Here is a 142,605-nt window from a genome sequence, read left to right on the forward strand (position 1 = left end):
TGGAGGCTCTTTCGGAGTCAGGGGAATGAGACCCAGCTTGTTACTGGTTTTGGCATATTAATACACCATGGGGACCTTGTGAGGCTCTCCCATGTGGGCAGGAAACTCCCAGTAGTTTGCCAGGTTCTCCCAGAAGGAGAAGTAGGCTATAAGATATCGTGAGGGGAACCCATCGCCTCCGAGGAGGCCCCGGGGAAGACAGCCAGGTGTGCGGGCAAGAGACTCTCTGCCAACTTAAATATTGTCACTGTCATCCCATTGCTCATCGATTTGTTTGAGCGGGCACCAGTAACATCTCTCATTGAGAGACTTATTGTTACTGTTTTTGGCAGATCCAATACGCATGGGTAGCTTATATATGGGAAAATATACTTTCAAAATAAGATCAAAGAAAGATGTTTTTAGGCAAAACAATGTCTGAAAGATTTGCATTAGAAGAAATACTAGAGTCCACAAGTCAAAATAAAATAATCCCCAAACATAAAACTTCATGGAGAAATAATGATAGGAAGGATAATTCAAATTTATCATGCTCCTCAAATCATAACTTATGACTGCCACTAGAATGTGTGAATGTTCTCATTTGTTTTGTATTCTTTCTCTTCTCTTTATTCTTAATCAACATTTCTATCCCTACACTTCATTCCCCAATGCCAACACCCTTTGCGTGTTTTCTGTGTCTCCTTTCGCAGCCTTATACCCCAGGAATTCATGAAAATATGTGTATACCTGTGTTTGATTTTACTTAATTTTTTCCCACTTTATTTAAACATCTGGGGACACACTGTCCCCAGATAGTTAGCCCCCGGGACCATGTAATCCCATCAATGGCCAATATCCAGAAACTATAAAACCAAGACTTCTTATAGCCTAGTTCTCCCTCTCAGAGAACCTGGCAAGCTACCGAGTGTTGCCTGTCCGCTTGAGAGAGCCTGGCAAACTCCCTGTGGCATATTCATATGCCAAAACCAGTAACAATGATGGGTCTCATTCCCCTGACCTTTAAAGAGCCTCCAATATGGCACCGTTGGGAAGGACGAGTAAAGAGAGGCTGCTAAAATCTCAGGGCTAGGACGAATGGAAACGTTACTGAGACTGCTCAAAAAAATTGACGATCAACGGGATGATGATGATAATGATGATGATGATGATGATGATGATGATGATTTAACATCATGTTTTACAAAGTTGCTCATGATGATTTGTTACAGGCTTTCATGTTCCAAATCCAATCCAACCACCATTGTCACCTTCCCTCTGTCATTGTCTCCATTTTCCCAACCATCCATCAAGCCTGCAACCATAGCAGGCCCACAATAATTTATTTTATATTGCTTGTTACCACTAACTGTTTAATGGAATGATTAAAAAATATTTCTATATGGGGCTGGAGTGATAGCACAGCAGGTAGGACGTTTGACTTGCACATGGCTCACCCAGGTTCAATTCCCAGCATCCCATATGGTCCCCTGAGCAATGCCAAGAGTGATTCCTGAGTGCAGAACCAGGAGTAATCCCTGTGCATTCTCAGGTATGACCCAAAAAGAAAAAAAAATTCCATAGAAGAAAATTTGTGAAATTTGTTGTATCTCACCATGGAGACATTAAGTCCTGGTCTGAGGGTTTACTAAGCTGCTGTTGCAAGTTAAGCCTCCTGTGTTCATGTTTGATTAGTCAAAATTGGTTGGCTTCTATGTTATATTCCATCCAATCTGGTGTGCCACTACTGGGATGTCAGTGTTGTAAAGTTTGGAGATGTTGTGTGGTCATGAATGCAGCATTTGCTTCAGAAGATCCAGAATATTTCACAGGGTAGTGTGTGCAGCTCAGTCCTATATCTCCAGCCGGAGGTATAGCAGCAGCTTTGGGGTGTGGGAATAGTTGACCAGGCTTTGGTAGGACAGGAGCTAGCCACCCCCCCAAGAGATTTCCCCAAATATAATTGTATTTAAAATGTATATAAATGATATTGGATTTGGTAACAAAACAGACATATATTGGATAACAAATGCCATGATGAAAAATAAAGCAGAATAAATATCTGTATGATTTGAGAGTGATAGCACAGTGGGTAGGGCGTTTGCCTTGCACACAGCCGACCCGGGTTTGATTCCTCCATCCCTCTTGGAGAGCCCGGCCAGCTACCAAGGGTATTCTGCCCAAATGGCAGAGCCTGGCAAGCTACCCATGGCGTATTCAATAGGCCAAAACCAATAACAACAAGTCTCACAATGGAGACGTTACTGGTACCCGCTTGAGCAAATTGATGAACAATGGGACGACATTGCTACAGTGCATGATTTGGGAAGCTCTGTCTGAGAGGTGATACTGGAACCATGACCTGAATGGCGAGGGAAGGAGGAGAGGGAGAGGGAACCATTCATACAGGGAGCCTGCTGTAGGGGTGTTTTGGGTGGGTTTTTAATAACCCTTGCCAGGCTATGACCATACCACCCTGAACACACCTGGTCTCGTCAAATAATCCCTGTCAGTTTCTTAGACCTACCAACAGACATCCCGAGAAACTGTATCTCCAGGCCCAGTGGACTTTCTTGGTTCCAGTTTGGGGATTTGTAGCACCTGGTGCTGGTTCTGGAGTTGTCAACACCTTGTAAATATGTCTCTTTTAAGTGGCACCATGTGCATCTGCTTTGGCACAGCTATAATTGCAGTTTGGGATTGAATTAGAGGAAGCCCCCTGGGGGTTAACTATGTGCTAGCAAGGGCAGGCAGACACCCTCCTGAACTAACTAAGAGGAGGGCCCCAGCTAGCGGGACAGGCCAGTTTGTGGGAGTCACTTGGGAAGCTTAGGCTGCCAGATGCCGCAAGGGCAGCTAAGGAGCCTGGCAAGTAGAGGTGGAGCTAGTGAGTCTTACTTACACACTGGGTTCCTTCAGTCGAAAGAAGCTCATGGGAGCAGTTATCAGAACTGCTTGCACCATTTGTTGGGGTGGGGAGGCGACCAGACTGTGGGAAACATTCACTCAGCGAAACGCTGTTCAAACGGGTGTACTGAACACCCGCAGGGCTAGCGTTTGTGCACACAGCGGGTCTAAGATAGAAAACAAGCCATGGTTGACAACCTGCAGTAACTCAATGGTTTTGTCATACTTTGGTTTTGCCCTCTGAATGTTTGATCTTGCAGAAGCAATTCTGAGTACCCCCGCTGGAAATTGAGATCTAATTAATCAACGTCTGAACCTTCTCTTAAGTTGAAGTGTGGTGGCTATTTCACAGACTCTGAGTTCCATCATGTCTCCCTTTAGCCTTCCTCTTTTCCTCCTTCCTCACATACATTTCATTCATCCATTCATTTGCTTATTATCCTAAAAATCATCGTGATTATTTTGAGCATCCATTCTGTCTCCTTCCCCTTCCCTGGCACTGAAGTTTTTTCTGTAAGCAAGACAGATCTAGTTCCTAACCTTGGGATGCTCCGAGTCCAGTGAGAAAGACAATCGTAGCTGAGTTTGCAAATCAAACCAGCAATAGACCCATCGGTGCACAGAAAGTTGTAGTGCATGAGGAGAATGAGCAATTCTTTCTGGCGAAGTGACTGTTCGGTGATCTGAAGGGTGGAAAGTTGCTAGCCAAGCAAGAGATCTGGGAAAATAGAAAGGCGGTTGGTGGGAACAGCAAAAGCAAGGAGTGGCTCAATGTATGTGAGAGAGAAGTGGGTATAGTTGGCGCATGGGGAGGGGGATGGCAGAGAGTTAATCAGAGTGAGAAGGGGCAGGATCTCCTCGTCATGGGCAGGAGCTGCCATCTGATGCCCAGGGCCAGGGGAAACTTTGCAAAACTTTCAAGAGGAATATGTCATGATCTTCTCCATGATTTTCAGAGACCTTTCTGGCTGCCACATGAAGGATGCCTGGATGAAAGCATGAAGACTGGAAGTGGGGAGAAGATCAGATTGCTGTGGAGGACCAGCCAGGGGCGAGCTGCTGGTACCCCCAACCCAGGCACTAGCAGGGCAGCAGAGCAGAGTTGGGTCACAGGTGAAGCTGCCAGGATAGATCACAAGATTACAAGTGGGACCTAAGAGGCAGCAAGAGACCCTGGGGAACTGCAAATGTTTTAGCTGAGTAACATGCTAGAAACAGTTGCTGCCTGCTGAGAGTGGGGGGAGGAGGAGACATGCCTTGAAGTAGCATGTGCATCATTGCATGTGTTAGCCCAGGGGTCTGGTGGGTGGAGATACTGAGCAGGCAGTGGGGAACTCTGGGAGTCATCTGCTTTATGTACGTTGTCTCCAAGCCAGTGCTCTCAATTTGGGGTGCATAATGGAACTGCGGGGGAAGGCTTGCAAGCAGCAAATGCCCAGAAATCATGTAGAATCAGAACCTCAGATTAAAATCAGAATATCTAGGTGGTGGGAGTCAGGTATCATATTTCCTTTCATTGTTTTCATTGGTGCCTTCCCTTATATTCCTTCCCTTGGCCTGGTCAACATAGTTGGGTAGTATCCTTCCCGGAAGTGGCTTGCCGAAGGCTTTATAAAGGCATATTGGATAAACAACTACAATATCCCCCCAAGAACTCAACTTGGTGGCATTCTTCCTTGGTACCCTGATGCCAGTAGATGGCCCCTGTCAGTGCCATGGGTGGACTCATAGGCAGCTTACAGAAAAAACCTCATAGGACTCATAGGACTCATAGGACTCATATGGTATACATGAATTGTATACCATAAAGACTGGCCACTCAAAGGAAGAGAATATGAAAGTTTCATGGGGGAACCTTCCTGAGAAAAAGGGATAACTCAACTCGGTGCTGGGGATAGTTTCTAGAGGACACTGTGAGCAGTAATCGCATATGACTCGGGAACAAGGCGCTCCAGAAGAGTAGTGAGAATGGGCCCCAGTGGTCATTTCTGCCCTTCCAGGAGTCATCATCCTTTGAGAAGGATCTATTTTTCATGGAGCCATAGCCTTGCTCTTGGTCCAGGTGCGATGACCCTCTCTTACCTGAAACATCCAGGGCGGCACAGGGCTCAGGTCTGGGAAGGACTCTTGCTCATCAGTACCCCAAGCCTCTGCCTCAGGTCATTTGCTGGAATTTACGGGGAAGAACAGACTCTGCTGGGATCCTTTTAGCTGCAAATACAACACAATCCAAAGTACCATTGACAGAATAGCTCGGGCTCAAACACGAGATGATGTGTGATTTCACATGGTGGGACGTTCATGACTAGGGCGCTTGAAGGACTGGTACTTTGTTGAATGATATGATTGTTGGCCTTGTTCTATCTCTCAATTGTCCACCTGGCGCACAGCACTGCTCCTCATAGTCAGAGGCTGCTGCAGACCCAGTCAGCCCCTCCAAACACAGTAAATACCCAAAGTGGGAAAGGGGGGGATTTCTTCCTTCGAGAGTCTCACATCTATGTCTTCAGTTACCTCATATGCCCATGTTCTTTTTTTTTAATTTTTAAAAAATATTTTATTTAGTTTTGCATAATGGGTCACACCCAGTGATGCTCAGGAGTTGCTCCTGGCTCTACACTCAGGAATTACTCCTGGCAGTGCTTTGGGGACCATATGGGATGCTGCAGAACGAACCAGAGTCAGCCACGTGCAAGGCAAATGCCCTCCCTGCTGTACTATGGCTCCAGCCCCATGCCCATGTTCTAATTCAGCACTTCTCAACTAGCAGCCCCATTCCTGGGTCCCTGGAGTCCTCAGGACATTCCAGTGGGAACACAGGAGAGGTATCAGAGACCTTGGGGGAGGATGGTGGGTACACTGGTGATAGGTGTAGTGCTGGAATTAAGTACATGGAAAACCATCATTAACAGTATTGTAAATCACAAAACTTCAATCAATAAATTTTTAAAAATAAAAATAAAAAGTTAGGGGCTAGAGAGATAGTACAGTAGGTAGGGCACATGCATTGGCATTGGATGCAGTTGACTTGAGTTTGATCCTTGGCATCCCATATCGCCCTTCAAGCCCCACAAGAAGTGATCCCTGAATTCAGAGCCAGGAGTAAATCCTGAGCATGCCAGGTGAAGCCCCCAAACTAAACCAAAACAAAAGAAAAAAACCCAAAACTAATAAATAAAATTACTACAGAGAATTATTCACACTATTACTGTTAAAAATTATACCTATAGAGCAATCAAAGTGAAAGTAAAGTGAAATTTATTAGTTACACAGGCGGGGGGGGGCTTAGGGTTGGGGAGCTAAGGGGCGTGGGGGGGTTAGGGGTGTGAGGGGGCGGGGTGGAGCTATACTGGGATTCTTGGTGGTGGAATATGAGCACTGGTGAAGGGATGGGTATTCAAGCATTGTATAACTGAGATTTAAACCTGAAAACTTTGTAACTTTCCACATGGTGACTCAATAAAAAATTTTAAAAAAATTAAAAAATATATATATAGAAAAAAATTATACCTATAGAAAGAGAAAATGCATGTTTTTTGAAAAAAATTATCAACATATAACTTACAATTTTGTGGAACTTCAGTTTAGCTTCATTTGCTCATATGTGTGTAGGTGTTACCATATCCGCAAATAAGTTTTTAAGGGGGTTGAAGAGATAGCACAGCAATCCAAGTGAGGCACTTGCCTTGCACATGGCCAACATGAGTTTGATCCCTCGCCTCACCTATGGTCCCCCAAGTGTGCCAAAAGTCATCCCTGAGCACAGAGCACTGCCAGGTGTGACCTAAAAGTTAAAAAAAATAATTAAACTTTTCTCTCACATGTAGGACATAAAAAAACATAATAAGAGATCAACAAATGCCCAAAGTGATCAAAACTAGTGTTTTTGTCCATAAACGGAGATTCATAGGAGCAAGACTGGCTGGGAGAGGAATGGGGGACACTGGCAGGAGAAGCAGACACTCTGGTGATGGGGATGGCGTTGGAACTATGTGTGTATGAAAAGTGCAATTAGCACTATTGTGAATCCCAGTACCTTAATAAAGCTTGTAAAAAAAACTTTTTAAGAAACATCAAAACAAACGAGCAAGCAAAACCCAACATATTGAGGGCCAGAGAGATAGCATGGGAATATACTTTGCACAAAGCCAACCTGGGTCAAATCTCTGGCCCCCCACAGTCCTCAGGGCCTTGCTGGGTGCAGCTGTGAGGTCCTGAGCACAGCTGGGGTAACTGGGGTAACCCTCAGCACAGCACGACTTAGGCGGCACTATGTCCTCAGGCTCTTGCATTGAATTACTAACCTATCTGGCTGAGATTCACCAGGCATGGCCCCCTGGACCTCCTGAACATTTTTTTGGAGACCCCAAAACAAAACAAAATAAAATAAAAACATAGTGTTGAGTGGAAAAGGTAAACAATAATATTAATTGCACTTGTGTAAATTAAAACCATGCACAAAGAAAACAGCATGGTGTATTCCTCAAGGTCATGACATACTAAAAATTAGACACCCGCATGCCAGGAGGAGCGCTGAGCCAGAGGAAGATGAGCTAGGAAGGTGGCTTGAAAGGGCCAAAAAGTCAAATAAGTGGGAGGTCCCTCTTGGACCAGTACCCCCAAGGACTGCACTAAAATCATGGGATTCACCCAGCTCTCTGTGCATCTTCCATTTAAGGCAGGAAAGAAACTGGTTGGGGATCAAGGGCCAGTCCTGGGTGGCTGGAGGGTGCAGGTAGAATGGAACCTGTGATTTGACATCTTCATGGCCTCCATCCTGAGCCATGGAGTGGTTTGGGGTTCTGTGGACAAGTGGGGGTGGTGGGGCGAGGGGGGAGCTTTGGAAAGTTTTGAAGCCAGAGAATCATATGATACGAGTTAGGCTTTGAGAAGGTCACTCTCCGCAGTGAACAGTTGGAGCGGGGTTGGGAGAGAGCGGTTGGATGCTATTAAAGTGGTACCTTTTAAGACACACCACTGATGTCCTGTGTTGGCACCTGAGAGAGTTTCACTTTCTCAGCCCGTTATCTCAACACCCAAAGCAGGGAGCATGCCTAGGAACTGGGGGTTGTAGGGAGCACGTTGGTGTTGATTGCAGAGAGTGCTGCTACCTGCATTTCTGCTCTGATCCCTAGAGCCCCCTGGAGGAGGCAGAGCCGGGGGAAGGAGGCTCTGAGCCCACTCCCTCCACCAAGAGGGCAGGCTGACACTCAACCCACCCTTCCTATTTATGTTCTGTTTTCCAGTTTAATTGGGGGCATATTTTTTCTATTTAAAGTTATTTGCTGGCAATAGAATACAGTACTCCAAGAGACAGAAATACCCAGCGTCCCCTTAATGAAGAACAGGGGACACTCCCTGAGGGAAAGAGGGAGGAAAGAGCTCCAGGCTGGCAGAGCAAGGCGGGGAGTGTGTGTGTGTGTGTGTGTGTGTGTGTGTGTGTGTAGTCAGGGGGAGGGGAAAGGGGCAGAATTGAGAAGGATCCTGTGGGGTGCAGGAGGAGATTGGCTGCTTATAACAGCCAAGCAGGAAGGACTTAATGACCTCTTCATGCACCTCAAATTGCTCAGCTATAAGATGCAGACCGGAAGCAGGGATTTATTTCCAGATGTCTCCAGGCTCTACTCTGTCCATTCAAAATTCAGACCTCCAGGTCCCAGAGATGCTGGTGCATTAGGACTGGGTGTGGGTCAGGTAGCTGTATTTTCAACTACCCCAGGTCATCTGGGCAACAGGGTCAAGAAGGTCCTTCCAGTCTCCATGCACATTAAGCGGGTGACCTCAACCAGAGTTTTAGACTGGTGCTTGGGTGCAGGTGTAGACAGATGGAAAACCACCGACTTATTGCCTTGGTTCTTTTTTCGAGGAGGGGACACACCTGGCTCTGCACTCAGGAATTATGCCTGCTGGTGCTCAGGGAACCATACAGGATATCAGGGATGGAACTTGAGTCAGCCACATGCAAAGTGAGCTTCCCACCACCCACTGTGCTATTTCTCTGGCTCCCGCTACCACCTTGGTCCTAACTGCTGGTCGACGGGACAGGTGCCCGTGTGAAAAGGGCTGAAGAATGCTCACCTGCAGTATCCTCTTCTACCTTATTAAAATAAGTGCATCCTCCTCATCCCTGCCAGACCACAGCCTGAAAAACTTGGTTAGAAATGTAATTCCCCTTCACGGGGTTTTAACATTTCTTAAAAAAGAGAATCTACGTGGTAGGGTTTCCTTCTTCTGGGGAAAAATCTGTAAAATTGAAGATGCACCTCCGTTCTCCTTGTGGAGCTTGTTCCAAGTCTTCTTTTTCACCTTCACCAAGGAATTCATGAGAACCCACTCCATAGACATTGTTTAACACAGACTCAGGATTTTTGCAAGTCAGAGAATATTCTAGCCACACTGTGCTCACATATACGGAGAACAGAGTTTTTATTGAATGCAGGCGGAAAGAGAGGGGGAGTGCCCGTCTGAGGACTGTCGAAAGTGAGTGAATGGGCTGGGATTTAAGACCCAGTGACTGAACGTGATAGTGCCTGTCAGTTAGAGATCTGGGTAGAAAGAAGCCTGGATTATGCTTCAGAACTCGGAATGAGTCTCCAGCAGAATTGGGTGGAGACTGTATTAGTTTAAGTCCAGGTCCTGACTGATCCTTTAACCATTTTCTGCCTCAATTCCTTCATCAGCAAAGTAGACATCAATGGTACTCAAAGGGATGTGGAAAGGATGAGAAATTATACCTGCAAAGGGCCTGGAACAAAAAAAAAAACTTAAACTACTCCCAGCTAGAATCCTGAAAGTTTTGGTCAAGGGAAAGTAAATCGCAGAAAATAGTAGCATGTTAATACTATCAGTGTAAGTGCTCCCATCTAGTTCATTTCCACTCAATTCCATTTGGGATATTCTGGAATATTCTGGGAGATAGAGTGGAGATTCCTACTGTGAACTGGTTCCTTCATATTTTTAGTAAAGAGAAATATCAGGGGCCCCAGGACCTGCTTCGTGCATGCGTAAGGCTGTGTGTTCCATGCCTGGCACCACCCCACAGGCCAGGTGCAACCCCAAACACTACTGTTGTGATCCTTCCCACCCAAACAGGGTGACCCCCAGCACAGCACAACCAAGTAGTGTGTGCAGACACCACAGTCAAGCCCAGTGCTATTGAAGAGAAAAAGAAAAATATCGGTTTGAATGAAGCACCAGTGAGAATAGTCTTCAAGTTTGAAGAAACAGTGCATCTCCTCCTGCCTCCTTCACGCCAGGGGCAGGTGTGGATGTCTAAGCTTTGAAGTGCTTCCAGGGGCTTCTGATGAGCATGTAGAGGGGCAGGGGCCCTCTAGATCTCTCCTCAGCTTTTCTTTTCCTTTTTGGGAACACCCGGCGATGCACAGGGGTTACTCCTGGCTCTGCACTCAGGAATTACTCCTGGCAGTGCTCAGGGGACCATATGGGATGCTGGGAATCGAACCCGTTTGGCCACGTGCAAGGCAAACACCCTACCCGCTGTGCTATTGCTCCAGCCCCTCTGGTCAGCTTTGCATGGGCCACATACCACTATAGACCTGTCACACCCACTGCTGTCTAGAGCTTAATGGAGGGTGGTGACTGGGAGTAATGAGGTACCCATCTCTGGTGCCCAGGCTCAAGGCCTGATGCTGGATGGAAGGACCCAGCACTGTCAGAGAACCTGCACAGGGTCAGCCCCCTATGGGTGCTGATGAGGTTAGGGCTGGGGTCAGGGCACCCACCACCCTGCTGCTTGTCCTCACAGGAGGTGCCCAATCTTGAAGCCCATCCTGTCCCAATATAATAGCCGCCTCTGCAGGTCAAATGAAGCCCTACAGGCAAGAGACTGGCCACCTGGACCTGGCATCCAGCAGGAGTCACTAGATAATTACGTGCTGTCCTGGATGTCTTGACTCCTTACCGAGGTGATCTTGCTTCTGCCATTGTACAGATGAAGAAGCAGAGGTTCCGAGAGGTTGAGCAGCTCACCCAAGGTTGCACAGCTGGAACATGGTAGAGCTGGAATGTGAACTCGGATCTGTCCGCTCCCGAATTCCTGCCCTTTCCCTTGCTGGCCTGGGAGGGAAAGTGGAGATGTGTAGCGTGTGAGGGAGAGTGCTGGCATTCGCACCAGGATCAGCCCGGCCCTGAGGTCTGTGCTCGTCGGAGGGATGCAGAGCCTCTGTCCCTCGGCTCTGACGCAGGCTCGGGAGACGAGGCTCTGAGAGGGAGAGTTTCTGACAACTGGACCTTGTTTGGGGCTTAGTTATTTTGGAAAAGCAGAGGCGGGGGGGGGGCACAGGAGGAACGGTCTCACTCGCGGGCATATGGGAGCCGGCTGTCAGCTAATATGGAAAATGATTAAGACAGCTTAATTTTTTTATTTTTTATATATACTAATAACGGAGCGGGAGGAATTTGGAGGGGGAGGTCCGTGAGGAGAGGGGAAAGTATTGCAGATGTTGGACTCACGCACGGGGGGTGGTTCCGGGCCTCTGGGCTGGTGTCCCTGCAGCCAGGGCCGCTGAGGGATGGGACGGATCTGGTGATGGATTTCAACCGTGGGGCCTCAGCAACTTGGAAAATCTTTGTGGCCTGTCCAGGGGGAAGAGTGCAGATGGCCTGGGGTGGGGAGTGGCCAGGGAAGCTGGGGTTGCCTCTCCGGGCCGCTTCTAATGCCCGTGGGCTGCCCCCACATATAAGCTGGGCAGGAGGGTCGGGTCACCAAGCCTTAGGATTGCTGGCGCTACTTGGAGGTTCAGCATTTTGTCATTTTTTTTCCTGCTTCATGTCATGTTGGCTGTTAGAAATATCTAATGACTTATTTCTAACAGCAGGGCTAGCCGCAGTGTAGATATCTAATAAACACTTGCTCCATCAGTGATAGGACTGGAGACATCACTCACCAGTGGAGACACAGAGGACTCTGACATCTTCATGGACAGAAAAGGGCTGACTCCAGGCTTGGCCCCCGGGCACTTCCTTTCCCTCTCCAGGCTCCGGCACGAGGCTACTGATTTCAGGGAAAGGCCAGGCCAGGGAGTGATGAGGAGGCCTGGCTTTGAATCTGGCTCTGTCCTGGCGTCTGCTCCTGCCTCTCTCCTCTTTGCTCTCAGCCTCGGTGTCCCAGCCTACATGATGAGGTGGAGCCCTCAGAGCCAGGCCAACGCATTCCTCAGGGCCCAGGCGAGATGGCCACCTCAGAGAGCGTCTGTGCCATCTTTGCCCAAGTCTTGACCTTTGAGAGAAAAGTCCCCCTCCCCTTCTTTCTCCCATTCTCTGACCTTAATAAGACTTAATGAGGGGCCTAACCAGTCTTCCAGTGGCCACCAGCCCATACTTCTACTTAAGAGTAGGGCAGGGGGCAAAGGGCTAATAACAGGGTCCTGGTGAGGGGGTGAGCTGCCAGCCTTTCCTGGCCTTTCTGGCCCCTTTATTAACAGACCACACAGGGAAATGTCTTCCCAGGGCCCATGATTTTCAATTTTCCACTGGAAGAGGTAGCTGGGGAGGAGGTAGCAGGGGGCTCGAGATGCTTGTCTGTGTCTCTGTTACCATCTCTCCTTCCATCTATCTGTCCACCCATCCATTCACTTACCACATGAGAACTTAGGCATCCGCCTGCTACCCACTCATTCTGTGCCTGTACATCTACTCAATTACCCTTCGGTTTAGCCTATAATCCACCATTCATACAACCCTCTGCTTATCCATTCGTCCTTCTCCCCACTGATTCATTCACTCCCCATACATCCATCTCTTCATCACACACACACACACATATCTATCTTTCCAACTCAAGGTCACCCAAGATCTATCGAGTACAAGTATTGTGCTTTTGACTAAAAAAAGAGATGAGTAACTCATTCATTCCACTCTCTTCAGCCTCTATTCGATCATATAAGGAAAAGGAGGCAGTGAAAAGTATGATTTTGCTGGTTTTAAGCTCAAGTTTTAAGTCTGAGTTCTGCTTTTATAAGTATTGTGGCTAATTTCATGCTGCTATTAAGCATTTCTTGATTTTTGAGCTCCCGCCATATGCAACCTTCATTCTAAACACATTTAAAACAGAAGACTATTTTGATTCTTTTGGAAATTATTTGAGACATCCTCAGGCTTTTCATTTCGCAGATGTGAACATTTCCCTCTGGTCCTAAACTAAGGTTAGGAAGGTTTCCCCCTGCACATCTTTTAGAATGTCTTTTATGCTATCCTCTGTAGTGGCACTGTCAGAATTGGAATTCAGATCTGGCTGGCTCCAAAGTCAGCAGTGTTTCTAGAATCCTGCAATCCCCAACACCTAAGTGAATTCTTCCCCTGGTCTCTGTGGTCTGATCATGAGTCTAGGAATAGGGGTAGGAGGGGATCCTTTTCCAAACTCTGGACTTTGTTTGTTTGAGTGACGCAAGGGCAGAAGAGAAGAAAGGAGATAGAAGAAGCTGGAGTTACGATGTTGAAACTGAGTTTTGGAGAGATGGCAGTAATGCGAATCCTAGAGAGATACAGAGAGGTATAGGGAGTCCAGGGCCTGTAGGTCCTCTGATGATAAGGATCAACAGGAGAACTCGTGAGCACTTCCTCTAGGTTGAAGCCACATGGTATCTCCATCCCCACAATAAGAGTACCAGTCTCTCAGGATTGCTGAAGAGATGAAAGAAAACGGAAACGAGAAGACAAACAGGTTCAGCAACGCTAGGTGTTCCCTAGCTACACAGCAAGTAAACTGGGTAAAGGGGTATACCCTCTATAGAGCAGTGGCCTAGGGGGACTACAGGCTGAACTGGATTAGAACCGATCTCTGGCTCCGTCACTTACTAACTGTATGTTCTTAGGCGAGTGAGTTAGTTCTTACTTTTGTTGTTCTCTGTTTCTTTGTAAACTGGGGTGATAATAGTTCCTACCCCACTGGCCTTTGAGGTTAAATCCTGCCATACATACCTAATGCCTGCTACATACACAGCCCTTTGTCTTTCCTGCACAATAGGCCAGGTGTGTGTGTGTGTGTGTGTGTGTGTGTGTGTGTGTGTGTGTGTGTGTGTGTGGTGCAAGGCAAAGTTCTAGGTGCTGGGGGCAGGAACAATGAGCAGAGTCCCTGCCCCACGGCTGACACCCTCCTAGAAATATTGACCGACTCAGTGTTTGAATGATAGTGATTGGTTTTAGTTGTTATTTGCTGCCATTTCTACCCCAATCTATTTGATCAGAGAGGCTTTAGCTGCCTCAGCCCTCTGTAATATTTTCCACCCTTGGTCTTATCACCGCTGACATCCTATGGCCCTATTTATTTTGTATATGGTGTGTCTCCTCCATGAGAATGTCAGCTTGCTTTTATTGAATCTTTTATCTAAAATGGAACAGTGGTATCTAGGCTGTCAGGACATTTCTGTAAGTTTATGTCTTCAGATCAGGCAGTAGACAAGGATTACTCTTTTAATAAAAGGACACCTAGCAAAGATTCTCAAATTTATTTGAAAAAAATTACTCAGAAGCCATTTCAAAATCTACCTTCTGCTTTCTTCCATTTGTGTGTGTGTATGTTTGGGCTGTACCCATTGGTGGTCAGGATCTTTCCTGGCAGTGCTCAGGCAAACATATATGGCATCGGAGATTGAACTGGGGTTGGCCCGTGCAAGGTGAGCTCCTAAAACCATGTACTATCTCTCCTGTGTAGCTCTATCAAGTCCTCTCCCTACCCCAACCTCCCCTGAGTCTAGAACCATTCCATTGGATTGTTACAGCACCCACACTTGGGGGCCAGTATCACCCACTTTGGGGAACACAGACAAGGAGAAGATCACTCTGATTTGAGGACAGTCAGGTGGAGGCAGCCATGACAAAGAATAAATGAGCAGTCAGAGAGCTAGGAAGGATCCCAGTGAGGGTCAGTTGCCTTTGCAAAGACCTTGTATTGAAACCTCAACTCATCCAAGATTTACTGATTTTTTCCATGCAGGCCAAACTCTCCCTTCTCGCACTTGCTGGATGCCGGAGGTGGGAAGCACTGAACAAGGGCAGCATCCTTGCTACCATCCAGGCTTGGTTGCTGATGCCTCCAGCAGTCTGTGTTGCCTCTGCCCCCTGGTCAGTGCCCAAGCCGCCCCACACTGCTCCTTTCATCATTTTATCATTTACTTGTTCATTTATTCATTAATAACAGCCTTATTGATCTGCTAGATAAATGTTTCTCCAGGATGTCATAGGCGCCAGGTGTGACACAGCTGCATCAGACAGGCTGTGGAGTAGAGTTTGGTTTCTGCTCAGCATGAGGGGAAAGCACTGGAAGGTTCCAACTGGAACAAGGAGGAGAGCCTCTGGTTACTGGGGATGGTGGAGCAACAGGAGGCCATGGACAGCGACAGAGGCATCTGGGCCAGCGCGAGTGGATGGTTGGTCCCCTTTCCTCTGGTCTGATCTTGAATCCCTCTGTTTGAACACATACCTCATGCATCAAGTTCCCCCCAAGTGTGGGCAGTTGGAGCTGAAGGAACCACCTCTCTTTGGTCTGGGACTGAAGGTCATGCTATCTCCAGCATCATGGGTATGGAAGGCAGAGGAGTGCCTTTTCAAAGTTGTAGGGCTCTCAATTTTGGGGAGCCTTATTATCCCCTTTCACGCTCTTCAAAGTGATAGAGGATCCCAAGAGTTTTGGTTCTGTAGGATACCCATCATAAACAAAATTATGCCAGAGAGAGAGGGAGAGAGAAAGAAAGAGAAAGAGAGAGAGAACCAGAAAGAGGGAAATTAAATGAGATGTACACTTAGAGCAAAATTTAAGAAGTGCCAAGAATCTCAGTAAACAAAATAAATTATGTTTTGGGTGGTGGTGTTTTGACCCACACCTGGTGGTGCTCAGGGGCTGCTCCTAACTCTGTGTTCAGGAGTCAGTCACTCCTATAGTGCTCATATGTGTTGTTGGGCATCAAGTCAGGGTCTGCATGTTGATCTCTGTGCTAATCTCTCTAGGATCTATCCTTCTGACCCCAAGATAAATGCAATATTTTGAAAAACCCACATTGAAGCTGAAGCAAAACAAAATTTTAGTTAATATTGATTTTATCTTTACTTTAAAGTAAATTCATTTGTCCATGAATTTGGCATAAAATATTTTTCACCGTCTTCAGAGTGATGGTACTTTCATGTGTCATATCAACTTTGAAAAGCTCACCTGGGAAGGGAAAGTGTAAATGATGATGACAGCTGCTCTAAAAATTATTTTGACCTTCCTTCCTTCCTTCCTTCCTTCCTTCCTTCCTTCCTTCCTTCCTTCCTTCCTTCCTTCCTTCCTTCCTTCCTTCCTTCCTTCCTTCCTTCCTTCCTTCCTTCCTTCCTTCCTTCCTTCCTTCCTTCCTTCCTTCCTTCCTTCCTTCCCTTCTTCAGGTCCACACCCAATGATGTTTAAAGATTACTCCTGGATCTGCACTCAGGAATAGCACTGCTGGTGGTGTTTCGGAGAACAACATGGGGTACCAGGGATCGAACCCAGGTCTATCACATGCGAAGCAAACACCTTACACATGTGCTATCTCTCCAGACCCCTGTCCCAACGGTTTCTGTGCTTTCCTCTCCTTGCCTGGAGAACTGCGTGTTCACACCATGGGCGAGCTTCCCCAGGGCTTCTGGCAACAATGTCTCACCAAGAAGCACCTCAGGCAAAGAGAACCTTCAACATCTACGCAGGCATCCCAGAGGCCCAAATTCAAGTTTTCAGTTGTATAAACATAATATTGATCCTGGTGAAAGCAGGCCTGGAAGAGAGCATCTGAGGGGGTAGAAAGAAGGCAGCATCTTGCCGGGACCAGACACCGGTGACTTGAAGTGCACTCCTCAACCCATGAAACCTGCAGCTCATCACGAGCGCGTCCCTGTCCACCAGGGCCTGCCTTTGCTCCCAGACTGTCTCTCTAATTTCTCCTTCCCACTACCAACACTGCCAGGCTCCTGTCTCTCAGATGCTCTCTTCCGAAGCCTCCGTGGACCTCCGTTTCCCTGGCTCATGGACAAGAGGACTGAACTGGGATCCTCATCCAAGGGTTTGCATTCTATTGGTCTTACATCCCAGAATCCAACTTCCTGACTCAGAGCCCCAAAGAGTTTCCAACCTCAGGGATGGTGGGTCTGAGGCCTGGCAGTGTGCTCGAGACTCGGGTGACCCACCTCTTTTCTCCCTGGCCACAAGCTGTGCCTCATGACTAACTAGGTGCACGTGGGGCAGTGACGTGACCTTCTGGTGCCTTCATTTTCACATTTGTGAACTCAGGAGCTGGGTAGGTACTGTCATATGAAGGCCTCATGAGAGGTCAAGGAGCTCATGCCTATGAATGGTTTCTGCAGCATAGTAAGACCCAAGAAAACATTCCGTCCTGCCGTTATTGCTGTAGGCTGCTTCGACCCTCAAACCTTTGTCCCTCAAACCCTCAAGAGGATATTTTGGGCTCTCACTCTGGTGTTGGAAGCTGCTCAACCCGTTGCCGTTGGAACCCGTTGCTCAAAGATTGGATGATGCCCTGAGTCTGGAGGTAGACTGCAAACATATGGGTCTTGCTGTCCGAGCCCTAGGAGTATGGGGATGTATTAGAGCAAGCTGAAGGCCTCAGCTGGGTGGCCCAGTCTGGCACCTTGAGCCACCAAACTGAGGAGAATGTCGAGCTGGGGAGTCTATAAGCTTTGTGAAGTTCCCGTCTCTTCCCTCAATATACAATGTCCTCTGGAGGTAATGTGACTGTCCAGCCAAGATTTCATTGATTTCACCTGAAAATCAACTCCAGAGTATGCAGGGACACAGGAAAACAGCTAACCTCCTAGCTTGGATCTCTCTCAAGAACCTATTGTATCTGGATGAAGAGCTAGTACAGCAGGTAGGGCATTTGCCTTGCATGTGGCTCACCCAGGTTTGATCCCTAACACCCCCTATGGTGGCCCAAGCCCACCAGGAAGGATTCCTGAGCACAGAGCCAAAGTAAATCCTGAGCACTGCTAAGTGTGGCCCCCAAACAAAAATCAATCAATAAAAGAACCTGCATTGTCTCCCTTTTGGCCTTCAGCTTAAGTGCTATTGTTCATTCTGGATTTTGAACCCCTTTATACCTTGTCCACTTTAAGGTCAGTTGAGTCTCTAATGGGAAACAGGGAAAAGAGAACTGGGACAGTGCCTTTGGCACTTGTTCATTCATTTGTTTATTTACTCCACAAATTTTACTTCATTCTGCTTTGTTTATTTGTTCGTTCATTTACACTACAGAGAACTACTAAACATCTGCGATCGACTAAGTTCTATTCTAAGCCCCGAGGACAACGCGTGAGTAACCCTATTGAGGTCCCTGTCATTGTCCAGGGTTATGCTGGGGGCTGGGGAGTAAGAGCAGAAGTCAATCCCTACTCTAGAATTTTGGCCTCATGCTCTGTGACTCATCTGTAAAATGGGCCAGTACCCCACGGGTTTTCCAAAGAGATGGAAAGAGATGATGCCTGTGAAAAGCTCAGATTGTAGGGGTCAGAGTATAGATAATGAGGGTATTTTCCCACTTTCCTCCAGTTCTCTCTTATGCCCCCCACCCTCCCTCCCAGATCAGGTCCTACTCAGCACGTAACTTGAAATATCCTTTTCCAACTGCCTTCCAGTGTCCTCCACATAGGGCCAAAAAGGGAAGCTGAGACCTCCGTGTGTGATACAAAGGGTACTAGGGAGCCAAGGCTGGCTCTGGAGAGAGAGTCTCCAGAAATGGGCATCCTCGTTCACCCGGTGGCTTCTTTGTACCTTTCGCATCTTGTCCTCACAGCTGCCTGGGTCTCCTGCCAACCACTGGCCATGAGCTGCTGCTGTTTGGGGCTTAGGTTGCTTTTTCATTAAGTTTCCAATTATTACAAGAAAATGCAAGTCAAATTGTGACGTGCTGTGCCGAACAAGCTGGAGGTTAAAGCTTTTTCCCTGCCTCCGGCCCGCTGGGCCCCCACCCTGTTCTGAGTAAAGGGGAACATTTTTTTGGGGAAAATAAACAAGGAGGCCTTAATCATTTGGGGACTTTATGAACTTGACCCTACCCCCCTCCCTGCGCTCCATACTCCACCCCGTTAGCAAGCTTGGTCGCTCTCCCTGTTAATTAAAGGGGAGACTGGGTTCCAGGGCAATTTCAGCTCTGGCCGGGGCCTGTGCCCACATCCTTGAGAGGGAGGCCACGGTGATGGGCCGGAGAGGCGGCTGGTGGCCTCGGAGGTAACAATTTGTCTCTAGACGAAATCCGCTTCTCGGAATAAAGGGGCTTTCTGTTCTCTCCCTTTCTCATAGTCCCTGGCCTGGGGGGGGGGTGGAGTTCGGAGGAAGAGGGGCTGCGTGTTGGGGGTAAGGGGCAGCATCAGACCCACCAACAACTCTCTCCTTCCCCTTCTCCATTGGTGTCCTTAGAGCCCTTGTCTTGGCCTAGGAATTTTGCCTGCTTGCTAGTTTCCTTGGGCTAGCTCAGGGCCCATACTCCAGGCACCGTTCTAGGAGCAGGCAGTATAGACGAGATCGGGCGCGTTCAGGGTGGTATGGCCGTAGATAGAGCAGGCAGTATAGAAATGAGAAAGAAAGAGCTTCCTTCTGCTCAGACCTCGCCACGTGGTGTGGCAGACAGACCCCACAGACCACCTAAGTTCAACCTTGACCCCACGGCCACGTGAGAAAAAAATGAAACACAGTGAGTGGGTAGAGAGTGAGGGGTGGGCAGGGGTCCTTCTCTGAGAAGAAAGTGGGGGTCAGGCGGAGTAGGTTGGGGGAACACTGGCACCCTGGAAGGAATGGGCTGGCTCATGCCTCCACCCTCTTTTTGCCACCGCCTGAGACACTGCTCTCCTCTTTGTTCTCTGCCCAGCCAGCAATGATTTATCTCCAGTTCCCTTACTACACATTTTGCCATCTTATTAACTTTCTTAAATATGTTTGTTAGTGCAGAACCAGAAGTCATCTGAGTTACAATACAGGCTGTCCCAGTTAGCATTGCACATTCTGTTCAGACTGCTCAGGATAATGGTGCTTGTCCCGCTGAAAATGACAATGAAATGACGATGAGATTTTAAAGATGGCAGACAAAAAAAAAGCATTACTACTCCTTTTCTACTCCATTCTACTCTTGGTTTTCGTTTTGTTTTGTTATAATTTCCACAGGACAAACAGAAACACAAGCATCGACTTTGAGAACTCTGTGTAAGACATTGTAACCCTGAACCACAAGTAAAGAAAGAAAGTTGATGAAGAAAAGGCCAGTGACTTAAGGGAGGTGGTTCACTTAATCAGTATGGGGGAGGATTTTTGCAGAGATGACTCGAAGGCTCAAATATTGGAGATACCAGGCATAAGAGCTGCTCAAGAGACACTGAAAGCAAGGGGAATGATTTGGAAGTTGGTACCAAATCATTGGTTCCAACCAATAATAGTGAGGATCTCTAGCCCCTCACTTTTACCGGGCCAACAAACAGCCCCTCTCACATCCAGATCCGCAAAGGCTGATTTATTTTCTGGGAAAGAAAAAGGATACCAGAAGCTGTAAAAGCAAGGACAACAGGACTAGAGAGCGTGACCAAGACAAAGGCCTATAGAGCCAACAACTGCTGTGTGTATGTGTGTGTGTGTGTGTGTGTGTGCGTGCACGTTTAGGGGAGTGGGCATGGACACAGTATCACATAAGATGCCAGTTAGTTCCTTGATGGTTCCTCTGACACAAATATCCTCTAATCCACCATCCCAACACCCCTAACCACTGCTTTCAATCCAATTGCTAATAAGCATGGACAGTGAAAGACCATCACACACTTAAATTTCTTTGTGTGTATGTTTGGTTTTAGGGCCATACCTAGTGATACCCAGGGTTTACTCCTGGCTCTGAGCTCAGGAATTACTCCTAGTGGGGCTTAGGGAACCATATGGGGTGCTAGAGATTGAACCTGGATCAACAGCTTGCAAGGCAAGCACCTTACTCACTACACTGTCTCTCTAGCCTACCCACACATTAAAATTTCTAATATGAAAAACAGAGGCTAATGCAAACCAGGCGGGTAGGGAAAAAGGAACTTAGAGAAAGAGGTAATGCAGGTAACAAGAGAAAATATATCCTACCGTTAATGTTCTCTGAGAAATGAAGATACCGTGTCCATCAGATACAAACAGGAAGTTACTAAAAAGGAATGGAGTAAACAAATATAATTAAGGCCGTAAGGTAAATTGTACAGGTGCCCACAAGTTCTTTCTGTCTCAGAACATCTATCCCTTCATGTCTGCTATGATGAAATCTACTCTGCTTATTTGCTCCTTCATAACAACCCCCTAAGTTGGAGGATTTATTTTGTGGCTTAGGTACTCAGGTGGTTCTTTCTGGTGCTGGTGTGGGTAGCATATGTCTGGTGCCTTTGACAGGGTCGTCTGGAGCTGTTGATCAGCACGTTGCCACGTGTCCTTCTAGCATGATGGTCAGAGGGAGATGGACATCGCCCATGGTGGCCTGCAGCCCCCAGTCTGAGCATCCCAAGAGAACCAGGTGAAGAATGCTTGACCTTTTCTATTCTAACCTAATCTCAAAAGAGTCAAAGTTACAGTAGACGTTAAATAGACCCTGTTTTGCAGTTTATTCATACTGGTTTGGGTTCAAGTGTGTCCAAAAGCTATTTCCTAACAGAAGCAACATCAAAGAATTTGTGGACATGTTTGAAAACTGCCAGGCTACTGGAGGATTATTGCATCAAAAAGAGAGATGGTGCCAAGGAATAGAGAAATATGTGTATCAGGTAGTTTCTCTGTTTGAAAACCTCCTCAAACATACTGCTTTTTAGGTATGGATACAACCCAAATGTCCAATGACATACAAATTGATAAAGACCTGCAAAGAAAAAGAAAACCTCAGTTTGCTGCCACTTGGATGGAATAATCTTAATTGGATGGAGAAGAACAAATATGGAATGCTCCCACCCATCTGTGGTGTATAGGGAAACAAAATAAAGGAATGGACAAAAAGTAATAATGACAAACTTTTGAGCATTGGTTGATTACCAAAGAGCGGAAATTACCAAGCAGTGAGGGAGAAGGGGAAGGAAGAGTCACAGACCAAGGACAGTGGTGGAGGGTCACAGACTCTGTGGAGATAGTGGAGATGTGGTAATGTTTGTAGATCAAAACTGTAACAACAAAAGTGAACACTCTCATAACTATGTTACCTAAACTCACAACTAAAAAATTCTCAACGGTGGTGTCAGAGTCACAGTTGATCTCCCACCCCTGTGGTTGATGAGAATGTGCTGGGCTTGCCCATGTCTGTGGCCAGCTAGTTGTTGATGGCTTCATTTGTGTTTTTGGTGGTTGACCTCACCTGACATCGGTCGTAGTCATGGAGGTCACTTGTCCCTGAGCCTCTGAGCTCCAGCAACACAGCCTGGTGGTGACAGGATTGTAGGGGAAGGTGGCCCATACCAAGATTACAAGAGCCAGGTCTAGTCAACCCCTCTAACCATCTTCCCAGACACCCCAGTCCTTCTGCATACTCTGTCCTCTGGAAGCAGAAACTTGTTCCTGAATCAGAAATCCCTTTACAAGTCAGGTGGCTTTGGGCCCCCAGTGCTTCCCCAGTTACTCCAGTTTGTCGTGGGGCAACTTTCTCAGCTTAGACAGCTGGACCCCCTGGGGACAGCCAAGACTTTTGTCTGCCTCTTCCTGGGGTCAGAATGGGGAGGGAGGGAGGGAGGGATAATTCATCAGAAGGGGCAGGACAAATCCATCTTTGGACTTAAAAAGCAACTCTTTTCAGAGGTTCTGGAGAAATGGGGATAAAGACAAACAAACAAACTGCTCATCATTAGCAACGAGGTTCCAACACCAGAGGATTCAACTTTAGCTATTCTGTTAAAACAAACTCAAAACTTCCAAATTAGTTTAGGGAAATAAAATTGTGATCAAAATTCAATGAGAGGAACCCCCTCTGACTTCCATCAGCAGGAGTAAATGTTCCCATCTCTCCCCATGATTAAGTCTGCATTTTATTTATTTATTTTTGCTTTTTGGGTCACACCCAGCAGTACACAGGGGTTACTCCTGGCTCTGCACTCAGGAATTACTCCTGGCGGTGCTGGGGGACCATATGGGATGCTGGGAATCGAACCCGGGTCAGCCGCATGCAAGGCAAACACCTTACCCGCTGTGCTATCGCTCCAGCCCCCTAAGTCTGCATTTTAAATGTACAGTGGGTTTGGCAAGGACAGGTATTTAATGAGTATACTAAAGTCTCCCCATAAGACTTAATTACAGAAGGAAAGGTGGAATCTTTATAGTGGGGAAACTGGACCCTAAATACTTGAACTTAGCACTTATAAGGGGGAGCATAACCCTCCCAATGTGACCCTTCCAGGATGCAGCCACACTTTTTGGTTTTTTTTTTTTTTTTGGCTTTTTGAGTCATACCCGGTAAAGCTGAGGGATTACTCCTGACTCTGCACTCAGGTATTACTCCTGGTGGTGCTCAGGGGACCATATGTGATACCAGGGATTGAACCCAGGTCAGTTGCGTATTAGGCAAACTCCCTATTCACACAGCCACACTTCTAAAACATTTTTGACACAAAAGCATAACTTGAGAGTAATGGTAGGAAACTCTGCACAAGCCCAAGGGGAGGAAAATGGGTTGCTATGAAACAGCACGTCCATATTTTTAAAAATACGTGGCTGTCAAAAAGACGAGAGAGGCCAGGGAGCAACTCTAAAGCAGAACAGCCAGACCCTCTCGTATGATAAGTAATCCCGGACTGCATCCTGCACTGGAGGGAAATTCTGTAGAGGATGATAGGGGGTCCACTGACAAAATTAGGATGGACAAGAATCAGATGAGAAGCATGAAGAGCTGGCATTCTGCTGCACCACTCGGAGTGTCAGAACATTTGGTAGATACATTCCCCCATTACGACACACATCCCCTCGCCCCACTCTTGGAGTCGAGTCTCCACATTCTTATACTTTCAAAATGCCATCTGTCCAAGGAAACAGGCCCTGCAGCTTGTGGCACCAGCAAAAGGCAGGAAGCCATCTAAATACCCGTCAGTGGGGCACCAGTTAATGAGTGATGGCACATCTAATCCGTGGAATTTACGCAGCTGTGAAAAATGGGCCGCTCTCCAAGGGCTGATAAAGAGGAGTGTCCAGGATGTGGCGCAGGAAGTGACGAGTAGGACACTGGGCTGTATTAGTCTCCGGTCAAGGAGAAAGTGGAGGCGGTCTGTGGGCATAGGCTTATATAGGCATCTACTCCGTCTGAGCGGAAACTCAAGGCAGAAACGGAAAATAGTTTATGCTTCTTGGAGAGAACTGACTGGGGGCAGGGTGGAGGGAGAATGATGTTCCCCAGAATACACTTTTACACGGAGTGTGGTTGTACTATACATATATAGTACAAAATATATTATATATATATGCACATGTCTATAACCTATTCAACAAAGTAAAGGAGGAGGTGTTAGAGGAAAGGGAAGGGAAAAGGAAGCAGAGGCAAGGAGAACGGGAGGGGTGGAACATATGGGAGAGAGAAATGGAAGAGAGAATAAGAGAAAAAGAAAAAAATTCCTTAGAATTTCATTTTAAAATTATTGTCACCTTATACCTGCTGTCCCAGCAAACTGCGGAAGTGCCCAGGAAGACTCAGCCTGCTGCCACCAGCGCTGTTCCACAGTCACACCTCTTCTCTTACGGAAGGTTGTGGAGGCTGAGGTTCCCATTCTCACCTGAAAACGACAAAGAGGGGCCTGAAAGTCTAATAGGAAACCTCAGGCCCCCTGATCCCCAGCTGCCCACCAGGGTCTATACAGACACAGGCATACACACAGACACAGACAGACAGACGCACACACCAGCGGTCAGTCATCTTTTACACCTTGCAATCAGTTTCTCTTAACTACCACCCTCCCATACCCTCCCCTTCCTCCCCACCAGCTCCCCACCCTACTGCTCTTAGGGTGCTGGATTTCCGGGTAACCACCTTTATCTCCAATAATATGGTGTCATTTTTTTTCTAGACTGCCTATTTCATAACCAGGTGGTGAATTACTGCTTCAGAGTCTGAAGCCAGACAGACTTGCATCCCACCCTTGCCGTCCCAGGTCATGTCACCTCTCTGAGCTGTTGTGGGAGGGAGAGCTGATCCCTGCAAATGCCTGATGAGTCGGGAACCACCACACGGAAGCTGCTGTTATTCGGAGAAAGTGCCCTCTGCCAAGCCTCCAACCCCAATAAAAGTTCCAGTGAAAGCACAAAGAAACCCCGTAAAACAGGTCCCAGGACTCCAGCTGCCTGCTCCAGGATGAAGAATTTCAAAGAAATAGCCTGCAACTAGCTCTGCAATTCTCATTCTCTCACCTTACCTGCCACTCTCCCTGTTGTATTTCATGAAGGCAAAAGGTTGGTGCACAAGATTGATTTGTGTTTAATTTATTTCAGATCATAGATTGCAATGATCTGATTTATATATGTAGACTTGTATCTTCTCCTTGAAGGTAGTTTAAATGAAAGACTAGAGTGATAAACAAAAATAATAAAATGCATAAATGGACCATTGATATAAGTATCCAGAAACAATAACTCCAGGTTATGGACCCCAGAAGTGTCGCCAATGAATTGACTCTACTGGCAAAAAGAGCAAAACCAGAGAAAAACAAATTGGACACAACATCAAATTTAAAAAAAGTTTTACACGATGAAGAACTCAGGCTAAAGTTAAAAAATGCTCCACCAAATGGGAGAATATAACTGTACATAGTACATCAAATAAAGAGCTAATATCCAATATATAATATATGTATATACACATCTATCACTCACAGAACTCAGCAACAAAAATGATAACAACTCTATTAAAAAATTGGGAAGAGATGATAAAAAGACACTTCCATGAAGAGGACATATGGACAGGCAATAAGGCATATGAAAAAGAGTCAATCATCATTTATGAGTTATTTCTTGGAAAATGCAAATAAAAATGATGATGAGGTATCATCTAATGTGACAATGGCTTGTTGTCAAAAAGACTGACAAAATAACCAGTGCTGGTGAGGATGTGAAGGTTCCTTCATTCACCCTTGGTAGGAACATCATCTAGTTGAGCTTATATGGAAAACGGTATAGAGGTATCTCTAAACAGTAAGAGTATGGATTTGCTATGACCCAGTAATTTCACTTCTTGGCATCTGCCTCCAAAACACAGACATTCATTTGAAAAAATATATGCACACCTATGTTCATTGCAGCTCTTAACACAACAGCCAGGGTACAGAAACATCTGTTCAATAAAAATAAAGGAGTTGTAGTAGAGATGCACAATTAAATACTATGTAGCCATAAGAAAAGATGGAATCATGAAGGTTGCAGCAAATTGGATGGAACTGGAGAGTAACATGTTAAAGAAATTGAGTCAGGAGAGTAAATTCCAGGTCATTTCACTCCTTTGTGGTAGATATAGAAATAGAGCAAGGGATTACATAGTATCAAATGATAGCAAACCTTTCCTTGGCCCTAGATTACAGAACTGAGATTACCAAGTAAGGGAACGTAGGTAGGAGCAGAATGATGGGTGGACTAGAAGGAAGGATTATAAGGGACCAAGTGGAGGGCCTTGGGCATTTCTGTGAGGTGAGATTACCGCTCACAGTATCAGACTCATGCTACTGGAAACATATGACTTAAGCTATAATAATTAAATTTAAAATAAACACAAAACTGTGCCAACCTCATAATTTCACTTCTATAAAATTAAAATTCTGAAAATTAATCTAAGATGATAAGTGAAACAAGGAAAATGATAATTATCCTTAGTGATCCTTCTGGGGAGCAAGCAATATTCTTTTTTAAAAATCTAAGTGCTGGTTACCGGGGTATATTCAGTTTGTGTAGACTATCAAATTTCACCTCTGTCTATGCACATTTAAAATGTGTATTATACTTAAAAACGTAAAGTAAAAATACTTTTGGCTCACTTCCCGGATTTATTATCCTCTTTAGAAGCAACCACTGTTAATAATTTGGAGAGTCCTCTCAAGGTATTTTTTTCCTTTTTCTTTAAAAAAAACTTTGGGGGGCTCAGAAGATCATTTTGGGCTATATATTCCCAAAGGTGTTCAGGAGCTACCCCTAGCTTTATGCTCAGGATCGACCCCTAGCAGAACTCAGGGGACCATATGTTGTGGAGCCAGGAATGAAATGGGGTCAGGTGCATGAAAGGCAAGTACCTTACTTCCTGCAAGTCTCTGGCTCCAAGATTTTTTAAAAAAACACAAAGCAAAACAGAAATTACTACATGCTTGGCTTTATGAGGAGACAAAGATGTGTAGCATAAGAAGATACCTCAGATCTGATCCAAAATTTTGTTTCAAAGAGATGACTGAACATTTTCTGGAAAACTATAGGTCATGCTAGAGAAACCAATCCACATTGCTCTCAAGCTTCCTGAAGTTATTTGGGAAGCAAATTGAGGACATAAATGGAAATAGATGGTAGGAAATATATATCACAGTGAGTTTTTGATGCGCATGATCTAGTTTAGAGTCCTCTCAAATCCCTGCCAGGTGAATACTGTTTGACAAAGAAACTCAGGGTCAGGGAGCAGAAGTGGATTGCCCAAGAACACTCAGCCTTGGAGTGACATGCAGGACTTAAATCTGAACCTATCAACGATCCCATCTTCTTTCCACCCCTCCCTAATAAACAACCCCTCCCCCATTATTAAGTGTTGACTCATACAGCAGAAACTTCCCCTAATTAAGGCCGAGAATAGGAAAAGCATTTGGAATGTACTTTGAGGAGGCTAGCTTTAGAAGAATTACTTCCATACTAAGAATTTGTTGTCCAGCTATGTAGCAGCTGGATTTTTTTTTTTTTTTTGCATTTCTCGGTGTTCCGATGAGTGGAATGTAAGAAGCACAGATGACCACTTTCCACCCTTCACTTCCTTTCTAAGTTGCTTCAAACTCTTTGTACAATAGGGATAGAAATCAGTCAATCAATCAAGAAAGAACTAAAAGATCAAAGGGCAGAATTGTCCACTTATAATATGTACAAGTGCTTGGGAGGTAATGTGCACCATAAGATAGTTCACATTATTGTATGATATATAGGAAAACTGTTAATAGATCCCAAAAGTTCTCATCCCAAGAAAATGTTTTCATTTTTCTCCTTCCTTCTTTCTTTTCTATCAAATCTATCTTATATAAAATAATGGATAGTAGCTATAAATAAATAATATCAATTCATAGTTAATGATCTATGGTAGTAATAATTTCACAATATATGTAAATGAAACTATAATACTGCATTCCTTCAACTTATAAAGGTGTTAGCAATAAATTCTCTGTGAATGGAGGGAAAAAGAGATCTACTGATGAACCAATAAATTTCATCTTTTTTGTCAGATATGCCTTTTGAGAAGTTATTGGCCTATATTGGACACAGCAGAGCCCTAGATTTAATCTTCCCAAACACAATGCCAATCCTGCCTGCTGTACTATCTCTTCAGCTCCTACATTAACCTTCCTTCTGACCTAAGGCAAATCAAGCTTGTTTCCAGGTTTTTCTTTGGAGTGCGCTTCTTTTAAGTGCTCACAGCACTCAATCCTTTACTTTTGGCAGGCATCACATTATCAGAGAAGACTTCCCTGCCTACAATCTTTCCTTGGCTACTCTAGATGTTACTCTCCTGCTTTATTTTTCTTCACAACTCTATGCCATCGGTACAGTATGAATTTATTTGTTTCTGCACACATCTAGAATATGGGCTGGTAAGAGCAGAGCCTTCTCTAGCTCAAAGTCATATCTTTGCTCCTGAAATAGTGATTGGTGGATGGTATGTTCTCAGTAACTATCAAATTAATAAGTGAGTGGTTAGATAGGTGCATGCATGGATGGGTAGATGGGAAGTATAGGAGTTTGTGTATCTGGAAGGATGAATAAAAACTAATGGTAGGAGCTAATGGTCAGATGGGTGGATGGAAAGGTGGATGAAGAGTGTGGGAGGATGGGTGATTATAGGTTGGTTGATGGATGAATGGTGGTGGGGAGGTTGAGTTGATGAGATAATGGGAGAATGTTTCTATGAGCCAATGAGTAGAACAAAAAAGATCTCTGGATTTGGAATCAGACAGATCATGATTATTGCAATCTCTCTCCATACTCTATGTGACTTTAGATGAATCATTTTTGTTCTCTCACCCTCTCTTTTGCTATTTGAAAAACTGTCACTATTGAAGGGTGTTACCATCCTGTGATGTCTTGGGGGTCCCCTTGATGTGTTCGGGGCTGATCACCACCACCACCCACTCCTCGTCAGCCAGTGATGAACGAACTAAGGAATGGAGGCCACAGGCTTGTTGGTAATCAGTGACCACCTATTCAAGTCCACAGAATTAGTTATAGAGAAATCATGAAGGGTTGGGGGTAGCAATTACACATAGATGTGGTTGAGCATCATCATAAACAATGGACAGATGTAAAGCCCTTCCTTCAGGGGAAGTTCTTCTAGGAGATCCACCCAAGGACAAATCTCATCTAGCGGTTCCAGATCTCTAGATCTCTACTAGGAGATCCACCCAAGAGTAGAAATCCATCTAAGGCCTATTGCTTTCTCCTATCCCTTGCTAGTAATCCAGTTAAACAATCATTTTAAATTTAGTTCTAGTCATTTTGTATGAACACAGTAAGAGATATATTAAGCTTAAAGGGTGGCTCTTCCTGGGGGCATCTCACTATGTATCCCAGACTACAGTCCTCAGGCCATGTTAGTCTTTCCTAACCCCAGCAGGGTGGGTCCTTATTCAGTTACTTCTTTTTGGGTCATGACAGAGTTTGTTCCATGACCGTGCTCTTAACTTATTATACTTCTTATGGCACTTAGCTTGTCCCTTCTCAAAGTCAGGATAGCTTACACCTTGCCCTAGGTCCATCCAAGTCCCTTTCTGGGAACCCCTCTTTTGGGGTGTTAGGAACTAAGGGCAACTGAGGCTTAAGGTAAGTAAATATTACAAATGCCCAGGAGTAAATATTATTTGGAGTTAATTAACTCTGATGTTACAAAAGCATAACATTAACTGTCTTCCTGTGTCTATACAGAAAGGACATTGCTCTAAAATAAATCATGCAAAGGACATAAAGGAAGAAAAAAGCAATATTTCACTTACATATACAAAATCCAGAAGATTTGACCTACAGATTACAGGGTCTAGTTTGGAGATATTTGTGATTAACAGGTAGGGTAAGAAGAGCACAAAGGAGAGGGTAAAGATAAACATAGAGCATTGGAAGTGCCCGGATGGAAATGGGAGTGCCTTGGGAGCACTGTGGCAGGTGTAACTCAATAAACCTAAGCTCCCTGCAGGGGTAGAAATGACAAACCAATGTTACTTCTTAAAATACTTGAACTATGATCCAACAACAACAACAAAAACATAAAATATTTTGTTATTTGAAAACCACACAGCCATTATTACCTACGAGGTATCTTGCCAATTTCCCTATAACACAATGTCCTTCAGTCATGAAATTTAATACTTTCGGCAATTTTGAGACAGGGCAACTGAGGCCAAAGCAAAAGTCATTACTTGATAGATAGACATGTGTTGTGAAGACCATGCAGAAACTCAGCAAGTTTACTTGATAGCAAGATTCATTTGTGAATGTAGAGGACTAAAAAAGGGGGACTAGGGGCTGGAGCGATAGCACAGCAGGTAGGATGCTTGCCTTGCACGCGGCCGACCCGGGTTCTAATCCCAGCATCCCATATGGTCCCTTGAGCACTGCCAGGTGTAATTCCTGAGTGAAGAGCCAGGAATAACCCCTGCGCATTGCCGGGTGTGACCCAAAAACCAATAAATAAATAAATAAATAAATAAAAAGGGGGACAAAAAAACTATTATTGTCGCATTTATTATTGTCAATTTTATAATTTGTCACAGAAAATACCATTTATCATGCATTTAGGTGCATCTGGAGCCTTTTTTGCAACTCTAGGGTTATCCTTTGCATCTCCACCGTCTCAAAGGATGAGCAGAGACATGCTGAGGGAACATGGGGGGTTAAATCAAGGGATATCACTGGAAAGCATTGATCTCTTTTGTCTTTTTCTGCAGGTCATGAGACCAGATGGCTGAGGTAAAACTGGAGTTTTGAGACTGGAAAAGAAGAGCAATGGCAACCTGGTAGTGAAAAGAGCAGTGGAACTTCGGCAGTGGTGTGTGAAGGAGGTACATAGTGTATCAAGTCTCAGTGCAGAAGTAAATGCAGTATTGTAAACCTCTGTTAAAGCAACAGAAACACTAGAGAGGAAAAGTAGACAGCAAAAGCACCAGGAAAGAAGGCTGGGCAAGACCCGAAACCCTGGTTAGTGGGTCTGAGGAAGCATGGAGCTGACCACGATCATGGACAGAGAGTAGGACCATCCCCCCAGCACAGGGGGGCTCCAGATCAAACCAAAATAGCCCTGAATTCCCAGGCACAGATTGTTTATAGCAACAAACTCTGCTATGATTCAGAGAAGCAGTAAGATACAGCCCAGGGTGATAGAACCAGAGAGAATTGAGGTTAAGTCCTAGCTTGGACTTGGAGAAGTTGCTTTCTCTCTCTGAGTTCTGCTTCCTGAGTGGACAAAGGTAGGTGGTGATCAACTCTGTGCCTTAAGAACACGGTGAGGACTCAAGGAGACCTTGTAGAATGTGTGTAGTATGCATGCCCTCCTCACTGGGAAAACCACCTGCCCTGTTCTGAAGAGACTCGGCTACCCCCGTGGAAGGACCCATATGAAGAAGAGCTGAGATTCCCCAGTCAATGGTTTGCTGGCTGTTGGCATGAGCCATCCTGGGAATGGACCTTCCTAGGCAGCAGCTGGACAGAGACTATTGAGAGACCCAAGCCCAAAGTGATCACTCCGAATTCCTTGCCTGCAGAAGTTATGTGAAATAATAACAGCTGCTATAGGCTGGAAATCAGGGAGCTTTAATTTTCTGTACAAGTTTAGATATTGAGGCTGGAGTGATAGTACAGTGGGTAGGGCACTTGCCTTGCATATGGATGACGTGAGTTCAATCCCTGACACCCCAGATGGTCCCTCTTGCACTGCCAGGAGTGATCCCTGAGCACAAAGCCAGTACAAAGCCCTGAGCACTGCTGGGTGTGGCCCCAAAGCAAAAAAAATGGAAAAAAAAAAGTTCACATGGTTGGGCCAGAGAGATTGTACAGTGGGTAAAGAGATTGCCTTGCATGTGGCCAGACTGCATGATCCTTGAGCACAGAGCCAGGAGTAAGCCCTGAGCACACCCAGTGTGGCCCACTCTACTGCAAAAACAAAAGAAAAGTATCAGAGTAAATGTTTTAGTCATTGTGGGCTGCAGAAGTGGGGGGTGTCTCTGTCCCAGTTCTGCTGCTGTGGTGCCAAGTCAACCATGGGCTAGACAAAATCACCTCACTGTGTTCTAGTAAAACTTCATAAAAATAAGTGGCAACCTGGATTTAGTCTCTGGTCCATAGTTATCCACTAAAACAACGTCACTTTTATTCATGAAAATGCATCACTAAAATAATGATTCATGTTTTTTTAATGCTCTGCTAAGTGAGTCCCTTTCTTTATGGAGTTAGTGGTTTTTGCTCGGAATGTCCATTCCCTCTTCTGAATCCCTTCCCCAGTGGACTGCTCAGGTCAGGATCAGGGTCTGTGTCACTTCAAGGCTAATTTGGGGCCCTTTCAACTCTTAAAGCTTGACATGGAGAAAACGCTAATCTAGCGATATGCAGGGGGGTCAAAACAAGCAAAAATCCAGATGCATTTGTGCCATTGGTAGAGAGCAGACTCTCAGCACTGTGGGATATTCAAAAGTTCTGGAAGAGCTTGAAACTAAGTCTTGGAAGGTAGGTACGACTCAGGACAGCAGAAGGACGGTCACTGCAGACCAGGAGAGTAGTCAGAGCCCAGGGTGGAAGGGCAGGCAGGGGCGGGGTCTGTGTGCTGAGGGCTTTGGATGTCAGGAAGGTCTTAGATGTTACCCTGAAGGCCAGGGCTTCTCACACAGACCAAAGAGTCCCTGCCCACGGACTCGAGAGAGAGAACCTGAGACACTTGGAGGTGCTCAGCGGCCACTCCCCACTCAGTGCTCAGAGTTTATGCTGGCTGTGCTCAGGGTACCAGTAGGTGCTGGAGGAGTAACCCTGGGCTTCCAGAATATGGAGCATAAGCACTAGTCCTCTGAGCAATTTCCCAGCCCGAGGTTGTGACTTGTATGAAATGCTATGACCCAGACACTGAAGGCTTTTGCTGTCTTTTAAACAAACGACCAAAAAAAAAAATTGGGAAACATTCTGATTTGGGTTTCCTGTGAAGCAGACACTCAAACAAGGAATCAGGCAAATAGTTGCTTTGGGTGGTAGTTCCAGGAAAAGCCTTAAGGAGGGGCAAGTGCCGCCTGGAAGGAAAGACAGTGAAAATGACAGGTTACCGGGCAGCTGCTGTGGGCGTGAGAGCGTAGGCCCAGCGGGCTCCCCACCGAGGGCTCTGGGGACAACAGAGACCCCCCAGGGGGCTCTCTCTGGAGGGCAGGGAGCTGGCTCCAGACACCAGCTCCCACCCTTGGCAGGGGTGCCCAGGAACTTGTAATTCTCCACCTTTCGCAGGTGGTCAGTCTCCCGAGGCGTGTTCGTGAGGGTGTGCTGGAGGGACAGGCTGTCCCCGAGCGTGTTCCCGAGAGTCACTGAGCAGGTGGGCAGGTGGCTGGGGGAACAGTGAGCTAGAGGCCCAAGCACAGACTCCTGAGCACAGAGCCAGAAGCAAGCTCTGAGCACAGCTGAGTGTAGTCACACACACACACACACACACACACACACACACACGGCAAAAAAAAAAAGGCAAAAAGCACACACACAAAAACAATACTCAGTGGCTCTCAGGGATCATTCTTGGAAGAAGTGACGACAGCTGATTCCATATGCCCTGCTCCAGCTGGGGCCTGGGGCGAAGAGGGGCTGAGATTCCGTGGATATTCATAGATACGGTGGGTACCGGGTGCTCTCCAGAATCTCAGCGGGAGCAGGGCAGAGGCTGAGTTTGATTCCAGGCACCCCAGCTCGGAGGGATCCATGGGGCTGTCCAGCCAGCGGGGAGCAGCCTGACCTCAGAGCTGCCAAGAGGGTTTGGGAGCATTTCGGAGCTGGAGAGGGGAGAACTGAGCTGCAACCCCACCTGGAGCCACGGTGGGGGGGACACAGTAAGGAGGTAAGAGCCAGAGGAGAGAGCAGAGAAGGGGGAACGGAGCCCAGGGTCACAGCAGAGCCACTCTCTACTCAGCACCCACCTGTGGGATAAGCAACAGACTGGAGGCTTTGCTGTCACCCCGTCAGATGCAATCCCTTCCCCTCCCTTTCCTTCCCCTCCCTTCCTCTCCCCTCCCCATCCTCCCTAACTCTCCCTTCCCTTTCCTTTCCTTCCCTTCCCTTTCCTCCCTTCCCTTCTCTTTCCTTCCCCTCCCTTCCCCTCCTCTCCCCTCCCCCCTCCCTCCTCTCCCCTCCCCCCTTCCCTTCCCTTCCCTTCCCTTCCCTTCCCTTCCCTTCCCTTCCCTTCCCTTCCCTTCCCCTCCCCTCTTCCCCTCTCCTCCCCCTTCCCCTCTCCTCCTCTCCCTTCTCCTCCCTTCCCATCCCTTATCTTGTTTTCCCTTCCTTTCCTTTTTCTTTATGTTTTAATTGAATCAGCATGAGATACACAGTTACAAAGCTGTCCATTATTGGGTTTCAGTCATGCAATGTCCCAACACCCATCCCTTTACCAGTGTACATTTACCACCTCCACTCACCCCAGTTTCCCTCCTGCCACCCTCCAGCATGCCTCTATGGCAGACACTTTTCTTCTCTCCTCCCCCCGCCTGTGTCTCTGTCTGTCTCTGTCTCTCTGTCTCCCCTGCCCTTTGGGCACTAAGGTTTGCAATACAGGTACTGAAAGTTTATCTTGTATATCCCTTTACCTCCTTTCAGCACTCAGTTCTTGTCCAGAGTGACCATTTTCATAGTGGTTCCGGTTCTGTTTTAAGGGTTTCTTTAGGACCACATTTCCATAACTGGTGATTATTCAAGTTTTGGAGTTGTTTGTTTTTCTACTGGGGTCTTACCACCAAGCATTGCTTCTCACTTGGACATGGCAAATGATTCATTCATGTTTAAAATGAATTCATTATTGATCTTCTCCAGTGCACCAAACTAGCTTCACCAAAGCTGCCAAGGCATTTTCTTGAACATCAGAAGATAAAATATCATAACACTGTGAGGCGCCTTGCCGGGGAAGTTGCTTAGTGAACTTCCTATCTGCAGCAAAGCACTGTTCCTCAGTAAAGGGGTCATCTTCCTTTAAGACGCATTTGCAGAATAAATGCCTGCTACAGCTCGGTCACAAATAAGCGTTTGTTTAATTAGTTAAGGGTATTCTGGACAGATGGGGTCTCTGGGCTCTGAGTCTCTGTTGCCGAAGAGATCATCTTGGGGCCAAAGGAAAAAGGCAGATTAAGGCCCTTGCTTTGCCACCCGCCTACCCCAGTTTGGTCGCCAGCACTGCCACGAATGCACTCTGAGCACAGAACCAGGAGGAAGCCCTGAGAATGATTGGGTGTTGATTTTGGGGGGTGGCCACATTCAGTGATGCTCAGGGCTCACTCCTGGTTCTGTGCTCAGGGCTCACTCCTGGCAGTGCTCAGACCATATCTAGTGCTGGGCATGAACCATGGTCAGCTCTGTGCAAGGGCTTAAGCCCGGTGCTCTCTCCTTGACCCAGCAGGCCACCCCGCTTTCAAGCCACCCACCCATATGTCTTTTCCTTGTGGCGTTTTCCACCGTGAATCCCTCACCTGCCTCCCCTCCTCAGCCCCTGTGTAGCCAGATGACCAACTTCAGGTGGAAAGGGATGCCCCAAACTCTCAGCTGAACACCAAACCAGAGGGAGGAGGAAGCAGCACAGGAGCAAGAAGCTCAGCCCCTGTCTTGGAGGGGTGACACGGCCTGAAGACCCCACAGCAAGGTCAGCGCGGCACCTAAGAAATATGGTGGACAGGGAATGAAGCAGACTCGGTGGGTGAGGAGGAATGGGAGTTTGGGAGTGCAAAAATCTGCCTGAGAAGGCAATGTTCAAATCAAGACCAGGAAGACAAAATAAACTCAGGGTCACCTGAGGGCATTCCAGGCAAAAGGGGCAAGTGCAAAGGCCCAGTGGTAGTGTCTAGGCAGAATGGCCAAGGCCGCTTCCTGGGACCAGAGGAGAATCTTAGCAGGCTTCGAGCAAGGGAGGAAGATAACCTATCACCGAGGAAGAGGCCCCCTCTACCTGCTCCAGTTCCTCTTCTTGGTGCTCCTGTTTTCTTTCCACCCCCTCTTGGCCCACCTGGCCCTTCCCTTCTCCTGGGGAATCCTCTGGGACAAGATCCTGCATGTCCTCACCATTCCTTCCCACACTCCTCTCACAGCCTCTGCTCTACCCACTAGTCCTTCTCTGCCTTGACCTCAAGCTGTCTCCTGCCTCCTGGCCTTTGCACCTACTGTTCTCCCACCTGGAAAGTGCTCCCCGCTCACACTTGGGTTTCTGTTCAGTGACATCTCTCAGAGAAGCTCCCCCTCATCTCCAGGGCTCGTCCTCGACATTCAAAATGGGCGCTGGGGATACTGGTAGCCACCAGCAGTATTTGGGTGCCACCACGGCTGGCCCTGGAAGTACTTGGTGGTCACTAGGGCTATACCTGGTGGGCATGCAGTCCAAGGTTTGGGCTTGGTGCCTTGGGCACATCAGGCAGGTGCTCCCGGGCTCTGAGCCCCCTCTCCTGCCTCTGCGCATGTGTCTTCATTACTCCTTGTCCCACCCATACTGGACAAGGTTTGGAGAAGGCTCATTTGACCTTGCTCAGTCCTCGTGTGGGGACCAAGACTCGCCAGCTATGAGTTGAGTGGATGAATGTTCAACTCTTGCGAGCTCCAAGGAGTCAGCATGACCGACAGCCCCTGAGAGGCGGGTGGGGAGTGCAGTGCCTCCCCAGGTTCCTGCGCCGCCCTCACAGGCCCGGATCCCAGACTTTCTCCAACTCAGTCCCAATCTCCTGCTTTGCTTCCCCCTCTCTTTGCCAGCAGACTCTGCAGTCTTGTGTCCTCACCTGTCCCCACGCACAAGCGCACAGCCACTTCCTGGTCAAAACCCAGGGCTGGAGTGATAGCACAGCGGGTAGGTCATTTGCCTTGCACGCGGACGACCCGAGTTCAAATCCCAGCATCCCGTATGGTCCCCCAAGCACCGCCAGGAGTAATTCCTGAGTGCAGAGCCAGGAGTAACCCCTGTGCATCGCAGGGTGTGACCCCCCCAAAAAAAAGAACAGGAATGAAAGTGTCGATGAATTAACTCCCAGTGACGAGAATCGAGGTGGAGAGTGTGGAGGAAGACTGGCCTTTTGGTCACTCTAGGAGGTGAGCTCTCTAACCCAAGGTCCTGTCCTTCAGAGGTCATATGAAGCACGGCCTGAGCATATGAGAAGAGCACTTATTCCACACTTCCTATACATCGGGCCTACTTCTAAATGCTTGGCACATATTAATGCACACACTATTCACATGTATATGGGCTGGAGCAATAGCACAGCAGGTAGGGCATTTGCCTTGACGCGGCTGACCTGTGTTCGATTCCTCCGTCCCTCTCAGAGAGCCCGCAAGCTACTGAGAGTATCCCACCCACACGGCAGAGCCTGGCAAGCTCCCCGTGGCACATTTCATATGCCAAAACCAGTAACAACAAGTCTCACAATGGAGACGTCACTGGTGCCCACTTGAGTGAATCAATGAACAACAGGACAACAGTGCTACAGTGCTACTACTCACATAACTCAAATGCTCATTTCACAGCTGCAAAAATGGAGGAACAAGGATTTCAGCCACTTACCCATGATCACTTAAGAGTAATAAGTGACCAGGACTTGAACCCAGGCCTTCTGACTCTGGCCTCCTTGTGCCACTGAGTTCTATCTTTCTTCTCAGCTGGCAAGCAATGGATGCAAACAATGATGGCAGAAACGCCTGCAAATGCATCTTCTCAGCATCGGGCCGTGGGCTAGGCGTGCTGCTGTCACTTTTGGTGGCTCTTGGTCTCTGAGATCCTCCTTGCACAGGTGTTAGTACCCATTTCATAGACGAGGAAAGTGAGGCTGAGAGTGAAAGGTGAACCGCCAGAGGTGCCAGGGCTGGGCTCTTGCCGAAGGGAAGCTTTAGAGGGAGGAATCTTGTTTTCCCACTGTGCCATCCTGCTCCCAGTTCCCCATCCATAGACCCCATCACCACCTTTTGTAGACTCACATTCAAGCCTGGCTCCCTCTTACCCCTCGCCCTCTAAGAGACCTGCCATCCCCTCACTATGTAAGTCCATTTCCTTCCTTTCTCTCCCCGGGAGATTACCAGGAGATCAACTTGCTCATGAACGTGTTTCAGAGTCTCCCTGCTGTTTCCAAACACTTCCCTTTGTTGGAAGAAGTGCTGCCACTTTAACCGCAGAGAGGAGAACACTACCCGAGCTGTGAATGTAAAACCAGAGAGAACTCTGTAAAATAAGCAAAGCCCCAAGCCACCCAAACAATTGCAGCTCCTCCTCAATCTGGCAACAGAATTGGGTCTCTGACATTAGCCCCAGGATGGGGGTTGGAGGTTTTGCAAACACGGGAGAGGAGACCGTCTCTGACTTCCCACGGTGGGTTTTAAGTCCTGCTCTGAGGCCTGGCCTTTCTCCAGTGGGTGCAGAAGGAACCTCCTCCCACACCCGCAGCCCTGCACCACGCCATTTCGTGGGTGATGCAGTAATGCCTGGGGAAGATGTGCAGTTGGATTTGTACAGTCGAGTCCGGATGAGGCTAGAGGAGGAGTTTCAGGTTAGAGTCCCCTGGGGAACTCAGTCTGAGGCCTGGGGCTCAGGAGGGAACCAGGATCTTGAGTCAAATGGGACCAGGACTATGGCTCAGTCCACAAAGATCTGGGCTTAGTCATAACAGGTTTAGGACTCAGTCCAAGACCTACATCAGGACTTTGAGTTTAGGACTCGGCCTGTGGTCAAGGACCTGGCTTGAGTTTCAGTATGTCGTGAAGGCTCAGAGCTCAGCGTACGATATGAGTCAGGGTCCAAAGTGGGATCAGAGTCAGGACTCTGGGGGTCCTAACTTCAGGGGGTCCTCAAACCACTGCAAAGAAGCTGGCCATGTCTGAGCCCATCAGCGGGTTCGTTCACCCACTAGGCCTCAGTTTCCTCTGTTGTATACTGGGGATAATCATAAGCCCTCTCCCGAATCCTTCCATAGCTAAATGTCAGGCCAAATGAAATAACGGATGTCAGCAATCTTTGCAAAATGCAGGGTGTTGGGCAGATGTTTATATACACACCCCAGAGGAAACCCCAAAGGAGCCTCATTGCGGAAAAGTCCAAATGTCACTGAGCCTCCTACTCCATCTCTCTCCTCATTTCTATTCCGCCTGTAAAACTAATAATAGCTCACAATTACACAGCATGGCCTTGTGTTGGACAGTTCTACGGGCTTCCCGGGCTATTGAATTAAATTCTCCAACAACCCTAAGCACTGGGCACTAATCTTTCCCTCTTTTTTCAGCAGGGGAAACTAAGGCAAATCTAGGCTGAGTTACATGCTTAAAATTCCATGGACTGTGGAGGGAATCTCTCATTACAACTCAGATAGACTGCAAAGCATTGCCTGGCAGTCTTGGGTATGGAGTTGGAATCTAAGGGAGTCTTCATAGAGCAGGCTGATGTGGGGGGCATGCAAGTCAGAGAAAGGTCTAGGGATGACCCTTGCTGACCAGCAGCCTGCTTTTTCCAGGAGGTCAAGTCTCTGGAAGGAAGTCCCCACCGTGGCAGTGGGACATAAAAGGCTGGGGGGCGGGGGGTGGGAGAAGCTGGCCCATGGCATTAAGGCATCTCTTTAAACTTGTTTGTTTATGGAAAGAAATGTCCAGCCAGCTGCTGAAAACCTGTATTTTATGGGTAATTTTTCAATTTATTTCACACTGGTATTAAAAACAACCCACCACAGAGGCTGGAGTCCACTGGGGTTGGCGCGGGAGGGGTGGCTGGCTTGAAGCAGCACTTTTGTTCGCCAGATCATCCCAGGGCCCATGCTGCTCCTTCCCTTGGGAAAAACTAGCACAAAGGAAGAATGTAGAAGAGAGGATGGGTAGGGTGCGGGGAGAGGCTAAAGAGGTTGGAATGCAAGAGGAGAAGATCAAGTACAGGGGAGAGGGTGAGGTGGGAGCAGGGCTCACATCTCCGATTATCCTGTAAATGAAATTGGCCCACATATCTTGACTTTCTCCGGATGGGGCATGGTTTTTCTCCGGGCACTCCCCAGCATAACTCCCACTCTGTTTGGAGTTATCCAGAAGCACGTCCTGAGATGAAGATTTGGGCTCAAATCTTTTCTGGGGAAACCTGGGCCAAGACAGTTTGGGAAGAGAGCCCTAGGAGTGGACTGTCAAGACAGTCTCCCTCAGGGATTGCTGGACGTTGGCTCTGCAGGGGGGGGGGGGAGAGGGAGACTGGTTTCTGGGAATCAGCATGTGGCTTGATGCAGGGGAACCTACTTGTCGAATGGGCGTTGGGGTGTTGATGTATCACGGATAGCTCCTTCCTTTTGTTCAGTCCCCAGCAGGTTGTGTGGTTTACAAATTCTGGTTGTTTCTTTATGATAATTCCTTGTTCGTTGCTTAGCTTTCCTGTTTTCAGAGAATTTGGAATTGCATCCCTAATTTTGTTGTTGTTATTTTGTGGGGTGAGAGGCCATGCCTGTTGGTGTTTAGGGGCTATTTCTGGCTCTGTGCTCAGAAGTGACCTCTGAAAGTGCACAGGGGACCATAGGTGGTCCTGGGGATTAGAACCCAGGTCACAGTCAACTTGGCTACTTGCAAGGAAAATGCCCGATCTCCTGTACTATCTTTCTTTCTGACCCTTGTAATTGCCTCTCAAAGTATTTTTGTGATGGCTGTTAAAAATGTGTCAGGTGCTTCCAGCACTTGAATCATCATGGTTTTAGATTCATTTGATCATCTTTCTCATTCAGACTGTGGTTTCTGATTCTTGGAAACAAATTATTTATATTTTCTGGACATTTGGACCATTATATTAGGAAACTCTAAGAATTTTTTTATTGAATTACCGTGAGATATAGTTACAAACTTTCATGTTTGAGTTACAATCATACAATGTTCAAACACCCATCCTTCCACCAGTGCACATTCCCCACAACCAATGTCCCCAATATAACCCTCCTTTCCCATCCTCCCCCTGCCTCCATGGCAGACAGTTTCCCCCATACTCTCTCTCAAGTTCTGGGCGTATATGGTTTGCAATACAAATACAGAGAGGTCCTTTATCTACTTTCGGCACACATCTCCTATCCTGAACTATTCCTCCAACCATCATTGTCTTAGTGATCCCTTCTCTTTTCCAGCTGCCTTCTCCTCCAACTCATGAGACAGGATTCCATATTCCTGGTCCTTGTATCTACTGTCCTTGGGTGTCAGGCTCATATTATGTGTGCACTCATTTATGTGTACATAAATGAGTGCAGTCCTTCTATGTCTGTCTCTCTCTTTCTGACTCATTTCACTTAATATGACACTCTCCATGTCTATCCACTTATAAGCAAATTTTATGACTTCATCTCTCCTAACAGCTGCATAGTATTCCATTGCGTAGATGTACCAACGTTTCTTTAAGCAGTTATCTGTTTTTGGCCACTCGGGTTGTTTCCAGATTCTGGCTATTGTGAACAGTGCTGCAATGAACATAGAGGTGCAGATGTCATTTTTACTGTATCCTCAGGATATATTCCCAGAAGCGGTATTGCGGGCTCATATGGAAGTTCAATTTCTAGTTTTTGAAGGAATGTGCATCTTGTTTTCCAGAGAGGCTGGACCATTCGGCATTCTCACCAACAGTGAAAAAGCGTCCCTTTCCCCCCATATCCATGCCAGCACTGGTTGCTTTTGTTCTTTTGAATGTGTGCCAGACTCTGTGGTGTGGAAACTCCAAGAATTAAATAATTTATCTTTTCAGGCAGCTCAGGGTTTGGATACTGTATGTAGGTTCTTACCTACTTTGGGGGATTATTATTGTAAAGATTATTTTGCTGCCAGAGTTCTTGCAAAAATTTTTTGTGGCGTGCACACCCAGCTACATTCAAGGTTTACTGCTGGCTTATGCTCAGGGAACATCCCTGGCAGTGCTCAGGGGTTCTAATGTGGTGTTTGGGATCATGAACTCTTATCCTATCTCTCTGGCTCAGTTCTTGCAATTGAGTTAAGTCCTGTACCAAGGAATAATTGTGATTACGGAGCCAGGAATAACCCCTGAGCATGTCAGGTGTGGACTTAAAGCAAAACAAACACACAGAAAAAGCACCACAAAATAAAAACGACATCCCTGGGGCTGGAGCAATTGTATAGTGGGTAGGGCATTTGCCTTGCATGTGGCTGACCCAGGTTGATTCCCAACATATCATATGGTCCCCTGAGCCCCACTGGGGTAATTCCTGAGTGCAGAGTCAGGAGAAACCCCTGAGCATGCCAGGTGTGACCCAAAGGCAAAACAAACAAACAAAACCCAACCATATTATATCCTGTTATGTCTTTTGAGTGCTATTGTATACTATATGTAATGTAGTACATTATGAAATATAGTACACATAACATCCAGTGGTATTATCCCAATACTGAGAATTTCATTAATTAGATGCTAGATCCATGGTAAGGATTAATAAATATTAAAAATGCACCCTGGCCAAGTATAGGTTATTCTAGGGAGGGAAGGCCAGTTTAATATTTAACAATCAATGTACCATATCAATAGATGTGGTACATTAAAGAAAAAAATCACAGGATCATATCAATAAATTTTTTAAAGAATTTGACAAACTTCAACACCCACTCCTTACAGGAGAAAGGAGTTTGAGAGAAAAACTCCCAGAAAATAAGCGCTAGAGAGAAACATCCTCAACATGATAAACACATCTACCAAGAGCTCCAGCTGGCAAAGAACTGAATACTTCCCTCCAGGATGCGGGGAAAAAAGCAATAGTGCCTGCACTTGCCGTAAGAAGATCAGGAAGACAATGAAAATCACATGTTATAGAATAAAACAAAACAAAAAAATCCCTGTCTTTATTTTGCAAGTACCAGGATTATCCATGTGGAAAACCCCTTAAAATCTATACCCCACCCCCAAAAAAACCTGTAGCACTGACATTTAAGTACAGCAAGATGTGAGCATACAAGATTAGTACATAGAAGTGTCAGCTGTATTGTCATAACTGAGCATAAATACATGAGCAACAAAATAATAATTATAATAGTATTGAAAATTGCTCAATTAGAGAAACACTTAGGTGTAAATCTAATAAAAGATACTGTCACTCTGGGGGCCGGAGCCATAGCACAGCAGGTATCGCTGTGTAATTACACCGCCAGGTGTAATTCCTGAATTCAGAGTCAGAAATAACCCCTGAGCATTTCTGGGTGTGACCTCATCCCACACACACACACACACAAAAGCAAAAATAAATAAATAAATAAAGTGTTGTCCTACCTCCATTGAATTGCTTTTACCCGCTTGCCAAAAATTAGTTTGACTTACCTGTGCAGGTTAATTTCTGGATTATGTCTTGATTAATGTAGCTTTAAAATAAATTTAAAAACCAGGTAGATTGATCTCATGACCTCCCCACTCTCAACCAAAATTGTTTTATCTGTTCTAGTTTCATTGCTTTTCTCTATAAATTTCAGAATAGTCTTGTCTATGCTTACACAAATTCTTGCTGGGAATGTGATCAGAGCTGCATCACAGGGACCACTTTGAGAACTGGCTTCTTGATTATATTGAGTTTCCCAGTCCATGAACACAGTATGACTCTGTTAGGACATTATTTGTATCTTCTTTTGGGGACAGGCAGACACACACAGAATAGTGCTTCAGGGTTACTCCCATCCCAGTGCTCAAAAAGTCACTCCTGGCAGTGTTTGGGGGACCAGGTGGCCCTAGGAATTGAATCAGGGCCTCCTGCATGAAAGCATGCCCTCCAGCCCGTTATACTACCTTTCTGGCCCTGGATCTTCTTTTGTAAAAAACAAAACACAATAGTAATTCACCATTTTAAGCATATAAGTCCTATATATCTTTTGGGGGGCAGGAGCGATAGCACAATGGGTAGGGCATTTGCCTTGCACGCGGCAGACCTGGGTTTGATTCCTCTGTCCCTCTCAGAGAGCCCAGCAAGCTACCGAGAGTACCCCACCCGCACGGCAGAGCCTGGCAAGCTCCCCATGGCATATTTGATATGCCAAAAACAGTAACAACAAATCTCACAATGGAGTGGTTACTGGTGCCTACTTGAGCAAATCGATGAGCAATGGGATGACAGTGACAGTATTTTTTTTTCTTTTTGGGTCACACCTGGCAATGCACAGGGGTTACTCCTGGCTCTGCACTCAGGAATTATCCCTGGCAGTGCTCAGGGGACCATATGGGATGCCGGGGATCGAACCCAGGTCAGCCGCGTGCAAGGCAAATGCCCTACCCGCTGTACTGTCACTCTGGGCCCCAGGACAACACTTTTAACAAATCATACTAGAGTAAATGGACATCCACAGGCAAGAAAGTGAAGTGATCTAAACCTCACAACTAATATGAAGATTAATTTAAAATGGACCATGAGGGCTAAGAGCTGGCAGCCTCAGGCTGGCCCAGAGAAGGGAATCTTGGAATGATCTGGTGAAGTACCTGGTGTGATGGTACTTACCCAGAGCACACACGAGGCAAACCGTGTCCTGGTCAACGCCTGGGAGAACTGGCCAGCCAGTCTCTCTAGCACAGCCGTTGTGCAGCCCTTGCAGCCATGAGGAGGAGGAGTTTGGGCTTCATCCAGAGGAAATCCAGTTCCGATGGCTACTTAGGAAGGAGCATGTGATGGGGGCAGAGGCAACCAAGAGAGGAGCTTGTGCATCACTGAGGCAAGAAGGAGAGAGACTCCGTGTAGCACATGGATCTAAGGTCCACCCAACTCTTTAGCTTTTCCTCCTGAGTCGCCTATGCTTTTCTCTTGCACATGGGTGTCATCATGAGACTGAGCTGTGGAGGGAGAACACAGCGGGATGCTCTAAACCCCCAGCCCACCAGAGCCACTCCTCTCTCTATATCTTGACTTGCCTACGTGGGCTTTGGGTCAGATAGAGGCAGAGCCCAAACTGGAAGGAAGCAGAGGGGCTGATGAGAAGTGGTTGGAGTATGCTGCAGTCCTTATTTCCATTTTCGCCTATTTGTGACTACAGTTGAGGTTATTTAACGAACACCACTGGTGTGCAAATCTCCAGCACTCCATGTGAGGACTTGTGTTAGGGAGGGAGCCTGGACAGCAGGCTTCGAGTTCCCAGATGGTACCCCCTCATGTCAGAGATGCTGAGACCTCCTGAGCATCTCAGGGCAAGGCAGTGGGGAGCACTGAGGTCTCAACACAGAGATCTCATCTGTGCCATTTTTAACCAAATGGGTACACTGAGCCCAGGAGAGCAGGAGGTGTTTTTTAATATTATTTTTATTTTTTTCTTGAATGACAGTGAGATACACAGTTACAAAGTTGTTCATGGTTGGGTTTCAGTCATACAATGTTTGGGCCTCTGGCCCTTCACCACATGCATTTCCCACCACCAACATCCCCAACATCCCCAGTTTCTTCCCTCCCCCTCCCCACCTCTATGGCAGACACTCCCCCCTCCTCCCCACCCTCCTCCTTTCTGCCCCAATCTAATTTTTCTTTCTTTTTTTTGAGCAGGAGGTATTTGAAACTCCACAATGACTAAGAGACAAAGGAATGGTAATTCATTCATTCACTCATTCATTCCTCCAATATTTATTAAGTATCTTACACATGGAGCACAGGGGCACAACAGAAAATCCCGGTGCTTCTGGAGGCCACAAACAAGCAAGTTACCCACGTGACAGGTGGAGCATTTTTGGAACTATGGAGGGAAAAAAACAGGAAAGGGGGGTGCAGGGAAGAGGCACTGTATTGTATCTGGGGGGACACAGCGGACCTTTCTGAAGAATAAACATTGACTGGAGTTAGGCCCTCAGAGACATCGGAGGAAGAATTTTTAGGTAGAGGATGAATGACAAAAGACCCCCTGATGGCTTGTGGGGTACCAGTCTGAGAAAGTGGTACTGAGGAACCAGTCTCTGAGAAACTGAGAAATCAGTCTGAGGAACAGGATGAGGCCAGGGCGGCTGGACCAGAGGCAGTGAGGGGTGAAAGGTAAGAACTGCAAAGCTGGGCAGCAGCCTTTGCACAACTTGTGGTGTCCGACTCTCCCCGGCCCTGTGCTGGACTCTCCAGAGGCTCCTGGAGGACCTTGGAGGCGCCCGCCTGGACTCTGCAGACTTCACTGGACTGGTTGGAGGCAGGAAGACTCCCCACCATCCTAAAGCTCCGCCTTCTTGGGATGCCTGAATTCTATGTATAGAGTCGAAGCCGTCACATTCCTGCCACATTCACCCACTAACACATTCATTCATTCAACAAACCCGCTGAGCAGCCCCTACCCCGTGTCCAGAATGCGCTGGGTTCCAGGGACCTGCTGTGACCTGGCCTCTGGGAGAGTGGACAGTTGAGAGGGAGGGGTGCGCACACACATTCACAGCTCAGTGTGATCAGAGCCATGGTGGAAGAGATCAGGGGTGCCCCGAGGAAGCCTGGGGCGTGGGCGAAGAATGAGGGAGTCCTGGTTGAGGAGCACAGTCAAGGCAGGGTCTGGACTGAGTCTGTGGAGAAGGCAGGGTGGGCGTCAGGTGGAGTCCACAGGGAAGCCACGCAGGGGACTCCAGAGGTGGGAGAGATGTTCGTGGTATGTTGCAGAGTTGAGGTCACTGAGATGAGAGGCGCGGGGGGTCAGGGAGTGTTCAAGCCAGAGACGTGAGAGGAGAATCTTGGAAGCCTCGGAGCAGACGGGCTTGCAGGACCCTTGCACGCCCATCCTGTTCTGTCCTGCCTGGGCTGCTGAAGCACGTCCCGAGGCCTCTGCGGGGCAGCTATGAATCGATGGGGTTGGCTGGGAGGGCCGTGATGTTCCAAGTGCCCCTGGACACTGTCCACCAGCCATCAGGCGGATGACTCGAAGGAAAATGGCCGACTGAGCACTGCTTCTGTGTGAGTTTCCTTCCCCTTTCATGACCTCATTGCTCCGGGGAACCCAGCAAGGATGGGAGGAGGGGATGGAGGAGACACCGATCTTTTTTGGATCAAATCACATGCACAGGGAAAGGACCACATTTCGGCGAGAGGGTGGCAAGGGAAAACTCCCCTGCACCCCAAGAAGTGAGGAGCTAAGGTGGGCTCAAGACAGTGAGGAGCTGCTCACCACCCGTTGTGTGGCCTTAGACAAGTCACTTGGCCTCTCTGAACACGCCTTTTCTCTCCTGCAAAGTAGGGCTACTCAGCACAAAAGCCCTTTACCCACAGAAGTTTTGAAGATCAAGGGTAAAGTGTTTAGCTCCATGCCAACCACACCAAACGGTAGCTCCCATGACCTTTTTAAGGTTTCTCGTGGGCAGGACCACAGAAGACAGAAGAAGGAGGAGGAGGGAGTTTTCTCTGAAGGCGGGAAAATGGAACCAGCTGCTCCTGGTCCCCGGGATAATAGGGGAGGGAACACAGCTTGGGGCCTGACCCCTTTGAGTGAATTTATGAGGTGCTGGTCCCTGCGAGTCAGAGAGGACGGACTCCACCAGGATGCAGGGTGAGAGGCCAGGAGGAACTCTGGGACCCTGCTGGGAGAAAGCAGCAGAGCAGGGAGGGAACCAGACACCAGGGTGTCCAGTGCGCCCGGCCTGCAGATGGGGACGAGGCGCTGAAGAATGACCGCAGGACAGGGAACAGCACCGGAAGTCAGTTCAGGTGGAGACAGAGGTGGGCTGAGCAGGAAGGAGCACTGGCAAGAGGGAGCTGAAGGAGCGTCTGCAGAGGGACAGCAGAGGGGAGGGGGGACTGGAAAGAGGAGAAAGGGGCCCTGAAGGGCTCAGAGCAGGAGAAAGAGGGAATGACAAGGGGGGCGAGAGAGGAGGGTCTGAGAGCACAGGCAAGAGTCACAAGGGTCCGTGTGAGTGTGTATGAGCGAATGTGTGCATGAGTGCATGTGTGTGTGAAAGTGTATAAGTGTCAGTGTATGAGTGAATGCTTGTGATTATAAGTGAGTGTGAAAGCATATATGTGTGTATGCGTGTCAGTGGTATGAGTGAATGTGAATATGAGTGTGTGTGAGTGTGTATGAATGAACGTGTGCATAAGTGTATGTGTGTGAAAGTGTATACATGTGTGTATGTGTGTGTGAGTAGATAAGTGTGTATATGAGTGCATGTGTAAAGTGTGAATGTGTATGTGTTAATATGAGTGTGTGAAGTGGACGAGTGTGAATATGGGGGTATATCAGTGTGAGTTGTGTATGCATGTGTGAGTGTGAGTCGATGAGTGCGTTTGAGTGTGACAGTGTATGTGTGTGGAAATGTGTATATGAGTGCATGAGTGTGTGAGCATGTGTATGAGCGTATGATTGTGAGTGTGTGAGTGTGATGGCAGGTAAGTGAAAGTCAGTGTGGGAACGGTCCCAGGCAGCAGGCCCCAACTGCAGGACAAACAGGCCCACCTCCTGGCCAGTGGCCCTGGGGACCCCCGCCCCCCATGGCATGCCGGCCCCGGCCCCTAGCGGGTTAACGCGCCGCCCCAGCCCCGGCCCCGCCGCACTGGCTCCTCCCCGGCCCCCGCGGGCAGTGTCCCCCGCTCGCGCCCTCAGTAGACCTGGTGGCCTGAGCCTGGGCAGACGGCGGGTCCTTGGCGGCACCGACCCCCGCGCTCCGCTGATGCGCTCGGCGCGCCCCGAGCAGCCCCTGCGCCCCCCGCGCTGTCGCCGCCGGGCCGTCGGGCGTCCCCTGGAGCCCCCGCGGGTGCCTCCCAGGTACCAGGAGCCCTGAGCGCCCTCTGGACCAGGCTGCCCAGATGCGGCCGCCACTTTGCCTGTTGCTGCTGGTCGCCCACGTCGTGGACACGCTGCCCTTGAACCGAAGGAAGAAGCAAGGTATGAGGGGGCGGCCGTGTGGGGGGCGCAGCGCGGCGCGCCGCGGCGAGGCAGACAGGGGCACGGCCCGGATGCTGAGCAACGGACCCCACGGGACAGCGGCCATCTGGTTCTGCAGACGAGAGACAGGCCCCAAGGCAGCCTCAGCGTGCCGTGCCGCAGAGCGAGCTGGACCCAGGAGTCTGTGCAGGGAGGGATGGAGCAGCTGGGCTCCCGCGCACGCCCCTGCTCCTGCACGCTCTGGGGCCAGGCTGGAAGGAACCCTTCTGGGGGGTCGGAGTCCTTGGGGTCTCAAGCCTCCTCCGCGCTGAGCCCAGAGAAGACGTCAAGAGCCAGTGGTTTGCGCGCCCTGGGGTTCACTCTGTCCCTACTGAGCAGGCAAAGCTCCTGGGGGTGGGGGTCTGGGGGGGACCCCTGCCTCTGCAGCTCAGACAGACCGGAGGCCTGCAGTAGTTTCCCCTGGGGAGACAGGGGAGGAACAGAGCCCCTGCTTTCCCACCTGCCCTTCCTGGGACCCAGAACAAATGTTGGCAGGGCGCAGAGCAGATACTAGGGTTGTGTGTGTCAGCCGCTCAGGCTCAGAGCAGCTCAGGAGGGTGTGCGTGGTGGCTGCAGAGAGGGGTTTGGCAGAACGCCTGGTGGACAAAGATGAGGAGGGGCTGCAGGGAGCACCATCCCACCTAAGCAGCCCCCACAGCCCCTCTGAGTGAACGTGCAGAATGGTGGTTAGGGGTTTTCTCCTCCAAAGGTACCCCACTGCATCCTCATGATGCTAGGGCCTCCCCGTTTCATAAAGCTGCTTGTCCACGCTCAGAGGTTTGCGGTCCCTTGGTAAAGCCTCAGGTGGGAAGATGGCCAGCGCCTTCTTTCCTTCCTCGGCTGCTGGGGGAAGCAGGAGGCAGAACTGCCCTGGGTGGGGGCGTAGGGGGTGAGGGGTGGGGGTGCTGGTCCTTAGAGGGAAAGCTCAGGGGCACCCTCCTTCCTGCAGAAGGAGAGTGGACAGGGCTTGACTCCGGGAACACTAAGCCCAGGGCGGCTCCCAACTCCAGGTGTGACTGGACCAGGGACCCAGGAGTGATGGTGGGGGCTGAGGGGAGCTGGGGCGAGCCTGGGACACACTCTGTGGACGGCCTCAGTGCGCGGGCTCCAGGGTGGCACCATCTGGGTCCAGGCCCCGCCGCCCGCTTGCCAAGCTCAGTGGCCGTGGGAGCCGTTTCTGCCATGCTGAGCCTCAGTTGACCCATATGAGGATCCTTCAGAAGGGCTCTCTCAGCTCATTTAACATTCTAAAAAAGATCTAAAAATTAATCATCATAAAAGCGTTTTCCTCATTGACTCCCCTTTAAAATATGAAAACAGTCATTTTATTGGGGAGGGACCTCCCAGGCAGTATTCCAGGGGCCCTAGGCCATTCCAGCCACTCAGTCAACCAGCTAACGGTTCAGTGCCAGAGTCCGCAGTGATGAGGACCACCAGGGACACCCAGCAGAGCCCCTGGAGTACTGATTAGTACTAGGAGTACTAATACTTTCCCCCAAGAGCACTAGCAGTACTTGATACTAGTACTTAATCCAGGAGTATGAGGAATACTAACACTTGTCCCACAATACTTGTTCCAGGAGTATAAGGGTCATACCTCGTGATAGTTGGGAGGGGCATGAAATGTTGGGGGTCAAGCTTGCACCCCTAGCCCCTGTGCTAGGTCCCTGACTTAGGAAAAATAATCTTAAGTATCTAAGTGTATGAGACCCCTGCGTGCTGCAACCACCGAGGCAGGGGGAGGGAAGGGAGTCTGGGAATGGATTTGGAGAAAGGCTTTATTTTGGTGGCCCTGAGTTTTCAGATGGGACTGGAGCGATAGCACAGAGGGTAGGGCATTTGCCTTGCACGTGGCCGACCCGGGTTCAATTCCTCCGCCCCTCTCGGAGAGCCCGGCAAGCTACCGAGAGTATCCCGCCCGCACGGCAGAGCCTGGCAAGCTCCTGTGGCGTATTCAATATGCCAAAAACAGTAACAACAAATCTCACAGTGGAGACGTTACTGGTGCCCACTCAGGCAAATTGATGAGCAATGGATGACAGTGACAGTGATCTAATTCTTAGGGCAGAGGTGAAAAGCTCAATCAGTTAGTATCTTCCTAATAAGGGGCAAGTACACAAGCTCTGGGTGGGCACTTGTGAGCATTAGTCATCCTCATTTCCTTCTCATTGTGTCCTTGGCTACTCACAACCACCTAGCAGAGGGAGGGGAAATGGGTTTGTTTTCTGGACGAGGAAGCTGAGAAAGGGATATTGATTTTCCCAAGATTGCACAGCAGGTAAACGTGGAAAGTGGGTTCAAATCTGATTCCTCTTGATACGATGCTGAGGTAATTTCTCCTGAGCTGTGCTCTGCCTTCCTGAGCCTCAGTTTCCCCTTTTGAAGAGGAGTGAGTTTAGAGGATCTCAGAGACGCTTCTGGGCTGGAAGGGGTTGGCTGAGGCACAGCACAGGGGTTATGGTGTGTGTCTCGCAAGCAGCCAACTCTGGTTCTATCCCTGGTACCACACACGGTCTCCTGAGCACCACTGGAAGGGACTCCCGAGCACAGAGGCAAGAGTAAGCCCTGAGTGCAAACACACGTAGCCCACCCCATGCCTGCCAAGTGCTTCTCTGTTCTAAAAGCACATGTGTCAGCAAGAAAAGAGGAAGCCCAGTCTTGGCCCGCATCGTCCCCGACTCCCCCCACCACCGTTGCTCAGTGAGGACTAGCCAGTGACTATACCTTGGTGCCCCACTGGCTGCGGCCTCTTCCCTGAGGTGGCCCCAGGGGTGTGAGCCCGGGAGGTGGGGGGATGGCTGAGACCGCAGGACTGGTCAGAGCAGTCATGGTGAAGAGGAATGGCAGACAGCACCTCACCCCGATAGGCCATGCTCACAAGCCCGCTGCCTGGACAGTACCCGCCGGGGTCCCTGCAAGTGGTACCTGCTCGGGCCATCTGGTCTCACGGAGGCAGGAGAATGTGCCCTGGGGGGATTAGGTGATGCTTCCTTTGACCATTCCTTGTTCGTTTGACAAGTATTCCCAGGAGCCTCTGCGCCAGGCTCTGTGCTGGGAACCCTGGGGACGCCTCTGTGGACAGCTCTGGGCCTGGCCTTCAGAAATGGCCAGGACGAGGGCCTGCCTTGCCTCCCCAGCTCTCCTCCAGGCCAAGGCCCTTGCCCCCGGCCTTTGACCCGCGCTGCAGGTCAGGAGGAGCAGAGCGCTGACCCCAGGAGCTGCCCCATCTCAGCGTTTCCTGTGGGGCTCAGCGCCCACAGATCCACACTGGCTCAGATGCGGCCTCCTGGGTTTTTTTTTTAATGAAACCCAATTTTTCTGCTTCTAAGACAAGAAAGAATGAAAGAAGGCTTGAGGAAGGCTCTTGGATCTGAAGTGTCGCTTACAAAACATTTTGATTAATTAAGTGGAAATTAATCTGAACCAGATGGGGACATTTCTCTTAAAACAGGCTCGGGCGTCCTGGCATCACTTCTGTTGAGCAGGGTTTGGAGCCTCTGATCTGAGCCCCCACCTCCTGGAGGCTCTGCGGGGAAGACACACTCCGAGGTACTCACCCCAACTCCCCAGCCTTGCCGGGGCGGGCGTGCGACACGGGGGAGAGTTCCCACTTCCACAAGGTCTGTCTAGATCCTTTTTGATGGGAGACAGCAAAGGGTGGAGAGTTCTGGAATTCCAAGAGCCCTGAGCCCCAATCCAGGGCCTTCCCCCACTAAGATGTGTCACCTGCCTCTGTTTGGTTCCATAAAACGGCAATGATCACGTCTCTTCCTTGACCACGGTCTCAGGGGAAGGTGCTGAAGGCATATAGGAGATGCCTCATCAGTGTCTGACCCCCAACCTGCTCCCATCTGACAGCAGGATGGGGTGTGGCCTGGATGGGGGTGGGGCATCTCCCAGTGAGTGCATCTGTCTCCCCTTTGCCTTTTCCTCTCCCCGACTCCCGGACTGGAGCGATAGCACAGCAGGTAGGGCATTTGCCTTGCACGTGGCCGACCCGGGTTCGATTCCTCCATACTCTCGGAGAGCCTGGCAAGCTACTGAGAGTATCCTGCCTGCAAGGCAGAGCCTGGCAAGCTCCCCGTGGCGTATTCGATATACCAAACACAGTAACAACAAGTCTCACGATGGAGACGTTACTGGTGCCCACTGGAGCAAATCGATGAGCAACGGGAAAACAGTGCGACAGTGCTCCCCAACTCCAAGCCTCTTTTTTGCTTTATCTCTCAAGGAATGTGCCTAGTTCCGAGGATCATTTTCTGTCATTGCAAAGCAGCACAGTCCTATTGCCTTCAGGGCCACAGTCCAGTCATGGATGTGACGCCACTTAACTGTCACTATGGTCACCAAGAAATATTTGTGGAGGTTTCTTGAGCCGCTCCTTTGGGATCGCTCTGGATGTTGTTGACAAGGACAGCCGAGATGTCAGCAGGCTCCGTGTCTCCTTGAGAGGCCAGGGATGGGCCATCAGAGAGAAGGATGCAGACAGGATGCCAAGTGCAGGGGTATCAGGCACAACTGGAGAAAATGCGACTCGAAGAGGGAACAGTGCTTGGCTGGGGTTGGGGGGAGCACAGTTTGTCCCCTGCTTCCTCTCGTCCATCTGCCGGCTCACTGTTCTAAGTCCAAGGTTCCGGAACTTATTTTACTCTATAGCCCCTTTTCCAGAAAAGGGAAAAAATAATGCTCAGCACCCTTCCCCCAGAAATCTGTCTTCTCTAAGTAAACAAACAGGCAGGACCACCCCCCCAAACCCCCTTACCCCCGCCATTGCACCTGAGGTGACAGCCACCTCCAGGAGTTTCCAGTGCAGCCCCTGAGCAGGGGTGGTATCCCTCACTTTGGGAAATATTGATCCAAGTAAACCAAAGGAAGCTTGCCTGAATTCAAAGTTCTTCACACTGAGGGTTTACAAATTGTTGGGGAATCAGAAAACTTAATTTCGTGAATGGAGCTGGCAATTTCTGCATGAGATGGAACTGGTTCTGAACGGTATCGAAGGGAGTGAAACTAAGTGGGGTGGATAAGCAATTTTTGTTAAGAGTCTGATAGTCGGATTTGAAGGCTTAGCCCGCTGTGCCAGTCTAACCCATTTTATTTGATTTGCCTTTTTCTTTCTTTCTTTCCTTTTTTTTTTAAGTAGCACTGTAGCACTGTCATCCTGTTGTTCATCAATTTTCTGGAGCAGGCACCAGTAACGTCTCCATTGTGAGACTTGTTACTATTTTTGGCATATCGAATACACCATGGGGAGCTTGCCAGGCTCTACCATACAGGCAGGATACTCTCGGTAGCTTGCCAGGCTCTCTGAGAGGGACGGAGGCATCGAACCTGGGTTGACCACATGCAAGGCAAAAGCCCTACCCGCTGTGCTATTGCTCCAGTCCATAATGCTTTAAAAACAGGCCGTTATTAGCTCACAGGCCATATGCAAACAGACTGCAGGCCAAGGTTTGTCTATAGGTGGGAGCTTATGAGCCCTCCTTTCAGAAGCTATCAGTGGGCATTGCAAGTGTTAAGACTAATCTTGATCTGAGAAGTGTGTTCTGGTTTATGTGTCTTTGTGGGGGGGCGAGGGAGGAGGGTTGTGAGTGGGTGAGCAAGCTTGCATGCATGTGTGTAAGTGTGGATGTATGTCCACGTGGGTGTGGATATGATAATGTGTCTATGTGTACACGGACATTAAAATGTCATTTGTGCCAATGTCACAAAATGTGTAGAGGCCAGGGCCAGAGCAATAATAATAATACAGTGGGTAGGGTGCTAGCTTGGCACGCAGCTGACCTGAGTTTGAACCCTGGCACCCCATATGGTCCCCCAAGCCCACCAGAAGTGACTCCTGGAGTAAGCCCTGAGAACCGCCAGGTGTGCCCCAAAACAAAACAAACAAATAAAATTGTGGAGGCCACAGTATCAGGCTCCATGACCTCCTAAAGGCAGGTCTAGAAGATCGCTATGTAGCAGTGGGGGAAACTAAGGCTTGGGGGATCACGAGCATGTGACCCCAGGACATCTAGCTCTGAACTCCGGGCGCTGCCCTGAGTTAGACATTTCTCAGTCCACTGCCCCTAGTATCTGGAATCTGGTGGTCACAGCCTCACTGAGTCAAATGTATTTGGGCCTTCAAATGTGGAAGGACCAATCCTCCAAGGTCCCAAATCTCCTCAGACTCTAGACCTCCTCGTCCCCACCCCTCCCTCAGCAGCCAGTGTGGTCATCCTGTTCATGCTCCTTTCCCCTGGACCCTTAGCCCAGTCCAGGCCGGCCATATAGAGGGGAAAGGGCACTGTGGGGAGGGAGCTGGCTGGTCCAAGGTCAGGTAGACAGTAGGAGTGGGACCTGGTCCTACCTGAGTCAAGAACTCTTGGTGCAAAGCCTGCTGGCCCCAGACTTCTCCAGAAAGCCCTCTGCCCGCTGCTCATCGGCACCCGCTGCTGCCACTCACACAGTGCTTCCTAGAAATATTCTAGTTGGGATTCTCAGCTTTCATTTTGTCTGAAGCTCCAGAGATGTCTGGAATAGTGAAACGTTAAGGCTTAACTGGCCAACTGAGTCCGTTGAGACCAATACTTGGAAACTGGGGTCTCCAACAATGGAAGCACCTTACCCTGGGTCACCCAGTTGGTGGGGTGGGACAGTGAGCGTGAAGGAGAGGCCAGGGGGGTGAGGCAGCTTTGGACGGGTAGACGAACAGGGCAGTAGAAAGGATTTGGGGCTTAGTGTTCCCGGGGTGTGGAGAGCCTCGCCTTTGCCCGGGTCCGGGATAAATGTCAGGCAGGAACATGGAATCCAGAGGCCTTTCCAGCTCCCCGACCATCTGTAGAGTGTCTTAAGAAGCACATCTGCCGGGCGGGGGGCGGGCAGGGACTCCCCCAAGGAGTGTCCTCCCCTGGTCTGGTTCCCATTGGCCCCGATGAAGCCAGTTCCAGGAGGATGCCTTGTAGCAATGTGGCCTGATTCACAGGGCTCCTGCTTTGTGACCCACGGGGGCCCGGAGGTGGGGGTGAGGGGGTTCTGTTTCGCCAGCTCAAAAGAAAGGCATTCCCCGGCCCGGGGACCTGGACCACATGGGGAAACCACCGCCTTTCCCCAGCAGCCTCCACTTTCCCTGAAGCAGGCCCGGGGTGCCCACATCCGCACAGCAAAGCATCGTCACGCCAGCCCCTCTGGACCCTGCCGTGGTGCTTGGCACACGGGCACAGTGGGTGGGGGAAGAGGCTGTCACAAGGTTGAGGGCATGATGGTGGGGGTCTCGGCCACTCACCAGCTGTGTGACCCCTGACTGGTCCTCTCTCCTTTCCGGTGCCTCTCTTGGCTCATTCCACGCTGGAACATGGAAACAGCTTCCTGGCATTTAGAGAGTGCCCAGTCGGTGATGATTGAGAGGGTCCAGTGCCAGGCAGGCCGGGGGGGGGGGAATGGAGGCTGTGTCAGGCCTGGGCTCAGCTCCCAGCTCCTCTCCTGCCATGCCTGGGTGGCAGAATTTCTTCCTGAACCTCAGCATACTGTCTGGGGGTGCAGGGGGTGGGGAAATGCTGGTGGCAGGATCCTCCACACCAGACCCTTGCCTGGTAGATCGTGCCTGTCACCTACCTGAGCTCGGTCAGTGGGGCCCAAGGTCCTGCCTCGCAGGACTTCTTTCTTTCTGGTGCCCAGAATGTTTTAGCTTGATGGGTTTCATTTGTGCCTCAGTTGGACAGTTCCGGGAAGCCTCACTCACCGAAAGAGCTGGAGGAGCTGGAGCCGGAGATTGAGGGGCCACATTCATACTTGTGTGACCCTGGTGGCTCTTAGACCTTCTTTACCTGAGCAGACTGCAGGGTTAAGGATAGATGGGGGGGGGTTGAGTGTGTGAGTGTGTGTGTGTGTGTGTGTACATGCATGCGTGTGTGAATGTATATTGTATCTGTGTATGTGTGTGTCTCTACAAGTTTGTGTGTCTGTCTCATGTGTGCTTCTATGTGTGTACACCTGTGTACGTGCATGTATACATGTCTGTGTGAGTCCCACACATCATGAACACATCACCGACAGATGGCTGTTGTGAATGGGGTTGTGTCGGAGGCCGATGTCCTAACCTCTGGCCCCCGCTGGCTGGAAAAACCCGGTCAGCAACTGCCTGGAGGACAGAGTCGGCCTCTCTCCTCTGTGCCCCTCCTGCGGGACTCTGAGTCAGGCAGCTCCTTCGCGCAGAGCACATTAGCAGCCTCCACGGTGCAAGCCTCGTTCTTGTTTTTTTGTTAGTTTTTCTTCTTTATTTTTTTAAATTGCTACAAATTACTGGTCGGAAACTTTCCTCTTAAATTTCGTTTCACTTAAAATTTCTCTGGTGAGATGGAGCGATAGTGCAGCGGGAAGGGCATTTGCCTTGCACGTGGCCAACCTGGGTTTGGTTCCCGGCATCCCACATGGTCTTCCGAGTCCCACCAAGAAGAATTCTTGAGTGCAGAGCCGGGAGGAAGCGCTAGACACCACTGGGTGTGGCCCCCAAACAAGCAAACCAAAGATGCTTGGGGGAGTCATTCTTGGTGGTGCTCGGGGGACTGAGGTTGCTGGAATGGAACCCAGGGCTGGGTATTAAAGCGGTGCTCACCCCTTTGAACTAGCTCTGGTCCTCATCTTCTTTCATTATTTTTGTATTGATACCTTTAAACTTTAGTTTTTAATTTTTATTAATGTAACATCATTTAAATTTAAAGATGCACTTTTATTTCATTCTTACATTGTATTTTCTAAGTTTAATTTTTTTCTGGTACTTAATTTAGTCTTTAAAGGTGATTTTATGTTATACATTTTACTAATTTAAATTATTGTAACCCAGGGGCCTGAGCGATAGCACAGCGGGTAGGGCGTTTGCCTTGCACGCGGCCGACCCGGGTTCAATCCCCGGCATCCCATATGGTCCCCCAAGCATCGCCAGGAGTAATTCCTGAGTGCAAAGCCAGGAGTAACCCCTGAGCATCGCTGGGTGTGACCCAAAAAGAAAAAAAAAATTATTGTAACCCATTTCGTTCTCATTCCTACCTCTGTGCTTGGGGATGACTCCTGACGGTGCTCTGGGGAGCATTTAGGATGCCGAGGATCAAACCCGGGTCAGTGACTGGGTACCCAAGTCACCTTGAGTGTACAATCGCTCTGGCCTCAACTCCTGCTTTTTAAAGTTATTTTTATTTATTTATTATTTTAAAATATGGTTCCCTGAATTTTCCTTGAAAACTCATAGTCACCTCTAGTGTACAATTGCTCTGGCCTCAGCTCCTGCTTTTTAAAGTGATATTTTATTTATTCATTATTTTTAAATTTGGTCTCCTGAATTTTCCTTGAAAACTCATAGTACTTCCTTATATTTCTTGCCTACTCGTCACCTTCCTGAATTACTCGCCCATTGCCTCATCCCTCTCACCTGACTTGGGGTGGTCTGGGGGGATAGAAATCATCACTTATGAACTGTTCCTGTAGTTCTGACTCCTGCGCTTTGGAGGTGAGGGAGAAGAGCCGTCTTTTTGTCAAGGTCTCGGAGGAAGGGGCCCGATGCTCTTCTTGGAAGCCCGAGCTCTCCAGCACCTGGGGTGCTTCTCTCACACCGGCCTGGCAGCTCACTCCCTGCTCACCCAGCTTTGGGGTCCGAGCCTTGGCGGCAGAGGGTCGGCAGAGCAAGTGAGTCAGAGCCAGCCTCTAAGACAGCGGAGGGGTTGGGCAAGCCAGAACCGCACCCTCGGGGGGCTTGGGCCCCTCAGGGCTGAGCTGCTGGGGCTTGCACTGAAAGGTCGAGTGTGCGGGTAGGCTGATTCTCCCCTCCACCCCCAGACCTCCCCCAGCCACTCCCCAAAAGGGAAGAGAAGCCACTGACACGGAAGACCATCACGCAGAGATGCCCTTGAGGGGGGGGGTGCGCTCAGACCCTCAAATTAGAGGAGGCTCCTCCCTCCTCCTGTCTGTCCCCACAGTCACTGGGGCCTCACCAGCGGTGGTACTTGGGCCCTAGGAGTGACCTGCACTCCCCGTGGTGAAGAGTGTCTGGCTTTCAGTGGCTGCTCTCAGCTGGCGACTGCCCCAGCAACTGGGCACTGAGGCTGCTGGGTGCTGTGCCCCTGCTCCTACCCCTTCCCCACTCTGAAACCACTTTTCTCAACCCTGGAAAGGTGAGGGTGCTGTGAGCTTGGACCAATTTAGTGCCTGACATCTTCAACTCTGCATCCCAACCCCATGTCACTGAAGGGGGTGGGATGGAGGGCTGTGGGTAAAAAAAAAAAAAGGCACCAGGAACAGGTTTCTAAACATACTATGTCCCCAAATTGGTTAGAAATTAACCATACCCTGAACCCCGGGTGCTCTGGCAGTGTGCCCCCTCCTGTTGAGTTCCTTGAGTGAGTGGGGTGAGTGGGCTCACGCAGGGAAGAAGTTGAAGAAGCCCCAAGTTAACTCCAGGACTGAGTCCCACAGAGGCCCCGGGTTCAATCCTGGGGTAGGGAAAATCTGCTGACACTCCCAGACACAGCAAGACCTAGGGATGGCTCTGAACAAGTGTCAGCCCCACTGCATCACAGGACACCGTCGCTAGGATACTGGTACACCCACTCTGCAGACCTTTATTTGGCAGGGGTTTTGGGGGCAGTGTCTGGTGGTACTCGGGCGTTATTTCTGAGGTGTGACCCCTGGCAGTGCTTAGGGACCATATGCAGGACCAGAGAACAAAATGGGGTTGACACATGCAAGGCATAGTCCTTAACTCCTGTACTGTCCCTCCAGCCCTGGGGACAGATGTTAGATTTTAAGAGATGCTGCCAACATCACCTCCTCAAAATGGTGTGGTGAGTCCTTCGCAGTTTCCCTCTCTGGCTGCACAGGGAATATTGTACTTGGGTTTTCATCTTTCATTTTGAAAATTATTAGTTAGGGGCCTGGACCTAGCTTCCTGAGATCATTTATTTGAATTATTTGTAGTATCTTTGCCTGATTCCCTGCCTCAGGCTGTTCCCAATGTTACAGGGAGCTCCTAGGTGGTGATGCCTGCTTTGTGCATAGCTGGCGGGTTGGTTGGGATGAGCACGAGGCTGAGGACTACAGGCATGTCGTGCCACCCTCCCCCTTTCTCTGCTGAGGCTGTAAAACCATGTCTTGATACCATGGGCAGATGGTGGCCACTGCTGCCATTTGCCGGTCCATTCCAGAGCTGCCCTCTGACAGCTTAGATCTGGTGCACAGCTCTCCTTCCGGTCACTGACATGTGCCTCGCTCCCCCAAGCTGCCACAAAGGGGTCTACTCCCTTTCACCCCCTGTCCCCGTGTGTTGAGAGGGGATGGACAGCTGTTCCCTGTCTGGTGTTGCCCCGCAGGGACCCGCCTGAGTCAGCTGCAGGGAATGGAGTCAGCATAGGTCTTCCCGTCTGTCTCCCTTCCTGAGCTGGGTGCGTGGCTGCTGTATTGGGTGGAAGCTTGAACCTGACCTTCTCTAAGCTAAGCTAGTTACCGCACTACCCAGGGTCCCCACCCCCACCCCCTGCACACATGCACAACCTCTTGTCCCCCCGGGATGGGACTCTGCAGTATGGGTCGGTTCAGCTCCCTCTCTCACGCACACCACCTCTCAGAGATGGCAGTGGCTTTCCCAGTCCAAGGCCACCCCCCACCTCCCTGCCACAGCACCCACCCTGCCCTCCAGATCTCTCATTGGTTCTCCCTCAGTAGACAGGGCTCAGTAAATGTGTGTTCAATTGGGAGTGGAGGGACCCATTTCCAGGGGTATCTCAGGCAGATCCCCCTACCACCAAACTGAAAGCAATTCTCTTCACCCTGTTTGTGTACCCCAACACTCATAGGACAGCCCTTAGAGCTTCTTCAGTCCTGTGTTTTATCTACTGGGAAGGGGGGTAGAGATCAGTGTACCCCTATTAAGATCTGGAGCAGGCGGAGGTACACTAATTTCAGATAAATCCTCCCCGTTTCATTCTTGAGGCAGGTCTCTTTAGAACTTGGTGACAGAGGGAGGGAGGACGCAGAGACTTTCACAGCAGTAAGTTCTGTTCATCCATTCACCCACTCCTTCATTCAGGGGGCATTAGCAGAGCCCCAGTGAACCCCAGCTCTGTGTCTGACATGGAGTGGCATGGTGGACAGGTGACTGGGATAATGTTCTGAGCTGATTTGCCAGCTCAATCTAGTCTACCTCTGTGTAGCTTCCTCTTATGTTTCTCCTGGTCTGTGATGTGTCTTTTAACATTGTTTAATGCATAAATAGAATCAAAGGAAATGTTTTCTGTTTCTTATTTCCATACTTAAGTTTATGGAGCCCAGAAGAGGTCTGGTACAGGGTAGGCATTCAAGAAACACTTACCAGACTCATGGATGGGTGGATCGACAGATGGAAACATGAATCTTGGACCTCTACTGACGAGAAGTTTTGCCTGGGTAGATGGAGAAGCTGGAGCGATAGCACAGGGGGTAGGGCATTTGCCTTGCATGCGGCCGACCTGGGTTTGATTCCTCCATCCCTCTCGGAGAGCCCGGCAAGCTATTGAGAGTATCCCACCCGCACGGTAGAGCCTGGCAAGCTCCCCATGGCATATTCTATCTGCCAAAAACAGTAGCAACAAGTCTCACAACGGAGCCGTTACTGGTGCCCACTCGAGCAAATAGATGAGCAACAGGATAACAGTGACAGTGACAGATGGAGAAGCTGGGCTGCAGAGGAAGAGGGAACCTGCTTGAGGGGAACCAGAGCTAGGAGGAGGATTCCATGCAAGGGTCTGAGAGCAAGAGGGAGTCTGGGGAGAATCCAGATCCAAAAAGGGGTCTTGAAAATGCTCGCCCATAGCAGAAGGCTCCAGCTGCACCCCAACTTTCTGGCACCCCTGGGAACTTTGGGTCCCCTGGATGCCGGCAGAGAGAGAGGATGGTTGGAATAACAGTAGGGTCCCAGCTAGCCCTGACTCAGCTCAGGTCCACCCCAGGGGTCCATGCAGTGGGATCTAGGCTCCCCCTGTGCTGGGGCGGCTCTTGCACCCCAAACTTCACTGGGGTCTAGATTTAAGAGAAGACATGTCTGTGTTGGACGTGTTCTGGGGACGAGCTTCTCCCCTCTAGAGGCTGATTGTTAAGACTGCCTGGCTGGCTGTCTTAGCCTGCCCCTCAGCAAGCTGTGTGGCCCTGGGCATTTCATGCCTTCTCTGTGCCTTACCTTCCTGTCTCTGGGAAGAGGCAGCCGGCCTTGTCAGTGCCCTCTCCTTGCCCCTCATCACATGTCAAACTCTCCTTTGATCTTTTCCCCCGCAGATGAACTGCATCTTCACAATGGAAGGCAGGGATAGGACATTTCTTTTCTCTTTCCTTGTTTGTTTTGGGGGCCACAGCCACCGATGCTGGGGTATACCTTTGGTCTGTGCTCAGAGGGGACTCCAAGCTGTGCTCAAGGGATCATGCCGTTCCAAGCATCCAATCTCTCGCCTCGGGCATACACAGCATGCACGTTAGCGCTATGAGCCTGTCTTGCCCGCATTTTACAGATGGGGACATCAAATCGAGGCTCAGTGGGTTAGGCTGAGATTTGAGGCCAGGCGGTCACTCCTCAGAACCTCCTTACTGCTCCAGGATTCCCTACGGGGCCACCTCTGTCATCAGCACTGCGGGACTCTGGTGTTCCAAGGATCATTTTTAGGGGCTGTCTTCAGAAATGTGATAAAGCAGAAAGACAGAACCCATGATCCTCCCCTTTCACCCCAGCTGACCTCCCAGCACGGCTCTGCCCTGCCTGGCCCTGTCCAGAGTCCTGTGCTACTGTCTCTGCTCATCTGGGGGAAAAGCTACTGAATTAGGGGGAAAACCACTTTATCAGACAATTCTGTTTTCTTCGGGGGTGATCCTGAAGCAAGCGGTGATTCTCTGCGGCACCTGGAGTCCGAGGCCAGTTGGGAATCACCGTCCAATCCCATTCATTGCTGGGTTTCCTCTGACAGACGGAAGACGTGGTTTGAGAGCCAGCCGAGAAAACTGCTTCCTGCTCGGTTTATCTTGGGGACCACCTCAGGCTCTGCAGCTCTCCTTAGAAAGCCCCCCTCTTCCCCGGATTGGGCAGGCACTCCTCCCACCCTTCCCTGCACTCGCGGGACCCTTCTGACTTGTTATCAATGGGCAGCACCTGCATCCAGAAGATGGCTTGGCACCCCCAGGTGGGCAGGATGGGTCATCATTGATGTGAAAGTCCCCCCACTCAGAGGGGCTCAGCTTTCACCTGCTGCCAACGGCCGCTTGAAACAGCCCCCCCCTCCAACAAGGCTAAAGAAACAAGACCCTAGAACTCCCAGAGCAGGTAGTGGGCAGGGAGGAACTGGCAGCTAGCGAGTCACCACCCCCAGTGTTGCCAGGCCTCTGTCTGCAGGTCGAGGGAGCTTACAGCAGCCGATCCACAGCTCAGAGAGGACCAGAGAGGGGAGACATCTGCCCAAGGTCACACAGGCCCGTGGTGGGACAGATTAAGCGCTGGAGGGAGCAAGAACGTGTCTAAGTACCACCTGTGCCTCTGCCGTCGGCCGGACACTGACTCCGCGGAGCCCTGAGGCCACGGCCCTGAGCCAGCTAGAAGCCAACAAGCCTTGGGGAAATTCCACTAATGTGTGTGCACATGCGTGTGTGCGTACATGTGCACATACACATGTGTGTCTGTGTGCCCTGCTTTTGTACCTGGTGAGCATATTTGTGCGTGTGCATGTTTGTGCACCTGTGTACATAGATGTGCATACATGTGTGTGAGTTCATGTGCAAGCACATGCCTACATGTAAATGTGTGTCTATGTATGTGTGCAACCGGGTGTGAATGTGTGTCCATGTGTGAGCCTGTGCCTATGTGAGTGTGTGCCAGTGTGTTTCACTCATGTGTGTGTCCGTATATGTGTGTGTGCTGTGCATATGTATCATGTGTGCACACTCATACATGCATGTTTGTGTGTCTGTGCTCATGTGTGTATACCTGTGTGTGGTCCCACAGGAGAATGCCTTTGTGTGTGTACACCTGCGTTGTACCTGGGTGCACCTGTGAATGACGGTGAGATCTCATGAGCGGTCTCTCTTTTGCTCCTCCAAATAGCCCTATGAGGCAGATACAGGAGAAGAAACTGAGGCACAGCGTATTTCGCATCTGGAGCCAAGGGGCAGGAACTGGCTCCATCAGCTCCCCATGCCACACACCCACAGACTTCCACCCACAGGACTGTGGCCATCAGCGTCTCGGGCAGTTCCACACCACACACTGGACACCAGAGTAACCGCCCACAACCCTGAAGACCATTTCATGGCATTTCCAGTGATTTTCGACAGTTCACACTGCAAAGAGCTTTGTGGCAATTCTAGATGCATAGGTAGTGTTGACCTCTGGGGGTCCCAGAGAAGCCTCTGAGGGGGCAACTCCCCTGCTCCTGGTCTCCCTCACCCCCACCCCTGCAGCCTGCAGAATGAGAGGGACCCAACAGAATTCTTTTAAAAATATGTCTCTTGGGGCAAGAGAAATAGTACAGGGAGTAGGGCACTTGCCTTGCACATAGCTGTTCAATCCCTGGCATCTCATATGGTCCCCTGAGCACTACCAGGAGTAATTCCTGAGTGCAGAGTCAGGAGTAACCCCTGATCATTGCTGGCTGTGGTCCAAAATCTAATACGAATATAAATCATATATATACATATATGTGTGTAGAAACACATATGTAAAATATATCACTTGTATCACTTGTCATCCTGTTGTTCATCGATTTTCTTGAGTGGGCGCCAGTAACGTCTCCATTCGTCCCTGTTGCGTGCTAGTATAGCCCAGTGGCATTTGCACAAAGAGCCTCAAACCATTCATTCAGGGTCTTGACGAAGTCTGACCATCTCATAGGTGGGCAGCCAAGCAGTCTTTTGACATCCGTGGAATCTGATCTGTAACAACTCTAGTCCAACGGTCGTCTCTAAATCGCATTACATGTCTGGCCCATCTGATTTTTGATGCCTTGGCAAACAAGACAGTGTCCCTTATTCTTGATTGTCAGTGGAGGTCGGAACTCCGGATTCCTTCTCTCACTTGAGTGAGATGTGATACTCCTAGCATGGCTCTTTCAATTCTTCTTTGGGATATCCGAATAGCATTCTCATCCTGTTTTCGTAGGGCCCAGGTCTCTGAGGCATATGTTAGTGCAGGGAGAACAGTGGAATTGCAAAGATGTGCCTGGAGCTGGAGGTTCTTTGTCCTCTTAACCACTTCTTTGATGCTCGTAAAGGCGTTCCACGCCGCTCTCTTCCTCCTGCACAGCTCAGGTGCCTGGTTGTTTGTCATGTTGAATTCTCGACCTAGGTACACATAACTGCTGCATTCCGAGATGTTTGTTTCGTTGAGTACAAATGGAACGTCAGGAACTAGTCCGTTTCTCATGAACATTGTCTTTGTGATATTCAGCTGCAGTCCGACCTTTCCACACATAATATATTTTATTTTATAAAATAAAATACAAAAGTCTTGGACCCTGAAGAGCTTCCAATGTGGCACCGTTGGGAAGGATGAGTAAAGAGGGGCTGCTAAAATCTCAGGGCTAGGATGAATGGAGACATTACTGAGACCGCTCGAGAAATTCAACGATCAACGGGATGATGATGATGATGATGATGATGATGATGATGATGATGATGATGATGATGATGATGATAAAAGTCCTGAAAGTGGGGAGCCTCCCTATTAATGCTCTCAGAGACAGCTTCCTATGAAGCTCAGTTAAACCAGCCTGGGAACAGTTCAACAATTGGGTCCAGAAATAGCACAGCTCTGAGCTAACAGTGCTCAAGGGTCACCAGGGTCCCCCACCCCGCCGAGGTCTTCAGTGGGGCCTGCAGGGCTGGGGATCAAGCCCAGGTCCTTGAACGTATAAGGCGTGCACCCCTAGTCTCCAAGCTAGCCTCCCAACCCTAAAATACCTCTTACATTTATAAAATATAAAACCATATATTTATATATATATTGAAAATAGGGGCCACACCCAGTAGTTTCAGGGGCCATGTGGTGGCAGTGATGACACCAGGGCCTCACGCACGCTAGACATGTGCTCTGCCACTAATATTATTGCCCTGGCCGCAACAATCTACTTCTTAAAAATATTGATTTTTCTGAAGGTGTGGGTTACTGCTCTGTGCCCAGGCTCCCACCAGGAATATAAATGAGACTGTGCTTCGTGAGTGGCTTGGGGGGTGCGGTGTATGTGGGGCTTCCTAGGGGTCCCTCGGGATGGCTAGATACTTGACTTGGGAAAGTGAAGGACTTGGAGTTTTATGTGCTGCGTTTGCAGCAGTTAAATAAGTCCTGTCCATTCATTCATTCAGTGGACACTGGCAGGGTCCAGGTGACCCCCAGCTCTGTGCCTGGCACTGAGTGGCCTGGTGGACAGGTGAAAGCGGGATATGATCCCAGGCTGGTTTGCCGGCTCGATCTAGTCTACCTCTGTGTAGCTTCCTGTAATGCTTCTCCTGGTCTGTGCTGTGTCTTTTGACATTATCTAATACATTAGATAAAAGCAGAGGACATTGTCCTGGTCACCTGTTTACCATGCCGCTGAGGGCCAGGAGGCACTGGGTCCCTTGAGCAGTTCAGGTTCCACCCCTTGGACTGTAGAGGGCCGGGCAGGCACAGGGGACAAAGCCCCCTCCAGGCTCCAACCTGGACGCTGGAATCTTCCTGCAGGTCCCCCCAGTCCAGGCACAAGTGCCATGGTCCCAAATCACCCGGGACATGCAAACCCAGCGTCCCCCTGCTTCTGGACAGGTCCTGACTCGGGCTTCTCGGGAGAGCATCCCTCCTCAGAGTAGCGAGCAGAAGCAGCCCCCTCTTCTGCTCTCCCCCCAATGCCAGCCCGCCCGGTGATGGAGTGCAGGAGAGCGGGACTCCGGCCAGCGCCTCTGGGGACACCTGGTTGGCCTTTGTGCTCGAGCTCAGCTGTGGAGTGAGAGGGAAGCGGAGCACCCACCTCCGGCTTCTTAAAATAGGGCAGAGAGGACTTAGTTACTAAAATACTAAAATACAGAAATCCAAAACCGTGCGGCTGCTAGTGTGGCCACTTGCCCTCATATCTCTTCATTCTCAGCAATGGAAAACAAATTATCAAATGCTTCCTTTTCAGCAGGTCCTACTTTAGCGGGGAGAAACTCCAAATAATAATAGTGAGTTTTTCTTGTTGAAATATTGAATGTAATCAAAGTAAAATGAAAGTAAAGTGAAATTTATCAGTTACACAGAGGGGGGTGGGGGGCTAGGGAGGCAGGGGGGTGGGGGGTGGGGGGAGGTATACTGTGAATCTTGGTGGTGGAATATGTGCACTGGTGAAGGGATGGGTGTTCAAGCATTGTATAACTGGGACTTAAACCTGAAAGCTTTGTAACTTTCCACATGGTGATTCAATAAAAGAATAAATTAAAAAAAAAACAATAGAGCAGAGACCTACATCTCAGGCACTCTGCTCTCTAAGAGCCTCAGCCCCTGGCACCTGCCCATCCCATCAACCCAGCCCCACACCCCACCACACCCCATCTTTAGCTTCAAAATCTACATTTGAACCCAAGATCCCTGGGTGTTTTACCTGCTCCTGATGGCTTGGGGGAAGCCTTGGCTAACCCCAGGTAGTTTTTGCTTGGGAGAGGGAGATAGGTACACTGGCATTGGAATTATGTGCATGAGAAACCATTATTCATGGCTTATTAAAAGCCACAAAATCTCAATCAAAAAATTTTTTAAATAAATTGTGCAATGGCTCCTAAAACAAAAAGTCATTTTTGAAAAAGACGGATTTGTACATAAAAGGATTCTGGCTACAGCACCCTAAGTCTTAAACCAGAGGTTCCTAAACTTAGTCTATTGTCCCTTTTCAGAAAAAAAATTTACTCAGTATTGGAAATCTGTCACTGTCACTGTCACTGTCATCCCGCTGTTCGTCGATTTGCTCAAGCGGGTGCCAGTAACGTCTCCATTTGTTACTGTTATGTGCTAGTGTAGCCCGATGGCATGTTGGGGTCTCTTTCAAGGTCAGGGGAATGAGACCATCGTTGTTAATTTTTGGCATATCGAGTATGCCACGGGTAGCTTGCCAGACTCTGCTGTGTGGGCAGGATACTCTCGGTAGCTGGCAGAGCTCTTCAAGAGGAATGGAGGCTTTTTTGAAAATCTGTAGCACTGTAGCACGGTCCTCCCATTGTTCATCGATTTGCTCAGTAACGTCTCCATTGTGAGACTTGTTACTGTTTTTGGCAGATCGAATACGCCACGGGGAGCTTGCCAGGCTCTGCCATGCGGGTGGGATAGTCTTGGTAGCTTGCTGGGCTCTTTGAGAATAACGGAGGAATCTAATCCGGGTCGGCTGCGTGCAAGGCCAACGCCCTCACCCCTGTCCCCCATGGTCCCACAACTTCCTGGGAGGCAGTATCCTGACACTTTGGGACAAACTACTTTAAACTAATAACAAATCTATTGAGAGGAAGCCATGATCCCCACCACCACCACCACACTCTCCATATTGGGTGAGCCACCCTCCCACCCTTAAGGGGTACTGATTGAAATCAGAGGCCCCACCCCTGAGACATGCCACACACACCCCTCCAGGAAGCTAATCTACAAGGGATTCCAGTGCATTTCACTGGGATGCTGGCTGCTGGGAACCTCCTCAAACTGATGGTGCAAACTAGGGAGCTGAGCACTGAACCCCTAACTGAACACCCGCGTCCACCTGCTCTTTGTTTGTCTGGGGGGAAGGCGGGGGCTGAGAGCTGCCTCTGCTGCCGGTCAGTTTCCTGTTTCTGTCACCTCGCCGCAACGCGCCTGCTGAGGAAGAGTGTGGCCTTGTCACAGCATGGGGCCCCCAGTGAGGCCTCGGCCTGGGCACCTGCTGCTCTGTGCAGAGGAGAGGGGGCAGGCCCAGCGGGGGAGAGAGCACCAGGGCCAGGGGGCACACCTTACAAGCACAAGGAAATGACTGCCATCCCCAGCATCACGTGACCCGCAAACCCCAGCAGACCTGAGCATTGAGCTATCCCATGGCCCCACCCCGGCACCTCTTGGGAAGCCCCCTACCGAAAACAAAGACAGCAGCCTGACAGCAAGAGGAGGTGTGTCCTCCAGCTGCAAGCTTCCTGCCCTTCAGCCACAGGGTCACACTGTCACTGTGCCTCTCCCCAGTGACCGTGGGCACATCCTCTCGGAGATAGGCTGAAATGATTTCTGCCGCAGGTATAAAAGTGAGGTCCTCGCCGGTGTGCCATGTTCTCTCGGGTGATCTGAGTGACAAAGGAAGGTGGTAGCTGGTCTGCGCATGTACTGAGCTTTGCCCCACCCCACCCAAGCCCACTTTTCCCTTTCAAGAAAGAAACATCAAAGTCTCAGAGCTGTCACAGCAGGAATAAATTCCTCCTGAGGTGGAAGAACGGCAGGTTCTTGCGGCTCAAAGAAGGGGCAGAGCAGCAGAGACTGAAAAGGAGTGAGACTCGTGGTTGCATGTGGGTGAGTGGGGCTCCAGGCCAAGGGAGAACAAGTGCAAAGGCCCTGGGGTGAGGAGGTCATGGCTGGAGCAGCGGCACCATGGGAGAGAAGGGAAATATGTCAGGGCTGGGTGTGGGGGGTGCATCTCTAGGTCTTGCACTGGGGTGGGGGGAGTGTTGGTGGTGGATCAGCTCTAGGACACTTAGAACAAAACAGTCTGATTCTGATTGGACCAGAGATATTGCTCACAGGGCTGGGGAAACATGCTGCGCATGCTGGAGCCCCGGGTTCCCTCCTCAGCACCATACTGCTTCCCGAGTACCACCAGGAGCACCAAACTGGGAGCAGAACCTGAACATTGACAGTAGAACCCCCACCCCAACTCCATCTCCCCTTGCAAAAGAAGGTCAGAAATTCTCATAGATTCTAGTCTATGTCATGGGGGTGTGAACAGAGGTAGACGCCTCCCAGGGTCTGAACCTGAGATAAGGAGCCACCGGCTGAGATGGACAGATGAGGCACGTTTTCAGGGTCAGCAGCAAAAAAAGCTTCCATTCTGGCCATGTGCCTCTTGCCGTTGCATTTTGGGCTCTCATCCAGGAACCCCAAGTCACCGACTCTGGACCATCTCTACCTCTCCTCCTTCTCCAACCAGCCCTGCTCCTGTGCCCAGCTCTGCCTCGCCCCAAAACTCCCCCAAGGATTCGGCGTCTGTGTTCTTTCCCTGTCTCCGAGCCCGGCCAGGGCCATCTTCAGCGCTTTCTCTGCCGTCAGCTGCTCCCAGGCTCCACTGCAGGCTCCCTGGGAAGAGGTTCGAGGCTACTCATGAAGCCACCACGTCCTCATTCATTTGAGAAGTTGTAGCACCCACAAATGTTCCTCTATGAGATAAGAAGAAACAGTTAAGCTGACCCTTGAGGAAGCATCTCGGGGAACCCCCGTGCCTCTCCCTTGAAACAAGTCAGGAAATGGCGCTCCTTCAGCTGAGGGGTGCATAATGCTTCCATGGCCAAGCTCAAGCCATCCCAATGAATCCTTGGAAGATGGGGACTACTGTTGTCCCATTGTGCAGAAGAGGAGACTGAGGTTCAGAGCAGGGGAGGCTGAGATGATGCTTTATCCTGCGCAAGTCAAGATCACCCCCTCAAAGTTCCACCGGGCTTGAGTCCCTGTGGAGTCATTGTTCGCCCCTCCCGACGGCCCCATCTTCTGGGCATCGAGAATACAGGAGACCTCTGGCCCCCACCCTTCCCCCAGTCCTTTTCAGGCCAGAAATAGGGGCCCATCCCTTGCAGGGGGATGGTGCAATCTGCCCCTGGGCAGGAATGCGCCCAGGAGGGTGGGGGGGCTTTCTCCAGTGTCTGAGGCTGACTCCCACATGTGGCGGTCTGAGCAAGCCGGCCGGAGCCCAGATGTTGTTTATTTCCTTTGGTCATTGGGGACATGCACACATCGTCCACTGCCAGGCAGGGACCGGAGGATGCGCTGCCCAGCAATCTCTGCATGGGGCCCCCCTACATGGTTCTGGAAGCTTCCCAGGGACAGAGCAGGGCCTGGCCTCACCAGGGGGAAGGAGGTCATGGTTTCCTTCTGTCCTTCTCCTCCTCCTTAACCCAGGGGGTCCTTCTGGACAGCTGGGCTGAATCCTTCATCCGCCATGACACACCACATTCTCATGCGAGACACGCTTCCCTGGGCACACCCCGAGGATGAAGAAACTCTACCCCAAAAGTGTTGACATCGAAATTAAACGTCCTGCACAGCTTGCCAAAGCAAGACGAGCCAGGTCCAGGCCCCGGGAGACATGGCAGGTGGTGAGAGAGACCGTCCTGGGTCCTCAGAGGGTCCGGCCAGCTCGTGTCCTCACACTGTTCCCAGCAGGCTCGGCTGGTCTGGTTCCTCCTGCACAGACAGGGAGGCACAGGACGGGGAAGGCGCTTGCTTGAGAGCAGGGGCGGACGGGGGCTTGAACCCCAGCCACCCGCTCTTCAGAGGCAGCAGGGCTCTGCCCAGGCCTCTGGCGACTCTGATGCACACCCAGATCTGAGAACTCCCATCTTCTGTGCGCTTCTAAGGTGGTGACAAGCCAGGGATGTCACCTTCAGCGTCAGGAATGGTACGAGGGAAGGGTGGGGACTGCGGCAAATAAGAGAGTGGATACCCGTCTCTGTCAAAGTTGGCAGTCTCCGAGGTTGGGACCTCCCCACTCCCCATCCGAAGTGTCCCCTGTTCCAGGCCAGAGTGACCTCCTCTTGTCTCTGCCCTTAGTCCTTTCCTGGCTCCTCCTGTCCACCGAGGCCTATATCTCACCCGTGGAAGGACAGGAAACCCCAGAGTGGACCAGCCCCGCCCGGAGCCGTGCATGTGAGGGAGAGAAAAGGAACGCCCGTCGCTGTGTGCCAGGAGGCCCTTGCTGGCTTACTCGCACACACACCCTAAGAAGGGCCAGGAGCTGCTGCCACTGTTTTCAGATGAGGAGACGGAGATGATGGGGTGTTTCCAAGGGCACGCAGAGAGTAAGGGAGCCAGGATTTGGTGGGGTTTGGCATATGGGGTAGGGGAGACCACGAAGCACGCCCGGGGATGCCCAGGGCTTACTTCCGGCTCCGGGCACAGGGATCACTCCTGGCAAGGCTCAGGCAGACACAGGTGGTACCGGGGACCAAGCCAGGGGTGGCTGTGTGCAAGGCAAGCTCCCTCTCTGCTGTCTGATCCATCTCTCCAGCTGGCCTCCTGCACTGTAACTCAGGGCCTCAGAGGTTCTGGGGGAGGGACGCACACACACACACACACACACACACACAAAACATGTACCAAGTTCAATATACTGACCTCAGCTCTGGTTTGCCAGGGACGTGCCAATGCCAGACTCAAAGCTCAGGGTCTTCACGCGCCATCTCGGACTGCCAGATCAGCACTGCCACCCTGTCACAGCTAAAATGAGCTAATAATAAGCGAGACCTGTGTCCTACAGTGCTTTCCCAGGATCTCAGCTGCCCTCACCCCAGTGCTCATCCCCAGCCCTGGGCCACACCCCAAGGAGGCCCTCAGTGACTGTGTTGAATGGACAAATGGATAGTGAGAGACGAGAAGCACAGCCCTGGGCTGACGCTTGTGTCCAGAGCTGTCAACCACTGCCGCCTTTGTAAACTGCCACACCTGATGCCGTGAATTTCACCGTCACTCCCTAGAAAACAGATACCCAAGTTTCAACTCATGCCCTGGGCACCAGAGGAAAGACCAAGTGACTCAAATGTCATTTCAAACCCCTTCACTGCCGGAGCGTCTCAGGGTCAGCCCACGGGGCCAAGGAAGGCTTTTTGGACCAAGGAAGGACAGCCTTGAGTGCAGGAGACAGTTGCTGAGTGAAAGCACATGTGGTGCCTTGGCTGTTGATGCCCCAGGAGAGTCAGGGCGGCCGCACAGAGCCCAAAGGCCTTTATTTGGAAAGTGCTGTGAGAGGGCCTGGAGCCATAGTACAGCAGGGAGGGCGCTGGCCTTGCACATGGCTGACCCCGATTCAATCCCTGGTACCCCAACCCTCCAGGAGTGATTCCTGAGTTCAGAGCCAGGAATAAGCCCTGAGCATTGCTAAGTGTGGCACAAAAGAAAAGAAAGAGAGAAAGAAAGAAAGAAAGAAAGAAAGAAAGAAAGAAAGAAAGAAAGAAAGAAAGAAAGAAAGAAAGAAAGAAAGAGAGAGGAAGGAAGGAAGGAAGGAAGGAAGGAAGGAAGGAAGGAAGGAAGGAAGGAAGGAAGGAAGGAAGGAAGGAAGGAAGGAAGGAAGGAAGGGAGGGAGGGAGGGAGGGAGGGAGGGAGGAAAAGAAAAAAGAAAGAAAGAAAGAAAGAAAGAAAGAAAGAAAGAAAGAAAGAAAGAAAGAAAGAAAGAAAGAAAGAAAGAAAGAAAGAAAGAAAGAAAGAAAGAAAGAAAGAAAGAAAGAAAGAAAGAAAGAAAGAAAGACCTCTCACAGTGGCAGGGTCAAAGCTGCCACTTTGAGTTCTGCTTCCTGGGCAGGAAGCAGCATCATTTGCGTTGTCAGTGGCCAGAGGAACGTTGGCGAGAGTGGAGAAGACTCAGAGCAAGGGGTGCGGTGTGCCAGAGGATCCCTTGGAAGAGGGTCAGAAGTTGTGTCTTTAGCGGCTGAGATGTTTCTAGTTGCTTTTGTCTCCGTGTGTCAGATTTCATGGCAGAGCCTGGCAAGCTATGTGGAGTGATTCAATATGCCAAAAACAGTAACAAGTCTCACAATGGGGCCGTTACTGGTGCCCCCTGGAGCGAAGCATTGAACAACTGAGACAGTGCTACAGTGCTACAGTGTCAGATTTATTTCTTTTTCTCTCCCTGCTTCTGAATTAGTCAGGAACGTTTGGTTACAAGTGACAGAGAACCTAACTCAAAGTGGTGCAAGAACAGACGAAGAGAATTTATGTATCACCCCTTCCCCAAAGCGGGATCCAAAAGCCCAGAGACCCTTGGCGGATCTCCATCCTTGGGTACTTACTCTGCTTCCGGTGGGGCTCCTCAGATCTGGTCTGCATCCTCAAACCTGAGGAAAAGGAAAAGAAACTGCATACACAGTTACTCACACACTCACTCACACACACAGAAACACACACACAGTTACACATTGAGTAACTCAGACACATTCATACACACAGAGATGCACACACAGTTACATAGTCACTCACACACTCACAGGTATTCACTCACACACACTGAGAAGACACACACATAGTTACACATAGAGTCACAAACTCACATACACACATACTCACATCCATACACACAGTCACTCACACTATACATTTACTCACATACACGCAAAAATATTCACTCACAGTTACAGTCACTCACATACACAGACACACACTTTCACATTCATACACAGATACACAGTCACACACTCATACATTCATACACAATCACTCACATACACAGACACACACATTCACACAGATACACAATCACACACGTTCGCACACACATACACAGACACACCACATTCACACATATACAGTCACACACATTCACACATAGGCACTCACACACACATTCACACATAGGCACTCACACACACATTCACACACACAAATACAGTCACACACATTTACTCATTCACAGTTACACACAGTCACTCACATACACAGACACACAATTTCACACTCACATACAAATACACAGTCACACATTCACGTTTACACAGTACTCATGAACATAGATACACACTACCACACACACAGATGCACAGTCACACACACTCATATTCACACAGTCATTCACATTCAGAGTTACAGATACATATACACACACTCTTTTGCACTCACATGCAGATACACAGAGACACATGCACACTTTTGCACACAGATACACAGACACTCACACACACTCACACGTGAATTAATCTTTAAAACGTGCCTAGGACCAGGTCTTGTTGAAACCCCTACCAGTGTTAGGACGGCCCCTGGAGTGCAGAGTCCAGACTCCAAGCCCAGGTCTGTGCCTCTGGGTGGACACGAGGCCACACAAACCTTGAAAGTCAGAGGGTGGGGAGGAAGCGGCCCCTCTGTTGGCTGAGAGGGGTCACGGATGTTACAGCCCCCCGATGCCCCTCACCGTGTTTCCTGGAACAGACTTGGCCCAGGGGCCAGCGGCCAGCCCTGCCCACTAGCTGTGGGCCCCCATAAAAGCCTCTTAGGGAGTCGGTGTGATTGGCCAGCCTGGCTCGGTCAGCTCCCCACCGGCCCGGGATCAGGGTCTTGCCTCTGGTGGTCAGAGAGAGGACACTTCCCAAATGCCCAGCACACTGGGCTTGAACTTGCTGTGACGCCTGTCCCTGGGCCCGGCCGCTTCACGAGCCTCGCTGGGGTTCTGACTCCCAGGAAACTCGCAGAACCTCTAAGTTGGGATTTTTCTAAAGCAGGACTGTACACACACTAGTTGTCACCACTTATTCTTCCTAAAATTAGAATCCAAGTCTCTACACCCGTGCCCTGAGCGGTGGGGGTGGGGAGGGCGGAAATGCTTTTGCTCTCTCTAAGGATTCACAGGGATGCCGTGAAGAGCCAGAGGGGCACCATCCACGGCCAGCCAGCCGGAGGCGCCGTTACACTGTGGGGACACTAGAGGGCTCCCCAGCCACTGCCAGCACCACAGGCGCAGCGAGGCTCCCAGCTGCATAGACCTAGGCTCAGCCTGCAGCATGCGGGTGGAGATCCTTCCTCCCATGCGGGTGGAGAAAGAGCTGTGTGATGCTCTTTCTCTCCTCTCTGTCTCTCTCTGTCTCTCTGTCTCTCTCTCCCATCCCCAAACCTCTCCCCCATTCATCCCATACATATAATCTCTCTCTCTCTCTCTCTCTCTCTCTCTCTCTCTCTCTCTCTCTCTCTCTCTCTCTCTCTCTCTCTCTCTCTCTCTCTCTCTCTCTCTCTGTCTCTCCCCCCTCCCAAACCCCCTGAACCTCCCCGAGGAAGGTTCTTGTCTAGATCTTCTATCTTTAGCAGGTAAAAAAATATATATCAATACCACTCTATAAATAGTGCTTGGATTCCATGTTCTTTCACAAGTCCACATTCGCAGCCAGTCCACGGGTGTAGAAAAGTGGAAGGGCACTAAGTTCTGCTTCAGGCTGGAGGTGAGGGTGGAAGGATGGATGTGGTGACCGAAGACGGGCACCATACTCAGGGACATAGGCCTTTGGTGCTCTCAGAATCCCCATCATCTTCCCCGAAGCTTGAGAGGTGCGAGGAGAGAAGGGAAGAAGGAGAACAAAACTGTGGGCCTTTCTCGATCCATCCCACAATAAAGGTCAAGCTGTTGCCTTTAGGTATCTTCTTATTTTAAAATCTACAAACCCATAGGCAAAAGTGAAAGCGGGGGACCTGCAGAGATAGTACAGTGGGTAAAGGACTTGCCTTGCATGTGGCTGACAGGGTTCAATTCCTGGCACCTCATATGCTCCCCTGAGTCCCACCAGGAGTGATCCCTGAGTGCAGAGCCAGGAGTAATCCCTGAGCACTGCTGGGCGTGACCCAAAAACCAAAAAGAAAGAACAAAAGAAAGAAGAATGAAAGAAAGAAAGAAAGAAAGAAAGAAAGAAAGAAAGAAAGAAAGAAAGAAAGAAAGAAAGAAAGAAAGAAAGAAAGAAAGAAAGGGAGAAAGAAAGGGAGAAAGAGAAAGAAAGAAAGAAAGAAAGAAAGAAAGAGAGAGAGAGAGAGAGAGAAGAAAGAAAGAAAGAAAGAAAGAAAGAAAGAAAGAAAGAAAGAAAGAAGAAAGAAAGAAAGAAAGAAAGAAAGAAAGAAAGGGAAGAAAGAAAGAAAGAAAAGAAAGAAAGAAAGAAAGAAAGAAAGAAAGAAAGAAAGAAAGAAAGAAAGAAAGAAAGAAAGAAAGAAAGAGAGAAAGGAAGAAAGGAAGGAAGGGAGAGAGAGAAAGGAAGGAAGGAAGGAAGGAAGGAAGGAAGGAAGGAAGGAAGGAAGGAAGGAAGGAAGGAAGGAAGGAAGGAAGGGAGAGAGAGAGAGAGAGAAAGAAAGAAAGAAAGAAAGAAAGAAAGAAAGAAAAGAAAGAAAGAAAGAAAGAAAGAAAGAAAGAAAGAAAGAAAGAAAGAAAGAAAGAAAGAAAGAAAGAAAGAAAGAAGAAAAAGAACACAACCAATCTCTGTTAGAGTCCCAGCATTAGCTATGGTCCTGAGGCCCACCAGGAGTGATCCTTGAGCACTGCTGGATGTAACCCAAAGCAACAACAAAAAATTAAATGGAAGAATTGTAAAATGGAGTGGGGGGGAGGATGAATGGGGGGTTACCTGGGACACTGGTGCTGGGAAATGTACACTGGTGGAGGGAGGGGTGTTGGAATACTGTATGACTGAAATCCAATCATGAACAACTTTGTAATGTTCTATCTCACAGTGATTCAATAAAAAGGTTTAATGATGTATAATAAATATTTTCTATTTGCCAGCCACATTTGCATATTCTGGCTATTTTCATAATTGCTTCAGATTATAAGAGCTCAAATAGTAGAGACAAAGGCTAAGTCCTTATTTGTTCTCCAGTTCCTTTTCCCACGGGACCCTGAGGGGTGCAGTCATCCTAAACTCAGAGTCTATGGGTCCTTTATATGTCATCATACAAATGCTGGTGTTGTCACAAATGCTAGGGAATTGCTTTACAAGGTTAGAAACATATAGTTTCTAGCTGTAGGATTCATCATATAACTGCATTTTGTCTCATCACTGTCTTTGAGATCAATCCATAAAGACAATCTATATCATTTGTCTTAGTAAAATATTTATGGTATATGCATTATGTGGGGGTGGGGAACATTAAGCCACACCTGGCAATGCTCAGGGGTTACTCCTAGCTTCATACTCAGGGGCCAGTCTAGATGGTTCTCAGGGCTCATTTCTGGATCTGTGTTCAGGAGTGACCCCTGACTGGTGCTCAGGGGACCTTATGGGGTGCTGGGGATTTGAACCCAGGTTGGCCATGCACAAGGCAAGCACCTTACCCTGGTTCAGTCTCTCTGGCTCACACAGTGCTTTCTTCTTCTGTTGTTACGACAAGGCTTTGCAATGCTTCAGTAAACATCTTTGACCCTGCTTCTGTGCACATACATAAGAGCATTTCTGTGCCCATGGTCCTTGGCACCAAAGCATCAGTATGACCCAGGAACTAGTTAGCAGTGCAAATCCTCAGGCCCCACCTCAGACCTATGGAACGCCATCCTCCAGGGTGGTACAGCGATCTGGGCCATCACCAGCTCTCTAGATGCTGACCCTGGACAATCAGAGACTCACTATTTTGGGTTTTTGTATCAGGAGACAAACTGCGGTGGTTTGGGGGGGTTGGTGATAAGAAAAGATTTACAAGATGCTGCCAGACTTTTTTCGAAGTTTACCCTGCTGTCAGAAGTGAAAATTTCCTTTCAGCATGGCCAGTCCTCATAATTGTCAATTTTTAAAAAAAAAATAGCCTATGGTGGGAACTGAGATATTTTCATATTTTTTCCCTTTTCATTTTGTTTTTTGTTATTGGTGGCGCCTTTTCTTTTTCCTTTATAGTTGCTGGGGTGTTTTTGTTTTTTGGTTGGTTGGTTGCTTGCTTGCTTGGTTGCTTGGGTGTATTTGTTTTTAGTTTTTCTGGGTCACCCGGACATACTTAGGAGTTATTTATTCCTGGCTATGCACTCAGGAATTACTCCTAGCAGTGCTCTGGGGACCATATAGAATGTCAGGGATTGAACCTGGGTCCGGTGCTTGCAAGGCAAGCCGACTAGCTTCTTCCTCACAGGCAGACAACCCCCACATCCTTTTAATACAGATTAGGTTTGTAAATGAGAAATCCAAATAACTGCAATTTAAAGGAAACAGGAAAGAAAAAGATGTTTCTCTCATGTAACAGTTCGATTTTTCAGCTACGCCTGGCAGTGCTCAGGGCTTACTCCTGGCTCTGTGCTCAGGGATCAGTCCTGGTTGTGCTTGGGGATGATAAGGGGTGCCAGGGATGGAACTAAGAAGGTTGGCTGTGTACAAGGCAAGTGCCCTCCCAGATAGGTGTTTATTTGGGCAGTCCAGAGTTCAATCTTCCTCAGGAACTCAGGTTCTTTCTCATCTTATTTCTCCACCTTTCCCAACACTTGGTTTCTACCTCATGAACCCAGATGCGCTCCAACCATGATGTTCACATTCCAACTTACGGAAGGATGGAGGATGTCAAAGAGCCCTGTGCTGTTTACTTTGGCCCCCATTGGGCGAATTTTAGTCACGTGGCCGTGTCTAGTCGCAAGGGAAGCTGGGAAATGTAGTCCTCAGTGACCATGAACAATTGTGCTGCTCACACATGTGACTTGTCTGTCTGTCTGTCTCTCTCCCCTTCCCCCCACCTTCTGCCCTGTTCTGACGAGCAGCAAGCACTGGTCTGGGGGGCAACTGCACAGGCTGTGTCATCTGCTCGGAAGAGAACGGCTGCTCCACGTGTCAGCAGAAGCTGTTTCTGTTCATCCGCCGGGAAGGCATCCGCCAGTACGGCAAGTGTGTGCATGACTGTCCCCTGGGCTACTTCGGCATCCGCGGCCAGGAGGTCAACAGGTGCAAAAGTACGTGTCTCCTCCCTAGGCCCGTGCTAGCATCGGGTCCTGGGCCGGGCTGGCCCCCAGACCATATCTCAGCCCCCCACAACCACAGGGAAGAGGGTGTGTGGCTATGCCAGATCCAGACGCTGGCTTGATTCAGGCTGGTACTGATGCCCTAGGCAGCTCGGTGCCCTCCCTCATGCAGTCGGGAACCTTCACTTCTTCCCTCGTTTGCTGTGTGACCTCAGTATGTTCCTCACTCTCTCGTGGCCTAACTCAAAAGGGAAAAGATTCTCCACTCCTGACTTGAATTGTTGGTCCTTGAGCCTGGATGGAAAGGGGGCAGGGAGGCCTTTCCTCCTGGCTCAGATTTCCTAGAAGGTCCATCTCTTGCCCTTTCTGAACCTCAGCTCAAATGAGAAAAGGGATTCTGGCCCGTCAAATCCCAGTGCCCTGCCTTGGACACATTGCCTGCCCCTGCTGAGGTCCAGTTCCAGTGCTTTCTCCTCGAAAGCAGCCCTGTTTGACCTTGGGCCAGGTTGACATTCCCAGGAGACACTGAGTTCTGACCCCAGCGCTAGGGCTGCTCAGAAACCCGTCCTGTGCAGCTGCCCTCCATGGGGTGGCCCTGGTTCTGTCATAGAACACAGTACCCTCCATGGGGTGGTCCTGGCTTTGTCACGGAATTTGGTACCCTCCATGAGGTGGCCCCAGCTCTGTCACAGAATGAGATGCCCTCTATGGGGGTGGTCCTGCCTCTGTTACAGAATGTGGCACCACCTGTGAGAGCTGCTTCAGCCAGGACTTCTGCATCCAGTGCAAGAGGAGGTTTTACCTATACAAGGGGAAGTGCCTGCCCACCTGCCCGCCCTGGCACCGCAGCCCAACAGAGCACACGGGAGTGCCAGGGTGAGTGAAGGCCTCCCCTCCCTGCCCCTCCCTTCTCTCCCTGCAGCAGGGGTCTGGGAAGGGGGGTCAGGGGCCCTGGAGACCATCGTATGGAAGCCCAACTGTGTCAGGTACACACAGGAGTCATTCAATGGCACTAGATCTAATATAAACACCATCATTCCCATTAATGCCCACCTGGACATCCCTAGTATGACCAAGGAAAATGACCAGACTTGGGAGAAAAACAGCAACTGTGGAATAAGAGCCAGTTCAAAACCTAGCCGTAGCATGTATGCATTTGTGAGCTTGAATACGTCACCTACCTATCTTTCGGTTTCTCCAAATGTTTTTAAAAATGACAATCAAACCAACTTCCACGAGGATAGGAACATAGGACTTGCTTCCTTGAGGACGGGGTGGATGAGAGTGAAATGAATTACTATGGTTTGAAGAACTCACTGCATACACTAAGGAGTGTCCACACAGTGCGCGAAGGATTATAATTGCATCAGTGTCCTTGTCTCCCCTGCTCTGTTCCCAGTTGCTCCTTTATTTTTATTTTATTTAATTGAATCACCGTGAGATACACAGTTACAAAGCTGTTCGTGATGGCGTTTTAGTCATACAAGCTTCCAACATGTACCTCTTCACCAATGTCCATTTCCCACCACCAATGTCCTCAGTTTCCCTTCAAGTCCCCTGCCAATGGCAGTCACTTTTCTTCTCTCTCTCTCTCTCTCTCTCTCTCTCTCTCTCTCTCTCTCTCTCTCTCTCTCTCTCTCTCCTTTTGGTTTTGGCATTATAGTTTGCAGTACAGATCGTGAGAAGCCATAATCATCATGTTCGGTCTTTTGCCCACTTTCAGCATCCAGCTCCTATCCAGAGCGATCCCGTCCAATCACCATTGTCATAGTGGTCCTTTCTTGAGCCTAACTGCCCTCTCCTCTAGCACTTGAGGCAGGCATCCAACCATGGACCAATCATCCTGGCCCTTGTTTCTACTGTTCTTGGGTCTTAGCCTCATGCTATTTTTTCATATACCATAAGCAAGTGCAGTCCTTCTATGTCTGTCTCTCCCCTTCTGATTCATTTCACTCAGCATGATACTTTCCATGTCCATCCATTGATAAGCAAATTTCATGACTTCAATTTTCCTAAAAACTGCATAGTATTCCATTGTGTAGATGTGCCATAGTTTCTTTAACCAGTCGTCTGTTCTCTGGCACTCGGGTTGTTTCCAGATTCCCCAGTCACTCCTTTGCAGACTCCTGCCTGAGCTCGTGCATTGTGATTGATTATAGTCCATGATCTGTCCTTACAGATACACGGTGAGACATACAATCCTGTCTCTCCCAGGTTCTCAGCTGAAACACAAAGTTCTGCCCGTGCATTCTCTCTGAACGCTTCTTCACAGCTGCTCCAAACACAGTGACTCCTGACTCAGGCCACATCCCTTCTAGGGCAGCTCTGCATGACCCCCTCTTGTGGTCAGATGTCTCCCCCTGCCCCTGTCTGCAGCCTGCTGCCCCTTCTGGGTTCCTCCGTCCAGAACCAGCTGCATGCCCCTTGGGCTGGCATCCCTGGAAATGTGGCCCTCTACTGACTCTTCTCTCTTCCTCACCCTCCCTCAGACCGAATCTGCCCCTTCCTTCCTTCTAGAGAGATTCATTAGAGCACATGCTATGTGTCAGGCACTGGGGCCCAGAGAGACAGCACAACAGACAGGGTGTTTGCCTTGCACACAGCCAGCTCGGGTTTGATCCCCCGGCATCCCATATGGTTCCCCCAAGCACACCAGCAGTGATTCCTGAGTGCAGAACCAGGAGGAAGCCCTGAGCATCCCCCTGTGCCCCCTGCCCTCCCCCCAAATCTTACAGATGAATGTTTTAAGTTATGACACCTATTGAAGACCTGTGAATATATTTTAAATAGAGTAGAGCAAAAGGGAAATTCTCCAGGGAAAGCTGGAATTTTAAGAATGAGAAGGGACTGGAGAGGGAGTAGAGGCAAGGAAGGCACTTGCCTTGGACTCAGCCGACCCTGGTTGGATCCCTGGCACTGTATTTAGTCCCCTGAGCAATGCCAGGAGTAATCCCCGAGTGCAGAGCCAGGAGGAAACTGGGTACCCTCCCCCACCCTCCCAAAAGTGTGTGTTTGCCAAGAAAATAGGCAAAGCTTCTCTCCCTCGTGATTGTGACTATTTGGTGGAGGTCGAAGAGACTCAGGAGAAAAACAGATCTCAGGGTGCGTGAGAGGTCAGAGACAGAACGAAACTCCCCGGCCCGCACCACCTCTGCTCGCCCCTGCCTCCTCACCACACACACACACACACACACACACACACACACACACACACACACACACCTCCGCTCATGGCTGTGATCCTGCCTCAGCCTGTCCCCCCTAGCTCGTGCTCCCAGCCAGTGATGCTGTTGATGTGACACTTAGACCGGGATTCTGCTCTGCTCAGAGAGACCTTCCTGTTCCCGTGTGGTCCCACAGTGCACCCACTGGCACCCATTCGCCAACCTCTACACCCCCCCCTCATTTATTCCTCCCCCAGTTGAGTCCAGGCTCCAGGTTCAAACCAGGGCTCTCCTCCTCCAGGAAGCCTTCTGGGCTTCTATGAGCACCTGGTTGCTGTCCGAGTCCCCTGCTGTTCATGAGCTCAAGGAGGCAGACTTGGTCTGTCTTGTTTCTTTTGCACCCCAGCACTAGCCCAGCCCTTGGCATGCAGACCAGGTCCTCAATCTTACTTGTCAAATGAATGCATATGGTCTAGGAACCATGGATCTCAGGCCTGCGGGCCTGGGTTCTGGGGCTCCCACTTCCTGAGGTGTCTTCTGAGATGCAAGTACTTCTGTGTCCCCTAGGCTGTGTCCCCTGGGCTGCCTTTTTCCTGCCCTGGGCTCAGTGTTTTAATCTGTAAGATGGGTGTGTGAGTCACCACTCCTATCTCTGTCTGCCTCTCAAGGACTCTTTTTGCAGGGGTGGGCTTGGGTCACACCCAACAGTGCTCAGGACTTACCCCTGACTCTGTGTTCTGGGATCACTCCTGACTGGGCTGGAGAAATCATATGTGGTACCCAGGATGGACCCAGATGGTACCCACTGTTCTATCTCTCTGACCCAGGGAGTTTTTGGAGAATCCCACGGGAAGGGATGAATATCTAATTCTCAAATTTCTCCAGGCTGAAAACTTCTATTCATGCTTCCTCCCCGTTGCAACAGCCCCGTCTGCCTCCCACCTTCTAGTGAAGAGAAAACAAGATCAAGCTCAAACCCTTCTTGGTCCTGAGGGCCTCCACGCTGACCAGATATCTGCGTGTCTGGCCACACTCCTCCACAGCTGCCCCACCCCAGGGAGGCCACCTGCTAAGCCCAGCCCCAGCCCTGACACCCCCCCCCCCCCGGGGACACCTTCCTCTTCAGAGCCAGCCACCCTCAGCGGCTTGACCTTCCGCTTCCTGAACACTCCTTAAACATCTCTCCTCGGGGCAGCAAGACCCTCGCCTGGAGGGGAACCGAGCCCCTCAACCCCTATGTCAGCCGGCTGACCCCCTCTGACACCTGTCTGTGTCTCTGTCCCCCAGAGGAGTGTGAGCTGGGCCCCTGGGGTGGCTGGAGCCGGTGCATGCACGGCAGGAAGACGTGTGGCTTGTCATGGGGCCTGGAGACCCGAGTGCGAGAGGCTGGCCGGACGGGGCCGGAGGAGGCGGCCAGCTGCCAGGTGCTGTCCGAGTCCAGGAAATGCCCCATCCAGAGGCCCTGCCCAGGAGGTGAGCGCCAGGCCGGGGGAAATGAGGCGGGAGTGAGGGGAAGAGAGTGAGTGGCCTCAGGACACTGCCACATACAAGGTATCTGAAAGGTTGCTGGAAGGTGGCCTGTCACCCACACTTCCAGGGGGCTAAGCCTGGTTCTTCCCGGGGTCCTTTCAAAGGTCTCCCTGGCAGGGCCCAGTCCCAGGGGCTGTGGGGTGAAGCCTGTCCTTTATGCCGGTAGCTCCACCCGGAAAGGCTCCCTCAGAGGCCTGGAGGCAGGATGCGGCCGCCTGTGTAGGTCTTAAAAACCAGCCTCACTCCCCACACGTAGAGCCCCAGAGAAACTTCACGGAGGCGATGCCGCCTCAGGCTCTGCTCTACACGCCAGGAAAGAACGAGCCAGGTGGCATCACAGGCTTGGCGTGTTCGGGGCTCAAGTCCCGGCCGCCGTGCCCTAGTGGTGTGATTTCCCAGTGGGCAGCTTTGGGTGGGTCACCCAGACAGTCCTGATTTACACCCCACTGGCAGCTTTACACCGTTCGTGTCTCGGGCTGGAGAGATGGCACAGTGGGTAGAGTGCTGGCCTGGCACACAGCCGACCCAGGTTGGATCCCTGGGATCCCCCAAGCACCACCAGGATTGATTCCTGAGTGCAGAGCCAGGAGTGACCCCTGAGCACGGTCAGGTATAGCTTAAAATACACCCCTTCCCCCACAAATGCTCATGCATGCATGAGTGTGTGTGTGTGTGTGTGTGTGTGTGTGTGTGTGTGTGACACCTGGTCTTGCTCAGGGGATACCAGGGCTATGCTCTGTGGTGCTGCAGGAGAGCATGCAGTGCCCCAGAGATGCAGGTGGCTTGGCTAGGCATGTGCTCCAGAGTCCTCCCCCTGACCCCGGCCCTAGAAGGTCGGGGCATGTGGGGGGATGTGCAGTGAGGGGGATGTGCCTTAAAGATGCCTGAAGTCATGGGGCCGATGGAGTCAGGCTGTGAACCAGCAGCTTTTCTCAACTCTTGGGGGTGGGGGGAAGCGGAGAATCTGTGGGGTGGGGACTTCTTTGTGGGGACCAGTTCTTCATAGCAGCCTGGATCTCTGGCTGCTGAGTGCTGCGGGCACTGGGCTGTGAGCAGCCAGGTGAACACACCTCCGGGGCCGAGAAAGAGCCACCAATTCAGGGTGCCGCAGGTCAGCTGAGAGCAGCGAGCCCCCGGGTTGTAGCGGGTTCACTTAATCACACCAGGTCCGTGGGAGAGCCACAGAGCAAGGAGAGTCTTTGTTCACACCTAGACAGACCACAGCTAGGCACACCGACCCGAAGCTTCAGCCCAGAGCCGAGGTCAGAGCAGAGCACATGGTCTAGGAAGATTTGGGGCAATCCATCACAGTTGTGGGACAAAGAAGAGAAGAGCCAGGGAATGGAGTTCTCAGCTGGCTGCTTGGTGACAAGGCACTGAGGCACACTGAGGCAGGAGGGGCCCAACACGGGACTTGGAAGGGACGCCTTGCTATTGGGATCTTTGGGGTGGACACTTTCTGCTTGAAGTTCCATATACACCTGTACATTTGTGGCAGTGGATGGTGTGATGGTGGTAATGGATCTCCGGTGAGAGCAAACCACTGGTCTTATCCATGGACTCCCTGGACAGAGCCTGGCACAGAGCATGTCCTCAGTTGGCACTGCGGGATGAGTGGATGGATGGGCGGGCAGCTAGCTGAAGAGATGGCCGGTGAGAGGGTGGTGGATGGGTAGGCAGGTGGGATGAGAGAATGAGTGGCAGGATGGGGGGAGGCGTGGGCAAATGAGCAGTGTCTCACGGGAACAGAAAAGACCCCAGAGCTGCTCCCCGCACACTTCACCCACCCAGAAACACCCACGTCTCACCCTCTCGAAGGCTGATCCAGCCCCAGAAACTCAAGTGGGAGCCGGACATGAGCACACAGCCAGAGCATGGGAGTGGACAAAGGGAACCCCCACCCCAAGTGGGCAGCCTGCTCTCAGAGGGTGGTGCTGAGTCTGCCCCGTGGAGAAAGGACTCCCAACTGACTTTCAAGAACGAAAATGCATTTCACCCGCAGCTTGCATCCAGCCTTGCTGTGCGAGTGTAGGAGCCGCTTACCAAGTCTCCATGGCTGTAGCCTCTTCGGGAGAGAAGTGCGGGGAGGGCCAGGCAGTGCATGAGCATGACCCGGGTGTCTGGAGGCTGGAAACTGGCACTTCTGGACTGCCTGTGCTCCCAGCTAAGCCTCTGTCATCTCACCTGCTGATCTAAGAATGGGAAGAACATCCCAGATGGATCCGTGCACAGGTGTGGGGGAGGCTGTGACCCACTGACCTGGAGGAACAGTGGGGAGGTCAGTGAGTTGGGCCAGGTGGAACCACGAGGGCCCAGGTCCCTCATACCTGATGCACAGGACAGCCAGATTGTGGGGAGATGTACAGGGGACAGAGCAATAGTACAATGATGGGGCGCTTGCCCTGCTCATGGCTGACCCAGGTTCAATCCCCAATACCCTACACGGTCCCCCACATCTGCCAGAGTGATTCCTGAGTATAGTAGGAGTTAGCCCTGAGCACCACCAGGTCTGACCCCAATGAAAAGAGAGTTGGGGGGAGAATAGTGTGCAGGGAACTGGAAATCCCAGGCTGCACAGAGAGAGAGAGAGAGAGAGAGAGAGAGAGAGTGAAAGTGTGTGTGTGTGTGTGTGTGTGTGTGTAGGGAGAATGCTGATGGGGAGGGTGGTGCCAAGGGAGGGGTTGAGGGGGTGTCACCAAATGGCTGTCACTGCCTCTGTGTTCTGAAGTGCAGAGCCCGGACACCAGGTAAGTTGGTAGTGCTGAGATCTGGACAAAAGGTTCAGTGCCTGAGGGAGGGTCCTGGCGCTCCCCCTAAGGCTGCCCCAGTGCTGACTGAGGCCCACCCTGGGGTGGACGCCCTAGGAGAGTGAGCACCCCTAAAGAGCTGAGGTGATAGTGGGGGCCAAGTTGTCCTGCAGTGCGAACAGGAGTCAGCATGAGATCAGTGCCCGAGTTAGCACTCTGCTGTCTGTGAGGACCGAGGGGGCTCCAAGGTCCAGCCTGAGACGCGCTGCCCTGTGCATCCCCTTTGCAGAGCGAGGCTCCAGCCAGAAGAAGGGCCGCAGGGAGCGGCGCCCGCGCAAGGACCGGAAGCTTGACCGCAAGCTGGATGTGCGGCCCCACCGGCCCCAGGCCTGAGTGCGCGGATGTGACCAAGATGTGACTGAGACATGACCGAGATGTGACTGAAACATGACTGAGGCTTCATTGAGACATGACCAAGGTGTGACTGAAACATGACAGAAAACACCATCTCCAGCCCCTCCTTCACTCCTCGTCCCTTGCTTCTCTCCCTTCTTCTTTCTTTCCATGTCACTATGCCTTCCCGTTCCTTTTCCTGTGTCTCTCCAGCTCTCTTCCTTTCCACCCTCCCTCCCTCCCTCCCTCCCTCCCTCTCTCTCTCCCTCCCTCCCTCTCTCCCTCTTTCTCTCCCTCTTTCTTTCTTTCTTTCTTTCTTTCTTTCTTTCTTTCTTTCTTTCTTTCTTTCTTTCTTTCTTTCCTTTCTTTCTTTCTTTCTTTCTTTCTTTCTTTCTTTCTTTCTTTCTTTCTTTCCTTTCTTCCTTCCTTCCTTTCTTTCTTTCTTTCTTTCTTTCTTTCTTTCTTTCTTTCTTTCTTTCTTTCTTTCTTTCTTTCTTTCTTTCTTTCTTTCTTTCTTTCCTTCCTTCCTTCCTTCCTTCCTTCTTTCTTCCTTTTTGATATGCCTGTCTTTCCCGTTCCTTCTGCTTTCATGTTTCTCACTGTGGCCTTCCTATCTCTGTATTTGTCACACACAACACAGACACATACTTCCTCACTCACACACTTTCTCTCTCACACACACACAAACACACACTTTCTCACACACGTTCCCTCTCTCTCACTCTCACATACATATTTTCTCACTCATATATCTTCCCCCTCTCACCCACACCTTTCCTACACACACACTTTCACACAAACACACTGTCTTACATACTTTCTCATACACATACTTTCTCTCATACTTTCTCACACATTTTTTCTCTCACGCCTTCTTTTACACACTTTGACTCACAACACTTTCTCACACAGTCTCATACTTTTTCTCTCACACACTTTCTCACTCACAAACTTTCTGTCAGTCACTCAAACTTTTCACAGACACACACTCTCATATATACTTTCTCACATACTTTCTCTCACACACTTTCTCACACACATGAAGACACACACCCTTTGCCTTGACCCCACCCCCAGATGTTCCATCTTCTCTTGAAAGAAAGGAACGTCTTCCCTGCACCTGTCTGACCCTACCCTGAGCCCACCTTTGCAGAGACAGAGTGTCAGGGCCAGGATCCAGCATGGGCGTGCCTGTCACTCCCCAGGAGCCCCACTTCTATTCCACAGGAGACCCCAGGACACAGGCCATGAGTGCTGTCTGCTCTGCTCAGCCCCTGGAGGCCATGTCCACAGAGTGTGGCCACCAGTGCCCACCTGGAGCTCCTGACAGTGGTTCTGTGACTCCGGATGCCCTCCCTGAACACTTGCTTCAGGGGACAGTGGAGAAACCCCTGTGACAGCAGAGCCCTCACCTCTCCTGTCCACAGTGCCCCCAGCACTGTCCTCTCCAGCCTACTGGACTCCAGCCTGGGTGACGCCAGAGCCCTGGTCAGTGCCTGCCTTCCACAGAGAAACTCCCGTAATAGGCCGCCAAAGCGGAAAGGATGTAGGAGATTTCCCACCAGAGAAATTGCTGATTGTCCCTATGGGGACACAGGAGTCTGAGAAGAAACCAGGATCCGTCTGAGGCCACCCAGAGCACCCTGGGTTGCTGGGCTGTCCACTGTCACCTGCCTGGTCAGCATGGCCCCCAGCAGAAATGTGGGGCCTCTGGGGAAGGCGATGGAGGAAGTTTCTCAGATTCCGCCCTGCACCCAGGCCTCTCTCTTCAGACCCTCACTTCACTGTGAGGCCCGTGGCCCAGGCAGGGAGCAGAGGGACGCGGGTCCGTCTGGCCAGCTGGGAAGCATGTCGGTGCTCACTGCAGGCTGTTCTGCAGGAGCACCCCGCTCTCTCCCTGCTCCTGGTGGCCCCTCAGGGAGCAGCAGAGAGCCCCAGGCCCCCTCAGCAGTGGGCTCACCCCCAGAGCTGCTGCCCCAGACCCCCCCTCCTGGCCCTCCCCACCGGAGTCCCCTAACGTGCCTCTCACCACACTGTCCCCTTCCCTGAGAACAGCCTGAGCCCCCGCTCTCGTCCCGCTGCCCTTGCCCTGGCCAGGCGACCGACCACCTTCTCTTCTGCAAAGTTTGTGCCTCTGAAATGCTGTGGTCCTTGTTTCGAGACCCCCCTCAACATTTTTATTTTTAATAAAGTGAAAGGAAGACGGAAATTGTGGGTGCCGCTTGGGTTCCGTGCGGGGCTCAGAGTAAACCGACCCGGGAGAGGTGGGAGCAGCCACGGAGGCCACGTGGGGTGGTCTCCGCTGGAACCGGCTCACAGTGGAGAAGGCCAGGCAGTGCCCTGGACTCGGGCGCGGGGCTCTCGGGAGAGGCGGAAAGGAGCCCCAGCCCCTCCGACTGCCCCACAGATCCCAGATGTGGCCCCCAGCCTCTCTGCTCTGCCTGACACGTCAGAGGGGCCCGGGGCACTACACAGGTGTGGCCTCCCCCTGAGTTCTGGCAGCGCTCCAGGCAGCCGGTGACAGTGACCGGTGGCCCCAGCCTTGGGAGACAAAGGGCGAGCGAGCGCCCCCTCCTGGCCCCCGCTGCCTGTGGGCCTGGGCCCGGCCATTTCCGCTTTCTCCCTTTGGTGGAGGAAGAGTTGGGGGTGGGTCAGACCCGCTGTCCGGATCTGGGTGGTCCGCAGTAGCCTCTGGGGAACTACGAACAGCTCAGATCTCGGGGCCCACCCCAGACTGTTGGGGATAGAGTCACTCATCCACTTGGTGGCTTCAGTGAAGATTCCCAGCAGTGACTGCCTGTGGCCGCTCCGGGCAGGGGCCCCACGCTGGACATGCAGAATTGCCCCCCTCGGGCCTGGAGCTTTGGGTCTGCACACAGTTACACAAGAAGGTGTCATAAGGCCTTCCACGGGGACCACACTTCAGGCAGGGCGGGGGGGGGGGTCTTCCAATCTACAGTCCAGGGGGGCTCACAAGTGCTACCTCCAGGACCCCAGAGCCAGGCTGAGGTCTGAAGAACAAGGGGGTGCTAGCTACAGAGAGGGGATGCGGGAGGGTGCAGATGGCAGATGTGGAGGGTGTGAAGTTCTGGAGGAGAAGTTACCTGTGTGTGTGTGTGGTGAAGGAGGGGTCACTCCAGAATTTTCCACTATCTGGATACACGGGGATCCACCCCTGGTCTTCCAGCCCCCATTCCTCTCTACAGACTCATGGCCCCACCTTCCCCTCCAAAGCCATCCAGGGCCATCGCTCTGGGCCTCTGAGTCCTCCCAGAATGTTCCACAAAGAAATGGCGGCTGCAGTTAGTCCTGTGTAAGCTCCCAATGCTCAATTTTTAGGGGGATGACTCCCAACTGTTCTTAGGGCTGACTCCTGGCTCTGTGCTCAGGGATCACTCCTGGAGAGGGTCAGGGGACGATATGGGGAGCTGGGAATCGAACCCAAGTCTGCCATTACAAGGCAAGAGCCCTCCCCACTGTACTATTACTCCAGTCCCTCCTGGTGCGCATCTCAGGAGACCAGGGACACCTGGACTAGGGGCTCAGAAAGGCTCCTCGTGGCACGTCTGCTCTGGGATGGACAGGTGGGCAGGTGGACGAGGTGGGGGAGAGTCACAAAGCAGCGCGACAGCAGCCCCGAGGCCTTAGACAAGACCCTGCCTTCTCTCATGCCTGTCCCCCCGTCTGTGACTGGGGCATAATGAGCATCACTCGTGATACCCCTGGGAGGTTCTCGTGTGTGAATGCAAAGCTGGGCCAATGACTCGACAGACTCTGTATGGGGGAGCCCTTGGCCTGGTTCCCAGCACTGCATAGGCCACTGAGCACTGCCAGGACGAATCCCCAAGCACTGCTCAGGGACTAGCCCCTGAGGACCACTGAGGGTGGCCCCAAAACAAAGTCTAGGAAAGAAGATCCTGCAGGAGGCGGTTGAATACGAGGTAATGTTCAAGAAGCTGTCTTACTGCTTACCTCATTGTCTACTCGCGTGTCTGAAGCACCAGGCTAGGAACTGTGTCACATCCTTTACATCAAACGCTTCGATGCGTCCTGCCCAGAGCCCTCGGACTTGGGACTTAGTGCTATCACTACCTTTTACAGATGAGGATGCTGAAACTCCGACAGGAAGAGGGATAGGAAGGCAGAAGCTTGCTCTGGCCAGGAGGCCCTCCCGTGTGGACAGTCCACGCAGGGCATGAGGACCCTGGGGTGCTGCACCATGGTCCTCGCTCTGCGTGGCTCCTGCGGCTAATGCTTTGGTTCACAAAGTGAAGCCCACTCAGATGACAATCAAGCCACACGGAGCTACTGCTCCCTGCCTGGCCGACTCGCAAAATCACCCTCGCTCCCAACCTCACAACTCCAGTTTTGTTCTTGCCAATACAGATCTTTAAATATACTTCATGAAGGCTCAGCTGTCTTTGACATCAATTCTGGAGTGAAGCACCTTTCAGAGAGAGTTGTGGGGACGTGGCCCTGAGTGCAAGGCCCCCAAACCCGGGGGTCCCCTCTGCCTCCCCGAGAGGGAGGATCCAGCACCCTCATGCTCACATGCCCTGTGCAAACTGGCTGTGAACTCCAGCTCCCGACTGGGAACTGCGCCTGGCCGAGCCCGCTGGCAATCCTGGATCGGTGAAACACACGAGTGGGTGCCCTGGAGCTTGCGCTGTCCAGGGCTGCGTGTAAACTGAAGGTATCCCACCTCCCACGACTGCTGCCACGTCGACTCACCCACCAGCCCTGCTCTACCGACTCGTGACTGAATCTCCTGGGGGATGCATGCCAAGCAGCTAAAATCTATGGAATCACCAGTCCCCAGAGTTTCCAACTCTGGGGCACCCTTGGGAGGGGCAGGCCGAGTACCCGCCCTGCTGAGGCCCGACAGCCACACTCCCACCCTGCCACTGCAGCCACGCCAAAACCTCAACTCCACTGCTTCTTGTATAGTCCCTGCGGAGATGCCAAATTGTGAATAATTTCAGATATCTGGTGCCCAGGTTGAGAACTCTGGTGTTTCTCAGAGTTGGGGTGGGCGGCCTCTCCCCAAGCCCCACCCCCATACTTTCTAGTAGCCACTGTAGCCACGCCCACCTCCCACCGTGTCCTCTCATTGGCCCAGACCATAAACCCTGAAGTCTCTGGACACCTCCTAGTTCCTCAATACCGAAATTCCAGTCGGAGCACATCAAATTAGATAGGAAAGTAGCACAGAAGGCAACTGAACTCTGCCAACAAAAGCAATAAAGCAGGAAGCTCAACCAGCAACAAAAATAAATTCCTAGACAAGGAATTCACAGCCCAGTGATCAGGTATAATAATTTTCACATAGAAACTGATTTGTTAATACTTATTGATTCTAATACTGAAGCTTTGTTCTCCAATCAATTTTAACTCTAGGATGGTATCAACAGTTGTGGCTTTTGTCTACATTAAAATAAATTATAAAAATAAATAAAACTGAAGGCAAACACACACACACACACACACACACACACACACACACACACACTCCCAGGGATGTGGAAGGGTGACATCCTTTGGGGTGCATAAAGCCCGGTGGAGTAGGGCTTCATTTATTCTTTTATTCCTCCTCCATCACCTTAATTCCAAACCCTATCAGCCTTTTAACACAGCCATGCTTCCTCCAGGAAACCTTCCCTCATCCACCATCCATTCTCCAACCAGTTTTCCTTCCTCTCAGAAAGCCCTGGTCCTTGCCCCTCCTCTGAGAGCCGGGTGAGTGCTATAACTACAGGGGCCTCCAGGGGGCGGCACTGCCCATAAAATGGTAACAACGAGGCCAGAAGTGTCTGGTCAGAGGCTGCAGATAGGGAACATCCACTCCCCTTGCGCCCCTCTTCAGAGCCTGCTCAGTGCCCATCCCTGGCTGAGACCCCTGGAGGCATCAACTGCCGGAGAAAGGAGAGATAACAAGGGATCACTTCTCTCATCCAGGTGCTTTCTTGGCCACTCCCTTAGACTGTGGGTCTAGGAGTCAAGTTCAAGGCCCTGGGTCCATGCAGACCCCTTTCTTGCTTTATTTGCCTTTCCTCCAGCAGCCCTCCTCCTCCCCCACCCTACAGCACACACTCTCACCAGTGCATCCCCCCATTTTCTCTCTGTCTCTCTCTGTCTCTGTGTGTGTGTGTGTGTGTGTGCGTGTGTGTGTGTGTGTGTGTGTGTGTTGGTATTTTATCTAGTTTCTATATCATGCTTTCTAGTAGATCAGATACACAGTTACACTTTGAGGGATGAACCTATCTCCTATTTGCTTCTACTTCCTTGGCTGTCAAAGGAAAAAAGTGTTCATCATTTTGAAAGGTTCAATAGATATCGGATATAAATATTTTGACGACACAACTTCCACTAGAAAGCACTTGTTAAGTAAGGGAAGTGTGGACTCTGGCCATGACCATCAGTAAGAGAATATTCATTCTGTGGTCATAGGCCTGAACTCTCTTTGTTGTTGCCCTGATAATAGGAATAAGTCACTGGAAGCAGTGAATCAGCCTCCCTGTTCCTGAGTTTCACTGTCTGGAAAAGGGGAATGAGAGTCTCTGTGCCATCTTAGTAACAGGAGCAGTTGGTGGGCGAAAGTGAGGCACTAGGGAGCACTTTCATTCTTTCTGAAACGCACTAGAAACGCTCTGTCGTGAAACTGTGAGTGAGTGCACAGGTGCCCCTTAGCGCCCACGACAGGGTGTGCCGACGGTGGGCCAGCCTCAAAGACCCCAGGTTGAACACTGAGATTAATTTTATTTTTAAAGTCATGAAGCTCAAAACAAATGTTTCACAAGTTCACTTAGCCTTCTCCCCAAGGAACCCATTTATTTTCTCATTATTACTTTTAAGCGATTTGTATTGTTACTTTTGTGCTATATCCTTGAATCGCCATGGATCCGTATGAACCATATTGGGATGTTCCACACGTCTGTGTGTGGTTTTAGTATACAAATTCAAGCACCATCGCCCCTGTGACCTCCCTTTCCCTCCTCTTCCAGTTACCCAAATCTGTGGGTAATTGGGCACAAGTCACCTTTGACCTGGGTACCACAGCCCCCACCATCCCTATTCTCTCCTCCTGGACATTCTCGAGCTGTGTACGCAGGAGGAAGGGGCGGGCTCATTGGGCTTACTGGTCCTTTTACCTCTCAATAGTGCCCAGTCCAAGCCCCCCTGCCCCCCAAATCACTAGTTCCCATCCCTGACACTTGGTGTTCCTCAGCTTCCTGGCCTGGGGCTACTGCTGGCCTGGAGCGGGTGGTGTCTCCTTATTATTTAACTTGCATTTCTCCGATTACTTCAGTTACTAGAGGTGCATGGCCCCTTGCCACATTCTGCCCACGTGGGGGATCCCAGACGGGGCGTCCCAGGTCCCCAGGCGGAGAAGCTGGATCCCTCGGCTCAGGCCTCCGCCCTCAGCCACCACAGTGACCATGCACTCCATGAATGCGTATTTGCTGGGGCCCGCAGGACCTCAATCATGGGCAATGGTTTCATTCGTGTAAAGCATACAGGAGGGGGCATGGTGAGGATGGGGCGGCATGCCAGGGCTGGTGGGGGGCTCGCTGATGGGTGGGCCTTAGCAGGGAAGGATCTGGGGGTACCTTCATCATTGCTCAAGACAGGTAGGACGCGGGAGGCTGCAGCTCCAGGAAGAGGGTCTGTCGGGGTGGGGACAACCCAGATGTTGGCCGTTCCTCCAATAAAATCCAGTCTCCTTACAGCGCCGAGGGACAGCAGGATGCCGGACCGGCCCCTTCCCCCTCTCTGACCTTATCTCCTGCTGATCCTTGCTGCCTTCAGCCACGTGAACTGCATCCATCTCGAGGCCCCCAGACCTTTGCACATGTACTGTCCTCTGCCTGGATTCCCCGTCCCTGAGATCACACGCAGGAACCCCGCCCTGCCTCCCATTCCCAGTTCAAGTCTCTTCAGATTAGACAGACCTGATGACCTTCAGTCGTGACCGAGCCCCTCCTCTTTACTCGGTGCCCGCTACTCCCTGGCAGTCCCACCCTCCTAATGGCACAGGAATGTTCTGAGACGAGCATCGGTGGGTGTCACAGGAAACCACCGCGACTCGCCCGTGACACACCCAGGCTGGACGTGTCTTCTGTGAAGTTTCCTGTCTGAAATTCACCTTTCCCATAGCCCTTGGCGCTTTTTTTTTTCTTTTTGGGTCACACCCGGCGATGCACAGGGATTATTCCTGGCTCTGCACTCAGGAATTACTCCTGGCGGTGCTCAGGGGACCATATGGGATACTGGGATTTGAACCCGGGGTTGGCCAGGTGCAAGGCAAACGCCCTACCCGCTTTGCTATCGCTCCAGCCCCCAGTCCTTGGTGCGTTTTAAAATGACCTTGACTTCTGGGCTCTGTCTCCTCTCTCCCAGCTGCACAGGATGATATCTGCCCTACATGGCCCTGCCCCCGGCACCAAGTGGGCATTGGGATGCAGGAGACACTGACCAGTGTGGGTCCCCAGAGAAGGGACCACCATGTGCCTGTTTGGCATAAGAAAGGAAGGAAGCCCAGAGAGGCTCCGTCTCTTGCTTTAGGTCACACAGCTCAGAGGCGGGCAGCCTGGGCTTCCCCTGCTTCTCTCCCACTTTCTGTTTCGCAAAAAGGGGCTTCCTCTCCAGCCCAGTGTCATGGGCACAACCCACAGAGAAGGGCTGCCCCTCCCCACCCCGGAGCCCCCTTCGAGTGAGCCTGTGACCTCTCCCAGGACCCCCTCTCTATCCAGAATGACCCCCTTTCTCCCGCCCAGTGACCTCGGGGGGTCTAGTTCAGACCTCACCTCTCTCTCCTGGCCCACAGACCACTGTGCAGCTCACACAGGCTCCAGGGACTGGAAACCTAGTGCCCCACCGCCCCCCAGACTCCCTCTGCAGTCATGCACCCCCCAACAGAGCCCTCTGCAGTCATGGGCCCCCCAACAGAGCCCTCTGCAGTCATGGGCCCCCCCAGAGCCCTCTGCAGTCATGGGCCCCCCAGACTCCCTCTGCAGTCATGCACCCCCCAACAGAGCCCTCTGCAGTCATGGGCCCCCCAAGAGAGCCCTCTGCAGTCATGGGCCCCCCAGAGCCCTCTGCAGTCATGGACCCCCCAGAGCCCTCTGCAGTCATGGGCCCCCAGAGCCCTCTGCAGTCATGGGCTCCTAGAGCCCTCTGCAGTCATGCACCCCCCAGAGCCCTCTGCAGTCATGGGCCCCCAGAGCCCTCTGCAGTCATGGGCCCCCAGAGCCCTCTGCAGCCGTGAGTCCATACTCAGCTGATGGCAGGTGTCTGAGGTTTCTGGCTCAGTGTAGGCTAGTGGGGATCAAGACAAATAAAACTCCCCACGTTGCTTAGGGTCTGCAGGAGAAATGACACAGAGGTTAGTGCCCTTGTGAGATTGTCTTCTGGGTGTGTGTGATACATTCTGAAAATAGGAACTGAGAAAAAAAAATAAACTATGGGTCAGAGAGATATTACAGCCAGGAGGGCACTTGCCTTGGATGCGACCAACTCCAGGTCAATCCCCGGCACCACATATGGTTCCCTGAGCCCTGCCAAGGAGTGATCCCTGAGCACAGAGCCAGGAATAAGCCCTGAGCATAGCCAGGTGTGGAAGAAGGAAGGAAGGAAGGAAGGAAGGAAGGAAGGAAGGAAGGAAGGAAGGAAGGAAGGAAGGAAGGAAGGAAGGAAGGAAGGAAGGAAGGAAGGAAGGAAGGAAGGAAGGAAGGAAGGAAGGAAGAAATGAGGAGAGACCAGGTCCTATTTCTGCGGGGCACCTGGTCTGGCAGAGCCTGTGTCCCATGCACAGCCCCCCACATTGGGGAAGTCCCAGTGGTCCTCACCCCCACACCCCTCTCACTCAGCCAGCACAGCTTGATGGAGAAAACCTGCTTCCCAGGTGGTCCACCTGGCCCCCACCAAGGTGGCTTGTCAGGCACCTACAGAACCAGAGAGGCTGTGGGGCGGGAAAGCGGCCACAGCCCTGCGCAAGGAATCAGACCCCAGGCACTTCCAGGCCACTCAGGGCCAAGCCCATCTGGAAGCCGTTGCCGCCCCCACCCTGGGCCTCGCCTCTGTGTGCATCTGGTCCTCGTCAGGGCTCTGCCTGGCCGGGCCGGGGCTCCGGCCCCTTCCCAGCAGGGCCAGGCCGTGCCAGCAGCCAGCCTCCCCGGTGGGAGCCGAGCCTGGTGCAAAGTCGGGGTCAGCCCTGGGGGCCGAGGGCCGGAGGGTTCCCAGCTGCAGGCTGGCACATCCTACACCCACAGAGCTTCAGGCTTCAAGGAGCAAACCAGTCAGTCCCTGCAAAGCCCTGGTGTCGCCGGCACCCGCCAACCCGGGGCGGCCTAACTGCCACGGCAGCACAGCAGCCATCAGTCACCTGCACTCAGCATGGCAGAGTCGGGGTTGGCGTTTGGTCCTTGTGTATTCAGAAACCTACTGCTGCCAAACCTCTCAACAGACAGGGGCTGGAGCAATAGCACAGCGGGTAGGGCGTTTGCCTTGCACGCGGCCGACCTGGGTTCGATTCCCAGCATCCCATATGGTCCCCTGAGCACTGCCAGGGGTAATTCCTGAGTGCAGAGCCAGGAGTAACCCCTGAGCACCGCTGGGTGTGACCCAAAAAGCAAAAAAAAAAAAAAAAATTCTCAACACACACACACACACACACACACACACACACACACACGTTCAGTAATGAGACACACCATACGAGGCCGCAACCTACAGTTCACTAAGAAGCCGGCACCACGCATTGGCCGGTCCCCTCCTGCTCTCCGTCCAGAGCTGGCAAATACCTGGCAGCGCCCAGGTAAACCCGCAGGTGAGGGGCCCGGCCCTGCTCCAGGTGCTGAGTCTGCGCCCACTTACCCAACCTGCCACAGCCAGAGCTGGCTGCTCCTGTCCACTGTCCTTGATGACCCCGTGGAGGCTCAGGGTCACCCCAAGCCACACAGCGCCGGCAGGGACAAGATCCACTCCTGGTCACCAGCTCCAGAATCCTCACTCTGCAGTGCGTTGCCTTCATGAAGCCCTCCCTCTTGCCCCTGATCTCTGCATCCTGCGGTGGCCTTATCCCTGCTAACATGGGCAGCACTGACTGTTGGACAAGGGGGGTGCCCTGGTCTGTGGTCTCGGTGACTGACTGAGCGGGGTGTCCATGGGAGCAGGGAAGGGGCGAGGAGCACAGGAGTCTGAGGGCTGGACTCTTCCTGGGATGTTTCAAGCGACTCTTGGGGCACAGAATCACCCGGGTGCAAACCCATTTTGCAGATGCGGGGACTGAGGCTCGGGGATGCAGCTCCCACTGCACTCACACCCCTTCCTGCCCAGCCTGAACACTGGCCCAGGAGTCTGAATATGCTCCCCTGCAGAGGTGGGATGCTCCTCCTCTGTCCGCACCTGCCTGGTGCTCCTTCAGAAAGAGTCTTTTCCCCACCCCCAGCAGCTGCTGAGGCCTCAGGCGGGACTTCCGGTGATGCTGGCTTTTCCTGGTGGAAGCAATCCTCCCGGGGAGGAGTTTGGGCCTGTGAGAAGGCAAGGCCGAAGCAGGGAGGGAGACGCTGGTTCCGTCATGGGGTACACACCAGGCCCCTACCCCCACTCTCCACGGTGCTGGACAGGACAGCCAGGCCCCGCAGAGCAGTGATCAGTGGGGCCCCGAGGCAGGCAGAGCGGCAGGGGAGGGGTCTAGGAAGAGCGGAGAAAGCACAGTGGGTAGGGCGCTTGCCTTGCACACGGCCAACTTAGATTGGCCTGTCACCCCAGATAGTCCCCAGAGCCCACCGGGAGTGATCCCTGAGCACAGAGCCAGGAGTGAACTCTGAGCACTGCTGCGTGCGGGTCAAAAGCGAACTAACGAAATAAGAGCATGGAGAGAGCTAGGACTGGGAGCAGGCAGAGGGCCGCGCAGAGGGGGGAGTGTGAGGGAGGGAGGGCGGGGATAGAGTGACACAGAGACTGTGTGCGTGTGTGTGTGTGTGTGTGTGTGTGTGTGTGTGTGTGTGTGTGTGTGGCGGGTGGGGGCGGGTCTTGGCACCTCAGTGGTGGTGGTCGCAGGTGCTGTGTCACTGCCATCACTGTCAACGCTGTCACTAGCACGTCGTCTACACTGCTAAACAGGAACAGGAGAGGTGACGGTGACCCTGAAGAGTTCCGGAACCCCTGCACGTTCATTCCTCACCACAACCCCCAGGACAGGAGGAAACCGAGGCACGGGGAGGTGAGATGGTTCGCCTGAAGAGCAGACAGCAGGAAAATGGGGTCGTCAACTCGGAGAACAGGCCGAGACCATCAGAGCAGGGCTGGGGCTCAGCCCCGCGCTCTCTGCCGTGTCTCCCCATACCAGGCTCTCCGGGGGGCATGGGGTGCCCGTGGCTCAGTCCTGCTCCTCATTCTCCTGGCTTTCGCCAAGGAGTGACCTAGTGTGACTTATTCCTGGTTATGGCTGCTGGGGGACTGGAGGTGCCGGTTCAGCTTTTAGTGGGAGTGTGACGGGTGCCCTTTGGTTGTGGTGCTCACAGAGCCCTGGCTGTGGTGTGGCTGGAAATCACTCATGGCGCCGAGAAGCACAGACAGCAACGATGCCAGGAGTATAGTTGGTAACACGTGGTGGCACCAGGGACAGAACTCACAACCTTCTGCTTACAAGGCACTATCCCCAGGATCCCATTAACCTCATCCTTGCACAGGATCCAGCCTCCACTGGGAGGGAGGGAAACACACACACACACACACACACACACACACACACACACGGAGTGGGAAGAGGTAAATTCAGACTGAGCCTCCTGCCTTTTCTCCTTTCGCTACCCCCTAACCCCACCTTGCACCCCCAGAGTTAGGACCCAAAGAAATCTTCCAGGTCACTGTCTTCTGTCTTCTCCTCTCCCCAGGGCCCACCCTCGCTGTCCTCTGTCCCACCACAACCCCTCTGCAGCCTCACAACATCGTCCCTCTCTGCCCACTGCACTCCTGCCACACCACCCTCCTGTCGGCTCATGCTAGCCCCCGGGCCTTTGCATATGCACTTTTTTTTCCTTTTTGGGTCACGCCCAGCAATGCACAGGGTTTCCTCCTGACTCTGCACTCAGGAATTACTCCTGGCAGTGCTTGTGGGACCATATGGGATGCTGGGGATTGAACCCCGGTCAGTAGTGCACAAGGTAAACTCCCTACTCCCTATTGCTCTGCCCCTTTTGCCTCCCCCTTTTTTTTCTTTTTTTTTCTTTTTGGGTCACCCCCAGTGATGCTCAGGGGTTACTCCCAACTCTGCACTGAGGAATTATTTCTGCCGGTCCTTGGGAACCATGTGGGATGCCAAGGATCGAACCTGAGATGGCCACATGCAAGGCAAATGCCCTACCCACTGTACTATCGCTCCTGCCCCTGCACATGCACTTTTCATTGGCTGGAGCACCCTTCCTGGGCCTCCTCAGCCCCCGCTTGGCTCTGCCTCAGAATAGCTTCCTCTTAGTGATGGCCCCACATGCCTCCTTCCTCCCTCCCTCCCTCCCGCATGACTGTCTTCACCTTACACCTCTGATCTAAACCCCTCTCCTCTCTCTCTGTGTGCTGACTGCCCGCTTGATCCCCACTGTGTCCTCAGCCCCCACCTTGCCACCTCTGCTGCCACCCTCCAGGTGCCTGCGGTGGTGTGAGTCAGGGCCTGCTTGGGAAGGCCAGAGGCACGCATGGGCACCCGAGGGCCTGACGTCTCCCTGATGTCTCTCTCCTCCCGCTGGGCTGCTCTGTCCCAGAGGACTCAGAGCTCAGGCTGGAGAGACAGTATAGCAGGTAAAGCCTTGCCTTGCACGTGGCTGACCCTGGTTCGATTCCCGGCACTGTGTGACCATCCAAGCACTACAGGGAGCAACCCGGAACACTGCAGGATGGGCCCTCCCCAAATCCTAACTAAAATAACCCAAGTCCTTTCCCTCTCGTGGTCCCACCATCTGCCCCCCGCCCCGGGCTCCCCATACCTCAGGGGCTGAGTCTCAAACTCAGGACAGGGGAGCATGGCTGGATGACACTGCTGTCACGTGACCAAGGCGGGGCCTGCTTGCAGGGTTTGCCAGGGTTTGCCCGCCCTGCCCTTCAGCTGTTCCTCAGGGTGCTGGGCTCGCAGGGGTAAGGGTTGGCAGAGACAGCGCTGTGGGCACTCCTGCCATGCAGGACGCCATCCGGGCCTCCAGTCTCTCTTTCTTATGCCCCCACCACACCCCGCAGGGCTCCAAGTCCCGAAGAGAAGCAGGATGGTCATCCTGGGCTGTCCGCCTCTGGCAGGATGGAGGGGTGGGTTAGGCTTAAATCCGGGGGTTCAGAAGTCCTGCAGCCAAAAGAAAGAGAGAGGAGGAAGGAGGGCCTGCCTTCCGGGCCTGCAGGACTGAGAGTTGGGGGAGAGTGGAGGCAGGCCTGGCCTGGGCACTGTGCCTCCCCTCCTCCTCCTCTTCCTGCTCCTGCTCCTCCTCCTCCTCCTCCTCCTCCTCCTCCTCCTCCTCCTCCTCCTCCTCCTCCTTCTCCTACACCTCCTCCTCCTCCTCCTCCTCCTCCTCCTCCTCCTCCTCCTTCTCTCCTTCTCCTTCTCCTTCTCCTTCTCCTTCTCCTTCTTCTTCTTCTTCTTCTTCTCCTTCTTCTTCTTCTTCTTCTTCTTCTTCTTCTTCTTCTTCTTCTTCTTCTTCTTCTTCTTCTTCTTCTTCTTCTTCTTCTTCTTCTTCTTCTTCTTCTTCTTCTTCTTCTTTTCCTTCTCCTTCTTCTCCTCCTTCTCCTTCTCCTCCTCCTTCTTCTTCTTCCTCCTCCTCTTCTTCCTCCACTTCCTCCTCTTCTTCCTCCTCTTCCCTGCATTAGGCATTGTGGTTTGCAATACTATTACTCGAAAGGATATCATGCATATCTCTTTACCTCTGCACTCAATTCTTGTCCAGAGCAATCATTTCCAACGACCATTGTCACTATGTTCTCTTCTCTGTCCTATCTGCACTCCCCACCCCACTTGCGACAAGCTTCCTGTCATGGACCAATCCTCCTGGCCCTTGTCCCATACATGTTCTTTACGTGTCTATTTATAGTCAATGGTCAAAGCAGGCCCCACGGCCACTCCTGACATTAAGTGTTGAAGCCCTCATGTATGCATGCGGGCTTAAATGTTGGCGTCTTTCAACATGGGTGTCTTCCAGAAAACAGGCCGAGGGTAAGGCAGTCGGGATAACTAAAGAGGAATCAGGAAGTGCACAAGGCACCTCTTTAAGGCCACCAGGCCTTGCAAAAGGGGCCCCTGGGTATGGTGTCCTGCGTGTGGCGATACTGACATGCACGTCTCATCTGATGAGACAGTGTGACTCTGGTGTGGACAGTTCAAGGTTCACGGACACAGGGAGCTCTTGCTGTCTCAACCTGTGGTTTCTCCGCCTTTGGACGCCTGCAGCCTTCACCAGGGCACAGGAAGGCGTTTCACTGACACTGGACCGTTCCCCAAGGGCAGTGATTTAAGAGTATTTAAGTATTTCCCGTGTTGCTCAATTGGACTGTTTTGGTCTGGGCTGAGTGGCCACAGGGGCCTCACTCTGATCTGGGGGTTGGTTCAATGCTCACAGGGCTGACAGAAACCCTGGGCCACCTGTCTCTCATCGTCCAGCTGCCCAGCGTGGTGCCAGGGTTCCGGGGGAGCCAGAGAGGAGGTCCTGCGCCCTGTCCCTACCAAGGTTTCGGAGCATCACAATGGGAGATTCCTAACTGGCCAAAGCGGCACTCCTGGCCTAACCTAGCTTCAACCTAGCTGCAGAGTCACAGAGGAAAGGTGAGAGTCTGCAGTCCCCGCTTCCTGCAAACACACACAGCAAAAAAGCCCAGCGTCCAACAACAGCTAAGAAAACGCCAGCAAGTGCCCGGTAGGAGGCGTGTGCCACCATTAAATGTGTTCTAGGGGCTGGAGAGATAGTACAGCAGGGAGGGCGTTTGCCTTGCATACGGCCGATCTAGGTTTGGTCCTGGCATCTCGTGTGGTCCCCCATGCACCACCAGGAGCAATTCCTGAGTGCAGAGCCAGGAGGAACCTCTGAGCATCACCGGGGGTTACCCAAAACAAAAAAAAAGCATAACAAACCTAAGTGTTCTTACGGAAGAATCTTCTGCTGAGGAAAATAACTCACAATAGAATTTTGTTTTCTTTTAGGGTCACACCCGGCGATGCACAGGGGTTACTCCTGGTTCTGCACTCAGGAATTACTCCTGGCGGTGCTCAGGGGACCATATGGGATGCTGGGATTTGAATCCCTGGTCGGCCGCGTACAAAGCAAATGCCCTACCCGCTGTGCTATCTCTCCAGCCCAACAATAGAATCTTAAGGAGAAGGGCAGACAGTAGAATACAAGGGCCATGACACCAACAGTGGAATGCCACTAAGACGACAGCATGGGAAGGCAGGGTGGTGAGGGGAAGGGGACTCCTACCTCTTAGAAACAGGATTTGGTGATCTAGGCAGGCTGGCTAAGTGTAGACCCGTGTCCCCGGAGAAGATCTGCTAGACTGGTACTTCCTGTGGACACAGGGCTGCGCATAAGAAAATAGACTCATTAGCAATAACAGAGGAGTTGGGTTGACTTCAATGCCCATCTGGCGAGGCTTGGTGAAACAGAGGCTGCGATTACATGATGCAATTCTGCAGAACCGCAAAAGGAACATGACCTGGTCACCAACTCTGGGTAATTCGGAAAGATCTGGAAAATAGCATCAAGCAGGACATTGTATGCAACTTACTAGCCTGTGGTCAAGATTGGAAGACAGAAACAGAGCCTATCACTTACGGATGCTTATGTGTGGACCTCTGGGGGAGGGGCCACAAACACGAGACTGGGAAGGAGGCAGTGAGGGACACCAACTTGACCTGTAATGATATTTCATTTTTGGGGACCAGAGCAATAGTACAGGGGGTAGGACGTTTGCCTGGCATGTGGCAGATCAGGGGTCGATCCCCAGCATCCCATAAGACGCCCCCAAGTACCGCCAGGAGGAATTCCTGAGTTCAGAGCCAGGAGTAACCCCAGAGCATGGCTGGGTGTGACCCAAAGAGCAAAAAAAATTTTTTTTTATTTCTTGAAAACTCTGAGATAAATGTAAAATGTTGCCATGTGCATTCAGAGTGATGCCTTGATGTACCCAATGCTCATTCCTGATTTCTTTTTCCATAAGACAAAAATCCAAACTAAGTCCAATAAAATGCAGTTTCCACAATGTTCTTTATGCTAGAAATTCTACTTCCCCCCAAAAAAAAAAAATATGCCTCTGGACAGAGAGGGAAATGGCGGGGGGGGGGGGGGGTGGGGAGGGGAGCGGGCAGGGGGAAAAGAGTCTAAATGTACGTTGGAATTTGTGCCTCCAGCGGTTTGAACACACAGACAACATTTATTTTTTTCTCTCTTACAAATATATATCTTCTGCCTTTTCTACTAGGGACACGCTGTGCTCATTTAAGAAAAATAAACAGAATAGAGGGGCCAGCTGGTTCTCTGGGTCACAGGCTCCCCTGGGCCTCCGAGAGGTCCCAGGTTCCAAAATAGATCTGTGCTTGGCCCTGGCAGGCTCGTCCCTCACGTTCTGGAGAGATGCCAGAGGCAGCCCGGGGCGGGCAGGAGGCTGGAAGGGGCAAGTGCTCGGACTGAGCAGCACTGCCAAGGGGGGCCTGTCCCCCACCCTGGTCCCCTGTGCCCTTGGGAGCAGAGCCCACCCTCACATTATTGAGTGGGGAAACTGAGGCCAGAGTGGCTCTCTGGGGAGCCGTCAGCGTAGCTCACGGCGGAGGCGGCCGTGCCCTGCTTCTGTCCGGCAGGGCTGGTGCTGATGCGGGGGATGACACTCAACACGTCTCAGGACATTTCCAGGACGATTTCTCCAACAGTCAAGAGAAATAGTCCCACCATCTGTTACATCCGTAGCTATCGGGCACCTAAGAACATTTTTTTCTCTTTCAAAATTATTTTTCGTTGTAGCAAAAAAAAAAAAAAATTGGGAGCTGGAGCGATAGCACAGCAGGTAGGGCGTTTGCCTTGCACGTGGCCGACCCGGGTTTGATTCCCAGCATCCCATATGGTCCCCTGAGCACTGCCAGGAGCAATTCCTGAGTACAGAGCCAGGAGAAACCCCTGTGCATCGCCAGGTGTGACCCAAAAAGCAAAAAAAAAAAAAAATTATTTTTCGTTGATTGAGAGTCTCTGGTTTATAATACTACTAACAATGGCTTCTTGTACACATAATTCCAATACTATACCCGTCACCAGCGTCCTCACCTCCTGCTCCCAAGGACCCCAATACCTCTCCCTTTTTTTGTTTGTTTGTTTTTGAGTCACATCTGGCAATGCTCAGGGGTTACTTCTAGCTCTGCACTTAGGAATTACTCCTGGCAGTGCTTGGGGGACCATATGGAATGCTGGGAATCGAACCTAGGTCGGCTGAGTGCAAGGCAAATACCCTACCCACTGTACTATCGCTCCACCCCCTACCTCTCCATTTTATTTATTTTTTAAATTATTTTTTTTCTTTTTGGGTCACGCCCGGTGTTGCACAGGGGTTACTCCTGGCTCATGCACTCAGGAATTACTCCTGGCAGTGCTCGGGGGACCATATGGGATGCTGGGAATCAAACCCCAATAGGCCACATGCAAGGCAAACTCCCTATCCGCTGTGCTATTGCTCCAGCCCCTACCTCTCCCTTTTAAACAATGCCCTGTTCCAACTCAGTTGAGTGGATCAGCTATTTTTAACGCAGAGAGATGCTGCATCTTCTCGCTCATAGCGAGGACAATGACAATGACACCAGCTCTTGAGAGTGTCTCCTCGCAGGTTTCCCTAGCTGTCTGCACAGGGAGTGTGCTTTAGGGAACCTTCTGTAAGCCTAGGTGGTGGAAAGCCAAGAAGCAATTGCCATTCATTTATAGTGGGGGGAAATGTTGGGGAGCCCCCCAGGCAGTGCTAAGAGGAGTCCAGGGGCCAACCAGACAAGACAGATCAATGCTGAAGTCTGGCAAGGTAGAGCTACTTGGGCCCAGCGGTGCTGGACACCACCAGGGCCACCTCCACAGTGCCCAGGAGGTCATGGCGGTGCTGGGGCTCAAACCCAAGTCCTTGCACACAGAGGCATGACTCCCTGGCCCTGAGCTATCTCCCTCACCCTGTGGAGAAACTTTCAAGCGTTCCCAGATCCCCAAATAACCTCTCAACTTTGCCCTATGAGACATCAAACCTAAATTCAGACTCCCCGTTTGTCACGCAGTGCTCACGAGGAGTCTGCAGAGAGCCGTGCCCAGGAAGAGCGTGGTGCCACCTCTCTTTAGTGTTTGGTTGGCTTCGGGCTTGGGGGTGCACACCCAGCAGTGCTCTGGACTCCCGGCTCTGCACTCAGGAGTCACTCCTGCTGGGACTCGGGGGACCCTAGGGGATGCCAGGGTTTGAACTTGGCAGGTGGCCCTCCCCGCTGTGCTGTCTGTCCAGCCCCTGCCTCTTGCTGCCAGGATGACCCTGTCTCTAGGACGGCTCACACCAAAACAAGCACCAAACGCTAGGTTCTGTTTCTCACCGGAGCAAAGAAAAACCTCTTCGGATTTCTCTCCACTCCCCAACTAGTACTGATGTAGGTTTGGGTAAAAGCCAAGGGCAAATTTTTGAGGCCCGGAGGGATAGTATAGCGGGTAAGATATTTGTCTTGCACATGCCTGACCCAGGTTCGATCCCCAGCACCCCAAACAGTGCCCAGGAGGTGTACTGTGTACTGCCCTGTGTACTGCCAGGCATGATCCTTAAGTACTTCTGAGTATAGTTCCCCCCCCCCAAAAAAAAAAAAATAAATAGAGGAAAAGGGAGAGAGAGAAAATACATAAAATTCAAATTTTTGAAAAGTGGGGGATTCCTGTTCTTGGGCACAGTCTCTCCCTACCCTTTCTAGCAGGATGAACATTCCAGAAGTGGCCACAGTCTCTCCATGCTACATGCTCTCCCCAGACCTAGCCCCGCCCACGAGGAGCCTGTTGCAGCCTTGAAGCTGGCTGGGACATTGTGATCGCCGCTGTGAGCAGACTGCCGAAGGGCTGGCCCAGTGTGGTTCTCGATGCTGGGTCGTCACGGGCCATCTGCCTTCCCGCCTGACTCTTGACATGCCCCCTGGAGCCCAGCCACCAGCCGCGAGGAAGCCAGAAGAGTGTTGGTTGGAGCTGAGCAAATCCACCGTGTAGCTGGAGCGAAAGTGCCGCCTGAGGAGTCCAGCTTCATCTTTAAGCTGCTCCAATGGCTTCAAAGGGGGTCTGAGGCATCCCCACCAAGCCTGGCCAAATTTGCATATTGCCGTGGTCTTCAACCACCCCGTGCTGGAGTTCTTCATTGCTTGTGACCAGAAGACTCCCACCAGCATCATCTTGTTCTTCCCAATTTAAGGATGAGGGAACCAAGTCTTGCTTACTGGAGTGGGATGAAGATTCAGTGCCAGGAGTCTCCCGAGAACCGGCAGGAGTGATTCCTAAGTGCGGAAGCAGGGGTGACCTCCGGGCATTGCTGGGTGGGACCCTCCTCCCCCTCAAAAAAAGAATAGAGTGATCTCAGCACCTAACCTTAGGGGACTGGGAGTTAACTGAAGAGCTGGAGCTCAGGCCTTGCCTGTGTGAGCCTTGAGTTGGACCCATTGCATGGCCCAGAAGCACCACTTGACATTCCTGGTGGCCCCTGAGCACCGCCAGGGGGAGCTAGAACTGCTTCCAGCTCTGTTGCTGTGTCCTGCAGCCCTGCATCGGACAGTAGAGAGACCAAGGGACTCTGAGCACCTCCAGGGAAGCTGTGGCATAAAGTCAGCCCTGATCCGAGAGAACCCTCGAGTCTGTGTGTTCGGGCAGAAACTGGAGCTAGAGAATAGTTGACAGAATTTCCACTATGGGTAGAAAGACTCATGGGGACCCCGTGATGATGCCAAAGATTCCACCTGTCAACGGCACTTGGTTGACCATTCTGGGGGGTTCTTGGCTGCGCCCAGAACTTACTGCAATGCCTCAGTGGCCTGAGATATCCTAAAAGCCTTAGGGACGTGAAAGCAAAGTCTGGGAGCCCCCAGGCGTGCTTCTGCTGCTCCTCCAGGTCTGCAGCTGCAGAAACGCAGCAAGCTCGGGGCAGGGGAAGGGTGGCTGGGTGTCCAGTGGACAGCGGGAGGGCGGGCTCCAACTTGTAGCTCCATCTTCCATGACTCTAAATCTTTGAGGAGCCCCAACTCCGCAAGTGACTCTCTGGGAATGAGTCTGCGTTCCCTCTCTGTTCCCAGGAGCAGGTAGCACGGCTCCTCCAGGAAAACAGGGACCGAGTGGCCAGCAGGCAGTGGCCAGCAGACAGGAGTTCTGCAGCCACCAGCAGCCGTCTCCCCTTTAGGTCACTCTGCCCAAAGCTGCCTGAGGACCGTCCTTCCCCTCTCCTTACCACTGTAGGTCCATGAAAAAGAAAGACCCTACTTCAGGGCTACAAGTCAGGACACTGGGTCCAGCCTGCCCGCCCGGAGTATCCTGTGCCTCTGACCACAGCGGCGTCCCCTTGCTGCCAGGGAGAAGCACTCCACCCTGTGGGATTGCTGAAGGAAGAGTCTGGCACCACTGCCACCAGCGGGGGAAGTGGCAGTGGAGGGAACGTGGAGAAGATGAAACTCAAAGAGGAAAACTAGGGCAAGAGCTGACGGCAAAGGGGGGGCGGATTTGAGCATCTGGATCTAGCTATGCCTGAAACGGGTTCCCCTGCCCCCGACTGAATTCAGCGTGTCTGCCAACCGATTCTCTCTTTGAGCCAAAGCCAAATCCTCCAGACGGATATTAGCACCTACCCTAACCTCTGCCTCCATGTTTACAACAGACCAGAAAAGTGAAAATAAACTGGGGGGGAGTGGGGGGAGGAGGACAGAGGGGGGAGATGCTATTTTTAAGTGACTGATGGAGACACAAACTGCCCCACACAGAAATGTCCTTCTTTTCCTGTCGTCAGTGACAAAGAATGACTCCCTCAGTCTTTGCTAGGGGCTTCTGCTACAGCAGAGATTATCCACTCAGCGAACACTCCTGAGAACCCCCCACCCCCCCCGCCGTGAACCTCACCTGCAGACACGCATCATGCGGCGAGAGGAAGTCTGGGCTGAAAGATTTCAGATTGGAGAGGGATGGGGGCCACGAGTCTTCACAGTGCAGGATGAGAGCTCACATGGGCAGGAGGAACGAGGGGAGGGGGGACAGCAAGTCTAGGGGAGCCAGTGAACGGGGAGGGGGAGGGCGGGATTCCCCTTGGGATTCCCCCCCCAACACACACACACACACACACACACACAGCAGCAGCAGCAGCAGCAGCAGCAACAGCAGCTATGGCAAGAGCTGAAAGAGCACCAAAGCTGAAGAGAGCAGAGAGCTTGTTCGAAGCGGAACCAGTCCTGCCCCACAAGGACGGGTCCGAGGAATGTATGATGAGGCCCGCGGCCAGATTCTGCCAGGATCTGTCAGCCACTTGAGCAGTTTAAAATGCAATAAAACGCAAGCGTTGAAAATGGAAGCATCTGAAACAGGGGCCTGGGGGCTGTGCCGTGCGCTTTAAAAAAACCCCTCTGGTTGGAGCAAGAGCAGGGCCCATCCAGGTTCCATCTCTGGCATCCCAGGGGGCCCCCAAGCCCTCCAGGAGTGATGCCTGAGAGCAGAGCCAGGAGGAAGCCCTGAGCTTACCAGGCTCCTGCTGCTCCCCAGGCCTGCGGCTGGTTCCGCTCCCCCAGCGCCAGGAAGGGCCATGTTCTAAACTCTACCTCTGGGCTAGAGCTGTGTCCAAACTACCTGCATTCAGAGGACTGGAATGCAGACTTTGCGCACAGGGGCCCTGGCTTCAGTCCCTGGCACCACACAGTCCCCTCCCAGCCTCCCCACCCCTCCGCGCCCCTCCAGCACAAGCATGAACGACCTCAAAACCATCAGCAACAACCAAGATGCTCAGCAACCTGACATCTGTCAACACTGTCCAGACGTCATGCCGGAGTCCCAGGCTGCAGGATAAAACCGCAGAGTGAGGAGGGAGCCGGTGTCAGACAGCCGCCGTCCGGCCAGGGCTCATACTCCGTAGCACTGAGTGTCCCACTCATCAGCGCCCCTAGGAAGGGCCGAGTAGAGGCGTCACATTCTCTTGCTCATTTATTCACTCACCGGGAGCGTCCACTGCCTGTCAAAGGCTGAGACCAACAGAGAGGGCGTCATCTCACTGCTTACTACCCACTGCTAAGTACCAGAGAAGGACCAGGACTCAAGGAGAGGGGCTGGAGTCGTAGCACAGCGGGGAGGGCGCTTGCCTTGCATGCAGCCGACCCGGGTTCGATTCCCAGCATCCCATCTGGTTCCCCTGAGCACCGCCAGGAGTAATTCCTGAGTGCAGAGACAGGAGTAGCCCCTGAGCATTGCCAGGTGTGACCCCAAACAAAAAAAGACAAAAGGGGCGAACTTGGGGTGTGAGACTGAAGACCTGCAGGGGGCTAGGGGGCACCACGTGGCAGGGTCTGCTTCCTGCTGTGGCGTTTCCCAGAGGTGAGCTCCTCCGTGTAGCCCCGTCCTTACACTGTTCCTCCAACAGGGCGTTCCATGTTCCCACCTGCCTTTGTCACTCCGAGAGGCCTGAAGAAGCTGGGCTGGGCTGACTGACGCCATGCTGTGTGGGGGGCATCACCCAAGGACAGTCAGCGTGGAGGGGGACGTGTCCCCATGCTGAGGGGGCGGGAAGGAAGCTTTGGGTTCGCCCCAGCTCAAGTCAGCCTCTGACTCTTCCTCACGAGACAGCGGGACCCCAAGTCCTCCCACCCACAGAAACCCTCCGGGAATTGGGGGTGACGCTTAGTTTAAACCACTCAGCGTTGGGGTCACTTTGACAGCAGCTGTTGGAGCCAGGGGGTGGGGGGGGCGGGGAGGGGAGATGCATGGAAGGGAAGGGACAGAGCATGCTGGGCCGGCTGCAGGGGGCCCAGAACCTCGCTTTGGGCCCTGCCTGGTTCCCCTGCCGCTATTCTGGGCCGGGCATCGGATCCTAACCAAGGACGGCCCGTTTACTTCACGCAACCTGCGAGGGGAGGAAACTCCATCTCCCCCCTCTTGTTCCTCCAAGCAAATCAGGCAGAGCCTGGCACTTCCCTTGACAGTGTGACCCCCTCAGGAGGAGGGTCCTATGGGCTCCAGGGCCTAGATGGGTGTCTGAGGTCCCAGCACCCCTGTCCCCGTGTGCCTTGGGCCTGTCACTGTCCTGCTCTGGGGTCTGAATTCCCCCCCTTTTTTTTTTGTTTTTAGGTCACACCTGGCAATGCACAGGGGTCACTCCTGGCTCTGCACTCAGGAATCACTCCTGGTGGTGCTCGGGGGACCATATGGGATGCTGGGAATTGAACCCAGGTCGGTTGCATGCAAGGCAAACGCCCTCCCCGATGTGCTATGGCTCCAGCCCCATGAATTTCCCATTTTCAAGTCAAGAAGGGCGTCACGCTGGGCTCCCAGGGATGCACACGGCCCTGCCCAGGGAAGCCTGACCTGAGAACACACTCCTTCCTTCAAGGCTCGGACAGGCTGTGATGCCCACTTACAGCCGCAGCCCAGAGGGACTGAGGCGGATGGGAACTCTGAGCACGTGGCCGGGGAAGTTCAAGAGGCTGAAAGGTGCGTGCGGGCTTTCCTTTTCCTGCTGAGCCCTGCACACCTGGGCTCAGGGCCTCGGGTGAGCCCCTGAACCCCTGAACGGCTGCCCCAAGCAGCCTGGCTAGCAAAAAAAAACAAAAGGCATCAGGGAAACAAAGGGAGAAAAACAATACCCTGAGCGGGGACCCCCAGAACAGAGAAAGGAACCCGAGAGAAGGCAGGAAGGCAGAAGGCAGAAGGCAGGAAGGCAGGAAGGCAGTCCTCCCCTCCCTCTCGCCCAGTTCTGGCCACCAGATTTCTGTCCTGCCCTCCTGGGTTCACATTCCAGCAAGGAGGAGGCGAGGCCAGGAGAGCGGTCCATGGGCACCCTCCACCGCCCCTCCCTTTACACTCGCAACATCAAGGCAAGTTTTGTTTCCTTGGCTTTGGGGGGCCACACCCAGAAACGCTCAAGGCCTATTCCGGACTCTGTGCTTGGGAGTGACCCCTGGCCAGGCTCGGGGGACCATATGTGATGTCGGGGATCAACCCGAGTGCAAGTCAAGTGCCCTCCGTGCTGTACTGCCTCTCCAGCCGCAAGACACTCACTCCCATCCCCTCAGTGGAGGGGATTCTTCTCTCTGGTGAAGCAGAAGGAAACAGAGGCCCAGAGGGGTGCAGAGGTTTGCCCAGAACCACACAGGGGGGGGGGTGGTAGAGCCAAGATCTGAGTCGACAGGCTGGAGAAATGATTCCTCCATGCCCACTCTGAAGACGCAGATGTTCTCTGTGCCAGGGAACAGGGCAGCCCGGCTTACAGATCAGGGTCCGGGCACTCAGGGGAGAGGCTGCCCCCAGGGCCGGCAGAAGGGAGCGGCGTTTTCTTCCCGACGGCCTGGGGGCCGGGGTCAGGGAGGCGGCTCAGTCCCTCGGCACCATGGGAGGTGCGACCCCCAACAGCATCCTGGGAACAGCCCCAAGCACTGCCTGGTATTGCCCCCAAACCAAAACGCACATTTGTTTCTTTTTAAAGACGCTCCCGCTGCCTCGGATTCCCAGGCCCGGAGACACAGCCGCTCCGGCCAAAGCCGAGCCCGGGACAGACGCCCCCAGCCAGCACAGCCCTCCTCGCAGTCCCAGCAACAGGCCAGGGCGGCCCGCCACGACGGCCCCCAGGGGACTCCCCCCGCCCCCCCCCCAGGAAGAGGGAGACTGGGCAGCGGCTGCTGGCTGGGGGAACCCTCCCCATGCCTGGCAAGGAGGTTTTGTTCCCCCAGAGACACACTGGGAGGCTGTGGCTCCCCAGACTCACGCCCTTGCCCCGCCCTTCCCTTTGCTCTCTCTGGGGGTCACTTCCCTGTGCTCCAAGCTTTGCATGAACAGGGGTGGGGGGGTGAAACTTGAGATGGGTCTTGGTGCAGGGAGGTTGGAGAGTGGCTGAATGCCAGAGGCAGGAAGAGAGAGAGAGAGAGAGAGAGAGAGAGAGAGAGAGAGAGAGAGAGAGAGAGAGAGAGGGAGAGAGAGGAAGAAGGGAGAGAGAGAGGGGAGAGGGAGAGAGAGGAGTGAGGAAGAGGGAGGGAGAGAGGGGGAGAGAGGGAGGAAGAGAGGGGGAGAGAGGGAGAGTGAGGAAGGGGGGAGAGAGAGGGGGAGAGAGGGAGAGTGAGGAAGGGGGGAGAGAGAGGGGAGGAGAGGGAGAGTGAGGAAGGGGGGAGAGAGAGGGGGAGAGAGGGAGAGTGAGGAAGGGGGGAGAGAGAGGGGGAGAGAGGGAGAGTGAGGAAGGGGGGAGAGAGAGGGGGAGAGAGAGAGAGGCAAAGACAGAAAACTCAGATGCTGTTGGAGTTTCCAGACGGGGCAGCAGCATCGCAGGGCTGGTGTCTGCATGTGGGCGAGTGTTTGTGCACCAGGGTGCGTGGTGTGTGAGTGTGTATATGTGTGCTCTCTCTCTCTCTCGTGCGCGCGTGTGTGTGTGTGTGCTCGCGTGTGCGCATGCACGCGTGTTTCCTCCCCTCTGGCCCCCCGCTGGGTAATGAAAGGGCTGGGAGTCAGCGCCAGCGCAGGGCCGTGCAGGCAGGGACAGAGCGGCCAGTAGGCAAGAGTGAGGAGGAAGGAAGGGAAAGGGGGAAGCACAGAGGTGAGGGGGCGCGGGGGGGGGGGGGGGGGGCGGGCAGGCAGGCGGAAGCCCGGGCAGCTGTGGCGTTGGGGTATAAATAGCCGCGGGACAGAGCGCAGCGGGGCAGGGGTTTGCCGCTGCAGAGCAGCTCCGTGGGCAGGACCGTCCCCCACAGTCCCTGCAGGGACCCCCGGGCGCGGAGAAGGCAGCAGGCCGGGGAGGCTCCCCGCAGGACCCCCCGGTCTCCAGATGCGCTTCCAGCCAGCCATGCTCCTGGGCAGCGTCCTCCTCGCGGTGGTCACCGTGACCGCAGCCCAGCGGCGGGGGCAGGACACGGGAGGGCGTCGCCGGACACACCGCGTCCAGCACGGCCAGTGCAGCTACACCTTCGTGCTGCCCGAGCCCGAGCCCTGCCCACCAGAGGCCGAGGCCTTCGGGGCCTCCAACAGCCTCCAGAGGGACGCGCCGGCCACTGGGCTGAAACTTGGGGACTGGCCGAGCCAGCGGGTGCGACAGCTGGAGAAGGTGCTGGAGAACAACACTCAGTGGCTGCAGAAGGTAAGGGCTGTTGGGGACGGCGGGGTGCGGAGTGGGGCGGGCAGGGCAGCGGGCGGCCGGGAGGCCCAGTGGGTGACTCGGCTCTGAACTGAGGAGCCTGGGCCGAGAAGGCCCAGAGAGGGGCAGGGAGGCCCCCCGGGCCACACATCAGAACCCCAACTTGCTGTTCATCCATCATCTATGGGAGTGAGCTGAGCACAGGCCATGGGCCGGGCCCGTCCCAGGCGCCGGGGTACGAGGGTGATGGGCTGTGAGCAGGGAGGGCGGGTGGGGCAGCTGGAGGGGAAGACAGGGGTCTGGCTGAGGTCCCTGGGGCCCCTGTGAGGACTTTGATCTTTGCATTGAGCATCATGGAAGACAAGGGTGGGTTTGGACAGGGAGACACCGGCCTGGTTTGGGCTCACTGGGACAGGCTGTGGGACTGTGGACTGAGCTGCTGCAGCCTCTGGCCAGCAGCGATAGTGGCCGGGCAGGCCGGGTGGGAAGGGGGTGTGGTCGGGCAGAGGCGAGAATCTGCTCCCCGAGTGAGCTGGAGACGGAGTGACAGAGAACCAGGACATCACCACTGGCTGGGCCCGAGGCCAGGGCCACCAGCATCGTCCTTGGTGTGTGCCGGGACCTAGGTGAGGCCCTGCGGCACAGGGGAAGCAGGGCTGCCTGGACACGGCACCTGATGGGGTCCAAGAGGGGCTGGCCAGAACCGCTGAGTTGGAGCCCCCAAGGGTGAGAGCAGGCAGGAGGCAGTGTGGCAGAGCGTGCGGTGGGGGCTGATGTTGTGGCACTCTGAGTGCGTCCCCCAGCAGACAGCAATGACAGCTGTGTGGGGACATGGGAGTGGCCAGCACACACCCTGGGCAGGCCCTTCTCCCTCCGCCTGGCTTCAGAGGTGTCCACCCCGAGCCAACCCCTGGCATCTGCTCCAGGACATGGGCCATGCTGCCTGTTTGCTCATGTGACACAGAATAGGGACAGGGAAGAACAAATAGGATATAAACTATTTTCCAGGTGGGGGATGAAGTTAGGCCACACACAGTGATGCTCAGGGCTTACTCCTCAATCTGTGCTCAGGGTCACTTTTTTTTTCTTTTGCTTTTTGGGTCATACCCAATGATGCTCAGAGGTTACTCCTGGCTCTGCCTGCACTCAGGAATCACTCCTGGAGGTGCTCAGGGGACCATATGGGATGCTGGGAATCGAACCTGGGTTGGCCACGTGCAAGGCAAGTGCCCTACCCGATGTGCTATCGCTCCAGCCCCAGGGTCACTCTTTAAAGTGCACTGGGGACCATGTGCAGTGCCAGGGGTAGAATAAGCTGCACGCAAGGCAAGTGCCTTCCCTAGGCCTGTTTCTCTGGCTCCAAAAACAATTTTTTTTTTTTAAAAAAAGGTGACATATGAATCATTGTAAATTGAAGTTCTGTTACCTGCCTTGTGTTCTCAAAGGGTTTCCTGGTACACATCTTGGCTTTTTCCAAGACAGAGAGTTTGCATTACTTGGATCTACCCCACCCACTCACAGTGACACATTCAAGGCTCCAGAATCAGGCCCCCCCACTGGACGCTTCCACCCACACTGTCTCTGCACACACTCACACACACTCTCGCATGTATACCTGCATTCGTCCACGTACTCACACCCATTCACCCACACACTAACGCTCATGCATGTATGCCTAGGGTCATATACACACTCACATGTGCACACACTCACATATACTCACACTCATACATGCACTCACTCACACATGCACATTCATGTGTGACACATTCAAGCCTTGAATGTGTCACAGTGACACATTCGAGGCTCCAGAATCAGGCCCCCCACTGGACGCTTTCACTCACACTGTCTCTGCACACACTCACACATACTCACACATGCATGCCCACACTCACACAAGGACATTCACCCATGCATTCCCACACTCCTCCATGCACTCACACTCACGCGTGCATACCCACACTCACACCTGTACTCACACGCACACACGCATTCACACATGCACTCACACTCAGACATGCATGCCCACACACGCCCCCACTCACACAAGTAGTCACGCTTACGCATACACGCACACACTCACACACGTGCATGCATGCACCCACTTTTCCTAGCCGTTGCCTCCAAGATCTCAGCCCTCAGGGAGAGCTCAGCCCCCCCAATCCCATTCTGCCGTAGCCCCTCACCCACACGTCTGCCCCCCGTTTGTCCCCAGGTTCCCCCCCACCTCCTGTGAGCCCTTGGCTCTAGAATCCAACCCAGGGGGTCTCATATTGCTTGAGTCTGCGTCCCTTCAGCAGCTGTCACCAGTGCCAGGAGAGCCTCCACCGACCTTGCCTCCTCCCCCAGTCCCCCAGCCCCCCTGTCCATGCCTTCCCCAGCCAGGGATCTCCGACTTCAATGAGAAATGGGGACTCGGGGAGAGGGGCCTCCTTGCACACTCGGGATTCACCTGCGGGATTCCTCCGGGCTCAGAGGGAAGGCCGGCCTCCACACCCCGAGCCAAGCTTCCTCCAGGCTGTCCCCTTGCAGCTGCCACCTGCCCCAACCAGTCCCCCGTCCTGTGTGCCAACCGTCTCTGCCCAGCGGGTCCTTTTCTCATCTAAGTAAGAGGGAGAGGGTGAAAAGGGCAGGGGAGAAAAGGGGGCACAGATTAACCCCGCCACATCTGGCTCTCCCACGCTCATATTCGTATCTCCACTTCCTTGCTCCCCACTTCCTCCTTCCCCCAGCGTCACCACCCACTTCCTACTTCCCAAATGCAACTCTCGCTCTCAGCCTTCCCCTCACTGGACCTCCCAATGGATGTATGTGATTATCCTGGCTGGAGCAATAGTCCAGCAGGTAAGGTCATCAAACCCAGTTTGAGTCCCAGCATCCCACAGGGTCCCCAGGCCCCATCAGGCATGATTTCTGAGCACAGAGCCAAGAGTAAAACTGAGCGCCACTGGCCCAAAATAAAAGACAAAAACAGAACAAAGAAAAAATAATAATTCTGACCCACACTCGCCTTCTGGAAACTGTCTCCAGCCATCAAGTCCTCTTCAAAACACATCTCCGGGGCTGGACCGATAGCACAGCGGGTAGGGCGTTTGCCTTGCATGCGGCTGACCCGGGTTTGATTCCCAGCATCCCCTATGGTCCCCTGAACACCACCAGGAGTAATTCCTGAGTGCGGAGCCAGGAGTAACCCCTGTGCATTGCCGGGTGTGACCCAAAAGGCAAAAAAAAACCCCAAAAAACAAAAATAAACACATCTCCTTCCCTGCTACCTCCTCCCACACCAGCCACCTCTATCTTCCCCAGTGGTGGGTCTCTAACTATCACTCAGGCTGTTTCAACCCCGAACCCTGCAGACTATCCAGAGTTAGATCCAGTTTGTCCTGTGCCCAGCCCCCGCCAGGGCTGCCATCTCTTCCAAATAAAAGCAGAAATCCCGGGGCTGGAGCTGTAGCCCTACGGATAGGGCTCCCCAGACGGCCCCTGGAGCCCTGCCAGGAATGACCCCTGAGTGCAGAGCCATCTTGCTCTGAGCACCTGCAGTGCCCTTCCCCCTGCACATCCTGGCCCCAGCACTCACCTGCCCGTGCCTCAGTTTCCCCTTCTGCACAGTGCAGAGCAGGTCCTGTGCTGGGGACGCAGGTATCTAAGCTTCGTGACTCAAGCACCACTTTCAGCCTGCTTCCCGGCTACTGTGGGGCCCTCCCGAGGCTGGGGCAGCTCACCCAGGCAGGAAGGCAGCAGGCTGGGCCAGTGGAGAGCTTGCCTTGCACACCGCACACCCCCGTTTCTGTCCCTGGCACCCCCAGGAGAGATCCCTGAGCACAGAGCCAGGAGTGATCCCTGAGCACAGAGCCAGGAGTAAACCCTGAGCGCTGTGGCGTGTGGCCCCACCCCCTTGATCTGATTCAGCATCATCACTTCGAAGCTTGTTTCGATGGACAACAGGGAATCGATCTTGGTCAAGCCCACCCAGGGGAGAATGCCATGGTCTGTGCTGTAGTGTGATCTCTGGGGCAATGTCCCCTGGGCTTGAGTGGCCCTTTCTTGTCCCTGGTTATTGGGGTCGCCGCCGAGTCACCCCACGTCACAAGAGCAGACCCATCAGCCTCTGGACAGACAACGCTCTTCCTGAGTCCTGGCCCACCCTGGGGCAACAGCGTAGCCTGGAAGGTGACAGCCCCTCTCATCTGCCGTCCCACTGCTGAGGTTCAACACCTGCCATTTCCCCCCGCTGTGCTGCCTGGGGCAAGTGGCTTCACCTCTCTGAACCGTGGCCTCCTCTGCTACAAAACGGGGTGGAAAATGCTACCTACCACCCTACAGGTTTAATGAGATGATCCACATGTGATTGTAGCCCAGATGCAGGGCTATGGGACCGTCTCTGTCCAGACTGCCCTTCCCGCATGGCCTGCACCCTGGAAGCAGAGACCCGACCCTCCCCACTCTCCCCACTCCCCACGAGAGTGAGGAGGGTCTTTCCTCTTCTGGCTAAGACGTGCAGCCGGAGCCCAGGGAGACGCGCGTCCGGACTGCCCTCTCTCCCGCGGACCACGGTCGCTTGTGCCTCCGTGGCCGTGGCTCCTGTGTTCTCTCAGCCTGGCCCCGTCTCGGGTTGTCTGACACGCGAGGCCTCTTGGCATCTGCCATACCGTCTCCTGGGAGAGACACGGCGAGTTTCAGCACTGCCCTTAGTCAGCTGCTCTCAAGCGATCGCCAGGCTGCTAGGAAGGTCCGCGGCCGCCGGAGACGCCCGCTCTCACGGAGAGTGGAGTGAGAGGCCCGGGGAGGCTCGGGCTGCTCGGCCCCGGCTCCCGGGGACCCCCACCCGGAGCCTAGGTGAGGACACTGAGGCCAGGAAGAGGACGGGTCGCCAGAGTCCCACAGCTGCCACCCCACGAGGCCCAGCTTCCCCGGTCTCTCTCCTGACTCTGAAGGCTGTCAGGGAGGCGAGGGTCCGGGTCCGAGAGGGAACGGGGTCTCTGTTATCTGTCTCGGGGTCTCCAGGGCCCCTGCCCTTCTCCAGCCTGCAGCTGGCTGGGGCTCAGGGTGCTTGGCGGGTCAGGAAGACGGGGTCCCCCCACCCTATTCCTTTTCCCTTTCCTCCCTCCCCACCCCTGCTCCCCTCCCCCTCCTCTCACTGTTCTCTTCCTCCACCTCTGCCCAAGTCCCCCACCCCAGCCTTGGCCCCAGGGCCTGTGTCTGGAGTGTCTGTGCCTGTGGACGGGCCAGGCCGCACATCAGAGCTCTTGGTGCTGCCTCTGAGGGCAGAACTGCAGCCCTGAGTGCCGAGGGCTGGGGGGACGGAGCCAGCTGCAGAGCTGGCCTCTCTAACTGGGTCGGTGGAGCAGTGGTTAGGGCCATGGACTCCCTAACTGGGTTGGGTGGAGCAGTGGTTAGGGCCACAGCCTCCCTACCTGAGTCGGGTGGAGCAGTGGTTAGGGCTGTGGCCTCCCTACCTGAGTCGGGTGGAGCAGTGGTTAGGATCATGGCCTTCCTACCTGGGTTGGGCAAACAGTGGCTGGGATTGTGGCCCCCTGGGTCAGGAGGAGTGGTGGTTAGGCCGTTAGTCTCGGGGTTCGGCCCCGACGGTGACCTGGAGCTTCGTCTGTGCTCCCGGTGAGTGCCAGCCTTGCTCCGCGTCACTCTTGTCACGGAGGGGGAGTGTCCCCACGTGGCCCAGGGTAACAGCGGGGAAGTGCTACTGTACCGCTTTCCTCTGGGTCTCCGGGTCCCCGGGCAGAGCCGACTCCAAACCCCAACACTCTGGGGCCTGCGTCCTCTCCGGCCCTGCTCCTCTGTCTCTGCTCTGGGTCTCTGACATGCACAGGGTTCCCGTGGAGTAAGGGGGGCCCTGGGGTGCTGATTAATTCGGTTGGGGGTTGTTGGTTTTGGTTTGGGGGAGTCACAGCTGGAAGTGTTCAAGTGTTCAAGCCACTCCTGGCTCTGTGCTCAGGGACCAATCCTGGTGGGACTCGGGGCCCTATAGGGGGTACCGGGGATGGGACCCAGGTCCCATCTGTGTCCAGCAAGCTGTGTCCAAAGCAAGGGCCCGCTGTCCATCTCTCCGGCCCTCAAGTCCCGCTTGCTCGCTTGTGGCTGACCCCTATCCCCCTCTCTCCCTGTTCCTCCTCCTGGTCTCCCTCCATCTCTCCCCAGACCCCGGACCCTACTCTCCGCGTCACCTCCAGCCTCTACCTCCCCGAGGTCCTCTCATGTCCTGTCCCCATGAGAAAACCAGGACATACCACCCCATGACCACTTGGTGGGGCGCCTCCTCTGCCCCAGCTGCCCCCAGGGCCCAGCAGGGAGGGCTCGGGGTGGGGGGGCGCTGGGCAGGAGCCCGCTGGCCTGGCACAGCCCCCAGCCCTGCTCTCTGACGTCAAAGCTCAGAATAACTCAGGCCCAGAGCCCCGCCGTCGTCGGAGGCCTTGCCTGCCTGGACACGGGTCAAGCAGAAGCACAGCGTGGGGTCCAGACCCGGCCAGAGACCTCCCCCCCACCCCTCAGCTGGCTCAGGCCTCCCAACTGCCCGGGCCACCCCCAGGCTGCCTGTAAATTCTTGGCATTTTCAGCCTTCAGTTATCCAAACAAGAAATGAATCTTTGCCGAACAAAACGTTTTGAGGTTTGATTTCCTAACCTCATCGCTGGCTCCTTTCGAGGCAGCGCGGCCCAGGCGGAGCGAGTGGGAGGAATGGGGTGATGGGTCCAAGAAAAGGGCAAGACAGGGCTGGGGCAGAGCCCCTCCCCAGCTTCTCCCGGAGGGACACGCTCCTGTGTCCCAGGGGCTTGGCCCTCGCCCCCTCCCCTCACTCCCCGGGGCTGCAGCTCCTGCTTCTGGCCTCCCGGGCCCTGCGCTCTGCTGAGCTGGACCCCAAGCCACCAACTTCTCTCCTTGGGCTGGGAGTGGGGCCGGGGGGGACAGGCCCTCCGCCTCCCCTCTGCCCACACGCTGGCCTCTGGGCGTTCTCCCCAGCTCAAAACTGGTCTGGAGGGGTCTGGATGTGGGGTCTAGGGTGGACGGGGCTGGAGAGGGAGGTCCTTCCTCACCCAGGGGTGTAACTGACCCTTTGTGCGGTGCGAGGGGTCCTTCCTGTACAGACTGGCTGCCCCGGGATGTGGGGCTCAGAGTGGGCCCCCTCGCCACCCGGCCTTCAGAGAGAAGGGGACAGGGAGGGCAGAACCGGGTGGGGGGTTCCTGTGGCCAGACGCTGACCCGTGCCTGCCAGGGAAATAAGAGTGTCGGCCTTCGGACAGATGGAGAAGCCAAGCACCCAGGGCCCGGGGCCGTGAATGGGGACAGGGCAGGGGAGCTGGCGGGGCACAGCCCAGCTGCTGCATCCCAAATTCAGTCTCCGGAAGGATGCCAGGGTCCTGGCAAGTCCACAAACCTCTCCGTGGGTCCTGGATGACCAGTGGGGATCTAGGGACAGAGAGCCCGGCCCCTAGCAGGGATGCTCGGCCGTGTCTCCCCCTCCCCCTCCCCCACCCCCAGACTCCTCTAGGGTGCTTAGCTGAGGTTGGACAGCACCTCCAAGCCAAGGGGACCCCAGAACTCCCACCTGGATGTCCCCACTCTTACACCACCCACCCTTGGTCCCCAAACTCTCCCCTGCGGGGGGTTCCCCTGGGTTGTTTGGAAGAGCTGCAGGCTTCTGTTTCTTGATCTGTGAAATGGGCCCGTGGTGGACACTCCTCCAGGGCCTGGGCTGGGAAGCTGCGTTGATGCTGCATCTGCGGGGCCTGGCGCCGACAGAGCCGGGCACAGGGTGGGCGCTCAGCCAAGGCTAGAGCGCGAGAACACACAAGGCAAACCTGCCAAGAGGGCTCCTTTATTTTCTTTTATTTCACTTGGTTTTGCTTTGTATCGTTTCATTGTGTTTTTATTGTAATTGAGGCTCAACCTGGCAGTTCCCGGGGCCTCCCCTTCCCCCAGGATTCGCTCTGGAGGGGCTGGGCAGGATGGATGGGGCCGAGCCCCTGCCCTGGGAGTCCACTCGGGAGGCAGGTCGGACAGGTGGGCCGGCTCCCACAGCTCCGCCACCCGCTCATGTGGCCTCGGGGAACACCTTCTCCTCCCTGGGCCTCAGTGGCACCAGCAAGGCAGGGCCAGGAGCCCCCTCAGGTCAGCTGGGGGCAGACCAGGACAGTGCCCAGAGATGTGGGGGTCCCAGAGGCCCCCATCAAAGAGATGACCCTTTGGGGAGCCTTGGAGCTGGAACCCCCACCCGCAAGTTGCTTGGCATTGGAAATAGTATCCGGGACTTGGGCAGTAGGATCTGGCCCAACAGGCTCTGGTCCAGCGTGGCCGCCTCTCAAGGTGGGGCGAGGAGGAGGGTTTCCGAGCAGTCCAGGGACCCTCACAGCAAAGACGAGGCTGCAAGAGGCTGCAGCAGGGCAGCGCAGAGCTCCCCGGTGCCCTGCCAGCGACCCCTCGGCCGAGTTCCTTCCGTCAGCTTCTCACTGATTAATTCCTAACGCACAAACAATTAGGACGGATGGGCAGGTGTGAAGAAAGACGACGCAAACCTCACCATTCAGTTCTCTGCTCCTCTCCTGGTGCACCTGCAATTTATTCTGTACACTTAAAATGTGTTGAAAGCGTTTTAGACGTGTGAAAAGGTAGAGGGAGAGAGAAAATCAAATTCCTGGTTTCTGGGGGGGGGGGGGGCTGAGAGATAGTACAGCAGGTGAGGTGCTTGCCTAGCGCACGGCTGGTGTGGATCACCCCATATGGTCACCACCAGGACTGACCCCTGAGCACAGAGCCGGGAGTAAGCTCCGAGCACCACCAGGTGTGGTGAAAAGAAAAATAAAATTCCTGGTTCCTGCAGCCCCGCGGAAGAAACTCACCGAACCCCTCCAAAGGTGTCCCTCTCCCCTGTCCCCTCTGTCATGACGTGTGGCTGAACAGCCTCTCTCCACCCCTCCCCACGGTGTCACAGGGGCTCTGGCCAAGCCTCTATAAGTGGGGTGACAGCAGGTGCCCGCCTGGGTTTGCCGGGGCCTTGATGGCTGCTGTCCCCAGGAGCTCCTGATCTCTTAGGGGAAGGACCGTGTCGTGTCGGGGCACACAGGGAACTTTCTCTGTGCTGGGCACAAAGACTCATTCAACCTCGTGGTCCCCTAGGAGGCCAGGACTGCAACAATGTAGCCCCTCTTCCTGGGGAAGAGCACGGCCCCTGCAGTGGAGGAGGCCAGGGAGGCAGGTGGCTCCAATGTCACATCCTTGCTGTTTCTTATTGGGGCCTGGGGTGGGATTAGGGGGTGTCATGCTTCTTGCAGTGTCCAGCTGTCACACACCTGGCTGGGGAACTGTGGGGGACCATTCAGCCCGAGGCTGCACTCCGGGCAAAGCCGTGACCTGGGCCAGCGGCTGGCTCAGGGCTGCAGCTGGGGGCTCAGAGAGGCCTGTGGAGCCGAGAGGGGGACAGCCCGTCCCTCCATGAGGCCCCTGACACCCTCCGCTCCTGGCTCCCCATCCACCCCCTTCTGTTGCGCCGAGCCCAGGCCCAGAAGAACTCTGACGGCGGGGACAGCAGCTGGGCATGGCTGAGTCTGGCTTCTCCGAAGGAGCCCAGAGCGCAAGACTGTCTGGGCTGGGTTGAACTCTGCCCCCAGACCCTGGAGGGGCACAACAGGCGGGGCACCGGGTGGAGGAGCAGGGCCCAGCCCTGGGCCGTGGGGCTCACGGCCACAGAGCTAGTCATGCAGAGGAGGAAACTGAGGCCTGGTAACGGCGGCTTCGGGGTGAGGTGCCCAGCAAGAGGGCAGGACCTGGCAGCTGGAGTGAAGGGCGTTGCTTCTCCGGCCTGGCCTCACAGGTTGCCCCGAGCATCCAGCCGCTTCCTGCCACGGTCACACGCCCTGGCCTTTGGGGGCGGGAGGGGGGGAGATGCGGGGCAGCTGTGCAGGCTGCTGTGACTCTGGGCCTTCCTTCTGGGGCATACTGAGGCTGATGACCAGGTAGGGGGCAGGAGACCCATAGGTCCCCTGTGTCGGGGCTGGGGAGATAAACTAAGGGACTCCATGCTTTGATGCAGGAGTCCTGGCTTCTCTCTCTGGCAACGCCTGCCCTCCAGGCTCAGAGCCAGGAGCACACCCCCACCCCCAGCACCTGTGGGCACAGCCCCCCAACAGCAACGATTATCTTGGGGCTGGGTAGGAGAGATAGCACGGAGATTAAGGCTCTTGTCTTACATCCGCCAACTCTGATTCAAATTCCTGGCACCACATCTGGTCCCCCGAGCACTGCCAGGGGTCGCTTCTGGCTCAGAACCAGAGATAAGCAGCAGCACCATGGGGCGTAGCCCCCAAACAACAGAAACAACAGCAATCGCCGGTGTGGTCCTCCATACGGAGGACCACTGTCATGTCCATCTGCCAGCTGAAGCCCTGAGTGTACGGCTGGACAGCCCCCGGGACAGAGCTCCTGGCCGCTTGGACCCCTTCTCCATGACATCCCTGTTGTCTGCCTCACTCCGCTTCCTCCTCCGGACCTGCCTGCCACAGTGCCTTGCCTTCCCTCGCCATCCTTTCCCAGTGTTCTCTCCCGAGCAAGGGGCAGTCCCAGCTTTACTGTCGCCATGTCCCAGCTGTGCAAAATGAAGTTCAGAGAAAAGTAGCCCTCAAGGGCGAGAGACCCGGACCAAGAGAGGAAACAGAGGCAGGATCCCACCCCTGGGTACGGCAGCGTGCCAGGGCCGCCGAAGGCCAGCCTCTGGGCACCAGAGAGGTGGAGTGAGGTCAGGCCCCTTCTTGGCCTGCAGTCGGCTGGCAGGAGGCTGGCGAAGACGGGGAAGGACTAATTCTGTGGTGGGACAGGGCAGATTCCAGCCTGTGTTTGTTCACCCACTGAGGTCCCTCCCCCGCCCTCCTGGTTAGTGCTTGAACCCTGAGCCAACCCTTGCGCCAGACCCCACCCCCCACCCCCACCCCACAGGCCAACTGACTTCAGTCACCAGAGCCCCAGCCTGACCCAACTGGGTCCATCTGGCCCGAATTATCTCTCCCAGGGCTGGTGCTAGTGGGCGGGTGTGGCCAATTGGGTGATGGACCCCAGCTGTGGGTGGCCTTCCCTCCACCCAACCACTCACAGCCACAGAGCAAGTGGGGGGACCATTGTGGGTGCAGCGGGCGCGCCCTTCCCGGTGATGTCCCCAAGCTACCCCAAGTCTCCCGCCCTGCTTGGCGGAGCCGAGAAGTCCCTCGCGGAAGCTGACCCGCCAGGTAGCGACCTGGGCCTCAGTTTGTCTCTGCAAATGAGAGGCCGGGGAGGAGCAGGCGAGGTGTAGCTGCAGGAACAAACTTGTTCGCTGCCTGGCGCCTTTCAGGATCTTGGAGTCTGAATCCCGAGGAGGTGCAGGGGAGCTCCCAGGAAATGCTCAGGGAGTCACTGAGTCACTCCCCATGACACCAGATCTACCAGGCCAGACATTCAAATCGAGAGCCAGAGGATGTCGCACTGGTGGGATCCACAGTGCCAGGGATGACCCGGGTCATCCCAGCAGCACTCAGGGACTCAGGGGCCTCTGGTGTTGTACCAGGTGATGCTTGGGGGACCATGTGATGCCAGGATGGAACCAGAGTGAGCCACATGCAAAGTATGTGCCTTAAACCCTGTATTCTCTCTCTCTCTCTCTCTCTCTCTCTCTCTCTCTCTCTCTCTCTCTCTCTCTCTCTCTCCCCCTCACCCCCAGAATGCTAATTTTTAAGTATGGACTGGGGGCAGCAGTGGGTCCTGAGCTCAAGGACATTGGACATTGTCCTGTACAATGGCTTAAGGAGCTCATCTTGCAAGCATTCTGTCCAGGTTCATTCCCCAGCATCACATCTGGTCCCCTGAGCCTGCCAGCAGTAATCCCTGAGCACTGCTGGGTGGGGCGCCCAACAGTCAATGGTGCTGAAATCCAGATACTAAAAGTGTCATCCATGCTGCCATTGCAGAGTTATCCAGGTGGGCTGGAGACTGTCCATAACTTTCCGAGTCTCCGTGAGTAAGATTAGCATTTTAAGATGCTGTCCCAACTGAGCTGCGATATGAAAATATTTGAAAATATTTTTATTTCTATTGTTATGGAAGGGCTGGAGCGATAGCACAGTGGGTAGGGAGTTCGCTGAGAGTATCCCGCCCACACGGCAGAGCCTGGCAAGCTCCCGTGGCGTATTCGATATGCCAAAAACAGTAACAACAAGGCTCACAATGGAGAGGTTACTGGTGCCCGCTCGAGCAAATCGATGAGCAATGGGATGACAGTGACAGTGACAGTGATTGTTATGGACATTGCAGGGATAACAGTACTATGGTGCGTGGCTTGTGCCCCTCACGACAAAAATGCCAGCTTTCAGTGACAGCTATAATGGTTACATCACCTGAGTTATCTTCACAGACCCCATGTTCCCCCGGCCTTTTCCCATTTAAAATCTTTGACCTAGGGGAGAACGTACAGAGGAAAGGGCCCAGGAGTGGACCCTGCCACTGTCACTGCCAGGGATAGTAAGGAGAGGTCCTTGAGTTTAAGAGGGAGGTAGAAAAAGGGGAGCAAAAGAGTGAAGGGACCCCCAGAGCTGGGATGAGCAGGCGGGGTGCAGGGAGACAATCATATTTACTTGCCTTGATTACGGCAAGCTCACAGATCTCAGATTATTCCTTACGTTTTGTTGGCATTGTGGAATATCAGGACGACGCTGTTTGGGAAGGCAGGGGAGGATAAGGAGGTAAGAACATGCCTCCTACCACTTGCCCGGGCTTTGAAGAGAGGAGAGAAGAAATCAAAGCTGCAGCTGGAAAGGGCTCTGGGGTTCAGTTTTCTTTCATTTCAAGGCACATTTGTGCCACGCAGGGGCTTATGAGTGGAGGGGACAGCGGCTGCGGGGTGGGGGGGGAGGCAGGGGTCACAGACAGGCGCCTGGAGAAGCCCCACGTGGGCTTGTCTCGATGGTCCCCGTGACCTCTGTGACCTCCATTCCAGGGTTCTCACGCTTGAGGCAGCTTCAGCCCCACCCAAAGGGCTGGGCGATACCCCCGAGTTTCTGAGCGGGGAAGCCTGGCGTGGGAGCTCACGCTTCCCCTCTCTGACGTGTCCCCAGGCCGGAGAGATGGACAGCCGTTAGTTAAGGACCTGTCAGGATTCAGTCCCCGACACCTCATAAGGTCCCCTGAGCCCTGCCAGGAGGGATCCCTGAGCACAGAGCCAGGAGTAAGCCCTGAGCACTGCTGGATGTGGCCCCCAAACAAACAAACAAACAAACAAAAGGAATTCCCAGAGATGCTGATCCAAGGACCCGCACCTGTGAATCCCCCTATGCCAATCAATGCCACAGTGCTCCAGTGCTCCCCCTTTAGGACGATTGCTGCACTGCAACCAAATGGGTTCCTCTGAAAGCATGCTGGGGGTGGTGGGGGGCTGGGGGAAGGGGGAGGGGGAGAAGAGAGTAAGGAGGAGGAGTCCAACCGAGGTCACCAGCTCTCCCTTGGAAGCACTGGTTTTCCCAGGAAGCCTGGACACTGCCCTATTGAACCTCTAGGGAGGCTGAGCGGAGGGCGAGGGGAGGGGCGGGTGGGTAGGGGTGGTGGCCAGAGGCCAGTGTGTGCCGGAGGGTGGTGGCTCTCTGCCTGCGGGCACTGCGCCCTGAGAACAGCATTCACCTTTGCGCCAGGCAGCTCCTGGGTCCCTTGGGAAGGAGAGCAGCCCTGGCCAAGGAGTGAGTGTTAGCATGTGGGCTCCGTGCGGCGAGAGCCCTGGGAAACGGGCTGGCCCTCCCGGCCTGGCAGACAGGGCGGCAGGAAACAGCAAGGCGGCTTGGTGGACGGACCCGCACACTGGACAGGGAAGGACGCGTCTCCACTCCCTGCGGGCCGGTCCATGACCCCCTCACCCCGGGTAATAGGCTCCACGTTGTGGGCCAGGCGCTGACCCTTGCTGCTTTCCCATTTCTCCGTGCACTGAGCACACACTCTCCCCTAAGCACTGAGCTAGACATGAGGACAGCGCTGAGCAAGACCAAGTCCCTCCGTGAAGTTGATGTCCAGGGTGTCATGAGCCAGGAACAGAAAAGCATGTGATGTAGAACTAAGGGACTGCCAAGTTGTAGGGAAAGACCTGAGATGCTCCACGCAGATGATAAGGTTTGGGGTGGGGAGGAGTTCCAGGGAGAGGCCCAGCATGTGCAAAGGTCCTGTCCAGGCTCGTGCTGTGTTAGAGGGATGTAAGGGAGTCAGTGCCTCTGCAGTGGAAGGAAGGACAGAGGACTAGGGAGGAAATCAGAAGGGAGAAGGGAAGCCGGGTCGGTCAACAAGCCACTCCCAGAGAAGACATTGGCTTTCCTTCTGCATGTGACGGGGACCCTGCGTGTGGTGCGGGCGAGCAGACGAGGAATGTGACTGGGCTTGGGTTTAGTAGGATGGGCTGCATGGGCTCTCTTGGACGGGAGGGAAGGAGAGAGCTCGTGGCAGAGACCAGGTGAGCAGGAAGGAGGGCCAGGACATTCTAGCCACACCCCCCTGACCCCAGCCCCCGGTCTCCCCGCAGCTGGAGAGCTACATCCAGATGAGCCTGAGGTCGGAGCTGGTGCAGGCCCAGCAGCACATGGTCCAGAACCAGACGGCCACCATGCTGGAGCTGGGCACCAGCCTCCTGAACCAGACCACAGCCCAGACCCGCAAGCTCACCGACGTGGAGGCGCAGGTGCAGGAGGGAGAGCAGGAGGGGGAAGGGAAGGGGAGGGTGCATGAGGCCCATGGGCACCTGCTGGTTCACAAATGGAGGGGGGAAGGAGGGAGGGAAGGGAAGGGAAGGGAATGAAGAGGGGAGAGGAGAGGGAAGGGGGAGGCCGGGAAGGGAAAGGAATGGGAAGGGCAGGGAGGAAAGAGATTGGGGAGGGGAGGAAAGGGGAGGGGGAGGGCAGGGAAGGGAGTGAAGGGGAAGGGAGGAGAGGGGCAAGAGCAGGATACAACACATATACATGAGCTGGGGTGCTGCCAGGAGAAAGCACCCACAAGGCGAGCACTCGGGGGCCTGGGTTTGGTGGGAGGGATGTTGCCACAATATTAAGCAGTGAGTCCAGAAAGCCAGCACTGGGTCAGATGGGACAGTCCTCAGATGGGGACAGCAGCATGTGCAAAGGCCCAGAGGCCGACCCCTGATGGCAAGCTCCAGGAATATCAGGGAGCCCGCATGGCCGGGGATGCCAGGGCAGAGGGCAGGCTAGGGATCCGAGGGAACAGGGCCAGGCCATCAGGGAGCATCACACGGGCAGAGGGAGCAGATTCTGTTCAGCATTTGCAGGGGCCACCGGTGGGAGGAGCCCCGGGGCCACTTCCAAGGATACTCAGCAGAGGCGCAGGCCCTCACAGCTCAGTGCTCCCTCCCAGTGGTGCTCAGGGGCCACCAGGGCCACGCTAGATGATGCTCAAGACGGTCATGTGGTTTGGGGTCAAACCCAGGCCCCCTCCCAGGCTACGTGTGCTGGACCACTTGACCCCCGCCCCCAGTCCAGGGGCCACACTGTAAAGGGCTGAGCAGAGAGTGGGCGGCAGAGGACCAGACCAAGGGCCTCAGGATGGACTGGCCCAGGCCAGTCTGATGAGCCCCGGGAAGAGGGGAACTGAAGGGGACAGAGGGAGCGGAGGGAAGGAGTCGGGGACGCACGTGGGGCCTGACAGAACTCTGCCAGACTGATAGTGGAGGTCAGGAGTTAGCTCCATGGTCAGGCTCTGCCTGCATGGGGGGCCTTGATCTCTGCCCCGATGAAGACAGTGACTCCCTGAGGCCAGAGAAGCAGGAGGGAAGAAATGGCCACGGGCTGGGCTGGGCGGGGGGGAGAGCATTCAGGAAGGAGGTCTTAAACCCAGAGCTGTGAACGAATGAATGCATAAATGAGTGAATAAATGAATGACTGACCACAAGGAGAAGCGACTGCAACGGTTGGGAGGAGGGCAGAAAGTTCCCAACACGGTCAAGGGTCAGTGCCAGACAGGCTCCCCGGGACTCACCGAGCGCCCACACCCCGTCCTGCTGCCGGGGCAGGTCCTGAACCAGACCTCGAGGATGGAGATGCAGCTTCTGGAGACCTCGGTGTCCACCAACAAGCTGGAGAAGCAGCTGCTGCTGCAGGGCCACGAGCTCCACCAACTGCAGGGCCGCAACAGGTGGGCGCCGGCGGGACCCGGGCCCCGGACCCGGGCAGGGATGGGGCTAGAGCGAGAGGCCTGGGTTAGAACCGGAGGGAGGGACGGCTAGTGGCAGCCGGGCTGAGCTGAGGCGGGGAGGAAACTGGGGGTGGACACCATCTGGAAGCTGAGAGTGAGGGGGAGAGTAGGGTCCAGCTGGGGTTGGGGGTCAGCCGGAAGCGGGGAGTGAGGGGGACAGCAGGTCCAGCTGAGGCCTGACCACTCCCCACTGGGTGGGAACAGGGGACGCGTTTCCCGGGGGCTCAGGACACCTTGATCTCCCTTCCTTTTCCCTTCTATCCTTTTTCATTCTTCCTCGACGTTATGAATGTCAACAGATGATTTTGAGCTACGACTGACATGCCGTACACTTGACCCTGTCAATCTGAAATGGGCTTATCTGTTCGTCACTAGGGAAGCCAGAGAGGTAGCGCAGACGCTCAGGTGCCTGGCTCGCACATCACTTCACTCCCCTGTTTGATCCCAGCACCACATGTGACCCCCGAGCACTGCCAGGAGTAGCCCCAAGCAGCGCCAGGGATGGCCCAACCGCCTCTCAAAACAAAAATATTACAAAACAACACAAACAGGTGCATCTGATTCCACATACACCCCCATCCTCAGAGGCCACCCCGGGCCCACGCTGCAGTCCGCTCTGGCCGAGAGTCTGTCCTGTAAGCGAATACGCATGCGGGAACACCCCTTAAATTACAAAGGAAGAAAGTCATGGGGATTAGATAAGCCCGAGGAGGCTGATCCCATCTCAGTTTCGAGCTGAGGTGGGGAGAAAGCGAGCTGAGGTGGGGAGAAAGCGGCGAGGCACGGGGAGGGGCGACATAGTGGGGGAGGCAAAACCCGCCCGGAAACAGCCACGAGACTGGGGATACCTGGGCACATGTAAGGGCTGCTCACGAGCCGGGTCAGGAGGAGGCCACGCGAACCGGCCAGCTCCCTCTCGCCCAGCAAGTCTGCCCGCTCCTCATTTTCAGTCCTTTCCAGGGCGGGGAGGGCAGGCTGGGGTCGAAGCATCAGCCGCCCCTAGAAATCAGAGAGGACAGACACTGCCACCACCGCCCGCCCTGGGGGACAGTCATCATTTTAAAAGTTGGGGTGTCCACACATTTTTTTTCTTTCTGCAGCATCATTGGGGCTTCGGGGGAAATTCCTTCTGCCCTGGCAGGACTCATCTTGTTAGTCTGGAGAATGGGCCCCGACAATCCCAGGCCTCCCCCTTCCCCCTGCTGCTTGGCCGCCTCCCCCGAGACAAGAGAACCAACCTCTGCTCCTTTCTCCCGAGTCGGCCCCTTTATTCTTTTTTTTTTTTTTTTGCTTTTTGGGGTCACACCCAGCGATGCACAGGGGTCATTCCTGGCTCTGCACTCAGGAATTACCCCTGGTGGTGCTCAGGGGACCATATGGGATGCTGGGAATCGAACTCGGGTCAACCGCATGCAAGGCAAACGCCCTCCCCGCTGTGCTATTGCTCCAGCCCCGGCCCCTTCATTCTTCATCCACAGTCGGTTCCTTTGTGTGTTGTTTTCATTATTTTTTTTTCTGAATCCCCGTGAATGACAACATTATTCGTGATTGGCTTTTATGTGTACAATGTCCCCACGCCGGTCACTTCACCGTGTTCACTTTCCTCCATCAATGTCCCCAGTTTCCTTCCCACCTCCCAGCCTGCCTCTATGGCAGGAACTTTTTCCCTTTTTCCTGCCCCTCCCCCTCCAAGGTCCTGTGGTTTACGATAGCGTCACTAATAGGGCCCAACGCACAGCCCTTTCTCTGCTTTCAGCACCCAGCCATCACCCAGCGTGACCACTTCCCCCCAACAGTGTCCTAGCAGTCTTTGACCATGTGCATTTAACATGTGTCGGACACTCGTATAGAATCAGGCCACAGTCAGAGACAAAACTCCCCGTTTTCCCAAGCTGGCAGTGCTCAAGCTGCTCTCCCAGTGGTGCTCACAACGATACAAGCAAGCTTGCATGTGGCGTCCCTGAATGGTCTTTGTAGAAACCCAAATGCTGCACAAGACCCCTCTGTGCCCTCCCCCCCCCAATTGCCCCGGAAAGGCTCCATAATTGCACGAGGCCTCGCTCAGCCTTTCCTCCGCCGGCATCACCCCACTGCACGGCTCTCATCTATCTCCCCAGGTCCCCGAGAGCAGGTGCTGAGGTGGCTGCCAGCGTTTTATTGCTCCAACCTGAGGTGTGGTGAATAACGTTCCTGTAGTTCATTGCACACACAAACGAGCAAAGTCGAGGTGCAAGTTGCTCAAAGCGGAAGAGCTGGTGAAGGCTCCGTATGGAGTGGAGAGATAGTGAAGGGGTTAAGGTGCTTCTCTTGGCATGAAGCAGATCCACGTTCCATCCCGACACTGCATATGGTTCACTGAGCACTGCCAGGAGTAAGTCCTGAGCACAGCCTGGTATGGCCCAAAAGCCAGAGAGACAAAGAGAGGAGAGAGGGGAGGGAGAGGGGAGAGAGAAAGGAGAGAGAGGAGAGAGGAGAGAGAGAAGAGAGAGAGTGGAGAGAGAGAGGAGAGAGGGGAGAGAGAGGGAGAGAGAGGAGAGAGAGGGAAGAGAGGAGAGAGAGAGGAGGGAGAGAGAGGAGAGAGAGAAAGGAGAGAGAAGAGAGAAAGGGGAGGAGAGAGAGGGAAGAGAGAGGAGAGAGAAGAGAGAGAGGAGAAATTAGAGAGAGAAAACAGAAGGGAATGCCTTGCCACAGTGGCAGGGTGGGGTGGGGGGGAGATGGGATTGGGGAGGGTGGGAGGGACACTGGGTTTACGGGTGGTGGAGAATGGGCACTGGTGAAGGGATGGGTTCCCAAACTTTGTATGAGGGAAGTATAAGCACAAAAGTGTATAAATCTGTAACTGTACCCTCACGGTGATTCTCTAATTAAAAATAAATAAATTTAAAAAAAAAAAAAGAGAGAGAGGAGAGAGGGGGGAGAGAGAGGAGGGAGAGAGAGGAGAGGAGAGAGGAGAAAGAGAGAGAGAGAGGAGAGAGCGCGCTTCTCTCTATGCTTATTACACCTGAGTGCTCAGAATAGAAGGAAGGAGGAAGTTTGTCTCTCCGACCCTCCTCCCCGTCTTCCTCCTTCCATCCCCACCCACTCACTGCTGCTGCAAGGAATGGCACTTACTGGGCACTTACTGGATTTTCTTTCACCTTCACCACCACGCCCCTGTGTCTCTCCCATGCCTTTTCCTGTAAATTCACCCTATCCTTTGTCCTTTGTCCCTTAATCCCTTAACCTTCCCCCTGCCCCCAGTGGGTTGTGCTAACCGCCCTCCCACACACACACTCTCCACTTCATGCTCCTGCGGATGGAGTCAGAGAAGCGCAGACCACACACACACACACACACACACACACACACACACACACACACACACACACACACACACACACACGCCGCCGGACTATTCCACTCTACCTCCTCTGTCTTCGCCACTCCAAATTTTGTTTTTTTGTTTTGTTTGGGGGCCACACCTGGCAGTGCTTCAGGGCTTACTCCTGGCTCTGCCTGAGAGATCACTCTGGAGGTGTTCAGGGGAGCTTATGGGATGCCAGGGGTTGAACCTGATTTGGCCACGGTCCACTCAAGCGCCCCACCCGCTGTGCTACGGCCCGGGCCCCAGCCTCTTCACCACTCCAAAACATTTGATACCCAAGCAGAAGCGATCTGGCCAAACCTGACTGGTAAAGCTTTAAGCTGTTTCTTGTTCCCTGGAGCGATAGCACAGCGGGTAGGGCATTTGCCTTGCATGCGGCCGACCCCGGTTCCATTCGTATGTCCCTCTCGGAGAGCCTGGCAAGCTACCAAGAGTATCCCGCTGGCACGGCAGAGCCTGGCAAGCTACCCGTGGTGTATTCAATATGCCAAAACAGTAACAAGGTTCACAATGCAGACGTTACTGGTGCCCGCTCGAGCAAATTGATGAACAACGGGACTACAGTGCGACAGTGTTTCCCTGGGGGTTAGTTAGCACAGGATATCTAGGATTTGACCATGGGCGCCAAGAGGGTGCTGGTGGGTCTGTCCCCTCCCCCCACCTCTCATCTCCACTGACCCCCAGTCCCTCTCACGCCTAGGCCAGCCTGAGGCCTCTCCTCACTGCAGTGGCAGGCCCCTGCCATCCCGGGCGCTCGGCCTCTCTGAGCCCCAGCGCGGGTCCTGCAGGCTGCGTCGGCACCCCGCGTTCGGCGCGTGGGAGCGCCCGGGGAGACCCCGCCGCCTCACCGCCTTGCGCCCTCCCCCCGCAGCGCGCTGGAGACGCGGGTGCTGGCACTGGAGACGAAGCAGCAGGCGGAGCTGAGCAGCCTCCGGGGCGAGAAGGAGCGGCTGCGGCGCCTGCTGGGCCGCCAGAGCGGCGCCCTCGCCGGCCTGGAGCGCAGCCTGCGCGCCGCCAGCAGCAACTCCAGCCTCCTGCAGCGCCAGCAGCGCCAGCTGCTCGAGTCCGTGCAGCGGCTGGTGCGCGTCGTGGCCCAGGGCCCGGGTGAGCCAGCGCGTGGGGCGCGCCCGGGGCGGGAGGGGGCGGGAGACGGGAGGGCGGGCGTGGGGGGGGGGCTCTTACCCTCCCCTGGCTGCGTGCTGGAGCCTGGAAACCACCCAGGGGGAGATGGCGTGTCCACGCTCCCCAAGTGTGAAACAAAAATGATTGACACTAGGAATAAATTGGGCCCCCCGGAAAATACTTAGAGGGACCAATCTAGACCGTCTTTCCTGATCCCATGGGTGACCTTGTGCCGCTGTGGCCCCTGTGCGTCGCTTGGCCTCAGTTTTCCTAATCTGTTGGGCGTGGTGATGATAACCATTGGCCTCAGTTTTCCTCGCCTGTTTATTGGGTGTGGTGATGATAACCAAGACACCCTAGCCAGCTCCACCCGCCATCCCCACTTGCTTGTACTTGCCTCACCGCTCCTTGACCCTGTCTCTGTATCTATGGAATGAGATATCTATGAACTGAGACTCAATACTGACCAAGAACGGCTCCCACCTGGCCCAACCAGAGGGAGGAGGGAGGCATCTGTAACCCAGCACCCCAGCGCTGGCATCTACAGGGGGGGGGGGCCTTGGGGTGGCCACAGCATTCCAGCTTCACTCACTCCGTTGCCAAGCACTTATTGACCACCCACTGCATACAGTCCCCGGGGCTGAGAGGGGGGGCGGAGCAGGGAACAGAATGGCCATGGTTACGGGCCTCTTGCAAAAATGCCCAACATGAGGCCAGAGAGAGAGAGAGAGAGAGAGAGAGAGTACTGGGGTTAGGGCACACGCCTTGCCTGCAGCAGACCCAGGCTCAGTTCCTGACATGGCATATGGTTCCCCTAGACCTGCTAGAGCTCAGAGCCAGGAGTAAGCCCTAAGCACAGCTGGGGGCTACCCAAAACACAAACCCAGAATGCCCACCCTGCTGTCTGTGGTTCCTGAGGGGAGAAGTGCCTCTCCGCCTCTGCTATCAGCTCTGCCTACAGTATTCCTGAAGCTTCCAGCTCCGGGGAGGACAGCAGGGGCTCAGAGAAGGGGTTTTTACCTGGGGGCGGCAGGGAGACACGGGAGGGCTTGGGAGAATCGGGATGCTTGGCTGGCAAGGAGAGTGGGTTGGGGAGAGAAAGACAGGAGACAGGATTCCTACAGCAGCTGCACCTCATGGGACGGCAGAGGAAGGGGTCTGAGAGTCGTGAAGGCACCAGGAAGCAAGCAGAAGTGTGGGGCTCCGGGAGCTGTGGCTGCCAGCAGTTTGGGGACAAAAGATCACTCATCCATCTAAGTTGGGTCGGTTCTGCTAGAAGGAGTTTGCAGCCCCAGCCGTGAGTAGGAGAGACGGCTGCCTTCCAAACCATGAGCTGGGGGACTCCCCGGACCCATCACGGGCTTGTGCAGAGCCCTGGCAGTGAGGCCGCCCAAATCAGTCCCACATGTGCGGGTCTTGTGGCTCTGCCCGAGGCAGGGGGCTGGGGCGGGTGCCTGTCCCCACAGGCTCACTGCTGTCCCAGTGTCCAGCTGCGGCCAAATATCTGCTCACAGGCTTGGTGGGAGGTTGTGTTCTGCACTTCACCGCAGGCACCCTTGACCCAAATTTCTGTTCCTCTTGGGGAGAAGCAGCATTATGGTCTTCTAGCTGGAAAAGCTGAATCTTCATGGGGACTAGAGAACAGATGGAAAGAGCATTAGCTTTTTTTTTTTTTTTTGAGGGGTCACAACCAGCGATGCACAGGGGTTACTCCTGGCTCTGCACTCAGGAATCACTCCTGGCGGTGCTCAGGGGACCATATGGGATGCAGGGAATCGAACCCGGGTCGGCTGTGTGCAAGGCAAACACCCTACCTGCTGTGCTATCTCTCCAGCCCGGAAAGAGCATTAGAACCATGCATGCTGGCACCCTTGCTGTCTCTCTGCTTAGTTTGGCTTGGTGGAAAGCAGAGGTTGGGGGTTCCAGGGCTCTGAGGTTAATTAAGGAAGAAAAAAACAACAGCAGAGTCTGAGGTCGGCTCCCATCTCTGTGCTTGCCTGGCTGCAGAGGGTTTACCTGCTCTCCTCCAGGCCAGCCTCCCCCATGCTTAGCTGCACTGCATTTCACCAAGGATATGCTCTCAGGTGGGCATGTCGATCCTGCCCTGGGCTCTTTGTACGCCAGCATGAATTTGGCATCTAAGTCGCTTGGTGTGTGACCTGGCAATAACCATCATCCAACACTGTATCCAAATTCCTTCTTGAATCCAGTAGCCAGAAAGAAGGGTCGAACAGGAAGTCCCACCCCTTGGCAGCATCCTTGTTTCTCATTGGTGCCGTGTAGAACTTCAGCCTATCCCAGGAAACCCCCTTCCCAGAGGTTGGGTCCCACGGTCAGTCCTGTAGCTGGATCCCACGGAAGGCGTCAGAGGTGGGATTTGAAGCCCGGGCAGCTTTCAGGCAGGGCCCTTGGGCCCTGGTGGAATTTTGTCATCAGTTACTATTACTCTGAGGGAAGAAATGGGGTCCTAGCCGTGTTCGGGGAGAGCCTACAGAGGGAGACTGCCTCTAGGGCTGTGGGTGTCGGGGTGGAGGGGATGTCGGGTCTCCCAAAGGGAATGCCAAGGACACATCGGGCCATACACGTGGAGGGAGGAAAGGCTCTGTGCCCACTGTCTGCGTGCCCTTTGCCAGGCTCCCCACTCTAGGGCCTCAGTGTCCTGCTCTGTGCAATGGAAATAGCAGCATGGTGCTTGCCAAATCCATGCACTCACGTTTCCCCTCTAGTGGCTGTCCAACATTGGCCAACGCCCTTCCTCAGCACGGTTTGCCTCCCCCATCTGGCTCTCCAGTCTGGACAGACCCCCTGCTGCTCCTCGGGCTCATCTCCCTGCCTCGGTGCTCTCCGTGCCGGCTCCTCCCCGTTCTTCGTTCGAGCCTCAGTTCTGTCCTCGTGGAACGAACTGCTTCCTCTCTCGGAGTCTTTGCACGGGCACTTCCCTCGGCCTGGCTCTCTTCTGCACCTATGCCACTCCTGCTTCTTTTCTAAGCCCCAGCTCAGAGTCAGTCGGCCAGGAGACCTCCCAGATCTCTGCCCCGGCACCTCCCAGCTCTGCGCCTGGCAGCGGGGGCAGGTGGGCGTGCCCACCGTTGCCTCCTCTCTCCCCTCCCTTCATGGCCAATTGCTTTTGCTTTGTCGCACGGCAGCGCCCGTGAGGGCCGCTGAGCAGGTGTTTCAGGACTGTGCCGAGATCCAGCGCTCCGGGGCCAACACCAGCGGCGTCTACATCATCCACGTGGCCAATATGACGGAGCCCAAAAAGGTTAGGGAGCTCTCTGGGGTCTGCTACTGTTGGAGGGTGCTCATGCAGGGGTCTCTCAAACAGTCACATACAACCCCACCCTGTCCCGATATTCTTGAGGTCTTGTCCAAACATCTGAGTTAGCAGAGAAAATGGGGCAGCGCTATGTTCAGGGACCCCTCTCTCGAATCGGGAGTCAGATCTGGGGTTAAACCAGAAGTTCACAAAGCGGACGGTGTACCCTCTCCCGGACTGTCATCCACGATGCTTCTAGTCTGACGAGCAGGACTTAGTTCTGTGGGTTGTGGTAGAGGTGCCCTGAAATGCCAGGGCCAGTCCCAGGAAGCCTCTCTTCCATAGAATCTTGTTGAAGAAGACTGTGGGGGGGGGCTCTGTTCCCCGTGGAAAATGAGAGCCCAGGGCCCATGGGGGACCCACATCTTCAGCAGATGGCTCCCCTCCCTGCCGTTGCCCTGGGCGTTGGGGCCCAGCTATTTGGAGGGGAGAGGGGTGAAGGGAAAGTGTGCTCATAAGGAGAGTGTGGGGGAGGCAGGCACAGAAGTAGAAGCAGATGGGTACAGGTGGTCTTCCCACTTTATAATTCCCTTTGGGGGGCTGGGGAGCCACACCCAGTGGTGCTCAGGGGCTCCTCCTGGTTCTGCTCAGGAGTAACCTTTGTCTGTGCTCAGGGAACCACATGGGATTGGAACCAGGGTCAGCAGGATGCAAGGCAAGAGCCTTAACCCCTATACTTTGTCTCTGTCCCCCTTTTTTAGTTTTTTCCATCCTTTGGACAACTTTGTTCTTTTGCAGGTTATCTTTAACATTTCTCTTTCTTTTTTGGGCCACACCTGGCAATGCACAGGGGTTACTACTGGCTCTGCACTCAGGAATTACTCCTGGCGGTGCTCAGGGAACCATATGGGATGCTGGGAATCGAACCCGGATCGGCCACATGCAAGGCAAATGACCTACCTGCTGGGCTATCGCTCCAGCCCCTAACATTATTTTTTTGTTCTGTGCTTTTGTTTTGTTTTCTGTTTTGGGGCCACACCTTTGGTGATTAGGACTTACTCCTGATTTTGCATTCATGGATGACTCCTGGCAGACTCAGGGACCATATGGGGTGTCAGGGATCGAACCCAGGCCTGCCATGTGCAAAGCAAGTGTCCTACCTGCTGGACTATTGCTCTGGCCCCATATCTTTAACACTTTTCATCTGCTAAACTCCCTCTTGTAACCAAGAGATGCACCGTGTAGGTCTACAGTTACTATTATTAACTTTTAGATTGTTTTGTTATCTTTATTTTGTGATTAGTCTTATGGTAATGGCAAATGCATCTAATAGAAGTATTTGTTTTAAGAAAACAAGAAACCATTTTAAAAGTAAATATCCTATTTTAAAAAAAAAAAAAGCTTTAAGTAAATCCAGCTGTAATGGAATTGAGGAAGGTGTGAGTGAAACTTGGGAACACTAATATAAAGGGGACAGCTCTCGTGAGAAGCAAGAAATCTGGGCTCAAATGTCTATTTTCCTTGCCTTGAGTAAGTTCCTCTCATGTCTAGACCTCAGTTTCTCTTATTGCACCCTCAGCTACCATCCCCCAAACAGATGCCAATGCCTCCTCTCCCTGAACCAGCTTTTGCCATCTCTGAGCCTTTACTCCTGCTGGTGTGGAAATGCCAGACCCATTGGGCTCTCCCTGGCAGCACACCATCCTCCACAACCCTGTCCCAATGTCCTCTCCTCCAGGAAGTCTTCCATGTTAGATCAGTAACTCCTGGTGGGAGGCCCTCCCTGGAACTCACCACACGTTCACAGTGAAGTCTGCCTACCCTACCACTACCTCCTCCAGGCTAAGGGAGCCCCCAGAGATGTCTATCTCTGATTCATCTCTAATTTTTCTAGTACAGAGATGAAACCACGTTTGTCCTCATTAAGTTTGTCCTGACTGGAAAAAAATAATAGTGAGTCAAGACTAGTCCACAAAGGTGTGGGTGATGGAGGGTTAGCTCTTGGGAAGGAAGCACTCTTTCTGTGTTACCCAGAGCAGCACTCCCCCATGCCTTGAGGCTGGCAGGGGCAGATATTCAGAAAACATTTATCTGTGTGCTGTGCACTTGACCCTAATGACCACCGAGCCCTTTCAACAGTCCTGCAGCAACAGTAAGTGAAGAGCCTCCAGGAAGTGTTTCCTTCTACGCCACACTCTTATTCTAGAGACCTCCTTGAATTCTCATCTTCCGTTTGCAGACAAGAAACTGGGGCACAAAGGGGTGAGGAAAGGGAGAGTGTGAGAGGGAGACTCTGATGTTCATCTCATTAGAAAACGAAGGTGGAGGTGAGGGGTTGGCTTTGGCCACCAGGTTCCTCCGTTGCTCTCTGTGGTTCTGACCCATCACACTCGAGCCAGCCCACACCTCACTTCTAGCTGCCTCCAAGAGCTTCCCGTGCCCCTGCCCAGATGCAGCTGTTCCCCCCAGGTCTTCTGTGACATGGATGCCAATGGAGGCGGGTGGACCCTCATCCAGCGCCGAGAAAATGGCAGCGTCAATTTCCAGCGGAACTGGAAGGATTATAAGCAGGTACCATTGCTGTCCTGGGTCGGGGGAGGGGCTCTTCAGCCGCATAAACTGGGGCAGGATATATATTGAGGACTGGGGACTGATTTGACTTGAACCCTGTCTAGGAAAATATTATTTCTTCTGAAACCAACCCCTTCAAACAGATTTGCTCAGTGTCCATTCACCTTCAGGAATTTCAGCATCTGAAATGGATTATTTTGGCAGGGGGTGGGGTGAAGGGGCAGCAAATGTTCTGGCATATATTCTTCTTGTTTTTTTGTTTTGGGGGGTCATACCCAGTGATGCTCAGGGATTACTCCTGGCTCTACACTCAGGAATCATTCCTGGACGGTGCTCGGGAGACCATGTGGGATGCTGGGAATTGATCCCGGGTCGACCGCGTGCAAGGCAAATGCCCTACCCACTGTACTATCGCTCTGGCCCCTCTGGCACATATTTTTTTTTTTTTTGCTTTTCGGGTCACACCCAGTGATGCTCAGGGGTTACTCCTGGCTTATGCATTCAGGAATTACTCCTGGGGGTGCTCAGAGGACCATATGGGATGCTGGGAATCGAACGTGGGTCGGCCGCATGCAAAGCAAATGCCCTACCCGCTGTGCTATTGCTCCAGCCCCTCTGGCACATATTCTTAAGAAAAAAATTTACCTTTATTCTTATTTTATTTGTTTGGAGAGGATATGCACATTTCCAAAAATTAAAGAGTACAAAAGGAGGGCTAGAAAGCAGCCGTTTTCCCTACACACCCCTGGATATGTTGCTTAAAAGAATTTCTATGTCTTTCAACATATCCAACCTGATCCACAGGACAGATATTTCTCAACATGGCATTTCTAGCCCAAAGACCATACACATTTTACAAAATGAGAAGTAGTGCCCTGCTGTCCTTTTTTTAAAGTTAAACTTTAACATAAATAAAACTTCATCATCATCATCATCATCATCATCATCATCATCATCATCATCCCATTGATCATCGATTTTCTCGAGCAGTCTCAGTAACATCTCCATTCATCCTAGCCCTGAGATTTTAGAAGCTCTCTTTACTTGTCTTTCCCAATGGTGCTGCATTAAAGTCTCTTTCAGGGTAAGGGGAATGAAACCCATCATTGTTACTGGGTTTGGCATATGAATACGCCATGGGGAGCTTGCCATGCTCTCCCATGCGGGCAGGAAACTCTTGGTAGCTTGCCAGGTTCTCCAAGAGGGAGAACTAGGCTATAAGATGTCGCATTTCTGGGAGCGTGGTTTTATAGTCTCTGGATGTTGGCCATTGATGGGATTACATGGCGCCGGGGCAGTTTCTGGTGTGACTGC

General features: G+C 52.7%; 2 protein-coding genes across 2 annotated transcripts in view; both read left to right on the forward strand.

Annotated features, from left to right (window-relative positions):
* The first annotated feature begins 48,951 nt into the window (after nt 1-48,951).
* RSPO4 (R-spondin 4) lies at nt 48,952-87,652 on the forward strand. Its single transcript, XM_055140889.1, is given in 6 exon segments — nt 48,952-49,030; nt 79,441-79,629; nt 80,373-80,473; nt 80,475-80,514; nt 84,090-84,275; nt 87,369-87,652. Coding segments are annotated over 6 exon segments (699 nt in total). The 3' UTR covers nt 87,473-87,652.
* Nucleotides 87,653-114,269: 26,617 nt separating this feature from the next.
* The window catches only part of ANGPT4 (angiopoietin 4), a 38,006-nt gene continuing 9,670 nt past the window's right edge, over nt 114,270-142,605 (forward strand). The window contains exons 1-6 of the mRNA XM_004612679.2: nt 114,270-114,769; nt 129,300-129,455; nt 130,797-130,918; nt 135,214-135,446; nt 138,611-138,726; nt 141,190-141,291. Coding sequence (XP_004612736.1) covers nt 114,461-114,769; nt 129,300-129,455; nt 130,797-130,918; nt 135,214-135,446; nt 138,611-138,726; nt 141,190-141,291 — 1,038 coding nt within the window. The 5' untranslated portion in view covers nt 114,270-114,460. The remainder of the gene's footprint in view (nt 114,770-129,299; nt 129,456-130,796; nt 130,919-135,213; nt 135,447-138,610; nt 138,727-141,189; nt 141,292-142,605) is intronic.

This window comes from Sorex araneus, chromosome 5 (assembly GCF_027595985.1).
Source record: "Sorex araneus isolate mSorAra2 chromosome 5, mSorAra2.pri, whole genome shotgun sequence".
NCBI lineage: Eukaryota > Metazoa > Chordata > Mammalia > Eulipotyphla > Soricidae > Sorex > Sorex araneus.